The sequence below is a fragment of the Haliotis asinina genome, chromosome 2 (assembly GCF_037392515.1).
Source record: "Haliotis asinina isolate JCU_RB_2024 chromosome 2, JCU_Hal_asi_v2, whole genome shotgun sequence".
In the NCBI taxonomy this organism is placed as follows: domain Eukaryota; kingdom Metazoa; phylum Mollusca; class Gastropoda; order Lepetellida; family Haliotidae; genus Haliotis; species Haliotis asinina.
In genome coordinates, this window is record NC_090281.1 from 93,953,166 (window position 1) to 94,078,334 (window position 125,169).

Genomic DNA, 125,169 nt, shown 5'->3' on the forward strand with positions numbered 1-125,169 from the left:
TATTTGGGATTTCACTTTCTTAGTAAAGTAAAGTGAAGTTTGATGCTGCAGTTGCTCTGGTAAGAACACTGATTCTCTCATGACATGACTTTAATTGCAACAGTTCGTTGGTTGCAGTTTCATGAGAGTCCATCCAAAAGCTTCAACAAATACAGAACACAGCTGTCCATATAATTTATCTTAAACCAAAATACTGCCACATCACTGCCATCCTGATATCTCTTTACTGGCTGCCTATTGACTACAACTTACACACACTTTCTTGTCAGTCCATGCATGGTATTGCACCTCTATATCTTCAGAACTCTTTCCTTAATCTCTTCTGTGTATGAAAGTGGAACCTCAGATGATTTGGATACAAGTCTTCCCAGAAAATTGAACTGTCAAATGGAATTTCCTGCACGGCGAACCCTTTCCAACGTTTGAGTGACAGCGTGTCTTTAGTTTTATGCTGCACTCTGCAATATTCCAGGTGTATGGCAGTAGTCTGACAATAATCCAGTCTGGACCAGACAGTCCAGTGATCAACAGCATGAGCACTGATCTGCACAACTAGAAACCAATGACAAGAGTCAACCATGCCAGCAAGCCTGACCACCTGATCTGTTCATTGCCTCTTATGACAAGCAGAGGTTACTGAAGACAAATTCTAACCTGAACCTTCACAGCTTCTCCAACCCATGAAAGCTTCAAGTTTCATCTCAAACCTTTTTCTACAAAAAGGTCTATTTCAATGGACTTCATTAATGCTTTATTCATTATTGGTATATTAGCAAACCTGGTGTGGAGTTAAGCACTATATAAATGGACACATATTTATTACTATTATAAACTCTGTACATTTTCCTTATAGTATTTTAATGGGAGTACAGCCAATTACACTCAAAACACAACACCCGTAGACCCATTGTTATAGTTGGATGCAAGGATGAAGGCAAAGTTGCCACTGCCATTCTCACCAGATCCAAGACCCTCTCCTCAAGAATCCAAGAATCCCAATAAAAGACTCTAAGAATCAATGTTCAGTCTTCACTGCTGAGGGTTAAACTGTCTTTACAGCTTTGACCTATGTTACACGACAAAACCATTCTGAAAATTTGATCATCTTTTCAGATTCACTGTCATGACTTCAGGATTTCAAAATGATGCCAGGATTCACCATATTATTCTCACCATTTTAAACAGTTTTTCTACTAGCCCAGATGACACTGTCTTTTGTCAACAACCAAGTCACGTAGATGTAGCAAGTAATGCAAAAGCCAATGCTGCACCTCTTGACAAACCGTTCTTGGAACAGTGATATTTCAAGCCAATAAATTTAAATCAAAACCTATGTACCTGTGTTATTATGAAAGAGATGTGACATCCAGGAAGTAATCAATAAACTTCATCAACTTACAACATTCCTCACTTCTGGTGAAAATACAGGAATATTTCACATTTAAGCCAACAATTGGTCTCACCTTCTTAGGTTGTCATTCAAGACTTGAAGAGGTTATTTTTATAATGTCGTTTTGGCCAGTCTGCTTACTTATGAATATCTGCCTGCAAGAAATGAGGACAAGTCTCTCAAGTGTAATGCTTGTGATAAAAAGCTCACTGTCAACATTATCAAGCAGTAATCCTGAAAGATATATACTCATGGGAGCTGGAATCTCATAATAAGTAACATGAAAGAAATTTGTATGTACTATTAACTGTAAATATATGTATGTTCATAACCAACTGTTTGCTTTTATATTACGACTTATAGCCTGTGTTAATAGTGTTGTTATAGACTATGTTTTAAATTGTAAAAGAAAATTTTCAAGTGAGGAATACTAGAAAATGGTTTGTGGACTGCCCATCATGAACAACGTGCCATCATGTGATGGCTGGAGTCAGAGGGAGTAAGTAAGGCTTGTCACCAGCATAGCAATGTTCCAGCAAAATTATTACAGGAGACACCAGACACACTTTTACTTCTCAACCTTCTTTATTGGGGTTACACACAGTCATGGTTGCTCATGCATGAAAATTCAGGCAATCTCTGTAAATCTCTTTCTTAGTTTGAGCAAAATGCTCAGTTATTTCTCACAACCCATTCAGTGATGCTGAAATTAACAGAAGAGCAGAAACACTTTCGTAAAATAATACTAAACACTGAATTAATTAGTAATGGTTAAAAGCATTCAAGTACCACTTGTATGTCATGTTCACTTATGCTTACAATATTCTCCGTTCCTTATAGTGGATTTCTGATGAACTGAAATAATCAAAGACTGGTCACAGTGACCAAACAACCAAGTAGCTGATCATATTTTCTCATAACTGAACACATACAGTTTTTTAACTACAGGTTTGGTGTTTGAAACACTTGACAAAGGAACACATTTTAGAAGTTGTCAGGGCCTGAAAACATGTTAATTCTCAGAAAGCTCACTTCACACACAGGCAAGTCATGACTGAATATTTCTTGAAGACTCCTGGAAGTTAATATTCATATGTCAGCAAGTTGCATCATTTTATACTGGACGTATTTTTTTAAGCAAACGCAATTTCTGCAGTTTCTAAATAAAAGAAAAGAGATTCACGTTACATTTATCTGCAATAACAACATGAATAGGTAAATCTGAAAGTTACTGTAACCAATTTTGTTCGATGATTGCTTGTTGGTCTCGTTGATAAACCAATTACATGTATCAACTTTAAGATTTCAACCCATTCCCAAAACTAGTTCTTTAACTGGTTTCGTGAAAAGTACCTCACACGAGATTACATTTCGTTTCAATTTACCGACAATTTCCTTTTCAAATATGTCACCTTTACAACAGTTAGAATTACACAGGACATGACATACACAAGGCGCTTTTCCCCAGCGAGTGAAATAAGGCTCATAAAACTGCTATAACCTTGTCGCTATCAGCATTTGTTTCTGTCAAGCCTCCAGCAAGTCTATATTTCTTTATTTTCCCCTGGAGGGAGTATTTATTGTAGTGTGGTGTTAGGATGCGACATATCGCTGATGTGCCGGTGTTGGGGCACGTGAGTTTTCGTATGGAATTAAGAGGATTTTTAAATCTTTGGAATGTAGATGAAACTTTCAGTTGAACTGAAAACGTTCATTTCAACGATATCATATGAGTTCGTTTACTGCCGAATGGATCCCTCAAGTGGGCAAGTGCACGCGAGACCTTGACCTTTAAGAAACACGTCAGAATTTAAACAAATATGGCGGACTCAGGAAATTCGGAAGCGGGAAGCGGATTTTTATCCAAATTTTTGTCTGAATTATTTGGAAGTCCACTAAATCTGGCTTTAGTAGGCGTTTGTTCATTTCTTGTATACAAAATATGGTCAAGCAGAAGGAAGCATGACCCACCCACGCCTCGGGAACCTGAACTACCACCTCTGAAAAAGCAAGATTTCACACACGAGCAGTTGCGAGAATATGATGGAAAAGCTAAAGATGGACGTATCCTGATCGCTGTTAATTGCAAAGTGTTTGATGTCACGAGAGGAAAACGATTTTATGGCCCAGGTACAGTATACTATTATTACAAAATGTCATTGTTTCTCGTCCTGTTCACTGACATTGTTTCTTAACACTTGAAGATTACCCGATCATTGTGCTAACTATCACTATCAACACGTACTAGGATTGATGCGTCAAGAAAAGTTACGTCAGACGGATATAGTGATACATGTTGCTTTTCACACGTTATGTTTTTCGTAACTGTTGATAATAAAGTTCAGAATGAAATCTAATTGTTTGCTCATGCTTCCAAGAACCCAGCATGAACAATGTATGATGTTAGGAAATCTGTTGATTTCGTGTCAGAAAAAAAGTTTGGGTGAAGACCCAAAAGATTCATGAAATTCGACCCTTTGTCCATATTGTTATCCTTTATTTGACATTGTGGACTGCAAGATTCATTAAGTAAAACTCAATTTGGAGCACCTTTAGAATGCAGCACAACTTTTCGTGAGGACGTTAGGGTTAGATTAACCCAGTCTAACTTTGACCTACCCTAGCCCCAACTCCAATCCCAACCCTAACCCCAACCTAACCCTAATCACCTACAAACACATAATAGTATTATGAGGTGTTTCTTTAAGTTTCTGGTTCAGTATTCTAAAGGTAGGCCCTTAATTTGGGTTAACAAACTGAAATTTAAACTATTAGGTAAGAGTTCTGCCAGTAACCCTCATGTGTATGTTGACCATATTGTATTATGATTATTTCAAAGGTTTAGGGGTTTGGTAGGGGTTAGGATTAAACCATCTATTCTTAATGTAAATAATTTTGATACTCAAGTTGTTTTACTGTCCTTAGATGACAGGTTCATATAATATACCCAATCTTCGATTTCTATATCAAACATGATATGGCTGAAATATTGCCAATGTGATGTTAAATATGATCTCACTCACTCACTTAATATAAATCTTAGGCATATAATGATAGTAAACCCAGGGTTTTGAGCAGAAATCTTTCACCGTTAGAGTCAGTAATTCATTACAATGTATTAAATGGTCTTTTAGTTTTGCCCTTTTCCAAGAGTAGAGCTGAATGATCATCTGTACAGACTGATATATATTTAACCTCTTCTAAGTAATAACATATTTTGATATTGTTGCATGTGCAAAAAAGATGAAGTGGCAATGGAGGGTAATTGCCATAAGCCTTGTTCATTTTGTTCCAGTACACGTTTTAATAAACAGGAGAATGCTTTTATCCTTATCAAAGATTTACATTACAACAATGGTCATAAATTGCATCTAACCAAAATTCTGAAACAGTTTCTGCCAACATGACACATAAGACTGCCACAGAGGCCTTGTTGCTTGAAGCAGTCTCATTCTTAGCAATACTATTGTCATCTCAATCTCTCTGGGTCTGAAAATACAGGGAATGTACCTGATTACACACTAGATCAAAATTGTTTTTGTGACTACAACTGAACATCAAGATCAACCTTAATTTTGAAAACTATTGTGTTGCAGTAACTATGTCATTTAAATATTATATTTTATTGATATATTGCACATGGCAGCTGTTGATTGATCAGGCAGTTGCAGCTGTAAGCAGATTTATTGCTCAACTAATAAGCAGATTCTACTTCCAGTAGTACACACATATTGATTGTTGGTGAAGCATTTATTGATGGGAGTAAGTGTTTAATGTGATGGACAATTCCTGTATGTTTGATTCATACTCAAAATATTATTTAATACGATGCAGTAGTTTATGTGTACTATGAATCCAAATTCCTCTACCAACTACAAGAACAATTGTACTACTTCCAAAATAGGCTGTCAAAATCCTTGCTACATATAGAATTTGTAGTTGAATTTTATGTTACTGACAGAATGAATGTTTACAAATTTAAGAAAATGACTTCCCCAAAAATATTTGTTGAGTTGCCATGACTTTCAAAGTGTATGTCAAGCGGTTCTGGGCCTTTTGACCCCATGTTGTTAAACCATTGTTGTTTCATCTAATTGTTTCTTTTTTTCATCCTGATTCCAAACTAGGGACCCGTGAAGGTCCGGGGTAGAATAGGCCTTCAGCAACCCATGCTTGCCATAAAAGGGGCCTATGCTTGTCATAAGGGGTGTTCAGGCTCGCTGACTTGGTTGAGACATGCCATCAGTCCATTTTGATTATGGCTGTACGCCATTTAACCAAGGTCTAATTTTGTTGGGCAATTTTCACTTTTGCAGCTAGTATACAACCTTGGCCATGTTGAACTGTAGTGAGAACTACAATGAACCTGTGAAGATCAGGGGTAGAAGTACTAGAACTGGTCTTCAAGCCTGGGTTGTCAGATTCACTGTCAGCATAGTAGTATGTTACAGAATTCTATGAAGAGCTGTTATTTTCAGGTGGTCCATATGGCATCTTTGCGGGTCGCGATGCATCTCGGGCCCTGGCCACGTTCTCGCTAGGAGAGGAGGCACTGAGGGATGACTATGATGATCTCAGTGACCTTAACAGCATGCAGATGGACTCTGTTCGTGAATGGGAAATGCAGTTTACAGGTACAGAAAAACATTGCGGTTGCAATCATTATTTAGCTATTTCTGAAATCTCTTGTAACTCTTGTGAGATCTTGATTTAAACATTTAGTACATGCAAAATGCAGCCTCATATTTATGCCAACTTGTACCTTGTATGTGTTCATATTTTGAGGTTAATAAACACTGACTTCAGCAAGAAAATAGAATGATGAGAAACCAGCTTGGAGCATTGTATCCTATGACTAAAGGGCGGTAGGGTAGCCTAGTGGTTAAGGCGTTGTGTTGAGGGTTCCATCCCCACATGGGCACAATATATGAAGCCCATATCTGGCATCCTTTGTCATGAATTGCTGGAATATTGCTCAAATCGGTGTAAAACATAACTGACTGACTGACTCTCTGATGTCTACACAGTGACTGAGTGAATGTTGCTGTTCATGTCAGGAATATGTTTTTAATAATGATCCCATCTAACACAGAATAATTTTGTTATGATGGCAACTAACCATTAGTACCCAAACTCAAGCATTATGTGTAATTTGATATTGAACTGCAGTTGAAACCTGTTTTGGTCTAGTGTAACAATGTTAAATTTATTCACTAAAGTGTTATGAGTGACAAGTATGTTTCATTTCTTTTAATCATGACTTCATGACAGTGTTTTAAAACACCATGGTTGTGCGGAAAAGAGAGATATGATATCCCAAATTTCAGATTAATTGAAATATTGAAATAGTTTAATAACTCTGACCAGTTCAGTCCTTCTGTTCTCAGAAAGTAATTGTCTTCAGTGATACATAAGCAATAAGACAATCTATTGATGTCATTGTGAATCTTAGATTTTCTGGACTTGCTCACAGGCAAATAGACAGCACCAAGCCTGAAGCCAGAAATAATGCCAGAAAAAATTCACGAAAATTGAAACTCAGTTTCTCATTTCATGTTGATATGGTTATGTAGCACAGCCATTATTCATAATGTGGAGGTTACCTCATTAATCTTGGCATCACTTATCACGCTTGTCCAGCATTGAAATCAAGCACTCAGCTTTTGGTCTCCCCAAAGTATTTAACATTTAAGACCTGCATCACTTTACTGGTATTCTGATGATTGAAAATAATCGAAAATCTATGAAAGGAAGGATAAAAAAAATAATTATCGATTGTAAAAATATATTTTTGATTGATCAGAATTTTGTTGTTTCGGTGTAATACTTTGAATGAAGTAAACTAACCATTAAATATGACGAATATTTACAAACAAACATGCGTTCACTGGGCTCAAAATAGTTTAAAATCTGCACCATCCCTGTAGGATAATATGAACTTTCCACTCGTCCTTCTAAAATTGTACTTGACCTATAGAAACAGGTATCAGAATGAATGTAAGTTAAAATTATTTTATTTCAAAATGTTTGCTTGGAATAACACTAGAGTAAACATTAGTTACTTTGTCGTCTTTACAAACTTAGACTTTGACAAAATTGAATTTGTGCACCATTTAAGATCGCTGAACTTCAAAGAAAAAGAAATATGTTACTTTTTCCTTGGAGTGGGACTTTAGGAGTAAGTTGTAAAACTCGGGGAAATACTTCAAGGACTTCTACTTGGCACTCAGCATGGCAAACTCAGTCAGCCATACTGTTTGAACCTCGTCTGTTAGATCTAATTCTCAGTTTAGTATACATGATACAGTAACAAGTACTTCATCTAACCTGGAAATTGCCCGTGTATAATAATAAACGCAAATCACCAAAGAGGAAAAGTTAACAATGATAAGCCATTGGAAATCACAAGCAGGAATTTCCATATAGTAAAGGTTATTGTGGTTTGATAGCAGTAACATTCATGATGTGATGATTTTTCTCATTGGTCAGTTTTTGTTTTTGTTTTGTGTTTATATAGCAGCCAATCACGATATTCAAAGCCTTCAGGTTACAAAAGACACGCTGCCTGATGTATATCTGTTCAAAAGGGATACCAAACGCACATCAAGACTTGACCGTTGTGGTTAGTTTTCGGCTAATTTGAAAATACTTCTAATGGGGATTGGCGATGTTGAAACTTCAACTTGTTTTGAAACTTAGGTCAGAAAACGTATTCATACTCTAGAACAAGCAAATTCTGTTTTTCACTTGCCTGAAACAAATTTTACTCATCATTATGATTGGACAAGTGGAATTTCCGAACCCTGGTTCAACAGCGTAAAACTATGTCACAATGTGCATTATATTTATCATGTTTGTAATTTTGTATGTATCACCATTAAAGGTAAATATTACTGTAACCTGTGTATGAATACATTCTACATCTATTGTAGTGGTAATGACATGTACTGATAAATGTGTATTGTATAAATGGAATAATTTGTATGAGGAAAGCGACATGAAAATATATGTTGTTAATTCAAAGCTAAAATTGGTGAAACACTCCCAACACTACTGTAGGCTTGCCATGATGAAAAACTGTTCACACCAGAGTTAAACCTGCCACTTGCTACTGACATCTTGTTTGACACACTGAGTGACAGATAGGTATTTTGCTATATACATACACAGCTCATGTTAAACATGACAGATAAATGTCATAAGCAGCACTACATTGGCACTGTTTTTCTGATGTTCTTGGTTTTGTGTCATTTGAATGCTGCGTGATGTGATAAATTAGATCAGAGAATAACGGTGGTCTTTCAAGCTTTGCAATTCTGTTCAATTTGAAAGTGCCTACACATAGATTATTCACTTGCACCATCACCCCTTGTTTTATGGTTATTTGGAAAGGTTGCAAGCATTGAGTCCATGCATAGGCGAAGCAGATGTGCCCCTGTATATACAACCCCCATTTGTGCATGAAATTGTTGCTTAATGTTTGAAAGAGTTACTGCATAAGTATAGATTCAACAGCAAAAATGATATCATTTTCATCAATGAAGATTGTAATATGACCAGTTGTGTCCAATATACCCACATATTAACATGTCACACAATATTCTTACAGTTAATTGTAGCGTAGACAAAAGTAATTGTTTTCCCATGTGGTTCTGAAATGTAAGCAACTGTGCACATTCTTTTGAAAAGTGTGGTTCTGTTCAGCACAGAATAATTACAACTCAGTGTGACTGGGTAACTGATGATTTGCGATATATTTCCCGTTCACATCTGACAAGCTGTTGCCTCGTTAAAATCACCCGAATGGTCACATGTGCATTGATCAGTGTGTAATGAGCTGGGGTGTCAGTGGTGTTCATGTGTTTCACATTTATCAAAGCATGGACCTAGTGGAGCATTTGATGTTCCCTGTTTTCATTCCACATTTGGCTTTTAGCTACTGGTCTCAAACCTGATGTTAGTACACAGTGTGCCAGGTATTAGGGCCGTATCAGCGCAAGTACAAATAAAACATATGCACAATACAGTAGGAAAAAAAACAAGAATATGTAGCAGCAATAGTGTTGTGGTCTTAGAATCATACAGGCATATTTATCTGAAATAGTGCTTTATTATTTATTGACCTGTCTGTACAAGAGTAGCAGTGTCATGGTGCGTGCATGAAATAAAACACAAGATTACTGATGCACCATGTAAGTTCTTTCAGTACACTAAATCTACTCTTACATTTTCCCAGTACCCCTGTTTTGAAAGGGTAAGGAGTGTATACTCCTGATGTTGAAAACTTATCTAGAGCCCTTTTGTTATGATTAAGTTGTCAGGTTAGCTCAGCTCAGCTCAGCTCAGTTAATACTATCCATATAACACTCACTCATGAAGATAATGCTGAGAGTCATGTTTGTGATATACACTTTGCCCTCAGGCTGGCTACATGTGAATATGTTGTGCTTGTTTTTCCTCCACGATATACTGAGACAGTTAAGAAAAAACAAAAAAAAAACTAAGGTAATGAAACATGTTATATCATCATTGTGAAAGATAACCTATCGTAAAAACTATGGTACACATTTTTCAGTTGCACTGTTACATTACAACTTGTAAATAAGTACAGATACACCAGCTGAAAAACTTCACTGGCTTATAATATCGGTTACTATTGGTATTTGTAAATATTTAGTGATAGGGTGATTTGCATATTTTTAGCAAATCTTATGCTTATCAGATATCTGACTGATTCCATCTTTTTATAGATGTCAAAAATAATTTAGTATACCATGAATTGGCACGTGTAGGTTGTTAACATGAAGCAATTTGATTCCCAGTGTCCCATGTGCACCCAGAGATCTATGATTGTGGAACTGATTGATTATTGACTCAAGTCATCCTTGATATCTCAAGGGTGTTATGTTTCTTGGTTTGTAAGACCCATCTCCATACCCATCATTTGGAATGGTAAACATGTGAAACCTCCATTCTGAAATCTCCATCACTTTTAACTTTGTGCTCATGCTGACCACACAGTACCACTTACTTACTGTGCACAGTGGGATTAAACCCAGCACCCTCCCCGAGTTAAATGCCATTGATCTAGATTTCATGATTCTATGAAGCGTGTACACTTGAGTACATATCCAGCTTACCTTGAACATTTGACAAAGCAGTCTAAATTAGTTATAAGGGGCTTTGTGTGTTGTCCTATTGATATGCAGTGAGTGTTTGTGTGTCTGTTGAACAAATGACTATGCCGTGTAGATGTGATATATGGGACACTTGGTTCACTCAATGGTCCTCACTATGTATGTAGTTTAGTAGAAGTTCTCATTCAGAATTTTAAGACAGGTGATTCAGTGGATCTGATAAAACAATTAAACAAGCATACCTTACCAGCTGTTGTTAATGTTACCTGTGCTAGCTGAACAGTTCATCAACATTAAACCTCAATTTCAACAGCACACTCGGTCATATTCCTTAACTGAAAATCTGTTGATGGAAGGCTTGTATTCTGTTCTGAGTTGACTACTTTGTAAAGTAATTTTTTCTGCATTGTACTGCTGTACTCTTGAATTGGATAACTCCTGTATTGTTTGGTTTAACGGGTCAGTAATGCTAGGTCATGGTATGTTCTGATCGTGTGTGATATGTACTCAGGGTTTTACGCAACATGCAAATGTGGGGGTCCATTATGCACAAATGTAGAGACTGGACGCTGTTTCTTTCAGAGCAATTACATGCTTCAAGTCACCAATCAGTCCAGATAATGAGATTGACATTCCAGTCTCTACAGAAATTATCAAAACATACAGCTTTCCACTTACTTCACTGGATTGTCATCTTGCCTCTAATAAGTAGGGTTCCCTGGGACCCCCATTTATGTGAGTTGAGGTAAAATCCTGTATACTTTACTTGTGCGTATTCAGTGTTCTTGATACTAGATGACAGACAGGTCAGGGAAATTGACAGACATTGCCATTCTGCATTTACACAGTAACTGTTCACCAAGCATGTTATAGAAATATACAACCAAAGTTATTGCTAAAATATTACTGATGGACTCATTTTTTGTCTATGTTAATGCAATCTGGGATCCAGATCCCCTCAGTGCCTCAGTCCTTATGATTTGTGTTGAAGTCCAAGATCTGGCATGACTATGTTGTGAGTCAGCACAAAGTTTAGGATTGTGTGGTTAATTGTATAGACCTGTATTACTTCCTGATTTCCTCCTGATACAACTGAAATACTACACAAAAACAGTGTACACCTAACTTGCTGTAAACACTACTGTTATCTAATGAATACACAATGCCATTTAAAAAGGGATCAAAGGTAACACGTTATATTTGTTTTCTTACTGTTTTCTTGCTTTGAGCAGAGATAGTTCTAATAGGAGAAAACTGCCACCATTCTTTGAATGCCATGTCTATAGGAAAGCATGGCCCACCTGTCTTGTCCTGGGAAGGTGTGAACATGTCCCAGTCTTACCTTGGTACAGAGACATAAATAAATCATGTTGCATCAGTGGAAATAACATGTATCTTGATTATCAGGTAGACACATTTAATGCCAATAATACACTCATATTTCTGTAATATACTAAGCTGCAAGAGAAACTGAATTTTTTAGAAAAATGAAATGTCATAAAAGTAGGCGTTCATGTTTATGTGACAACGTGACAAAAAGCCAGAGTTGTGTTTCTTTTGATGGTCAGTACATGAATCTCCAACCCCTGAACCACACAACTATACAGCTGCTTTTCAACTTTGATGAAGGGCATGTATTTTGCATTACACAATCGTTGAGCACTGGTTTGTCTGGTCCAGATTTGATTATCAACAGCCTGATGGAGCTTAATGAGAGGGTGGCATAAAACCAAACTCACTCACTTATATAAAGCAATCATCAACTTAAACAAATCATAGAACTCATGCAGAGCACATCTTTTTATCCCCCCGACATGTAATGTCTGTCCGTCCGTAATGATTTTGTTTCTGGAGCATAACTCAAACACCATTCAATATTTTTAGACCAAAATTGATAGATACAGTAATCTGAACCTATGGTTGTGCCTTTTGCTATTTCAGATTTTTGGCATTTTTATTTTTTTTGTTTTTCCATGGAACATTTAGGTCTTAGTCAAATGGTGGGGTGGGTTCATTTCTGGAGCGTAACTCAAAAACTTTTCAATGTTTTTTTTGCAAAACTTGGTAGATATATCAATCAGAACCTAAAGTGGTGCCTTTTGCCATTTAGAGGTTTTTGTGATTTACTATTTTCTCGGTTTCCATGGAAACGTTAGGACTTAGTCTCAAAAGTGAGAGGTGTGTTTTATTTCCGGAGCACATCTAGAGTACTTCTTAATATCTTTCAGCAAAACATTTATTGGATATGTGTAGCACACCCCAGAATGGTGCCTTTTGCTGTTTACAGGTTTTTGTGATTTATGATCTTGGTTTCTAAGGAAACGTTTTTGACTAAGTCTCAAAAGTGAGAGGTGGGTTTCGTTTCCGGAGCAGAACTCAAAAACTTCTTAATATCTGTCAGTAAAACTTAGTAGATATGTGTGGCGGACCCCAAAGTGGTGCCTTTTGCTTTTTACAGGTTTTTGTGATTTATTATTCTCTCGGGTTCTTGGGCAAAATTGAGGGATGGGCTTCGTTTTCGGAGAACTCAAAAAACTGTTCAATATTTTTCTGCAAAACTTGGTAGATATATCAATCAGAACTCAAAGTGGTGCCTTTGGCTATTTAGAGGTTTTTGTGATTTATTATTCCTCAGGTTCCATGGACACATTTCGGACTTAGTCTCAAAAGGGAGGGATTGGCTCCGTTTCTGGAGCACAACTTGAAAACTTTCTGCAAAACTTGACAGATATGTGAAGCAGATCACAAATTGGTGCCTTTTGCTAGTTACAAAGTTTTGGCATTTCTAGTTTTCCCGGTTTCCATGGAAACAGTTCAGACTTAGTCTCAAGAGAGAGGGATTGGCGTTGCTTCCAGAGCACAACTCAAAAATTATTTGATATCTTTCAACAGATCATGGCAGATATATGAGACAGATCTTGAAGTGGTGCTTTTTGCTGTTTACAGATATATGGCATTTATATTTTTCATGATTTCCATGGAAATGATTCAAACTTAGTCTAAAAATATATGAAGTAGCCTTCACATGATTTGTCCTTTAAAATATGTGGGGGCCAGGGGGATATGTCATCTTTGATGACTGTTGTTTGTTACATCATTGTATTGAACAAATATCTCACTGACGTACCCAACACTTGTCTGTTTCAGAAAAGTATGTGTATATTGGTAAGCTGTTGAAGCCTGGCGAGCTCCCCACTGAGTACACAGACACAGAGGATGAGGTCAACGAGGACAGTAAAGATAAAAAGGAGAAGAAGACGGATTGATTGTGTGTATTCCTGAGTAGTTAGATGCCGCGATCAGGTTGTCCGGCCAGCAGTAGCTGCAGCAGCTGCAGCATCTACTGACTGAATGACTGACTGATTGACCAGCTCAGCCTTCTCCAATACTGGGATCTCCATCCCGACATTAATGGAAGGATCTGCTTGTTAAGGTTGTAACGATTCATGAAGATCCATTTCGATATTTAGTGTCATGATAAGGTTGTGTATATCTGTACAAAGTACAACATTAACTATTATGTTTATTGATTCATGTAAACTGGTATGCAATAATTAAAATGAACAAATATATTTTTGTCAGTTCTCAACTCACTGTGTCAATGACAGATGAAGGACGGAGGGTAGTGCTTGAAACACGTACAGTCGAACTCTGTTTATCTGGACATTTTGGTTTCACTCGAAAATTGCCCGGATAGCGAGATGTCCGGTTAACTGGATCAAACAAGCAAAACGTGAAAATTAAGCAAAAAAATTTCATGTACGTATATCAATAAATCAACAGTCAGTGGTAATAACAGTGAATCATCATAACGTGTAAGTGTACCGATAATACATGCAAGGTGAAACGCAGATTACCATTTGTCATGTTGTCTCAGACGTAATCGTGTAGCGTGTGGAGCTTCAGATGGTAAGTTAGATGAAAAACATAAATCGATGACAAAAAGTTTCTATTTTGCCATTTGCATATTGTTTTTTTTAAATTTTAAATGCTGTAAAAACATATGACATTATGTCGAACTTATGCTGTCTGCAGAAAGTAAACTTCTGGACGGGATCACATTACTTAGATCATGTGGCAGGCTATTTTTAACTTGCATCGCAACAGATAGCAGGGGGTTGATTTTTAAGTGTTATATAAAGTACTATTACAGTGTAGTTTACCTTAATCCTACTTAACATGTGTTTTCGTTACTGATGAGATGTTCTCATGCGCCAAATCCTAATGAACAACCCGAGTGACGAGTCACTAGTGTTGATGGCTAATTAATCAACTCACACCAAATGCCTCCCGATAGATTAAGAATGAAATCACAGAGTCGTGCTGTAAACGGTATTGACGTGACACATGCACATGCACGTTGCACAGATCTCTCCGTCCGGTTAACTGGATCATTTTTCAATTGAAATCTATAGGAATGATTTGAAAATTCGCCGTCTGGGTCCGGAAGCGTGGGGTCCGGTTAAGCGAGTACAATTAATGAACATAAGTTTCGTTTCACATAAAAATCGTCTGGAAGGTGGGGTTTCCGGATATGTAGGGTCCCAGTAAGCGGGGTTCGACTGTATTGGTGTCACTGATGGTCTGGTTTTCATTTCCTGCGATGCTACAGTGTGTCAAGCCTATATCTGGTGTCCTCTGTGATGATGGTGTGGTAATATTGTCAAAAGATGTGTAAACTATGCTTGCTTACCCGGCATGAAGCCCTTGTCAGAGTCTTGGGTCCCAGTCCACAAACTGTTCGCTACATTATGACCTGTCGTAACAGACACAGACTTACCATAGACTTACAATGTGGTGCTGGACCCAAGTCCAGTAATTAAAAATCCACCTTGTGTGTAAAATCAAATTGAGTTGATTTCTGTATGTATCATAACCTTATCAATCTACTTATTGAATGGTGACCTTTTCAAGCATTGTATTGCCCCCAAACTGTATTGTAGCAACATTGTTAAGGTCAGATCTTTTAGTCTTCAGTAACTCTGTCATCATGATTTTACAAGCCCTCAGTATGCGGTCATGATAGAAGGACCGTATCAGCCAATCTGAAAAGATGCTTTGTATTTGCTTCTGTCTGATGGAATGAAGCCTTCAGAACAATGTGAGTTTTGATTCCCCTGTAGAGTGTTAAATGCATGTTAACAATTTCATGCTTTTCAAGTGAAGCAAAAGTACTGATTCAAGCATAAGATCTGATGTTAATGAGTTTGTGAATCATTCTAGCCCAAGTTGAAGTTGGTGTTGATTTTGTCTAGAAGTGTTAGTTTGTGTAATAACAGGAGCTTATGTAAGGAAGATGCATATAATGCTTGTTGGAAGTTCTCTGGAAGTAATGGTATGTTTGTCTTTGCTGGTGCAGATGGGAGAAGTCTTGCCAAGTGCATTGTGTTATCAAATAAGACGCCCAACAAATGAAATATCTTCATATTGTGGCATTTCCCTCAAGACTATTTTATTATTTCAGAAGGCAAGATGATCAATTGTGATTTTAAATGGATCTGTTTTGTAGGATATTATGATTGTACTTTTGACTTAAGATAATGACGCATTATATTTGTCCTTGAGTCAACATGGAAAATCTTTTCATCTTATAAATGAGTTACTTTAGCTCAGGTTTCCCATGTGCTAAAATATCTGCAGGAACCTGTTCCCTTTCCCTTATGTGATGTCATTACATTCTTGTGCTGTGGGGGAATCCAATTCCTTTGAAAAATGCATACCTTTTACTCCTGATGGCATGGAATATGGTGTTTGTCAGTTTAAATGTTTGACAGGCATCTGATGAATTGATAAGTTGGAAGATATTTTATCTATTTTAGCTGTCCTTTCAAGCAAGTAGGCATAAATGATGTGAAGTGGCTTTTATCTGAAACTTACAAAATATCAGTTGTTGAAATGGCTGGTACACATCACTTATTAGATACACTGATACAGCTTAAAGTCATGGATGGCCACTCAGCAGTGAAAGGCTTTGCTTTTCAAAATGGGTGACATTCAAAACTCTTTTAGGGATTGCCAGGAAGATGAAGAAAGCACTTGATGATCAGGATTGTTTTTATAGAAACCAGATGGCATGAATTTGTTAGTGCATCAGTCACTGGATTATCTTGCTCAGATTTGATTATTGACAATCCTGTGTCATATGGTCGGGGTATTTGCTGAATGCATTGGAGACTAACAACTGCTGCCTGTGAATTTTGAAATCTGCATTGAACATCTAAGAGCTTTGTAGACAGTATCATCAGTTGCCAGGGTTGCCACCGAGATGAATGCAATACTTTGTTTCATGGGGAAATTGTGAATATTGTTGAATGCATGTTAAACGAAGGTTTGGTGCATCACATCTGATGCCCTCAATCAGTAAAGATCGATTCATAGTGTTGTCTTTGTACATTTTGTCTTCTGTATAATATTGAACTGATTGGGATAGTATTCAGCATACAGGGTTTGATTTAGTGCTTTACTGTTGGCACCGGTGCAAGACAGTATTACAAAGTGCAACTTAGTTACGAGTCACAATGTGCAAGTCAATTTTTGAGAAATAAGTCAACAATAAATCTAATATTACAAGCATCAATAGATATGTAAGTTCATTTTTCTTCTAAACTTTGAATAGCTATGGTACTGAAGCCTTACTATTCATATACACGCCTCGGCTATGACACCCTTGTAAACAGTGTCTCTGTGTTGCTATGGTTTCATGGGTGCTACATCAAGGATATGTGTTGATGTGCACCGAAACCTCTGACATTTTAATAATAATAGTAATAGGACATTTCTAATGTGTGTATATCCATACTGAAATATGCTCGAAGTGCTACACTATACAAAGAGTTCACCATAGTTGGAAAGACATGAGACAGAGGTGAGTTTTCGGTTTTGACTGGAAGCTAGAGAAGTCACTGGTGTTACATTGGAATTTGACTGGTGCAGCTTGGTCTTTATCTTAGGTTGCACATGGTGCAAGTAGATTAACATCTGTTAAATTGAGCCCTGGGTTAGAATACAACTACATTCTTCATGTTTTTCAGCTGACAAATGCTTTTGTATGTTGGGTTTGTCCCTAGATCAAAGTACTATATCAACAAGCCATTACGGCCCTGTTTCAGGTCTGAGGTTTTGTAAAGGAGACTTTCATTGTGTCTTAATACACTGGGTCATTATTCGAAAAACGACCTTGGTGCAAAGAGGTTAGTACATCTATGCTGAGGCAATAGTAAATTTAGATTTTCATCAAAACTTAAGAAAGGTGGGATGAGTTTTGTTTACATGCTTCATTTTAAACCAGTTACCGAGGAAATATGTATTAACCTTACAGGTACGGGGTAATGTTAGTCTGTACTTGGCTGCAGAGATGTATTTGGAATTTCATGCTTGAGAAGAAAACAAATGATTGCTTTTTTAGAATTATTTTGACAAAACCTTTTCAAATTTCTTTTTCATATTTATGTTCTTGCTCTATCTTTAGTCGTAAGAGGGGACTAACAGGATTGGGTGGTCAGGCTCACTGACTTTGTTGACACGTCATTCCATCCCACTTTTGTAGATCGATGCTCATGCGGTTGATCACTGGATTGTCTGGTCCAGACTCGATTATTTACAGACTGCCTGCCATAGAGCTGGAATATTGCAGAGTGTGGTATAATACTAAACTCTCTCACTCATGATCTTTAGTCTGGCCATTTCTTGTTGTCTCATCTATAAACGTGTCAGAATTTGTGAAAAAGCGACCCAGCATTTTGACTTTGGAAGTACGCAGTTAACTTGGGCTGCTGTGAGTTGCATATGCCTTTTAAACTTGTAAACTAATAACCTTACAGTATTAAAACACTCTCGAACAAAATGTGGTAATTTCCACATTAAAGCTAAAGTTTAATGCCTCATATTTATTAATTCATTCATGACTAAACCAAAGTGCAGTATCAGCCTTGGGATTTGGGGCTTAAAATACTTTGACACAAGATACAGGTTCAACTTAGGTCATATTTGGGATACAGGTTGTTTAATACCTTGATGAGCAGAGATGGAATTCTAAGTTATTATGGCTGAAGGTATTAATGTTACAATCCTCTTTATGCTAAGATGACTTTGCAGAAGAGGCCCATTTCTGTTTTTGTTTTCCATTCCATACCTGTTTGTTGTTTTTCAGATGCTTTTGCAATTAGAACTATGCTAATTATTGACGCAAACATTATTTTTTGTTTTGTATCTGTCTGCAGTCATTGAGCAATTGTTGTATATATGGACATGTCCACATTATTGTACATTGTACAGCAGAGTACAATAACAGTTCATTGTTGGTGGACCATCTGTTGTATTGACATAATGTACATGCTGTTGAACAGGGTCTGGAAATATAATCAGCTTACTATACAGAACTTGTTTTGTGTTGATGCTGTCATTGGACGCAATTCATGATTGCGCGCAATGGTAATGTTGAATATAGGAAGAACTGAATATTATGTTTTGTCTTTTATATGTAGATTTAGTCTATGAATCATTGAATAAGAGTTTGAATTGATGCCTTGCAAAAATCAGTGTTCCCATGGAAACATACAAATAAATTATTGAAAATAAATATGATGGTGACTGTGAGTAGGCTGGGAGAATACACATGTCCCGGACACTTTTGCATTGATCATTGTCAACTGTCTTGGAACACTCGTGGAGTAATTAATTCCAGTGACATTGGTTTTTCTCCATAAGTGTGGTCACACAGCATACCCCACTAAATGCTATGGAGAATCATCCTATGCTGGCTATCTTCTTGCAGCTTGAAGTAGGGAGGTTAACAGTGAATGTATTATACCTAATCAATTGTAATATTCTTGTTAATGTCTTTGGTTAAATATACTTACCCAAGGTCCTATACCGCTGCTAGAGATGTCAATACAAGGATATGGCTAGCTCAAGTTTTCATGTATAACACAGATACTAGTAATCTATTCTCTGAAATGACGAGTCATTTAATATTAATATAGTCACTTGTGTCCGTGTCTGACCTTAAAAGGAGGATTCTGGATTCTTAATGCTGCATTCTATAAATACACTTTAAGTACTTGAAATTATTTGATATAAAAACAGAGTTCCCACCACAAGAGCCATCATGCTTCCTTAAGGTTTGTTAATGGAATAGGAGGTCATAGTAATACAATGATTGTTGTCAGAAATGTGGCATGAGATACAATATATTTTCCCTGCTTTATGCATAATTTCAGTACAGTTGGGATTAGGGATTATCCGTAAGTACATCAGAACACTCCTGTTTGTGGTTGACATGGTTTAGCTGGTGTTTCAGACTTGTAGATACCAAATGTATTTTTTTAGTGGAGTATATTTAGTCAGTGATGTATTTAAATTGTCAGATAATCATCCTTATTGCATCAGATCATCTTCATCAACAGCAGCAAGGCTCACACTGTGAAGCAGGATGTGAGACTGACTTGACAGTGCAGTATTATGTGGTCACAGGGCAAGGTATGCCCTGAGCATGGACACTGTATCTATCATACTTCCACACTTCCTGGTTTTGTATATGCTGTGTTCCACCATTGCACATGATGTGCAAACAGCTGCTCAATGTTCTCAGTGCTGTCCTGTGATGGTTACATTGAGAGTGCATGAAAAGTGGTTTTGGTGGGGATCAGTTTAAGAGAATTAAGATGTAGCTGATTATTTCTTCATTAATGCTTGATGATCGTATTGTCTTTCTTTCACACCTGGATTCAGTTGCACAAAATGTTAGTGCTAAGATGATCATTACTCCCATAGTTTAACATGGGTTTAAAATACCCTCAGCACTAAGATAGCTTTCTGCAAGTGGATCCAGGAAAAGTTGAGACAAGAAAACCAGTTGTCACTAATGCAGCACTCATCACTGATACACCTCACGTCGATTGTATCACCATTGAAGAGGGAATGCAGCTCTCGTCACTGATACACCTCACATTAGTTCTATCTCCATGGATGAGGGAATCCAGCACATAGTGAACCGTAATGTGTTGATGCTGCTTCTGGATTGATAGCCTTAGTTGTTTCATAGGTCTGTGATGATAACAGCTGAAACAGGCAACCCCCCTCTATTTTGAGATGATCTTTTCTACCAGGCAGGTGTGCTGGAATTTTCAAGAAAAGAAATGAATAGTACTGGAAACGTTTGTTTCAGGTTCTAAAAAAGAAATACATTTTTGGTTCTGTTGTTAGATATCCTGAAAAGTAATGGTTGAAAATAAGTTTCATAAATGGAAAAAAAACCCACATGTTCACATCCGGTCTCATAACACCACAGCACCTCATTGTACTCACCTCTGCTCTCACTTTCACCATTGTTTGTCATGTATCTGCAGGCACATTTTTCTTTCTTGCAAAGAATGTTTAAGTGGTGTATGAAATCTTTTCTGAAGCAGTATATATGCATTTCTGAATTAAGACTGCATTTAGTATTGAATGCAAGTGTTGTCAGTTTGTGAAAACATTTCTGTGTAGCTATAAAAGTCTTCCAGAGTTTAGCATATGTTTGGAAATGAGATTTTTTATGATATTTTCTGAGATTTAATTTTATACAGAGTTGAGGTTATTCAGAGTTGCTTCAGCTTTGAATATAGAGGCCTGTTTTGAAAAGTCGTGGAACATGGTTAGGGCTTTAAATTTTCCGAACCAAATCACCATCTTTAGTAAATGTCTAGAAATGAGTTATGTCTTTGCATGGCTTGAAAAACATTGCTGAAGACTATGAAATGAGGAAGAAAACAATATATGGGCACTATATGTAACCTCCGAGACTTTTGTTTCCGCTCAGTTGCATCTTTTAGTCTAATATTCACGCAAGTGTAGTGAAATTAGTAAGCAAGGCCATTTTCATGGGAGCCTTGAAAAACACTTGAATTTTGTGATATTCTGAACAAAAACCCAGTTGTTAATTTTACTGTTAAGGCATAATGGGAAATACCAATATCTGATGTCTCACCAGATGCAGCTTCTGTTTGTCTCAGTACTACAAGATTCTTGATTGTACAGATTTGTCATCCATTTGGTGCCACAATAATGGAAAACAACAGTGACATCATGGATCTGAATGTTTGCACAGGATGCATATTTCAACTTTGACAATTATTGAGTAATTATCTTGCAATACGTTACAGTAATATAAAGGAACATGTGGCTATAATTAAGTGGTGATTTTTGTCCAGAGGTAGGCAACCAACATGAAACAAATTTTCTTTTTGGGAGAGTTGAGTGTGCTGTATTAGTTAGATCCACCATCCCAGAGGTTTGGCTCACCTGTGTTGGTGTTAGTTTTTTATCTCCAGTATGTATGTCAACACCTCTGAACATTTACTTGGAGTCTAAGCAGTTTCTTTGTTGTGTAGATCATCATTAGGTGGAAAGTCTGTTACCTTACTTTTACTGATGTTCAGACAATTATTGTATCTCTTCCCCAAGATGTCCATTTGATAGTCAGCATTGGCTGGATATAGTTGTTTTCAATCATGGTTTTTGGAGAGGAGCCAATTCAAGATTTATTTTCACACAATTTACAAAATACACTTTCTTTTTAAGACTGTAGGATCTATAATTTGCAAATTGTTTTCTGGAACAAATTTAAATTCCCAAGTCTCAACCAACATCAGTCACTATCCTCTGAATTTTGAATGGTTCGTCGCTTATGGGCCCGGTGATTTAGATCAGGAGGCATTTTGTTGCATTTACTGAAACATCAGCTTCACTGAAACATCATGTGACAAATCTACAGCTGACCACATTTCACACATCTGTATGCACCTTGTTTATGATTGTGCAGTATGGCAACAATTAGTGTAAAATGTTTCAACAGAAGTGTATGAAGCCTGATGGTGACTGAGTAATATGGATTAGCTTTGCTAAATAGATTCCAAGCTTGTACGTCAGGCACATAATGTCTTCTTTCTGGTTTCAGCCAACTTTCATCTGCATTGAGTGTACATTATGTATCATACGTCTAGTATATCATATGTACCACAGTGTGTGTATTACTGTAAATATTGTAAGATTTGCTTCATTCTTGAGGATATATTTTCATGATAAACTAATTGATATCATGGTTAACATGTTCTTGTTTTCATTTATTGTCAGCTTTTGTTTCATGGCCAAGCCATACAAGGACTCAATGCCTTAGGTTTGCCAGAACCAATGATGACTGGTTTGAATATGATGGTAGTGTCAGATAATGATTATAAATTTGGGGTTTCATCAAAGTGACGCATCTGTGACCTACATCACTTCCCTCCCACAGCCAAACTGACTCGCTGTGATATGACTGGATACACGGTTCAAGGATCTTTAAACCAAGCAAACTGACTTGCTGATAAGATAATGCTTTATTGCCCAAAAGGCAACATAAAGACTAACATCTAACAATGAATATACTAACTAAACAATGTTTACGATGATATAAAAAGAACATGCTAACTTGTATAAAAGAGTATTTACTTCTCCTTGTGGTAAGTGATACCTACTGCCAGGTAGTAAAAGTGTGTAACAAGGGATTAAAACGGATCTGGTAACTTCTGACAGAAAGATTAGAACTCATGATATGTACAGGGTATCTAAACTATCAAAATTACTTGCAAGTTTTCCTGCTACTTTAACAACCCTCTTTAATTGGCTTTCATTTTGAAGTGACCCTGGTCCATACCAACTCTTCAAAGAAACTGTTAAAATGCATTGAATCCATATTTGTAAAACAAAGACATATGAGTGGAATCAGTGTGAAATGAGTGTAGCTTTCTCAGGAAATGGAGGCAAGACGTGGACTGCATTTGTATTTGGAGTGAAAGTTAATTTGTTATCAACCTCAACTGTTTCATTGTTGATGCTGACAGGTGTAATAGTCACTAAGACAGTAATGGTGGACTCATTTTTAATAGGCATTTAGAAGTTGGTAGGGTAATACAAGACACTTGTTATGGATGTGCATCTTCATCATTATTTACACACAGCATTTCAGAGCTAATACTTGCCATTTCATCAGGTGAATCATCAGCCGTTTTGTGTAAATAATAAAGAAGCTGCATACCCACAACAAGCGTCTTGTATGAGGGTAACCGTGACAGATTGATTGGTAGGCCTGTTTTTGAAATATTTGTGTCTCTGGGTCATGATGCCTTTCAAGCCTGGGACGCTCTGTCGAGAATGATTGTTTACAGGTTGCTGTACAATGGCTTGCTTTTGCAGCGTGGATTAAACAGGACAAATATTTTGTCAAGTCATACAGTTCTTTTCAAAGCTGAAAATATGTTTGAGCTCATATTCAAACTTGAGTAAGTCAGGGACTGCCAGCTAGGTCTAGTGGACAGAGTGTTTGCTGGAATTTGAAGGACTGTGATTCGATTCTGGTTGGATCATGCTGAATGCAGTCATAAGATTTTACCTTTCCTTTGTCAACTTGAACTGTTTCAGAGGATTAAATGGGCAGTGGGGTAGTTTAGTGGTTAAAGTGTTCTCTCATGCTTAAGACCTGGGTTTGATTCCCCAGATGGGTTCAGTAGTGAAGCCTGTTTCTGGTTGCCCCACTGCGATATTGCTGGAATATTTCTATAAGCAGCAGTGTAGAACCATACTCACTCTGGTTATAAAAGGCCTGGTGGGCTTAGAGTGTGTCTGAGTACGGTATTTTTTATTATTCTTGTGGGCTGGCACAGCAAATCTGGTTAAGGTCCTGTTTTCACTTGGCAGAGTGCTACGCTATGAATGTGATACACATTGGTAGCTATCACACTTCCATTTTGTAGAAGCAAGGGTGGCTGAATGGGTTCTCTCTCTCTCTCTCTCTCACACACACACACACACACACACACACATGGATCTTCTACACTTTGAACTTATCTTCAGTGAGAAGTATTTCAGAAACTACATGTTAGGAGTAACATGACAACCTCCAAGATGTAAGGTGGTTCAGAATTCCACTGTACACATTACACAGTTCAGACGGCATGTCAGGTACTTGACCGCTTTTGTGACCTGAAATTGTTTTGTCTACAATATATATGGAAACCAAATGGCGTCTGTTGATTAATTTCTGGAACCTAAACAAGGAGACAAACATAGCGGTGGTTATTTGGAAATATCCCTGATGATTAAGTCTGATTTGATTAATTTTCCCAGAAGTGAAAGCATTTTAGGAGGTATGATGTGTGGAAGGTATGACTGACTTGGATCCCCAAATATTCATTTAGGTAGATTTTGCAATAATAGTCCCACTTGATGTGTCTGGGCTTCCTGATCAAGTGTTTAGAGATGGTTCTTTGCATGTCCGATTCTTTGGTGGAGAACACCTCCAAAACTCGCGTCCGTAACCCTCAAGGAATGTCCAAGTACGCACTGTCACCCTACAGACAACACAAGCCATTGTTTTGACAAGCCGGTTTGTTTAAGTCTAAAATCAGAAGTCACTAATGCAACATTTTGAAATGCCTACAGACATTTTTTTCATTACATTTTCACTAAAACGCATGTCCCAGGATTTATTTATAGTAGCCTGAATAAAAAGAAATATGAAATTCCAAAGTGCATAAATTCATAATAACATTTTGTCAGCAGGATGATATTAAGAAAATAATATAAAAAAGTGCGCTGACTTAGAATTTCCCCCAGTCCCAACGTTTTCAGTCACTGGGGGGATGAAATACAGCTTCAGGATAATATTTTCCATTGATATCATAATAAACTTGATGAACATAATTTGCAGACCTGCAGTTTATGAAATATATGAAACATAGGAATCACAAAGATGACAACATTCCCCAATCAATTCCAAGGTGAAACTGCATTCATGCAGCATAGATCGCGATCCAGTCGAGATTTCCAGGATGTAGACTTGATGCGACTACCTGTTACCGCCATCAGATACGATATTTGGATTCGAACCACTCACAACTTTGGTTACAGCGGGCCATTGTTACTGTCGATACTATCGCGTGGTTCCGAAGGATATCTTCACAGAAAGTCTGATGACTTTGTAGGATCAGTCTTTGCTTTCATCGACAAGCCACGTTCCCAAGACTTTCTAAAAAAAGGGATGAATTCAACTTTCAGAAGTGACATTTCTATCTTTCCTGCTTTTTACGACTTTTGTGGAACAATCAAACAAGCAGTCTCTGAGAGTTCAATGATTGTTCTCCGAAAGCCCCCGAAAGCTGTTTGATCAAGATTACAACATTCAAGGGTGCGTTCGTTGTTGGGTTAAATGATAATTCTGAGCATGTGGCAGTTGAAACCAGACATTCTGGAGTTTCCACTGCTTACAATTACAGGTTCGAAAAAGTGGTGATCGGTGTATTCTGTGGATGAAACTGCACAAAATGGAAAACAACACCAGCGCAACAAGGACTTCATTAAGCACCCATCATGGCTGCTCTCCGAAGTGTGAGCACGTGTGTGATACGTACCTCGATTAAGATTGCGACGTACGATTACGTCACACACGTACACACACATTGTAGTGTACTTTGTTGTAGTTGTTAACGTCGTTATGATTGCTAGTGTTACCTTCATACACTAAGGTATCGTATTGTAGTAGAAGAGGTGACTGCTGATACGCATGGGCTGCATTAGCATGATTAGCACTGCCCACAAGCCCTGTCCTGGCATACAGAAGCCGGGCCTGCTGCCATGACGTGATGTTGACTAATGATGGACGTTTCCTGTAAATGTACCTCGTAAATGACTGCACCATGAATGACTATATGGCAACATTAATCTGAACATCTTCCACACGCCAGGGCAGATTGTTGGGGCGACACTGACGCTTACATGAGCATATGCGGTAAATAATGAAGAGATGAAAATAATCAGCCACCAAATGTAGTGGACGTATAGATAGATGGGACGGTAAGCAGCCGACGTCATGTTATTTATAATCAGGGGGAGCGAGCGAAGTCAATATATAGGCCACATTTGAGGTCTAGGCTAAAATCTAGGCCTGAAACAGTTCGGTGTCAAACTGTTAAAAAAATTGCCAATGCTTTCGGCTAACTCCGTCCCGTCGCTCTTAAATCGTACTAAACTCGTTGGTTCATTTATGTGAGATTATTCAAGCAGACTTTGAGTTGTACATAGTGTCAGTGCTGACGTGTTGGAGTTTCGGCGGGACGACCAAGCACAACTGTAGTCACCGGACCGACAGTGGGTGCAGCAGGGTCTCATGTGGGAGACATTCAAATTAATCCCTCCTGTGTTGCACTTCCTGAATGTCTTTACTTGAAAGGGCGTAGGCGTAGCCTTTTAGTTACACCGAAGGCCCGGGTTCGATTCCCCATGAGTACAATATGTGAAGCCCATTTCTGGTGTCCCCCCGACATGATATTGCTGGAATATTGCTAAAGGTCGCGTAAATCCAAAGTCACACTGTCACCCTACATGGGCACAATGTTTGAAGAACGTTTCTGGTGTCCTCCCGCCGTGATATTGCCGGAACATTGGTACAGAGGAGTAAAACAAAACCTTACTCACTCATTCACCCAGGCGCTCTCTTACGTGATATTGCTAGTCAGCTATTGCTTGACCAGGGTCATCGTAGGTTTGGGAATTGACAAGCATAATTCTTGCCCTACAACACCGGGTTTACTGGGACTAGTTTCAGAGTATGTTTCAGAAGGGAGGCTTATTTACCTGAGGCCTCTTCTTGTATATTATGGGGTCGGGGATGGGGGTGTATTTCACAATCGGAATATATCAAGACCGACTATTACGTAACTCGAAAGACCTAGATAGTCGTCTTTTTTAGTATGGGACACGATGTTCCTGACCTTTCACGTGAGGTGACAGTCATCACCTCTCTGTCCCACTTTCTGACATAAAGACCGCCGTGTACCGGTACGTCAGCGGAATGTTTGATAGACAGACTTGCTCTAGGTCGTCGTTATATCGTATTTTTAATAATATGTTGCACTTGCTTTGGTGGTATTAGATTGTTTAACCAGACATTTTTTCTACAAGTCTTTCATTCAAACTGTCAACACAGGACGCATTACATTTTCTATCTGCCGATGTTGCTTTTGCTGCACTGAAAAGCGCTTATTTCGTTTTGATGTTTAAAGCTATTGTGTAATGATTAAACATTTAAAGAACTAGTTAAGGTGAGGTTTTTCATGTATTCATTCATGAGTATTGTCATTAATTTCTGCGCTGTCGTAAAACGAAAAGCCTCTGCACCTGACGGTGTACATATCTTGGTTAAAACGCCACCAGTTTTCGGTATTGTAGTATTCACTTTCGCAATTAAAGCGTGCGTAAATACGTATTCGAAGAGACTGATTGATTTATAGTTTGTTGTTTAACGCCGCACTTTATGATATTCAAGCTATATGGCGGACGAGTCCAGTGATTAATATCAAAAGTATCAGACAATCTAGTGATCAACAGCATGCGCATCGATCCACGCAACGGCTACACGATGACATGTGTCAACCAAGTCAGCGAGCCTGACCCTCCGATCCTGCTGGTCGCCTCTTACGACAAGTATGGGTTACTGAGGACCACTTCTAACCCGGATCGTCATGGGCAACATCCACAGAGCACATTGGCAGCGATCGATTAGTAGTCCCCGGAAATACTGACACGCATGTACAGAACAGCCTATCATAAAGAATGTACTGATGAGGGGATATGGTACCTGCAGCTGTTTCGACAATCGGAAATTGCGCATCGAAATGTCCGACATACGCATACAATAACTGCATTATTTGCAAATGTCATGTTCTAAATAACTACCCATGTAGATGTTTGGGATATACATTCATGAGTGGATAGAAGTCCAGTTAACCTGAATGTCTTTCATACGCCGTCATGATAGTGCTGGGTAAGGTATTAAACAACAAGCAGTGGTCTGTGAAGCAGGTTCACTGGGAAGTATTAAACAACAAGCAGTGGTCTGTGAAGTAGGTTCACTTGGAAGTATTAAACAAGAAGCAGTGGTCTGTGAAGTAGGTTCACTTGGAAGTATTAAACAACAAGCAGTGGTCTGTAAAGTAGGTTCACTGGGAAGTATTAAACAAGAAGCAGTGGTCTGTGAAGTAGGTTCACTTGGAAGTATTAAACAAGAAGCAGTGGTCTGTGAAGTAGGTTCACTTGGAAGTATTAAACAAGAAGCAGCGGTTTGTGAAGTAGGTTCACTGGGATGTATTAAACAAGCAGTGGTCTGTGAAGTAGGTTCACTGGGAAGTATTAAACAAGAAGCAGTGGTCTGTGAAGTAGGTTCACTTGGAAGTATTAAACGACAGGTGGTGGTCTGTGAAGCAGATTCACTTGGAAGTATTAAACAACAAGCAGTGGTCTGTGAAGTAGGTTCTTTGGGAGGTATTAAACAACAAGCAGTGGTCTGTGAAGTAGGTTCACTGGGAAGTATTAAACAACAAGCAGTGGTCTGTGAAGCAGATTCACTTGGAAGTATTAAACAACAAGCAGTGGTCTGTGAAGCAGATTCACTTGGAAGTATTAAACAACAAGCAGTGGTCTGTGAAGCAGATTCACTTGGAAGTATTAAACAACAAGCAGTGGTCTGTGAAGTAGGTTCTTTGGGAGGTATTAAACAACAAGCAGTGGTCTGTGAAGCAGGTTCACTGGGAAGTATTAAACAACAAGCAGTGGTCTGTGAAGCATGTTCTTTGAGAGGTATTAAATAGGTAGCAGTGGTCTGTGAAGCAAGTTCTTTGGGAGATATTAAACAACAAGCAGTGGTCTGTGAAGTAGGTTCTTTGGGAGGTATTAAACAACAAGCAGTGGTCTGTGAAGTAGGTTCACTGGGAAGTAGTAAACAAGAAGCAGTGGTCTGTGAAGCAGATTTACTTGGGAGTATTAAACAAGAAGCAGTGGTCTGTGAAGTAGGTTCTTTGGGAGGTATTAAAGAAGAAGCAGTGGTCTGTGAAGCATGTTCTTTGGGAAGTATTAAACAAGAAGCAGTGGTCTGTGAAGCATGTTCTTTGGGAGGTATTAAACAAGAAGCAGTGGTCTGTGAAGTAGGTTCACTGAAAGGTATTTAACAACAAGATGTGGTCTGTCAGGCAAGTTCATAGGAAAGTATTAAACAAGAAGCAGTGGTCTGTAAAGTAGGGTCTTTGGGAGATATTAAACGACAAGCAGTGGTCTGTGAAGCTGGTTCTTTGGGAGGTATTAAACGACAAGCAGTGGTCTGTGAAGCAGGTTCTTTGGGAGGTATTAAACAACAAGCAGTGGTCAATGAAGTAGGTTCATTGGGAGGTATTAAACAAGAAGCTGTGGTCTGTAAAGTAGGTTCACTGAGAGGTATTTAACACGAAGAAGTGGTATGTGAAGTAGGTACATTGGGAGGTATTAAACAAGAAGCAGTGGTCTGTGAAGTAGGTTCACTGAGAGGTATTAAAAAAGAAGCAGTGGTCAGTGATGTAGGTTCATTGGGAGGTGTTAAACAAGCAGTTGTCTGTGAAACAGGTTCATTGGGAGGTATTAAACAAGCAGTGGTCTGTGGAGTGGGTTCACTGGAAGGTATTTAACAAGATGTGGTCTGTGAGGCAAGTTCATAGGAAAGTATTAAACAAGAAGCAGTGGTCTGTAAAGTAGGGTCTTTGGGAGATATTAAACGACAAGCAGTGGTCTGTGAAGCAGATTCTTTGGGAGGTATTAAACGACAAGCAGTGGTCTGTGAAGCAGGTTCTTTGGGAGGTATTAAACAACAAGTAGTGGTCTGTGAAGCAGGTTCTTTGGGAGGTATTAAACAACAAGCAGTGGTCAATGAAGTAGGTTCATTGGGAGGTATTAAACAAGAAGCTGTGGTCTGTAAAGTAGGTTCACTGAGAGGTATTTAACAAGAAGTGGTCTGTGAAGTAGGTACATTGGGAGGTATTAAACAAGAAGCAGTGGTCTGTGAAGTAGGTTCACTGAGAGGTATTAAAAAAGAAGCAGTGGTCAGTGATGTAGGTTCATTGGGAGGTATTAAACAAGCAGTTGTCTGTGAAACAGGTTCATTGGGAGGTATTAAACAAGCAGTGGTCTGTGGAGTGGGTTCACTGGAAGGTATTAAACAAGAAGCAGTGGCCTGTGAAAACTCAATCGGAAGCCTGTTTTTCTTGGTCGTTTGACTTTGTGAATGTGGTATCGAGATTGCTGCATTATTGATAATGACAGCGAAGGACACTAAGACGCATAGATGTCAGATGTTATGTCATTTATTCCTTATATTTGTACAAACCTGTGATCACGAGATGAGCGTAACAAATTATAAACAACGTAGCTGTTAACAGTAAATCTACAGCCCAGACTATTGGCAAACTGTACAGTTGAGTCATTGACACTGTAGACAAACATGCTCTCTCCCTGTACTTTGTTACCGAAGCTTTGTCTCGCTACTGATTGTAGCTGATAATCAAGTTATATCATATTTACATATAACTGGTCTCCAAACTCACACACCCTTTATCAATAAAGGCGACGTTATCCATACACCTACTAAATTACCTCCCTTGCCAGCCTTGAACACAAGCTCCTTCTCAGCGTGTCGTCTGAACACCATGAAATCAAAGTGAAACCAAACCTGGATATCAACCAAGTGAAAAATATCCCCAAACAATCCCGTTCTTTCAAATAAATGCATTGCTAGTCTGATGATGAGTGGGCGCTCCCTTGTTGCATAACTGTTTGTTGGGTTGTGTTCCGTGAATTAAACCTCTTAGGTGCGGATCTCATTTGACCAGACAACTCGGTACCTGTGAATATACAACATGATTAGAAGCCCCCTTTAAGCGGATATATCTATATCAGGTCATACCTCCAAACAACAGGCATCCAGTACTCTACACTTTTGTAGTATGGGGTTAATGGTGAGGAGGGTCGATGTAAGAGACACTCTAACCTGTGGATATTCCTTCATTTCGGCATTCACATAGCACTACACATACGACTATAAGTTCATCCATCGGACACTTAGAAACTGGCAATATCTGCAATCTCGCCACAATGATTCGAGTAGAGTAGACACTCTTAACTTCCGGGAACCCCAGTTTACATATACAAAATATACAGTGGTACGTTTAACGTACGCCCTTAAACATCCCAGCATACACAAGTAAATATGTTTGGCTGGAATGTACTATGTATTATATGTGTCTGTGACTGTTTAGGAGAGTCTTTATTTTGTCAAGTAGGCCTAACATAACGGTCCGTTCAAGGTCGAATGCTCGTTGACCTTTTGATCGTTTTGAAATGAATTTGTCAGGACAAATTCACTGAAAATGGTAGGATCCCGATTAACATGATTTCGCTGTAACCAAAAGAGAACGACTTTCTAGAAACAGAATTGTACCTATACACCTGATCTAGCCAACATTTTTACTGGAGAGTTTTGAAAGAGTATTAATGTAACACTATTTTGCGCACACTTGTCAGACATAAATTTATGTATGGCCTGCTAGGCAGAATATGTCCATGAGAACTGCCGACCTATGCAGACCTTGGCGGATTGTTTGTCGCTCATCTGGCTTTAAAAACTGACAGGACATACGAACAGAGCTGAGCCGGCAGACAAAGAGACGAGCGAGAATAGACGAGAAGGAAGGTGAGACATGGACCCGAAGGGACGAAATGACCAAGTCCAGCTTTGCACTGTCTGAGTGTCGACATCACTTCGTCACCTTCCACGGATAGCCCCTGACGGACTGTAAGTTGTGTGCATGCTGTTCGCCATGTTCCACAAGTTGTACGTTAAGCAAGAAAGACTACCTTTCTTTGTTGACACTACGCCTCGTGTTATGTCAAGACCTAAGGGGGTGTTACATGGAAGTCAATCAATAGCCAAACATACAAAATCACAGTGTACCAAATGATCACAGTTACGTAACAGTAGAATGCTTGTAAAACTACACAAAACGTTTGTTACACGATTACAGCGTGTAAACCTCTTATATACATATATACACATTCGGTTCAGATGACCTTGAGTCTCCACTCGCTCCTTGCCGTAACCATTTGACTTCTCATTCGGCACGACGCAGGTCAGGCCACTTCAGTGATGGTTTTGTTGCTCCAGTGCCGAATGCATTGAGCACATGTTCCTCTGTTTAAGTGGAGTTCTTACTTCCAATTCCTGCACTATTTAGTTCACACTAACGTGAATGATATCAATAATTCTATACATATATACTTATTCCAAACCTCGGATTTGTTGCACTAGGTGTTTTTCTCATTTTTATTACAAAAGGTGTAACATGCACTTCAAACCCCACGCCATGCGTCTTTATAAAATTGTAAATGTTTCCGAAAATTCAATGTCAAAACCGTTTCTGTTGGGACTCCAGTATCGACTTTCAATATCTTGTTCAGGATTATTTTATGTTCGCTTCAGTTAATATCTTCAGCGCTTCACTTCTTCACATCGGGTTATGGAAACCTTTGTCCAAGTAAGATTACTCGTCTCGTCTCACATTATCGATATGGCAACCCACAACAATATATGTCCAAACAAAGTTTTTGATTCCAGCCAAGTGTGTCAGAGAGACTCCTTACACAACCACCGTCAATAGCTCAGGATCGAACCGGGCTTCGGTTACAGCCAAACAACTTAATCACTAAATCTACTCCCAATTTATTTACATGAGACGCCTTCAAGGGAGATGGCGTTTCTTGTTTTCGATGGACACGTGCATTCTCTGAAATCCTTGTGTAGCTGATCACATTTGAGGTCATCAAAGCCAAAGGTTGTTGAGCTGTTTGAATTTACCTCTGACCTCGATGATGAAGAAAGTTGTTGTGATGTAGCTCTATGTATTAATGTTTAAGAGCATCTCCTTTTAAACGTCCGTGTTTGGTTTGTTGTCATTAAAGGCCTCAAATCCAAAAAGTCGAGGTTGATCGTATGTGTACTGAAATAAACAGAGAATTGAAAGTTAATAAATTTGACATTTCAATTTGGCTTGGAAACATTAATTTCATTTTTCAAGATTATCATTTCCTAGCAGTATGTCCTTTATATCGCAAGCGTTCGTCCGGTCTTAAGGCTCCTTCACACTTATTTCGAATTGACAGGAATCAAGGAGAATCAGCCAGGAAAAAATCCAATTTCTAACCGCATTCGAAAGAGAATGCCAAAATAAATATTTAAGCTTTATAAGAATGCGACTCCCAAATGCTATCTAACGTTTCAGTGACAGGTTGACACGTTTTTGTCCCATTCGGCGGCGTTCTGGTGACGTTAGGGTTTTTTTGAAGAGGTTTCGGGACGTTCAAACTTTGGTCGAAATTTTCTGATACCTTTGAACACAGGCAAACTGTAGCGCAAATGTCGTTTCGCAGCATAAAGAATATGACAAGCCTTCTTATATGCGAGGGTAGCGAGCAAAGGTTGGCAATGTACTTTCCTCGCTTCGGTTCGAAAAATACTTTTCATGTCTAAATAAAATATCGGCAACATCAAAGGTACACTCCCATTACCTCACTTGGCGGTGCTCTAACATTTCTTACCCCATGTTTAGTAATTACTCACACGAAATATGTTTTATTCAGCATTTTAAGCGCCACTCATGGTATTCAGGTCGTTCTTCGCCTCCGCTACCCCTACCAGCTTCCAGTTGAACGGAGGGACGGAACATGAATAAGCAGGAATTAAAAATAAATACCATATTGCCTTATTTTATCGTGAACCTATTGGAGTTTATTTGTCTTATCTGTCGTCGCTGTTGTTAGAATTTTTGTAACATTTATTCTAAATAAAAACACTTCTGGCGTAATGGGTGAATGATGCAGGGGAGGTAACTGTAAGTATTCTATACAGAATAATACCCTCTTGTTCCTTCACTCCGTTGACCCGGAAGCTGGAAGGGGGAATGGAGGCGAAGAACGGTCTGATCTACCACGAGTTGCGCTTAAAATGTTGAATAAAAATATTTCACGTTAGTAATTGTTCAACATGGGGTTGGAAATGTGAGAGCACAACCCAGTGAAATAGTGGGTGCGAGATTTTATTTTGACATGAAAAATATTTGTCGAACCGAAGCGAGGAATGTACGTTGCCAACCTTTGCTCACTTCGCTCGCATGGAGAGAAGACTAGTCCTTTTCTCTATAGCGCTATTTGCGCTACAGTTTGCCTGTACTTTGAAACACATTCCATGTGAAGTCCAGCAGTAATCGAGATACATTCCGACTCATTCGAGGCGCATATTCGAGACATTCTGAAGGATTTGGAAGTGGCTTGTCTTTCCTATTCTTCCCCGAATATGTACAGAATGCTTAAAATGCAGTTCGAATTCAATAACAATACATAGAATGCAGTTCGAATGCACCTCATATACCGTTCGATATTTTGCCACTTCGAAAGTACCTAAAATGTTTTGAGCATGATCAAAACATTTGAGCATGTTACAAGAATTGACACGAATAGTTGGAATGCATTTGGAGTGCAGTAAGAAGTTTTAGAATTCTGTTCGAATTTCCAGGAATCTCCAGAAAGTTTCATTCCGGCAGCATTCCGCCGCAAGTGTGAAGGAGGGTATCAGGAACTCTGACCATGTTGAAGGCAGCCCTAAGGATGAGGTATTGGACTGTTATTGTATCTTAGCCCGTGGTCAGGGAACGTCAGTGGGGCGCAACTATTCATGGTGAACAGAAACTGTTCCAGTGGATGAAAGTTACGTATTCACTATTCATTATGTCCTGTGCTTAATACCACGGGTGTAAGTAGGGCACCAGATCATCGTACCCGCCCCCAGATCTGGTTTTGCATGTGATACACCTACATGTTTTTATCTTATAGTTTATACATTTTTGGCACATTTAGTCTAGCGTGTCTCCCTGGTCATCTGGATAGGTGTTTGTATTTTTCTATGTTCTCTTACCACTGCCATTTTTGACGTACATTCACATGACACATAAACAAACTGTTTTGTCTGACAATATTTCGCCATGAGTGACCCACGCCCAAGCGAGCATTGTCCGTCATGTAAAACTTGCAAACGGGAGATTTGTTTTAATACCATTACTTATTTCTTGACATATTTATGTATTGTTTGTGAAAACTGAGCTGAATGAGCTATAACTGTGACGTCTCCAGACCTGCAGCCTGTATAGCTACGTGGACGGCAGCGGGCGGACACAGTGGATGGTGTGTAGTCCCTGGTTACGGCACAGAAGAAAATCAAACTAACTTACGTGTACCTCTGCTAAATTTTTCTCATTTTGATAATCATACGGTAGATTGCCGTCTTCTCTGTCGTTCGGTGTACACAGTGTCGTCGCTGTCTCCGTCCCTCTCAGGTACGTTGCTTGAGATGGCGTGCACGCAGCCTGTGGAAAGTGGTTGAGTAAGTTGGTGAGAGAGTGAGTTAAAAGATACTGACACAATGAAAACGCAAAACCCATTTTAGTCATTTTCAAAATTATTTTACATGATGAATTCAATTATCACACTTAGATAACTTGATGTAAAGTCGCCAAATGAAACCATAAGAAGATTTGGGTTCGAACCCATTTAATGTTCCCGGCAAAGGGGTAATTCCACAAAACACAGTTTTCTTGGATCTTATAGGGTGCATGGTTACCGTGACATGGACGAGCAAACTGGCGTTTTGGACGCATATAAGGCATCATAATTCGATTGTTTCACTACCAGTCACAAAATGCCACGGCTCAACGAAAGAGAAATAAGATGTTTTCTTGGAACAAATGTTTTTCTGCTTCAAGAACATTATGACTTGTGCCCATGGTGAAGTCCTCTGTGTTGTCGTAATACTAAAATTTACTTTACTTTATTCTGCATGTTAAATGTTTGTTTCATCAAAACATTAAAATATGTAATCGTATATTAAGTACCATAATCTTCCCGTGAATTAATTAATATCAATTATTTCCGTTCAACATTCTGATCACAGCGAGTAAAGCACTATGAAATCAATGTTGATAACTCGGGACTTTAAGTCTTTGAATAGGGGCCCTATACCAAATATGGAGAACACAAACCTATTGTTAGTGTCTGAAATTATAACTGTACCTTTGGATTTTTAGCTCTGAAACACATAAACTCAAACACTCCCAGAATGATTGCAAACACCAGACCACCGACCAGGATGTAGAACACACCCGCAACGTTGCTTAGCGACAATGAGCGCTTCCCGGAGTCCTGCAAGAGAAACAAGATCGTTGACAAACTGCGCATTTTCACATGAAAGTGGGTGGGTTTACTCTAGTTACAGCAACAGCATGGGGGTACACGAGAAGTGGGATTCACACAGCTAATGCTTTGACAACTATGGCCTAACTCAGAGAACAATAACAAACCAACAGACCCACGACCCACATCAAATGAAGACCAGACAATGAACCCCACGTACAGAGACAGAATTCGAAAATACTGAAATGGTATGAAATAATGTCTCGGTCATAAAAGCACGTATCAATAGTTTTATCTAAAGTAGAAACACACCATATAGGGTTTATTAGCTTTGTACATTTATGTGGGACAGTGTACAAACGTTTAACCGTTAGCTATATCTTCTGACCTTTGACCCCCCGTCTATTCCACACTGGCCTTTCTCAAACCACCATTTGTTCTGTAGCGTGTGGAGAGTACCATCTTCTCGCAGAGTTAAAACGCCCAGAGTGATCTTGTCTCTGTCAATGAAATTATGATTGAATATCTCATCTTCAAAATATATCTAACAAAAGCATTACGCTGGTTTGAAATCTAAATCTTTACTTCAGCAAGAACCATATACTGCAAACATCCTTGGTAATCCTCAGCGATGTTTTCTTGTAGATTTTTTAAATATAATTTCGTGATTGAGAAGATACAATTACGAGATGATACAATATCTACAGGAAGAAAATTATGTTTGTATGCTCCATTGTGATCTTTATGAATTAAAGTTGAATATCAAATATTTATAGCGCAGAACAACAGAGACAGACTTATCTCCCCTGGCTATCACACGAACGTTGCAACAACTATACTTTAGTAGTAAACTTTCTACAAATATAAATGTTGCAAATAATCTATCAGTAACTGTGTTGTCTTTATGACAAAATGTAAAACCCCGAGACAGTAAGAAACACATCACACAGTCATTGGTTTCTGTGGATCCTTCTATTTTACGTCTCGTGTTTGTTCTTCAATGCCATAACATGTATTATGCTATCTGTATTTATTGGTTGACGAGAATGGTTCATATGACCTTCTCTAAAACAAAGCATTGTCTTGATAGACCAATAGACTTAAAGCAGAGGAATATTTTCAGCCAATAAGCGAGAGCGAAAGGCAAAGTAGTCCTCGCCTGTGCTACTCGATTCAGTCATGGCTTATTCTTGTCGGTTATCAACAGTTCAAAATAATAAATTCTTGTTTTATGTATCTTGTAATAAAACGCCAGACGATCACACTTCGGTGACTGTCGGTCAATATAACCTTTTGCATTCTATCAAACACGACAATGTCCTCACGAATGAAAAATAATTCATAAATGTTTTCTACGTGTTTCTGATTGGATAATTCTGGGGAAATATAGGCATACACACGGAAACTCACAGAAAAGAAACGATTTCCTCAGTGAATAGCAGGTCGGGCAAAGCTTCATGAACAATCCATTGAGCATTCATGTTGCATATGGAATCATCTAGTAAGCACACACTGTCTTTAACTCCTTGCTATGGTATGGGCTGATCCAAGGGGCTGGGGCGGGGTGGTGTGCGGGGGTACGCCTGGACTACAAGCCTATCAAGCATGTTAACACTTACAGATATGGAGAAACGTACACTTAAACTTACAGAGGGTTCCATTTCGATATTTGTGTCAACCGCTGAGAGTGTGAAGTAGCGAAATAGAAGCACCAATCTTTATTATTAGTGAAAATGCGCTACAAGATAAATTGTGAAAATATACTCCATATCAATCACAATGCTTCCTCATGTAAGCAAACCGTTAATGGCAGACAATCGGTATATTTTAACTTTATGAAATATGAATATATAATAATGAGATTTTCAAAGTGTTAAATTACCTTAATTCTGAGCCCCTCGGTGTCGCAATACCAAAACCTTTCGAGTTGAGCTTGGGGCCCACCTTCATTGTATCGCACGGCTTCCTGTTGTTTTCGTATTCGTTGAAGCAGGATTCCAACAGGAACGCGTACTTGCCCTTAGAGTCCCTGACCTTGGCAACTCCCTCTGATGCCGACTTCACGAAAACGTCGGGGTTAGCGCTCATGAAGTTCCACATCTGTTTATAGGTGGGTACCTCGGAGTTCTTACAGGAGACGAACAGAAGTGTAGACAGTTAGAGACAAATAGATATTCTGAGGTGGTTTTGGGTCGTAGAAATGTCATTATTTGATGATGGACTAGTTATACCAAGGGCATGTGTCTGCCAGGTCAGTGACCCAAACCTCATACGACAAGCATTGGATGCTACAGATCAATTTTAAGCAGGATTTTCACAGATATGAAGATGTATATATTCTTGCTGCACAGTAGCATATGGAACTACCAATCAACTGCTCTCTGGGAGTGCCGTTACCAGAGACCTACCCAGTCTCCCTTTTTTGTCTGCTATCATGATACTATCATCTGCTCGTGCCATACATGCTTATCGATTGCTGCACATTGGGAGCTTTGATTGGCCAACCATTAACGGAACCATTTGCTTCGACTTTGAGCTACCGGATGTTTGGCACAGAAATAACTGCAGAAACGCGATACCACAGAGGTTTTAGGTACCAGTGAACGTGACAAAACTCACTTTGAAGAATAGTAACGATGTTCCTGAATCAATTGTTCCGTATTTGATTGTCGTCTGCTTTGCAAGGTCGTCTGCCGACTCTATAGGTGTAAACATCCGCTCTATAGTGAGGAAGGCAGCCAGGTTGGCAGTATAGGAGGATATGATTATAAGGACGAAAAACCACCATACGCCTCCTATTATACGACCTGACACCGATCTGAAACAGAACCAAATGTACGTTGAAGGCGAGAAAATATGTAGCGGAAAACGAAGAATGGTCAACTACAATATCTGTCGTTTTCAATGGTAATTACATGAATGAATGTTCTCGGTAAAAACAATAGTTCAATGCTCTGTGAAAAAACCCAAAAACGTTCTAAAATATTTACTTCGGTGAAAAATAAATATTAAAACTCAAACTCCTTAACCGTTAGACGTTTCTATTGTCATACTCGTATGTATGAATACGCCATCGCTTCTTCAAACTGCGTGCAACAGATGTTATATTTGTGATTCCATGTTCCCAGTAATTACAAATTGTTGTTCTGGAGTCCCATTGGAAGGCAGCAAATCGTCCGCACAGGAAGTGAGAGAACTAATCGAATCATCTTCCGTGGCTTCCACAAAAACGTCAAAGTGTTCGTCTAGACCGCCTTATTTGTGTACTCCTCTACAATGGCCGATAGCTATGTGTACACCATGACTTTTAGAAAGCGGCCAAAAACATTAAACACCGAAACTAACTCTTCGAGATCATCGACGCACTATATCATTACGCTTCTGTAAATAACCGAGTCGGGACCAGTCAATCCAGTGATCAACAGCACAAGCATCGATCTGTGCAACTGGGAACCGATGACATGAGTCAACCAGGTCAGCAAGCCTGACCACTCGATCAAGTTAGTCGCTTCTTACGACAAGCACAGTCACCTTTTATGGCAAGCATGGCTTGCTGAAGGCCAGTTCTACCCCGGACCTTCACGGTCAATTTCCAAGGATAACATCAGTTGTGTATTTCACATTTCAGTTCGATCTAATTATGATGTATGAATATGTATTTCCTTTTTCACGTGGTAATCGATGAATACAGCACGGGTTTTAAACTGGTTTCGTGTTAAATGAGACGGGCAATACAAACGATCCTTTCAGATATTTTATCAACTTCCAGGAGCCCCAAAGTGGGCACTTTTCAGTCAGTTCTCAAGTCTCCAGATCACGTACCATCAGTCTACCAATTAACAGAAACACGAATTACACAGGCAAACCGTCTCGACTGGTCAGTCTGCATCACACTTCCTGAACTGCATTATTTTCCCTTCTAAAGCCTCAAAATGAAACGAGTCTAGATTTCTCCAGGTTCTGAATCGCCCATCTCACTACGGTCTATTTTCAATTTATTAGAAATTGTTTTGGTGCTATTGGGTTCCTTCATCTTACGGAAAATCGCGAGTGTTGGCGACTGAATCGGCGAATATGTAAGTGGTCTTTCATATATATGAATGTACCTGGCCAAGCCAATTAGACTCGAACGTTGTGAACTCACCTCGGACAGGAGTCGCTACCTTGGAACATAAGCGCACCCATGGAGAACCAGAATGAGTTGAATAAGGAGAACTCGTTGGCTAGTTCCTCCGTTGTGGCATCGGGACCCTTCTTCCACTCGAGGGGGCTGAACCTGCTGACCAGGAATAGCCCCACACTGACCCCGATATAAGCCACTGTGATGCACACCCAGATCTCCAGCCGCAGGGGCTGCATGAAGGAGAACACACCCGGCTTCTGTTTGTCCGGCTTCTTGATCATGATGCTGATCCCAAAGTTCATGAAAGGTTTGGAGAAGTCCACAAAACGTTCTCGGTCAGCTGTGATTGTCAGTGGAGCTATTGCCATATCGGCTTCCTAGGAAACAAAATAAAGGTTTTCTGAGGGATCAACCGTTTGATAGCCTAACAAAATATTATTTCTTTCCCCCAATTAAATGTGTATGCTGGTTGAGTTGTGGCGTGAATAGGCTTGATGCAGTTGCCGTTAGAATGTTATCTCTTTAACACTCACCACCTGCTCTCAACAGAAAACACACTATAGATTATTTTCATTTCTAACTTCTTTCCCGACCTTTACGCCCATTGGAATTGATGGATTTTGAGATCTCCACTACTGGGGGTGTGTCGGTTTGAGTTGACAGTGAGATGACGACTAATGTAGGTGTGTCGGTTTGTGAGTTGACAGTGTGATGACCACTACTCTAGGTGTGTCGGTTTGTGAGTTGACAGTGAGATGGCCACTACTCTAGGTGTGTCAATTTGTGAGTTGACAGTGAGATGGCCACTACTCTAGGTGTGTCAGTTTGTGAGTTGACAGTGAGATGGCCACTACACTAGGTGAATTGGTAATACAATCACCAGTAAAGACAAATGCTGAACATAACACGTAACTGCTATAAAGATATGGCTAAGCATTAATATTTAGATAATACCAAATAAATTAATATAACAAGTTATGGCAATGTGCCATTGTGATGTCTTCTGACGTTTCGAGTGAGTTCTCCTATCATGCCGTTCCAGGTGTTGGTATTGTTGTCCTTCAACCCATAGGCTCCATCGGCCACCAGCTTAATGGCGTAGTCAAAGCCCACCTTCACAGACATCGCGTAGGACAGGTCAGCGGCGTAACCTAACAACGAGGAACACAAGAAAGACGAATTCAGAATGTGGGAAACGCGAAACGCAAGAACAATTAAATGTTGGCACAAATCCTTCCTTAAGCGATTTGGTTAGTTACGAACGCCGTTTATTCAAAGCAGGCGGTTGTCCAACTATAGGGTCTGAACAGATATTTCATACTATTAGGCATATAGAAGTTGGTAGATTAATACACTTATTATGGATATGCAGCGTCTTTAAGGAAGCACCTCCTACCCACCTCCACTATCAGCTAGACCACCTTAACTTTCATAACGCTCAATGCCCGTGGCTTTATATACATAGTACACATACCTTTGTAAAAACAACTCTGTGGCTCTGTAAGTACTAGATATACCTCTGTGGGTTTCTGTACATACTACATATACCTCTGTAACTATTCACTGTCATTCACATAATGAAAGGGCAAGTATTAGCCCAGAAACATCGTGTATAAATTCAAAGAAGTTGCATATCCACAACAAGTGTCTTGTATTAATATGGCCTTAATGTAATAACATACAAGCCGTGACATCATTTGTCACCAAATAGAGAACAGCAACATCACTGTGTCCAAATAGGATGTTGTTATTTATAACATATTTTTCGATTTGACTATCCTCACCCTACACAACTCTTCAATTAAAACTATAATTTAATCCCTGGTAAGGTGTTCTCTGTGCCCATATTACGGATGTCTCAGCTTGCATCGGTTTTGTCTCATGAACATTGTATATGGAAGGATCGCCTTGATCAGAGTAACTGAAACTTTCCATCTGCGTTCAAATGATGTGGAGGCACCGTTACATTGTGGAGAAGTTTTACCTTGAAACCTGTCATTTCCAAGTTTGGGTCTTCCAGCGTCTTCCTTGGCCCACATCAAGAAAGGATCTACCTGAAAGTCCACACTAGCAGTAAATAATCACCTCAGTCTTATAGAGAGAACTGGACAATCGCCATTTGAAACGAAACAGTCTATCAAGCAATCAGTATACCAATTTATCAGGTTATCTATGAACAAACTGAAAAAAACCCGTTTGTTTTCATTTTTTTAAATAAATATACCCTAAACGAGAAACACGACAAACCTCGTATTTGTAAGCAAAATGATGGACAAAAGAAACAATACCCAGTTTGTTAAAAAAAACCCAAAACCCCATAACGATATAGAAATGTTCTGGCGAGTGCTGGACAGAATGTTTACGACGGAGTTGACACTGTAGTGAAATACAAGTGTCTGAACTTCCCTGTGGGACTATGACACTGCCCACGTCAGTTTCAGAAACGACGCGGATTCATACCTAAGTGAAGCGAAACGAATAAATGCTCAATTGAATAAAATATTATCCAGGATGAACCGACTCAAAAGGCTAGGAAACTGTGACCTCAATCGACATATTTATATATGATTAATTTGTGTTCATAACATTAATAAAAAACGACCATCTCAATTTTTAATGCTTTTTATGTTTGCTAAACTATATTCATTTGACTGTATTGGTGCTTGATCAACTTTACTACTACTGCCTTTGAAAAATATACTGAACACCAATAGAAACGTAACTCTGGCTTTTTGACAAGTTTATAAATAGAAGACATAAACATGAATGCTTATTTTCATATTTCATTTTTTCGAAAATTTCGTTTCTTTTGCTGTTCAGTATATTTTTTCACACTAAACAAGAGCTGACCGGTATATTAATCATCGCATCTTAATACATATTGTTTCATTTGGCGTCATCGAAACCATGGCTGCACTTCAAACTGTACCTCAGTCATCAATGAACCAAATTATTGCTACACATAATTACCCACCAGCTTATCACGTTTCGCAAATTAGCAGGGATCGGTCGTCATATAATAGACTAAAATCCAGTTTGATAATACACAGGTCATACATACCAAAATTAGCGATTGGAAACTATGATAGTTGGTTAAACAACTGAATAAAATTCTGAGATTTAGATGTTCAATTGGCAAGGTAAAATCATGAGGATTAATTTCTCTTTATTCGATTTACGTTTTCGTTTACAGTGAAATTCAGCGGTACGTTTTCACTTCAAACAAACTATGCGATCTTAAAATCATACCATGACATATATAAGCTTATTATATTTGCCTTTGGTCATATATCCCTACCAATGAGCGAGAAATCTTTACGACATTTTTATAAGGTGGTTATGTATTATGTCTCAGGAGATGGCAAGGTGAGTTAACTTACCAATATAGACGTTATAATCTTGGTAGAGTTGACTCCCCTGTCTATATACTGTATATCTGGTAGGTGTAGTTGGTCGTGCTCCTCGCTCTCGAACCCCCGCTCACTGCTGTACCAGGTGCCTATCTACAAGTGACAAGTGACAGTGACGAATCAGTTTGTATGTGAGACATACAGATACATTAGCTGAAACCACAGCCTGAAATACATTCTTCACAGACCGACATGCTGGAATAAAATCGTCACTGAGACTACAAATTTGATGCCCAGGGCCCTGTTAAACAAAGCGATCTCACCGCTAAGGCTAGTTTAAGCATTGTGAGGGTGTTCAGAAACATGGGTGAGGAGCATCTATGACGTGTCAGTCGGGGTTTTCAGTATATTAATTTCATATTTTCAATGTTGAATATTTCACGTCTCAGTTAAAGTCTGTTTAATGTGATAAAACTTTAACAGAGGCATGAAATGTATATCAGTTATACACCGATCGTCCGTACAATGCTCTTTTGAAACCAACCCAGTGTCAAGGGTAAATGAATACACCTTGCTACATTTGTCATACCAGTATCCTTGGTTTCTAAATACACTACTGTAACTTTCAATGGACTATGATACATTTGTTTATGAGCAGAGAGAAACGTTCTAACCTTTGAGGGGCCATTGTCCAGACTCACTGAGTACACTCCTAGACTGTAGTCCTGGCGGAAACCCTTCCTGTCGAAGGAAAGTACGCCTGACAGACCTACCGGCTGCATCTGTAATCATCATAAAAGATGCTGTCAGAATATAAAGATGAATCATGTCAGTACATAAAGCCATTACCAACTGTACAAATGTGACAGTTACGAAGGAATGATATGATACGATACACCTGCCTTTTTTAAATGGACCTTTACCAGACAAAGATGAAATGGACCTTTACCAGACAAAGATGAAATGGACCTTTACCAGACAAAGATGAAATATGACTGGGCACAATATCACTCTACGGGACTGGAATTCATTACATTAAGTTATGATGGCCTTAAGAGGTCTTTGTCTTGCCGAGATTCAATTACTTACAGGTTGTTGTCATATCGCTGGAATAAATTAAACAATGCACAGACGCACGAACACACGCACGCACGCACGGACAGTTGCGCACAGAAACCCGAAGGTTTACCTGTTTTATTCTGTGTAGAATCTCCTCCCCATGCATCCAGGGTACCGGCGGGTTTTTATCACAGGGTATCCCTTTTGTGTCGTTGTAGGTGTACAGGTCTCCTCGCCTGAAGTTGTAGCGGAACACCTCGCTGTCGTTCTGCATCATACTGTAGATGGCCTGGCCCAGCAGATAAACTGCATCCACCAACAGGGCCGCACGGACCTGAACATGGATAGCAGTATTGAAGCTAACGATAGTATTGAAGACCGCGACACATTCATAGGAGTCTCGTTAATGGGGAGACTATATGTAGTAGTGTGTGAAAGGTTTTGTATAGATCATTGTGAACAATGTTCAATGTATATCTCGTACAGTAAATAATCGGGGAACTGCCAAGAGAAATAGTGGTTAATAGCATGAGTAACCATCCAATCTGTCGGTACACAAGACGCACAACCTGATATCCCCTTGTCATGAAGTCTTATCTCTCGCGGCTTATGACACGAACGGAGTACTTTGAATAATGCTCCACGAATTCTTAGTGGAGTAACTTTTAGGAATGTTGTGAACAGCTTAATCGTAGACATGGGACTGTCGTAGTGTTAACATCTATTTTTAGAACTGGTCCCACGTGAATAAAGCGATCATAGTGAAATGGTGATCGAAACATAACTTTGGAAAGTAGTAGTTTCACTGGGGTTCTGATCCCTGATATATCATGAGGCGTATTAACTCACGGGGACGGACTGGTAATCCTTGGCGGCAGAGAATCGCCCGGGGGTCATGCCCAGGGCCTCCAGAAAACCTCGGCTTATCTCGTTTTTCTCGTCGAGAAGTTGAAATCCCGTGACGTTGACTCCGCCGTGGCGGTAGCGTGTCAAATTTAAATTTTTGAAATCCTGAAAAGTGATATTTTTTCACATATAGACGCAAACTTGATAAGATAGAAATGGTGGGGTAATATGTCTTGTTATCAGGCACCAGTCAACACCTTTCCAGTACTTGAGTTGAAACAAAACAAATATTTTAACATTTCACATGTTGAAGCATGTTAAAAAAACAACACTTTTATGGTCCAAATCCAGATTTGTTTGTTTGCATTGTTGGTGAGATAAAGAACATAAAAGGAAGGAGTCCCACCTCTCATCACACAAACATACATAAAAGTAGACCTCGTCCTCGCCCCTCGCTGTTTCCAGTCAGATAAGATGCCACGAGGAAAGGTTTTACAAACTGATCAAAGTGGACGTTTTCTGCCCATCGTACCATCGTACCCATGTGGGAATCGAACCCGGGTGTTCGGCCGAACGAGGGAAGGCTTTAACCACTAGGCTACCCCACCGCCCTCAATAGTCAATAGATCTTAATGTTCACATTTACATCTTGCATGCTGTTTAAGAAGGTAATTAACTCACCAAAGACCCAAGCAAATAGTTGTAGCCATATTTGTTCATACCCACTTCAGGTATCTGGAAAAGAAAATGATTATCTCCTACAATGTTGGCAACATGATACTTTCAGTGAAGAAGTATTGGAACGAGCTCGGCATTTTACCGTCGCTCAGTGCCAACGCAGTTATAAACACCACTAATCAGTGTATAGTTGTTGAAAAATCACTTTTAAAAGAATGCAACTGTTACGTCAATCTGAGCGTAAATCTAATCAAAACTTAAGGGAGACAATCGTTGTTAGAATGCTCAAACTCATTTGTATGAGTCACCTCCCTTGGATCGTTCTCAACTACCTCGTTTCAGACCCTTGCAGAACGAAGATGATGGACTCTATACGCATAACTGGACTGACTGTTGTGCAAGTTATTGATCGTGGGTGTTGATATATGGGTGACAGTGGCCCGACCAGACATTCCATGAAGCTCGAAGCTGAAGCCAGCAGTAATGCACCGTGTTTGTACCAAGTGATGAAGCGAACGGGGTAATTGTATCGTTTGATACTGCTACACGAGAGTTGCAGGCTCGTGCCCATTAGGAAGGCTGTGACAATATGAAACAATTCTATTCCGCCCTATTTGCTCTAATAACTAAATTAGTTCCTGGTTTAGAGTCGGTATCAGGGGACGTGGATACAGATACCACATACATGTCGTTAACAAGGAGAGAGAGAGAGTGAGTGCATGCATAATATTTCAGGCCGTTTTCACATCATGACATGCCATTTGTCGTGGCTTGTGCCAACACTCATTTCTTCGGAAATATGTTTAAATGAAACGGACACTGTTCATATATTGTACACATAGTGGATGCTTAATCACACTCGCAGACAGGAGGTGCATGGTTCGCGCCCCACCCGGAGCACAATAATCATGCTGACACGTTCTGAAAGAATATTATTCTCATGTAACTAATCTAATCAAAACACGTTGTCGAAATACTTCTACTTGTAATTGCTTTTTAGTTCTGTGTTCCACCTTCATCATTAGAAACGTTTACGATTTGCTGAGTACTATCCTCCTCTGTTCGGAAACGCTTTCTTCCCATATCTCACACCACTTGTCTCCATAGAGCTGTGCATAAAACCTCTCCAAATGACTGTTGTTTCACAATTTAAGCAAACTCGTGTTTGTTCACAAAACGATGCACGAAATCAGACTCTCTTATATAATATGGTTTTCAAAGCATTTTTCAATGGTTTTGAGGAACGATGAATATCATTTGTTTTTATCATAATAAACTGGATTATGAGAGCAATTATGCATACATCTGATCTTCCCGGGCATCTATTAAATGAACGAAATCTGCAGCCAGTAAGACTGATGGCAATCACTGTTCCTGTTTTAGCAACTCTCGGTGTTTGAGTTATCAGAGACTCTGTTTTCACCAGGCCAGTCCACACGTCCTTAGCTGCTTGGCTGCAATGCATGACATTGGCGCAGAGCTCGTTTGACATCCGCCATATTCACCAGATTTGGAAGCGTCATATTTCAACATCTCCCCAAACTTGGTACAGTGAACTGTTAAATGTTATACAAATGGTTATGACGCCATCTCTACTGTGAGTGTATTTTCAATGCAAAACGTACTTCAGTTGTATCCATACATGTATCGGTGGACCTCGGAGGGATTGTGTTGAAAGCAATAACGACGGTGTCCATCTCAGAGGCAATCAGAAATATCCATTCACCATTCGTATATAAATAGTTTCTGGTAATGTCTTCTATTCCTCCTGGTCAAGGTGAGGCAACTGCCGACACGAGCCAACTTGCCACCCTATAATATCGTCACACGTGTTCTGCCGTGTGTGCTAAGTACGGATAACTCGACTAAGTAACAGTTAGAAAACATAATCGAATTGAGTGAGAATGGTTTTGCGCCGCTTTTAACAACATTTCAGCAACATCACAGCGGGGAAACGAGAAAACGGGAATCAAACCCGGACCATCTGCGTGTCCACCGAACGCTTTAACCACAAGGCTACCCCACGGCCCTAGTATGGGAGGGATAGGGAATGCGGGAGATGGGAATGGAATGGAATGGATCCATCTACTTCAGTATATTTTACAAGCGTCCGGAATGACCTACTTGAGTACATATTAGAATTATACTGGTGGCGAAACAGGTTAACAGGCTTCAAAGTACGTTATTACCCCACATTACTGATGTAGAGGTTGTGTTTGCAGATTGTGTTCGATGTAGTTAATCTGACATGCTGCTGGAGTCCGCATACTGTAACCATAGTAACCGATGGAACGATAAGCTTTGGCTTACACTGTGTCCCAGACTTGACATGTTGGAAGTGAAAACTGTATTAAAACAAGTATTTGGACATCACTCATCACTGTACAGACTCGGAAGCGTTAACTGTCTATGTGTATTGTGCGTTGGTATGACTGTGTGGATACGCTTCATCTTCAGGATTGGAATACTGGTCATATGTACCTGACAACTGATTTTAAGATATTTAAATTTGGAAAATGTGAAGACAAAAATATATTAATAGCAACTGAAAAAATCATTTTGGAGATGTCGTGATGACTGAACGGAAACGAATATTGAGCGGCATTTCGTTTGTCGTTAGTATTATTAAAATTAAATAGATACATTTCTTGAGCAATGTTATGATTTTATGAACGTTTATCCCATAACTATTCACTGTATTTCTTGTTATTATTCAGTAATGTCGTTTAGGTTGAGAAGAGACGGTGCCATCAAATTCATCTGAAAGTCGGGCTTTCGAGACTACACAGACTTCTCGCTGTGTGGTAGACTGCAATACGTCTGTACTGCGTCCAGAAACTCTCTTAAAAACACGCTCCAAAATATGTCCCATTCCTCCTTCAAAGAGCAAACATCATTGCAAATTTGCAATTTCACTTAATTTCGCGCTCAACTGGGATCGTCTGCAGTCAAACCGGTGTGTAATTTGAAGGCTCGGCATAAATTGATGTCCATGTACTGCTGGCTCTTTTAAACACGTGCTGCCATAAAACGCCGACATAAACCTTTCCATTGAGCTTACAGGAACGTCATCGACTGTCGGAGCGACTACGACGGGTGCCCAATAAAACGAAATATCGGTGGTATCAAGAGCAACAAACCCATGCACTGTTTTGCAGCGAATGAAGTAGTGAAAACGGAGTGCAGGGCAGAAACCAAGGTCAACCCAGACAATCGATGTGGCTGAAGTTTGTCGCATCTCTAAGCGGTTGCCGCCTACTGATTACAGTGGTCACGAGAACTGTAAGGTAAAGCCAAAAAACAAATTCACACATGGTATTTTCATTTTACACTCGAAACGTAATCTGTACACGGTGAAATTGAAAGTTTTTAAACAAATAATTTCTGAAGTTTGGGGATTCCTCTTTAACGGCGTCCGCATTACAAGGATCTGTGGTTTTACCTTTGTGGCATTTGCCATTTCAAACTTTAACGTAAACATGTAAATAATTTGAAGTTTATTGATGGGTTACCAAACGTAATTTCAAATGTCGTGAATATCGAAGGAAACGTGACTTCATTGCGCATTAAGAATCCATATTCAGGGCCCATTGACTTCCAGTTCTTCCAGTCTTCTTACAGTATAACATCTGTATTTAACGACAAGCTAATGACAGGTTGAATTTACAAATGCTATCGGACAGTGTAGTCCTACGTTCACGACTCCTAATCACATCCCATTACCAGTACTATCAATACTATTCACGATTTGCAGTGAGGTTGCAACATCATCACGGCGTTAGACCACGTTTGTCGTTCACGTCCATGACACGATAATCTCTATAATTCGCCATACAAATGCCATTTGTGTGTTAATGCAGTCGATTGTTTTTTCATCCAAATACCGTTTTTCCCCCATGAGCCACTGTCAAAAATAGGTAACTGACATCACGTGTACGATGAAATCGCTTTGCTGATATTTGTTAGAAATTGAATTAAAATGTTTCCATCTTCAACGTTTGCATTTACCCCTGTGGCCTTTATCAGGGATTATCACCAGAAACATTCGCGGTTTTATTAATTGTGTCTGACGATGATCTTATCGCAAACAGTGCTGTACATCTCGCGAGATCCACTCTGAGTGTTTCTGTATGTCCATCTGCGGTCCTTATCAGGTGTAATCAAAGTTTCACGTGGGTGAGACTGATTTTCCAAATTGTAGCTGACGTTGACCCTTGTGGAATCAACTGTCCATGCTCGGACTGGCCAGAGCTGAGTTTGCCTTGGCTAATTGTATCGGACAGATTATCTCCACTCGATATTCGCACGTGACACTGGCTCCGCGGAGACTGGCGAGATTGACGGATCACGGCGCAACAATCAGAGTACATCTGAATTGTGCTTCCTCCCAGTCTATAGACGTGAGGACAACCGCTAAGGTGCAATTGTGGCACAGATATAATCCTACTCATACTGAACCCTGTGCATCAGTAAACGCCATTACTGCAACAAACAGTCTCTTTTTGTAAATGATGTGAAAGGGGTACGTATGAGCGCATGTGCGTGCGTGCGTGAGAGTGTAGCAGGAATGTTCTGTAACACATTTTAACGTGTAGGCTCACCCTCAACGTCCGTCTACAGTAAAGTGATTCCCAACAAACCAGTGTGTTCATCACCTGGCACCGATGACAAAAAAAGACATGAGATTGCTGGTGACATAAGACACTGTGTGTTTACTGCGGAAATGAAGTCTAAATAAATGTGAAAAAATATCAATTGTCTTGGAGTCAGGTGCACTTCAGCTACTTGTGATATCTGCAATGTTTTAAAATACTAGAAATACAACCGACAGAACCTTTCAGTATCCACAAGTCATATCTGTTGAAATCAAACTCACTTCCGACTGAACATGTTGCATTAATCTCTTGCACCGTGTGTTCGCCAAAAGGTGAGCGCATCCTGCATCACCACAACGCGCCCTTTACAAGGGTGTATATGGTTTTGTTTAACATATGTTAAATCCTTGAACAATATTGCAATGCGAGACAAACCGAGTGGTAGTTTCATGGGGAAAATACGGTACCAATCTGGGAATCAAACACCCGAACGGACTTGCTAACTAGATCCCGTATATGTTACAATTAATGCCATATATTGTTACACCAGGCCATTTTTGCGGTAAGGTGAAGCACATTGCCACTCTAATCATACATATCAATGAAGATGATTAGATTCTGTAAGTGACCTACAGTGATACCAACAAGGGACACGCGAAACTAGTTCTGTTCATTGTTGAGACAGGATAAAAATCAATATTTGAAACAATTCTATGTATTCAGTTAATGACACATGGTCCAAACAATCACTGGAAGAAAGCTTACAAGTGCTGGCGAGACTTTTCAATTTGAAACTTACGGTTGTGTGATGAACAAAAACTGAATCATGTTTTGTTCAAAGTCAAGTGACGTCCATGACTGAAGTTACTGGGCGTCGTAAACTCGGTTAAATTGTTGTTGGAAAGACTGATTTGTTTTGCAAAACACAAAAAAGGCTTAAGAGTTGTGAGCGAGATGTGTTTAACGCTGGGTTGATAGGTATTCAATTACGTAATGACATAACAGCTGAATATTGGAGGACATGTCTTTATATGCTGGAGCTGTGAAGGGATATAATGGCTGTACAGACTGACTTGCTCAGTTACCATATGACCTCTCCACAGGACACGTCTTTGATAATCAGTAATCATTAAAACGATCGGGACTAAATGGTTCACAGATCATTGTTTTGCACAACAACTTGTAAAGACAGATAACTGATATTGTGTATGCATGTCCTTCTTTGGAAAGACTGAGCCCAATTAAACCAGCAAAATGGTCCTTAAATATTCAATGACAAAGCGTGGTCTCTTCAGTTCGGTGCTTAAATATAAATATGGTGTTTACAGATTATGACCTTCTGGATAGGTTAAGAAAACATCAAGTTCTTCAGCCTAAAAGCATTTCTATTGACATTTAAAATTTATGGATTGTGTCAAAAACTCTGAAATGTCATCCCATTGCTGTGTTGAACATGTACACAGAACCATCTTAACGCGTCCGTTACGAGTTTCCAGTCACTTTGTCTGATTACAAAACTGTAACGTGTTACATTTGACCACTTTCTAAATGGCATTGTGATTAACCAATTACTGACTAAGTATATCTTTGTTACATGAGGTAGTCACTTTGCTGCATCCAAGGGACTCTGTTCTGCTCCATTGCATACTCGTCGTCTCCATCACTATTCAAAACATCAGACGCCCAGAAGCGTTGATTGTCATTATTGTTAGGTATAACAACCAGCAAAGAGTATAATGAGTAACAGTATCTATGTTCCACATACATAAGTGTGGGCGGTGGGGTGGCCTAGCATAACAATAAATATGCTATTTACAGATTTTCAGCTTCTGATTTGGTGAGGAAGACATCGCGGAGCTATGTCCATTTAAATGTCTGAGTTGTTTTTGAACTCTGAAGACCACATGCTGTGTGGAACGTGTGACAGAAAACAGAGTACTGATTAATCATGTCTTTATTATTTTAATTCATGGGATAGACACATTATTATATCAAAGAGGATTTACTTTGAATCATTGCTTGCATCACTACCAACATTCAAAACAACAGACTACCGAGAACGTTGACAGTCTTTATTTGTTTAATAAGTTAGATTAAACAACTGACAGAGAATATAACAGATAAAAATATGTTGTTGTTGTCAACAATTTGAGAACGTCAGGTTCCGGGTGGTAACCGTTAAGAACATGACAACTGTATTGTGGAACACGTCTCGGTTACATTTGGGTATGCCAATGTGTATATTAATGTTTATGAATATGTGCATTTGTAGACGTATGATGTCGTGTGTATGAATGTGATATGTATGTGTCTGTGAATGTGTTACGTGTGTGTTTACGTCTAGATGCGTGTATATGTGTATGCATATGTATGTGAATACGTGAATGTGTATGTACATTTGTAGATATATGGGTTTGTGATCAGTATGTGAGTGTGTGCGTTCGTGTGCGTGTGTGTCAGTAAGTTGTTGTTGAAATAGAGTCTTGGTCTGGGAAGACATAATCGCTGTAAGATCTGGACGCGAACTGTATTAGAATACTCAAGAACAACAGATCGCAATGGAAGACGACTGTAGAAATTGCACCCAAGACGTCCATCATAATAAATGATTCATCACTTTGAGATATTTCCTTTCATGGAAATAAATACCACAGCACTCGGCGACTCGTCCAATACAAAATAAAAAAAGTTTCATTTCCATCGTCTATTCAGATGGGGCTCGTTGGGCCATCTACAAGCGGGGTTCAGAAAAGGATAAACTGTCGGAAATGACATCGTCCTGAGTCAGGTCCTGCTGAATGAATGAGTCTTCGCGATTTGTAGCTCCACTGCAGTCCCAGTGCGTTAGGGACGCCGAGTATAGGATTTACAGACAGCTCAATGTGGGAATCGAACTGCAGCTCTGGGCAATCGTTGTAACCGCTGTGCTAACTCTCGTGGTTAGTGTTTGTCTACAGGAAGTTGTTCAAACATCTGATTAAATGTGAAACTGTACGTGGTGAAATAAGTAGCTGTATCTGCCGTGACGTTTTTCTTACAGAGGTAACGTGGGCTACGATATATGGTGTTAAATACATCTGAAAATATTTTATTCGCTAATATTAGAGCTCCATAAACAAAGTATGTTTTGTACAGCCACTGCACGCATTTAAAGAACCGAGTCTGTTGCCATCATGATTGCTGATTCGGAAATTAGATACATCCCCCCCCAAATTGTTTTGTCGTCAAATGTATCAATATTTCATTTTACCAATTATTATGTTACAAGATTCCCTAATACGTAATGGCATGTTTACGCATTTAGAGACTCGTAAAAATAGTCGCATGGAAAGATAAAAAGATACGCCAACGGCAAACAAATGGGCTGGAATTATCGTTTTCAATATCCAAATTTACGTCTTTTTGTATGAAAGTGTTTGAAATTTCAAAGCATCCGGTACGAGTCCACGCAGAATAATCGACCGCAATCTTCAAATTAAATTTTCACCTTATCCTGGCAATTTATCAACAAATTGCCAACTGATAACAAAAAAATAATGATCTCGATTCCGATCTAATCCTAAAGCCTTTCTGTAGGAGTTCGCGGTGACTGCTCTGTATTTGAGAATGAGGCATTGTTCGCCGTCGAAACAACTAACCAGCTGACCATTTACAAATTGCTCTAGTTTGAGTGGGTAATAAGGATCCTTATTTATGTCGCGGACTGATAAGGATCAGATACAGTTCAACGCGGTTCCTGCTATTGATCCTGCATGTTTTAAAGTGGCAAATATAATTCAATGTAGCAAGCGCACTCCAGCTATTGCTTCGGCGTTCTGCCCGTCGTTCCTCCCTCACTGCAACGGATCCGCTCGCTCCAAGCATCGTTTCTAAGCTCTTGCTCTTCCATATCGATTTTTCTTGACAAAGGCTCGTATTAACGCCGCCCTGTCATGGTGAATAATTTCAATTGGCAAGGCGATCCCCTCGCACGAAATGTGACTCTGTTTGTCAGTTTAAATCACGTTTTTGGTTTAAATGCTTCAGAGGACCTCCACACATACCACGAGTGCTTCTCGACGATCTGAGAGCTCTTACAACGTGACACAAGAGCATGCTGTTATATAAGTGCTTTTGTCCTTCGGAGAGGGTTTTAGCTGGTTGATATTTTTTTGGACAACGGGGTCCTTTGTTCGCAAGTGAAGCTGTCGAGGCTGATTATTGTCTTGTGTGACATTATGGCATCATGAAGCAGCTGGCGAGTGTTTTTGGGTCCGTTCTGCTCAATGCTGCTCTGAATTCCAGATGTATAACGTAACATGTAAACAAGTTGGTACCAAAGCAGGGGGCATTTAAACCGCAGCATCTTGTCCAAGTAGTTGTAATTGGTTGATGCTTGTGTCATAACTGACAAACAATGCGTAAACTTTCTGAGATGCAGTTTGGTCCTACAGCCATAGTGATAATCCCTGCGCTGTTGTCATCTGCAGTTTTCTTAGACCCATGAACACAAGGACCATACGTTCTTTATGGACTATAAGGAATATGGACCTACAGCACTGTTTGTATAGTGTAAACTGACTAGCAGTACATTCATGCTTTATTGTGGCCAACAATGAAACAAGATTCTAGCCTATGGTGATGTGGGTCGATAGTGATACTTTCTGTTTGTAGTCTTTCGGAGTCTGGTCTCAGCCTTGTAGCAGTCTGAAACATTACTTTTGTCACAAAAGTGTTATCTCTCTTTGGACGGCAGTTTATGCTTGTGGAGCAATGAGCGTCTCATCCAGTGTCTGATAAGTCAGTTATGCGGACCGTTGACCTAGACGCTGTAAAACCAGTCACATTTGTATCAAGGACTTGACTCGATAGGTATCTCACAGGATATACCCTTAGATCTGTTGACGGTCGGATTCACAGTATCCTTCATAGAAGATAACGTCATATGACCATCGACATTACTGGGCCTGTCAAATATCGGCTTTTAGAAACAATTTGGCCTATTTTCTTTACCATCTTGATTTATCAAAAGAAAAACCAAGCAGGACAAATGTACGTACGATGGCATCCCTTTCGAAAGTAGATGCCATGGAGGACCGAGAGAGACATAGCGTTATATACATGTAGAAGAAGTTGAAGAAGAAGAAAGAAGAAGAATAGTTTATTACTGTGCCATGTTGTTTCAGAATATATACATCCGTAAAATATGTGTATGTAACAATCAGCCTCATAGGCCTAAAAGACACCATGTTTAAAACACCAGTATAATGGTGCGACCTTCGTTATATACACTTGTCAAAGGCAGAGTATGTTCGTTTTCGAGCTGAAGAACGCATAACTGCTGACCTGAATGCTTTGTTTACCGACGCGACTTTCTATTTACGTGTCCTCAGATTTTCACCTAAAGAAGTTTCGTTTTGTTTTAGTGCGACTGTCTGTAAGTCGACACCCGGCGCATTGTAGGAAATCCTGTTGTGAATCCTATAATTTCAAACCAACTGATTCATCGACTAAAGTTGAGTTCAGGTGGGACACCTATGTAGCGGCGTGCGTGCGTGCGTGCGTGCATGCGTGCGTGCGTGCGTGCGTGCGTGTGTGATATGTTAATCCAAATCGATGGACTTGATGTCCGTCATTAGATTGTCTGGTCATGGTTGATTATTTCCAAACCGCCATCTTGTAGCAAGAATATTGCACAGTGTGGGAACAACCCACCGAAAAACAATCAAACAAATGTGGCAGTGATGCTGCTTGTAATTGTCCAAATTAATACGATCGTACAGTTCCAACCCACATTGATATATCACAGTCTAGCACTGACACCCTTCAGACATACTGACACCGAACCAACCAGCCTTCGTCTGATCATCTTACGAGAGAAAAGACAAGTAATATCGTACGACATGTTTTGGTGTGACACGGCCTGGGATGGTACCACCCAGCTTCGGCCCGGCCAGCTAGCACGGTAACCACTAGGCTAGTACCATACTACCGAATGTCGGACGATTTTAGTTGCACATGCACATTTTCATTAAGTCAAAGTGATCTTTGATTCATTTTCATGTACCGTCATCTTTATCATCAAGCGTAAGAATGACAGGGAACTGAAAAAAGCAAACATACAGGCAAAAAAAATATTCTGCCCATGTAGCAGGGTCTGTCGTTATCGTCATTCAAACCCACAGGTGTTTTGTGAGTCTATTATATGCGTCAAACCACTAGTTGACTGGGCATGCATTAACAAGCCAGGAAACAAAGCATTGCCGACAGTGCAGAAGTCACACAAAGAGAAGGCCACAGGTAAATCCCTGGTACACGTAGTTCCAATCTGTGAGACAGGCCTAGTGTGTGGAACAGTGCCAGCGGACAGACAGTGCTCCAACTGAGACCGAGTTCAAAGGAATGTAAAACTGGCTGCACACGCTAACCATTTCTCTGTTTATATTGAACCATCCAAGTCATATAAACACAACACAGTTCAGTGTACCTGATTTGTATTCAGTGAGTGAGACCAAATAAGAACCGCTGCTAGAAATGAAAAGCATATTGCGTGCCGAGGTATTAATGTCGGTTCTGGCAGCACGGATCTGCAATTTCTGTAGAGATCAGAGAACCAAGAATAACCAAAACTCAACAGATTTGTGTTTCATGAATAAATACATATAACAGGTGAATATTATGGCTTCTTTCATCAAAGAAGGGTTGGGTAGTGTTGCTGGGTCAGATATCTACAAAAACCATTACGTGAAAACGGATGCAATGGCTTAACTGATAATCCGGCTTATAAATAACTTTTGGCTACAGAACTGTACTGAATATTTACTGTACTGAAGGTGCTGTCGCGTCGATAGGTAGCGCACTTTGAATGAACGATATTTTACGCCGCAGTGTCACAGAGGGGCAGGTTAATGTAGAAAGAAAGGCGGAAGCGATATAGGTTTAAGATTTGGACCACCTTGTTGAATACGATATTGACATAGTTCTCTAGAATCTTGGAATGTAACCAACGATCAGAACCTTCTGACACGTCCAAGGCATGTAACTCTTTACAGCGAAATGAGATCCGTTAGAAGACCCGGCCACCCTTGACGTCGCCCCAAATATTAAGTACTTGTAAATGTATAAACTGTAAATGTATAAATGTCTTTCTTATCATCTGAACATCGTTTTTCGGAAATTGTACGCTCTTCTTAAAAGATGACATTAACGAAATCCGTTTATTCGACCTTGACCTTAGCCGAAATCCCCAGTGAGAACCTTGGCCTTCATACCTCGACTTAGTCTGAGCATGGTAAACAACTGACTAGCCGAAACTTGAAACTTGAATCTCACCGTAATCAGACTGAGCAGTGTGAACCTCGACCTTTGTTGAAACCCCCAGGGTCAGTGGATCGTGCGTATTGACCTCTATTGAAATATCAGCAGACTGAGCATCGCGAACGTTGACCTAAACAATAATCCTCACAGCCATGGTGTACGACCTTTGACACATAAACACATTTGACGGCATAGTTTACTCCAACGACCCTCCCAGATGTAGGACAGGAACATCCAGCTCGGTAGGTAGGCAGTCACAAACCACCCCAGTATTTGGCGTTTTAGTTACTGTGTGGCATTTGGGGCCTTAATGTTTAAGGTTACTATGTTAAAAGAAAACAGAAGATTCTGGAATGGTTGATCTTACAGGCTTTTTACATAAACTCTTCTTGTCTATGCGACCAAATGAAGAGCCTATATTTTGTTGAGGATTTGTACGGGTTACACCGCATCCAACTGTTTTCTGTTGCTTCTTCTACAATGCACGCTTTAATAATCACGTATGCCATCAGAAATTAACTTTCATAACCATACAAACATCAACCTTGTAAATTGTGATTAACCTTCGATGGGATAAACTTTTTAAAACACATTCTCTTTGGTTTTATCATCAACCGCCGTGCTTTTCACATGAAGACACCCATGAGAATATACCTAACTGGACTCACCCGCGTCATCACCCGCCTGCACGCTCAGATAAGAGCAGCATCGTCTAACTAGTGTTTTACTGCGAAAGCAGGTCTTAATGGGCGAAGGGCGGATATAGGTTTGTTTTCCAAGAGATTGCATCGATCCCAGAGGCTCAAGTTTAGATCGACCACTGTCTTCTTCTGTCTTAAGAAAATAGTGGGATGCTGCATCGGCAATTTCCCGCACGAACATGTTGGCTGATGAGGCAGCGGTACGAGGTGGTTGTTTCTTCTTTTGATTTCTGTTAATGATGCCCGTTCCCATCCTGCCATGCTAAGACCTTTCTTTGAAAGCTGGGATGATGAATGAGGGTGGGACCTTGTCTGAAATAGCCTTTATAAAGTTGGAAAACTTAATCAAAATCTCTCTCTGCTGAGTAATAGGGAAAAAACAGCTGATGGAATGGTGGCAGTACATGGGGTCTTTGTCTGTTGGGGTGTATTTGAACACAGGGCTGGTTGAATCGTGTTGAAATCTTTTGATGCTTTGCCTTCGTGCATATATTTCCATTTTATGGTCCTGCTCAGTTGTACCGGAAGTGGTGTTGGGCGACCTCTGGTGTGACATGGTGGAGACTGGTGTGCTGTGATAGCGCTGGCAGTACTTACATCATCTGGAGCCTGTTTGTCACAGATCCGATCAGTTGATATGCCAGGTTGATTTCACTCTCAACCCGCTTTGAGAGGCATGAATATGACAGTTTCATGAATGATCGTGCAAATGTTTAAAAGTTTAGTGTGTTCCATACAGAGATGCACATTCGTAGCTGTACATATGAATACACATTTGAATATGTTCAAAAATTGCCAGACAGCATATATTACCCGTCTATGAACACAATTCAATAAAAAACAAACACACAAACAAACGAACAAATGAATGAATGAATAAATCTTGTAAATTTAAACAAATAAACAAACAAGCCAGTATTTTCGTTGTTTGGTGATTCATTACAAAATAGCGACATCAACAAACTGACGTTCAATGTCTCGATTGTTGCTGTTGAATTACAAGATTATAGAGCAGATAATAGATCGTAACACTGCAACATTTTGAACCAGATAACTGATTTTTTGCCGGATAAAGGCATACCTCCTCGATGAAATAGGGCAAATAACATAGAGTCCTCCAGGAGATATGCTATCGCCACCAAATACTTTTCAGTGGACGTTGCCAGGTAGCTACATGTTAACTGTATTGTGTATGGGATATCATGCGGCACACGAGTACATGCAGTCGTCTTTTCAAAGCAATAGTATTTTAATCAAATATAGGACCACATACTGCTGTCTGTGTATCCACTTCCTGTTTATCTAGCTCAAGTGTATTGTGGGATAGATATATCTTATAGATAGCTGCTCTTATGTGTTACTAGTAACCGGAACAATGTTGTCTGTTTTGCTTGTTGCAGACCTTTCGTATAACCTTGCACATACACATGCAAAAATATGTGCATATTTAAGTTTGTTATCTATTCGCCTGTCGATGGTAGTATGATGAAAGTCAGGTGGGTGTCGGATTCAAACTGATTTGAGTAGGATGCCCAACATGTGCGTGTGTACGAATCCAGACTTATGCATGTTGCATGTACGAATCCAGACTTATGCATGTTGCATGTACGAATCCAGACTTATGCATGTTGCATGTACGAATCCAGACTTATGCATGTTGCATGTACGAATCCAGACTTATGCATGTTGCATGTACGAATCCAGACTTATGCATGTTGCATGTACGAATCCAGACTTATGCATGTTGCATGTACGAATCCAGACTTATGCATGTTGCATGTACGAATGCAGGAGCAATGACTCAAGTGCTACTTCATTTAGGAAAGCACTGCAGTTTGACATGGATATTCCATAACGTCGCTTTCACTCTCATAGATAAATTGTTCATCTATGTATTATTAACACATTTTCTCTGACTCTGACAATTGTTTAAGTGTCAACGAACAGTGGAAGTCGCGGTGGCTGAGAGGGCCAGGCGGCTGACTTTTTATGCTGGCGACTAGGTGCCTGACTCCGAGGGTTCAAATCCGGGATGGGACTCAACCAAAAAGTTCTAGAATTTGTACTTTACAAAGAAAGTGTAATCCTAGATATGACATATGTTACATTGGATACTATAACGTCGTATATATCCTGCTTATGACTCAATCCACATACTGAATCATTCTCTCGGCCAAATGTTTCAACGCCTAACTGAAAACTACTCCATCTTGAAGGACATCTGATCGACCCGTGTTCATGAATATTCAGTGAAGAACTATCGTATTCATAAACAATGAAACAGATGACAGAAAAACCGGTGTCTCTATGTTCTCAAGGGGTCTCGAGTATCGATGTGAAAGACTTGACTACGGGTAGTGCTTTGTAGAGTCTGTGTGTATGTTATGACTTGTGAAACTTCTTAAACTTCTAAAGTGCGCATCAAAGAAGGGAGTTTGGTAGCAAAAAGGGTTATGATATAGACACACACCAAATTCCGTGTTCGATTCCTGTTTGTTTACACTCATCTCACTGGTCCTACGAAATTATTTCGTTGAAGAATGATTCTCCAATATTTTATGACGACGTTGGCAAAGGATGACCTGAGGTCACAATGTTGGTGTTGTCACTGACGTTTCCCTACGGCATGTGTCGTTACGGACATTACTACTGAATAACGACTGGCTTACTTAGTCGAATTTGCGACTTTGTCGACTATTGCTGACTGCAGGTAAACGATGGCATTACATTTTGGAGAGTTCACATTGGATTATCTACTATTTTAAAACCAAAACCTTCCGTATATGAAAATATAACTTACTAAGACAATAACCTGTTACGTGCATATTTCTTCGTCAGATATTTCATCAAATCGATATGCTATTTTTATTGAGTTTCATGACTTCACCTGCATTAACGTTTAAATGTTTGTTCAAAGAGCATCTGAGAAATCGATTACAACCAAAAGCATGAAAAATGTATCTCACTTCAACAACTAATACCTTTTAACCGATTGAAGATGACATTCGGATCATCGTTGATTTCTAAACAAAGGCAAGCGCTCTCTCATGAAACTTTATTTTTAACTATCAACTCATGTTAGCAGTTGGAATTGGCTTTGTTCCGTGTAATGAAGATAGATGTCCTCTTGTTCAATATTAATCGCATTAATATAAACCTCACGCTGTTGCCGAGACACTGTGCCACGGAAGAAATATTTGTAATGAAATCACGTCAGTTAACGCGACACACTGACATCAACCCCGACAGACGAACGTCACTTTTCAGTCAGAATGGAAACAATTCACTGCATGTGATATCATTAATTAAATATTGAACCTCTACGTTCAAATTACATTACGCATATAGTTTCCCCCTCTCGTGTTCCGTTCCCATGATATTACATTAGTTATATGATGAGACAGTCCCTTGTTATGAAGTAGGTCAGGTCGTATCCTACATACATGTACATCAATATGGTGTCGGAAACAAATATGTCTACAAGTGAAACAAATGTTACATTATGCACAACGGAAATATCAAAGGTCACACCATAAATGTTCCATTATATCTTGGGGAGAATAACGTTCGTGTGCCGAATGTCTTCAGAAATAATTATATACATACGTGTTTCCTTCTTTATGTGGAAAACGTTTACGTCATGGAGCATTACTTAATGGAGTATTAAAATAAATAAATAAATAAATAAATAAATAAATAAATAAATAAATAAATAAAAAACATAAATAAATAAATAAATAAATAAATAAATAAATAAATAAATAAATAAATAAATAAAGAAAGAAAGAAAGAAAGAAAGAAAGACTGACTGACTGACTGACTGACTGACTGACTGAATAAATAAATAAATAAATAAATAAATAAATAAATAAATAAATAAATAAATAAATAAATAAAATGTCCTTCGTCAGTTGCAAATACTCCAAAAATCATTGTAAACAGTGGCACAACAGTCCACAATATGACTTCGCCCAAATATCACAAGCGATTGTAACATAACTCATATTCATAACACATAAATCATATTCATACTTAACACATCAATGATATTCACAACATGTAACTACAAGGGCACATGTTCATACACGATGATGGGAATCAAACCAGGACGTACATAACATGGCAAAGTAGATACATGCATGCGACAGTATCATTTCCATGGAGATGTGCAGTAAAACATTCCTGTTCCGACTCTTTGTCGCATATGTCTTTGAATCACCATCAGATAGTGAGGGTATCAGGTGTTTGAGTAAACAGGAACATACCGATGGCACACGTCATAAACACATGCATATGCAAGTGATTGTTCACTTTAGAAAATAACTCTGAGAACAACAGTAGGGACAACCCCAGATAACAATATCATCAGAGAATTTGAATTATGTACATGCCAACCATTACCATTTTCGAAAACATTGAATGTTTTAGACGTACGACGCTGTTTTTCTTTGAAAACATTATCATGTTATATGTGTTCACATTTCATATCACTGGATTGTCCGGCCCACATTTGATTAATTATAGGCCGCTTCCGTATAGCTGGAATATTGTGGTGTTTAAAAATCAACCAACAAAAATTACGTTTCGGTACGACGTGGTCTTCAGTATATTTTAGTTAGAGCTGTCTTTGAACACTCACGGGTCGGGGTTGATTCCCTACGTACATACATGTTTACAGCAGTTGTATATTGTTCTGAAGTACTACAACCTGCGGCACATATCCTTTCCCATTATTCACAACAACGTTGCAATCACTCGACAACCAGGGAATGTCCACAAGCTGACGCCAAACTAACCTCGTTAAAACAGATCGAGACAAATGCAATGCATCACCTCAACCTTTCTCATTAAGATTTTTAGATTTTTTAAAAGAAATATTCCTGCGCTTCTAAGATAGAGTGCATTATCTCTTTTGGAGAAGAATCACAAACAGGTATACTTCTGACCCAGTCGTATGAGGCGCCTCAATTCGCCTCAAATGAATGTGTCCCTTGAATGAGCAAGAAACCTACGATTGGGAGATGCATAACAACTTCTTCTTTCGATTATTGTGAGCTGTGATATATGTTGCTGTTGGTTTCCACGACCTTTTGGCCAAATATGAAGCGGTTTTAGAACCAAGATGACCCTCTGACCTTATCTCAAATTTGAAATTCGTATTAAGATTTCCAGCTGAGTGAAAGCTCAGCTTATTACACTGTCTACGACACGTGGGAACATTGTATTATTTTCACCCAACAGTAGGTATAGAAGGCATCTGTAAATATTCATTGTGCGTTTTCATATGTACCTCTCGTAACGACATATTGAACAGATGACGGTAAACCGCAACTATCTTTTCCCAACTGTATCCCGTTCGCATCACTATGCTCCTTCATCACAGGATACAGCACCCCATGGGACCGGCCTAAATGAAATATTACACTACTGAAAATGTTAAAATAAACAAGGTCTGGAATATCGGTTTTAACATCGCACCTCCAGTTCCCTAAGCTATAAAACTAATCATTGTCCGCCTGCTAAATGTCAGAAATCATACTGGGGAAAAACCCAGGAGATATGAATTCTATCGGGCAAGATGATCCCTAAAAGTAGGAATCCAAAGTTACCAAATAATGATTGGAATATCGAGCAGGAAAAGAAGGCTGTGAGGTTTAACGAATGATGATTTGAATTTTCAGTATCATCTGAGAGGCTATGTCTAACTCGTACATCACCCCTGTGCTACCATTTACATATAAATTACTTGAATTAAGAGCTATTCACTGCTTTTCAAAAGTACCCCCTATACTATTAACCCTTTAGCGTGAAAGTAATTTATTGAAAATGAGTTTGATGGTGTTATACTCCGAAGGAAACCTTTGATAAGAAACGAAATTACCATTTTTCCGTTCGAAGGACGGAAAAAATTACCATTATATACTAGCTACATATAGCTTCTTATAGACGTATGCATAATTTATTGGCCCGGTAATGAACGAGGTCTTAAAACGTCGAGCAATTATCGGGAAAATGAAATATCATTCAAAAAAATAAAAATGTAAGAAATAGTGTGCGCAGTGGCGTTCAAAGAGGCTTTGAATGTCAGTTCAGCTGAGATGAACACACGTTTTATCCAGCGTTGTCCTTGACCTTGAGTTAAATATGAGCTATGTCAGCCTTGGAAAGGTTGTCTTTTTCATGGGGTCTGATCACCGAGTCCAAATAGGGAATATGAAACGCCCCGATATACATTTTATCAGCACGGGTCGAGTTAATGAGTAAGTCTAATACTTGTAGCAGAGAGAATCAGTATTTTAACAGAGTAGGGTGAGGATTGCGAGTAATTTTAGTAATTTCTACTGGTTTGTCAACCCCATAACATGCAGGGAAAAGAATTTAATATGCTTTCAATCAGTTACTAAATTAATCCATTCCCAGACACATAAATCTTTATGTTTATATGAAAATTGAAATGAATGAAGTTTTACACCGCAAACACAAGGTGTGGGAAACGCTTAATGATACTGAAACACTGTTTCGATACCACGGACCATGCATTCCCCACCAACCCAAGTAACTTTATTAGCATGATGCTAGAGAGTATTAACGACATCGTGGGCTGTACTTCTCACTGACTGACTGACTGCGAATCAGCGAGTGAGGTTTTACGTCGCTTTCTTCATATAGTTCAAGAACTCATGTAAATCGTTAAATAATACAAAAAAGTGCGAGATCATCGAATCATACCCTTTCAGCCAGGCATTAATCTGAACTTAGCGCTAACAATCCATAACAGTAAACAGTCAGCGCAGTGTTGGCGGGTAATGGACAATAAAATACATACATAAACACAACAATCCTGACGTTACGTGATCTACGATCTCTCTTATTGCTCCCAAAGTTATAAAACTAGTCATTGCGTAAATGTCACACAATTATATTCAAACAAGCGTAAACCTAGGGAATATGAATTCAGCGAAGCAAGATAATTCCTAAAAGTAGGATTCCAGAATTACCATATAATGTTCGGAAGATTGAGTTAAAATGAAAGAACGAATGATGATTTAAATTTCTTGTTTCTTGTGCAAGGTTCAACGATCCCTGTGCTATCGTTAAAATGAAATATTGTCACACAAATCTATTTATCGCGTATCCAATAGAAATTGTGATGATGATGATGATGACGATGATATGCGTATATATCTCAGTGCTTGCTTGAGATAATTCGTAGACACTTGTCAGCAACACTGAAGCCTGTTGTGCTTATTCAAGGCAGCAGAATGTACAGCTTGTACTTATAGAAATAAGTTGCCCTCTCATCACGAGCTTCACTGACGACGTGTAACCTTTTAAAACTCTATGAATGCTGTTCATGAATTCACATGAATGGACTATAGTGTAGAATAGTGAGTGAGTCAGTCACTTTAGTTTTACGCAGCACTCAGCAATATTCCAGCTATATGGCAGCGGTCTGTAAATAATCGAGTGTGGACCAGACAGTCCAGTGATCAACAACATGAGCATCGATCCGCACAACTGGGAACCGATGACATGTGTCAACCAAGTCAACAAGCCTGACCACCCGATCCCCTGAGTCGCCTCTTACGACAAGCATAGTCGCCTTTTATGGCAAGCATGTGTTGATGAAGGCCTATTCTACCCCGGGACCTTCACGGGTATGGTGTACAATAACTGCCCAGAATATTAGTAAACAAAACACGGTTTGGAGTTTGGCAGAAATTCTGCGGGGACACTGAACTAGCATCGATTCAACGTCATCGTCTACTAGGTACCACGGGGGAATGTCCGGGCTTATGTGACTGGGGATGTATCATAAATTGACACTTGATTTGGGAAACATAATATTGGAGGGTCCCGAGAGGTGTGAGTGTTGTTTGCAAATTGCAAAATATTGGGCGCAGTGTGAAGTGTTCGGTGTTCGGAAGATGTTCTTCATACAATTATTGTCTATTTACAATTTTTGTCCAGATATGCTGTGTGAAACACCATGAGATGCCTTCACACGAGGAAAGGCTGATTTCGTTAAAAACGCTAATAACGCTGATAAGTGTAATTTATTTTTACAAATCTGAGAATGAATTACACCAGTGAATATTGATTTAGATTTGAAACCAAGTGTAACTTACCACTCCCGTCCAAAGAAAATATAAATTTTTCCAGACCACAAAACAAACAAACGATAAGAACACAGCAAAGCAAAGCAGAGCAGCGGATAGCAAAGCAGAGTAACACCTGCCCAGATCACCTTGGTGAAAATACCAAAATGCCTACCCAAACCTAATAACAACAAACACGAAACAGAAGATGAAACCAAGGCAACAACGAAAGCCACATAAGTACGCTACACAGAGAAATATTTGGGTATCCTCCAAAGACCATTATGAGATAATGGATACGGATATTTGTTTTAAGATTCCTCAAAGACAGAGATGAAACATCAGTCATTACATTTATAAAAAGATGTTTTCGCAAAGGTGCCCTCAATTATTCCATACTTCAATGTAGTTATCAATATAATCCCCTCGTATAAACCGCCAATATTTGCAAAGCCGGATCTCATAATCAGATTAAACATCCAATGTTTGTATTCCGTTTCAAATGGAGCCTTTTCGTGAGTGCCTTCAAAGTGCTTGCTTGTCAGACCAAGGATAGATTTCAATCGCAAATAAATCAACGAAACCCTACTGGAAACATTCCACGTCAATAAATCCCAAGTTAACAAGCACTGTTACATCGCCATTGCCACGTATATCGATTCTCTCCGCCATTGACAAGAGGTTGATGTCCCCCGATTAGCCATACTTGACAAACCACCTTTCAAATTGAATAAATCAATACCCGAAATGAATAGATAATCTGGTAAGTAGTATTTACGTGAGAATACATCCCTCTAACGAATTATCCAAATTGTGATTTCACGTGTTTAGCGGGGGATTGTGGGTGTTCTGGTAATAACTGGGTAATCAGGCTTTTATTCCAGGTTTGAATTAATTTTGTCTAGCCGGTATTGAACGCTGGCGGTAATTGCACAGAGAGGTTTGATTCTTTATGTAGGTCTACTTACATCTTGAAAGACTTGTCGTTAGGGGAACATTATCTACATGAGTCAGCCTCATGCGCCAGTAAATTTGTGCCAGTAAATATATAAATCTATACATCAGTGCATGAGTCGGCGCTTTAGATCTTATATTTCAAAAGTAGTGGAAAGACATTATGGCTTTTCGGTATTTCTGTTTTCAGTTCCCTCTGCTCGGTGAAGTAAATAACCTATCTTTGTTAATTAATGAAAGGACACCCCCGCTTTTTTAACGAGGAGATAATGTGTTCTGAGTTTACAAGGAACTGACTTAATCGGAAAACAATATCCGACCCGTTATTAAGAGACTCTGTTACTGTTTCAAAACCTGTTGATTTAACAACTCCTTATTAAAACATATCCTAAGTATTACCCCTGACTTCGGAGATATGAACCTGGTTAATTTCAGAACTCATTAATCCCAACTCGATCCTATCACTCCTAACAAGTTGTTTAACGCTCGAAGATACATCTGCGTGGTGGCACCCAAGGATTTCTACAAGGTGGTGTAACTGGATGGATTCTGATTAATAAGGTTTGACTCTACAGAGATGAATATTATCGATTATCACACGGTGTTGCTTTGGTAATCATAACTATTGACACAGTGAGTAGTTCAGCTGAGAACTCGAGTCAGAGTGATTGACCGTCGCTACATGACCAGCCTCTATGGGACCAGGGCTTTATGTAGATACAAAATAAATAGATCTATATAGCGCGTGATGCTGAACGCTCCAAGTGCACTTTAAGACAGGATCATATATATTCTGACATGTTTGACAGATTTGTTTACCGTGGAAAGGATACGGGGATGGAAATAGGCTTCGGGAGTTGTGCTTGAGATTGGAGCTGCAAAATATGTATGTGCTACCCACTTGTATGTATTCCGAACATGCATTTGTGCCTTACCGCTTTGGGGTATTTAATCAAACTTAGATCGATTTAAAAGTAATTAACACTGAAATGTATTAAACCAAAAGGTAGGAAATATTCCCACCTAAATTAAGTGTTACCCAACAACTAACAAACAAACAGCGACCAATTTTAATGTTTGTAAATTTACCCTTAAAACGTCATCGCTGCCTAGATTATTTCTCGTTGACGAAAGATCATTTCCGCCTGTTAGTGATTCTAAAGTCTGGGCATGGGTAACCTGGTTTGATCCTAAAGTCTGGGCATGGGTAACCTGGTTTGATCCTAAAGTCTGGGCATGGGTAACCTGGTTTGATCCTAAAGTCTGGGCATGGGTAACCTGGTTTGATTCTAAAGTCTGGGCATGGGTAACCTGGTTTGATCCTAAAGTCTGGGCATGGGTAACCTGGTTTGATCCTAAAGTCTGGGCATGGGTAACCTGGTTTGACACCATTTTGAACATTTACGTCATTGCATAATGTGATCTTAATGTAGTGAAAATCCCAAACTTGTGTCAAAGTCTTTGGGTTATGGTTATTCTCTCAGGTAATGCTTCTTCGTCACACATAATAAGCGGAACCTATACAGTGCGTTACGGCGCCTTGGACTAATGATCAGTCGACTCATTCCCTGTTTCCACTGAACACGCAGTTTTCACTACGCTTTCATCAAAATTCCAGAAATACCATCCAGATGTGTGCTTCACACGTTGTCCCCTTGAGGGGAATCGAACTTCTAATATAGCCTAATATGTATAGGTTGGGTGTGGGCTTCTCCCACTGTGCCCATGTGAAGAATCGAACCTAGATCTCCGCGGAAAGAGGAATTGAAGCCATTAAGTTACCCATCTCCCCTTCTGAATGAGTCACGCGAAACTATTTCTAGTACCAGCAGGAACTAGTGGGGTTTTAGAAAATTAGTATTTGTTTTATCCACCACACATGTAATCAAAACGTTTTGAAACACAACACTTTAGGAATAACCTACAAGAGACTGCCAACCTTCGCGACAATAGGCACAGTACCACAGGGCGATATTTGAAAGTGACATATCATGTAATACCAATGTCAATAAATAAACTGTGAGGGTTTCAACTCTCGGACCAGCTGAGACATCTGGTTTTTGTTGGTGGCTATAAATGACACATCCACAATTTGAATGATAATGGGCAATGTTTCCAAGGGCATCGCCACTACCGGTGATGGAGCTGACCGTGGCACGTACTGATGTGAAGCCTGAGGGGAATCCTGTAGTCAGGCACGTCATCTACATTCCTTTGCGCTCATGTTCTAATGGCTTGGCATTGTTCAGCGTTTATTCCCAGACCATTGCCTTCCTCTTGTAAACAGGGGCTTTATAATCTTGAGCTGCTACGATGAATGTTAAACAATCGACAAAAATCAATTCCTGTCAAAAAACGTATTTTACCTGACGTAGGACCTGGTCGTACGCTTCTTCTGAGGAAAGGTCAAGGACGATGTTTTTGTAGGATCCAGCGTAACTCCTATCAAGGTGACGTAACTCGTCGTGGACGTCTCGGACGTCTTGAAGTCGCTGCACGGCAAAACCCTCGACAAAATGTTGATCTCGGAGGGACCAGAATATCTGCTGTAGCCGCAACAAGCCTGACGAATAGAGTTTAGGTGTCTAAAAGGTCACACCAACTGGTATTCCTGATAATTTAGACGAACTGCACGTATCAATGAACCAAACTTTACATTTATGATCATTCGATATTACTCTTCGCAAACAGCATACTTTAAACAGAATTAATGTTCGAAATTAAGGGAATCAAACAAGCACTGGTCAGTACAGGGTCAGTTTACTGAGTGTCTTAGCCATGTATCTATGTTTACTAGTGGCATTCCCTCTCAGTGGGCAAACATTATGAAATCGACATTGCGATCGAATTTAGTTGAAACCGCTGACATAATGTCGGTTTCAATATGACAAAATGGTCTTGACGTTGGCAGTGGCTGTCAAAGGCGTCTTATCTCTCTTTTCGACCTTCACCTTCGTCACTGTCATACAAGAAGTGGACCTGTCTCCAGTTGAGGTACTGAATGACGTCAGTGAGGGCGTAAGTGTAGTCGGGGCGCATGTGGAGTTCGAAGATGGATTCTTCACTGACGGCTATGCGGGAAAGGCTTGGTGTGATGAACGGCATGTGAAACGTCTTGGAGAAGGACTTGACGATGTCAGTGGACGTCATCTCCTTCTGGCCAAGTATTGCAAACACCCCATCGCTCATCTGCTTGCACACTGTAACAAGTGAAGGTAGTTTCACGTTATATATTACAAATGATTGACAACAACAGTGAGAACACCAACATGAAAGCCAATGTAGTGCTGATAGCAGCAATACGAATAAACCATAATAATATACTGGACAAAAATAGTTAGGGATATATGTAAATTTTGAAATTGTGAATAATGATCTATTTATTCATTCACATTGATAAAATACCACTTATAAAAATACCAATATCCCTAACCTATTTTGTCCAGCATCAAGGCATCGGAAACGATTCATTTACAGAGTGAAAAAATATGATAACGTAATGATGATTGTGATAATTAGAGCCGTTATCACGAACACATCTCATCCAAGAGAGGACAGTCATAATTATATTGTTGAAATTGTGTACTCAAAAATAAAAACAAAATGAAAAGAGACGGCGATAAATATGCAAATTATCACACCTGATATCCCCTGTTGACAGTGTCTCGTGAACACAGGCGTATGTAAATACTAGTTGTCGGAATCGTACAGTATACGTTACTGTAATCTTTATCATAATGTGATTTTACAAACCGCCTAATAGAATTTGATCGACGTAAATGTCACAATCGTCCGCAGACACATGCAGTACTTGCCCACGCGTTGCAGAAGGAATGGCAAAGAATTCCCCAAGAGAAACTCTGACGACACCAAGGCGGTGTCGAGCAGTGACGGCTGTAAGGGGTGGCTCTACCAGGTGGTGTTACAATGACAATGACAACAAAACATGTGTTCTTCCTTGAGTCGAATTTCCTTCATGTTCGACACCTATGTACACTGAAATGCATTTAACACATATATTTCTTGCATTTCCTGTTCTGTTTTTGGAGAGTTTATATTTGAAGAATGCTATCTGTTACTGAAATATGGACGCCGGTACAGTTTGCGTGAGCGTGGATTTGGTGCAACCTGACTGTGGACAGTTATTAGTATGCATCCATCAACCGTCTGTTTGGTGAAATCAAGCATCATGAATACTGACTCTGGGAGTTGGTACAAATGTCAAACATGTAGTACTACAATATTCCAGTTGAGCAAAATATCATGTGCGTTCTATTCTAGTCATCATTAACAGGAAGGTATTTTATATTATATTCTGTAAAGACATAATTCGATACAACACTATTCTGATTTCAAAACGTTGAACTGTTTAATCCAAAGTAAATGTATAAAATGTTTATAAAGGTGGACTCTATAGGAGAAGAGATAAAGTGCTGTACATCTCGACAAACATTTGAGAAAAGGTTTTGTGGGATCTCACATGGGACGGACATAGCTCAGGAAACAGGAAACATTCACCGAGTTTCTGTGTGGCTGGAAGCACTACATGGCTGGAAGCACTAGCACTTTCTTTTGAAGAAAGGTCTGAAGTGAACCTAGCTAGCTAGCATCGGCATGCTGGAGGCGGTATTGTCCGACCTTGACCTGCGGATCTTTGCAATCAAGGGACAGACAAGCAAGTTATGACAGTTTGAACACCAGCGGCTGAGATTTAATCTAACATCTAAATAACTTCGTAAGTCAGTCCTGAATTTTTAAAGCTGAAGACGCTTTAATGCGCTTGTATAGTCCTCGTAACTGGCTTCCTTTCTTTACAAATTGCCATCACACGTCCGCCATTATATTTGTATGCTGTATGAACATTTATCGATTGACAATAATTCCTTTGGTAAAAGAGCAATCGGTCACTGGTTATGCCGTTCAAACTAGGTTACTAATTCACTTCATAAAACCTCATCAAGTGATCTCTGTACCTCTATAGACATTTGACACTGTGCGAGTCTTTGATGTCCCCAATGTGAACCACTTTCTAGTCCGGCGAGTGTTATTGGAAATGCTTCCTTTGATACACCAAGCAACACAAACCACTCATTGGATGATGCAAGTAGTAACCTCCCAGGCTGTTGATGTACCATGCCTTGCGATCATGAAGTCACCGTTCTTGACAGCCAATTACGTGGCTTCTAATGGGTGACATACCCAACATACTATAGCCTGGACTCACCTTCGCCATTAGTTGTAATATTTTCAAGCTTCTCAAGATGGACTGTAATGCTTACTTAAATGTTTTATCAAAAAATGTCTGCGAAGGAATTGGAAAGAAAACTTTAGTGAGTGAGTTACTTTTTTCTCCGCTTTAATAAGTTGGAAGCGGGCGATACCAGAACTTCACATATTACTTTTGTTTGGGGAATCGAACCCGGATCTTCGGCGTGACGAGCGGACGCTTAAACCACTAGGCTACCCCACCGCCCTGAAAGAAATGTTAATGGTTGACTTGTAGAACGATGACTGATAGCAACAAGGTGTTTTTGTATCTAACTCATCTTTTAAGCCACACATTACATGCAGTACAATACAGAAGTAAATACTCGACTGTGATTGGACGATTATGGGTTCCTCTGTTGGCTTGCAATATGTCAGGCTGTGGCCAATGAATATGTTCGACAATGCATTTTAGGGAGGAATAAGAGCGGACCCAGATGATACACTGCACTTCAAATTTCAGGGAAACCTTGACCTTGGGAAATGACATCATGTTTCAGATAGAGAGTGGGGCATTGGTGGGATCAGCTTGTAAACTCCGCTAATGTTTTCTTCAAGAATGGGCGATCGGGTAGAGATGAAACGGTATGGAACAACACTAGCGTTCCACTACAGCGGAACTTTGTGCTGTGACATGGGGCATTTCTTTCGTTCATTTGAGAGCAACTGATTTCGATTCCAGATTAAATGACAAGAATCACTTTCGATCCTGGGCGATGGTTTCAACCCTTAAAGCACATGTATCAACAAAGTATTAAACTCGAGATCCTTGCATTACAAAATAACTGCAGAACTTAGAATAAACCACTTTTGGTTTTGGAATAATCCAGTCTTTGAAACTACTACTGAAATCATCTTAAAAGCCAGGGATGGCACATGTTTTGATCCCTAGTACTTAGTGGAAGACGACCTTTAAATCTAGATTCTCATCCTGAAAACCACTTGAATTGACTTCCAGACAAGAAGGATTTATATTTAGCTCTTTCTTGACACTGACCCGAGGAAGGACGCATTCATTTGAAAAAAAAATAATTGGACTCAGGTGCATTTGCTGTAAGAGAGGTGAAATAGAGTGACCTGTTTTTTCCAAGCTTTCCACTTCTCAATTGAGTCAGTCATGTCGAAGAATTAGTGAAGTGAAGGGTTTTCATGCTATTTCAACCAGAGGTCTGTTTCCTTAACACCGATATTCACAGGGCATTTCACTCTGCTCCAGGTGTTTCGAACTTCATCAATTAACACTAAAAGATCGTGATATCCGAACTTCGTTATTACATTTACCAAGGGTTGCAAAAATGTGACTTAGTTTTAGGTTTTGCCGATCATTCGCATTGTTCCAGCAAACCATTGCTTTAATCTAGGCTGGCAACAGTATTCCTAATTTGACGATGTTCGACTCTTCCTCACAACCAGTTCGTGATAATCGTTGTTAACGGGGCAGCTGGCAGTAACAATTGACAGATTTCCTTTTCAGGATGTCTAACCTTGTGTTCCAGAGTTGCTTCCCTTGAAAATGCTACAAACACTACGATCGTCGATGACTCGAATCTGTACGTCGTACTGATGTACGGTAGTCCACTGGTCGAATAGTCAGCGAGCACCCCCACCCCCACCAACAAACTGACCTGTTCCCTCATAAATTGACTTGTGGATTAAACTCTCACACATCCACTCAAGATGGCTGTGGAAGCCTAAAGCCATGATCTCGTTTGTTGAACTGAATTAAACATACGTAGAAATGACAGGCCAGACAAAGCACTAACCGTAACTCGTGAATCACGCTACGCACAATCGGCTTATTCAACTGGTGTCTCGAACAAATGGCAAATGTTACCGGGGTTGTTCAGACAGCTGATACGCTACACTGACTCCCCGATGCCACAGTTTCTCACATGATCTATCCATCACACTTATGCCATCATCTTGTACGATGATCGTCTATGCCAAACAATAGAATAGAATAGAATAGAATCGAATAGAGGAAAACATAAATGAATTCAATAACTGATCATGTTTGCATCTGAGGTCTCGCAGACAGACAGGGGAGAGGTATATTACCATTGTCACAACTAGAGCCTCATTTTGTCCAGGGCAGGGGGCATGAGGTTGTTGTCAGTACTTCCGTCACTGGACGACCTCATTACATGTTGAGAAAGAAGACACGGTTGTCTCAGTGTTTGATGAAGGATTCCACTTCACATTTGGCAAGTAGCATTAGTGTCTGATTGAAAAGTTATTTTCACCCGATTAACCCAATGTCCCTAGAAAAGCGCACATTATTGAACCCGTCTTATCTGTTTGACATTTAGACCCATACACTAATTAATACTGACACAACTATCCCCAATACAAAACTAAATGAGCAACATTACTTTGGTGCCTTTGCACCAGGCATTTCCCACGAACTTTCACAGAAGCTGTACACAACTCTTCATTCAAGGCATGAGTAAAACATGCAGAGCGTTCTATGTGAAGTGAGTGCTGGACATTTGCATATTTAACATGTCAAACGCACATTATGTATAGCGAGAAATAAACACATTATTATTTTAAAGTTGGAATGGAACAATATACACTCAACCATATCGGACTCAACAACCTTATCGACACACAATGGTGAACAGTGCAAGGTGCTCGACAAGTCATCAGGGACGAACGTAGGAAGCCTAATCTTTTTTAAACCTATAAGCATCTTTACAGATTTATGGACTAAGACAAAGCCATAGGGTGATATCTTACTCTCTCTCTCTCTGTGTAAAGTTACAAACGTTAGTCTTGCAATTCAAATATCTGTTTTCACTGATAAAAGTCAACGGTTGCCATGGAGATCGTAAAAATGAATTTCCTCAGGCAGTTTATTTTCAATTCATTTTCAAGCTGTCATTCTTGGTGACGTCCCTTGCGACAACGTCAGCTGCTGAGCGATGTTCACGTCTCCTACAACAGTGGCAGCGCTTGGTGTTCCAGTCAGGTGTAATCACAAGCGCTGGCAGTGAGGAATAAGCACTTGAGTATATCCGTCAGTGCACTGAAGATATGATCCTGTCGGTGTGGCTTTTGTAAGAGGAAAAGAAATAGTCGGGACAGAAAGATTCAGAGTTTTATACTTGATTAGTTAAATTCAATGAGTAAGTGCGTGTGAGAGTTTAGTTTTGTGCCGAACTCAGCAATATTCAAGCTATTTGGCGGCGGTCTGTGAATAATCGAGTCTGGGCAAGGCAATCCAGTGATCAACAGCATGAACATCGATTTTCGCAATAGGGAACCGATGATATGTGTCAACCGAGTCTGGCCACCCGACCCCTTTAGTCGCCTCTTACGACAAGCATAGTCGCCTTTTATGGCAAACATGTGTTGCTGAAGGCATAGTCTACCCCGGACCTTCACGGGTCTAAAGGCAATGGGTATATCATGAAACGGCAGGCTGTTAACTGGTGACGAGAATACTGGTTGATATCATGTCACTGATTTTAATCGTAGAGCTACAGGTTACCGGTTACGGGCTATAGGTAACAATGACTCATGTCGGTGTGGTAACAATAACCCATAGTAAACTATGACCGATGTCAAATAACGAAGGTGGATCTATCAGCTACAGGTGACATATACTACCCTTCAGACGTTGTGATTGCATCGAAACTGAATGAGTCCATTAACTTGGGGGAACCAACTGCAAACCTTGTGAAATGCACTGGCATCAAGCATCCAGTTGCTGAAAACCGTGCAAATATCGTGCATGAGAACAGCTGCGTTTTGGTGTAAAGTTTTGTTAAGAATTCGAAATATTTAACTGTTTCATCATTTATTGGACTCCTGGTAATAGTCTTTTCAACGCGTTTGGAATTTCTTTTACATCAGTGTGTGTGTAAACAGCACCTTTAAACGGTAGCGAATAAGTTGCAAAATCTAGTTTTAGAACAGTTGACAAAAAAAGTGGCTACATTGACTCTAGCGTGCCTATACTTTTGACAGGTAGTATATATCCGATGTCAGGTGACGAATATGGATTAACGGCCCACGGGTAAACAATAACAAGGGTTCGGGTGACATGTCAGATGTCGAGTGACGAACTGGATTTGCAGGGTACGGGTGTCATGTTTGATGGCGAAATAATCATATCCCCTGTCTTTACTGACTGTCAACAGTTTCAGAACAAGGCAGGGGAGTAGAAGGCAAGTGGCTAAAGCGATTTAGCACATTTCTGATGTCCTCAGATCTGATATATTGCTAGAAGATTCGTACAATTCGTCCACTCACTCAGAACAACCTGTGTGTCTAAACGTGCAATAAACATCTTCCTAATATAATAGCAGTTCTTATTATACAAAACAAACGGGCTGGATAAACCAAGAACCACGTTGAAAGTCATTTATGCTTCAATTCAAGTACTATAAATACATACATTAATACACGATAAAAACAAAACTATTGTCTTTGGTATATTGTGAAGATATTCACCAGCCACGTTTAACCAATGATGTGAAGAGATATACGCCTCGGCATTAATTGTGAAGAATGTGTAAACAGTACGATGATATTTTCATATGTGAAATGTCTATTGCTGTTTTGTTGTAAAACGAAATCAGTCGAGCCGTTGCAATAACCCTCATCGATTTATCATCGTAGGAATCATAAAACTATCTCATCAAGATCATTTTGGATTTTTCAGCTCTGGGATAATTGTGTAATTCCAGCTTTTACTGTTATATGGATATGACAATAAGGCCATTAATCTTCGGGAAAGCCATTTGAAATATCAAAGTGACCTACAGTTTGCAGTGACTGATGATGGAATACATTTGATAAATGACTGATGATATACTGCAGTCTGTGGTGAACGTACTCCGGCTATCTCTCGGCGGTCCGGGTATTCATTACCAGTATCACATCCTGAAAGGGGTGTGATTAAAATAGCCGGGTAGGATTTGAGAGATGGCGTTGTGTAAGGGGCGATGGGGTGGCGGAGATTAAAGTATGTCTTTAGCGTTGATAGCGAAATTGGTGGTTGTCGAGTTGGGGTGATGCTGTGTAGGGCGAGTAGTGATGGGATGCGGGGTGATGTTGTGTAGGGGTTAGTGGGTGTGGGGTTGGGGCGAAGTGGCGTCCAGTCGAGCGGTGTCAGGGTGTGGTTGCACTGACGCAGGATGAGGTTTAGATTTCTTTTTGTTTCAGAATTCATTAAGGTGAACATCTGCCTTTGCATATATTTGTGAGGGGAGTAAGTCTTCGCGAACACCTGGTATGATCACCACTTCATGGTGATTTTGTCACTGCACTGCATGGTGCCAGCCACTGGATTGTCTAGTCCGGACACAATTGTTTACAGACCGTTTAACACAAGTACAATACTGCTGAATATTCCCCAAACAAACACATAGTCATGATCTAGTCACTACTATACATTTGACTAGTATGCTTTTGTTAGAAAACTGTTACTGATGCAGAAAGTTTCTGGCATGCTCTGAGTGTGTCGAGTAAGAGGCATGGCGAGCTTTGACTATGCTGTTTGTTGTGAGTGACAGCCGGTTGATGCTTTGTGAGACAACTTGTGAAAGGAAGAGGAAAGCGATTATACTGTGTTTGTGTGGCAAGCGGTGGTAGCAGATTGTGTGAAACGCCATTCGCCGAAGTTAACGAGCTAGACCACTGATCCAGTTAGTCGTCTGGCACAAGACATACACATTACTGTCCGTTGACCTTTCTAACCCGGTTTGAACAATGGCGGAGGAAACCAAATAGATTAGAAGTCTTTGTTTCCCTCATTTTGACAAGAAGACTCACAGGACGGGGCGGGTCTGATGGTACTTGAATGTATCTGAAGTAACTGAGTCCACATGATACTGAACACACCAGACACGTCAGTACATCGATTAGTACCGGTGGCAGAGTAGTGCTTGTGTCACTTTAAGGCGCAACAGAAAAGAGCAAAAGACAAATAATTATTCTTCGGTCTTTTTCATCACGCCATTCAAGTACATCTGGGGTTTCAAGCGGACAGGCGTTCATTCTCCAGCGGACACGTTTTGTAATGTAAGCTACGCACCTCTCCTGTTGCTATGCGAGTGTTGTGGGCGAGGTGTGCTAGTAATCAGTCGAGCTTGGAGGTACCGGGAGCGAGTCCACCTGTGACCGGGTGTAAAAATCTTGGAGTCAGCTTTGTGAGCAGACTCTTTCAGTGTTGTCACAACCCCTAGTGCACAGCACACAACCCTGTGTACATAGAAGAACCCCCGAAACCGTTGGTAGACGACCAGATGGTGGCCACATGAATACATGCAAACACCTTCTTGCGGGAACAGCAAACGTGCAATAAACTTGGACGAAGTACAGTGATTATATGATCCAGTCCACCAGATGTACCTCGTAAGGATGGGAAAGCCGAATTAACTCGGTGCACCTAGAATGCAGCAAGATGTGTATGATCCCAATGGAGTTGAGATTTAAAATACCACGTGCAGTTGAGATGGACATCAAATGATCGACGGGAAACAAAGCGACAGTGAGCAGTGGAACTGGATATCGGCACCAAACAAATATTAGTATTATAGAATGCAATAAAGGTGTTAAGAAAACTACACACAAACTAAGAAGAACAGTCGTGCCCCCACAAATATAGAACACTCTCTAAGTTCATATATTTAATTCTATATCATTCAGCCTAACCCTGTGCACTAAACACAACATTCCACGCTGAGAAATGGGTTACAATGAAAACCAATGCTCTTCAAACAAAACAACGTAAACTAATGATTTCGCATTTATGCCAAATGAACTGTTCATAATACTTTTATTTAATAATTGATAACCGGAAACATGAAGAAACAGCCACACCCTTCTCGTTTTGAAACCCGCTGCGAATCTTTCGGTCTCCATATAGCATTTCCGCACTCTTCTGTCTATTTCCGGTCTCAGCTGTCAACGGAAGTTGCGTACAAGATTCGATTTGATCGGCTCAGCAGTGTCCAACTTATTGCTGTTTGACGCGCTACGACTTAATGGAACATCTCAGTATGGACTAATTCCTACCAGGACTCGTAATAGCCTTTAACAGATCATCAATTTGTGGCATGGGGAATTCGCCCGGCTTCTGCAGTGAATTTCAGTGAATGGTTTCAAGAAAAACATTTCACAGAGGAAATATTTGCGCTGAGTTGAGAGAAGTAGAACGTTAAGGCAGATTATGAACGACTGACCACACAGCAAATTAAGGTTGGCAGCGTGGATAATAATCAAAGTGTTACACGGATTATGTAATGGATGTTATCATTGGTCTATAATTTATCATTTGTTGGAAAATTTCTTTAATCCAATTTTTTGCATCCGTTTCTTTTGAGGACACGTGTTACAGGGAACACACTTAGACTATTTTGAAAATTGTTGTATTTATTAACTAATGGGAATAACCATGTGCTATTATCTTCAGGAATTCATTGTTATGAATGTCCTCATCTCCCATGTGTATAGAAAGCGATGTTCCATACCTTTGGGTGTTTTCAAAATTGTCAAACGTTGCCGAAACTTTCTTGACAGAAAACAATTGTCAACGTACTGGAAACCTGAGGTCCAGAACACTTCTATGATATGTATATATACCGGCTGAGTAAGTACCATATGGATGTAGCATGGGAGGTGTAATATTTCGTATCTGTTCACTATAATTTGTAATATTATCAACGTTTTCAGTAATTAACTACATGTATTTATTATGTAAATTGACACCGCAGTCTACACTTACGGTAGTGAATCCTCCGAGGAAGTGACTAAATTAAATAAATAAATAGATGTTTTGCAAACTGTAAATTAAATCGGATGCAGAATAATTCATTGTGGTATTCATGTGCCTTCGTTTCGCTAAAACTGAAACTGTGTACAAATTGTAACGCCCAGTGATTTAATTCATTCTACAGCGCATGATTCACTGCAAATGTCAAAAAAGCGGTTTCGACGGTCATCACACAACAGAAAACTGCTTAAAAATTTAGATTTTATGTGAGTTCGAACAAACTACCACAAACTTGTGTATTGACTGAAACTGTAAATGTAAATTATAAACAATTACGTTATAAAACAGATCATTAAAACCCCTCAGCGAATTCATAAGGGACACGAACGACATAGTCATAAAAGTTTGATTATCGGTTGTTCATGAGAAGGCACATGGAGGCCTTACATTCTGCCTGAATAATGCGATTCCCGGAGGTTAATAAATCATTCGACCTGATTTACAAGTCCAATCCGAAACTCTAATATGACTCTAAATCACTGGGAAATTGAGGTGCAATTAAGAACACTGGAAATCTTGAATATTGCTTTCTAATAGTTACATTTAACCTACACCATGCTTTTGAAAGCTAATATTGGATGCTTATTAACACAAGCTATAGTTACACACTGAAGATCTAAGATCAGCAAGACTGTTATGGATAATCACGAAGCAGAGAAAGAGAAGGTCATCATGGCCGACAATTGCAACGCTGAAGAGACTGCAGTTCTAAAGGTAGGACCTCTCTTTGACTTCGTGTTCTTCCTAGAAAGACCTTATTTGGTCTGAGTGGCTCAAAGGCCGCGCCGAAGAAATTGAATTGTGGCTCGTAGAGAACCTATTAAGAGATTTGCAATTTTCCCTAGCTTTTTACCCAGTGATAAGGAACTGATAGAATTCAGATAGCCCCGAAACCGAAAACAAGCCGCTCGAAGAAACACATTAGCATGGAGATCACGTGTCGCTGGGTGGCGTGCTTACACCGTGCATGTGAATAATGTGCCTTCCCACGGGATCACGTGATAATTGTCGCAGTCGTCTGCTGTAATCGTCCCTTCCTGAAAAGGCGGGAGTTTAGTGATGGTGATTGGATGTGGCATGGATGTGTAATCGCACGAGAATCAACAAGATTTACTTCTCTCAAAGATGCAGGAAGTTTCATATGCACTAGCAGCCACCTTCTGCATTTGAGTACTAGGTTTAGGGCAAAGTCAACAGACTGTGTATCTGCCATTCCTTTGGGTTAAACCTAGAACGCCATCGTTACCATACATGCTTTCCGTCTAATACCAGGCCTGTATCTGTGTTGCGTTACAGATAAGCACGCAGTTCTGTGCCCGAGCAAATCAGTGCCTTTGAAAGATAAATACCATATTTAACGTTGACTCTCTGCGGTTCTCTACCCTTCATGCGAAACAGGCCTTGACGTGCAATTAAAGTCTACAAATTGAATCGATATTGCGTGCTACTGTAAAATGGCACTTCTTCAACCTTTTCCCTCTCCAGCCAAATCAGTTCTTAACATTTTGAAAAAGGTTCTCTTGGAACGTCTGACATCATCACTGTAACACGAGGTAAAATAATTTTGTTTCAGAATCGTCTTCGGGGCATCACGTGTGACATTAGTTTACCAGATGAGATGAATACTAAAACAAAATATAGAAACATCGTCATATTTTTCAACATTTCGTATTTTGAAATGATTGCCCTTCGTTCTCGAGACTGAGAGTGACAACAACAACAATAAGTAGGCTAATCTAATTCCAGTTTGCATTGATAGAAATATATGTACTGTTTGTAAAAATATCTTTTTTGTTGCACCAAACACTGTTGGGTTGCATCTCACATAAAAGAGCTTCGGAAAGAGTTATCAAACTGTTGTGATCCTAGGTACAAGTAGTTTCCTCATTAATACTGTATCTGATTTCAACAATCACTGGTTCTTTTCCGTACAAGAATGTTCCACGTGATCCAGGCAGACGAATAGACAAAGTGATTACTGCTAAACGCATCCTCGTGCATACCATGCCATCTTGATATGAGTCCAAAGTTGACCATGTACTAACTGTCATTGACGGGAGCGAGGGATGTACACGGTGGTGCAATGTCTCTCGCGTGTCCTTCGCGTCTGCTCTTTTGTGGAGGCCATTCTGTATGGATGGTGTGACCGGTCGTAGGCGTTCTCTCAGACTGAAATACGGACTACTGCGATACTGTAGAGTATTTTTGTCAGAACGCTCTACCGTCCATTTCCTTTGCCGTTTGTTGCTTGATGTCTCAATCAGTACTAAAGAACAAACAAGTAACAGATAACATGAACATCGCTACCAACATATGACAAATTATCAGCAAAGTCACAGAGGCTGACTACCCGACCTCCATTTTATGCAGCTCCCTCTGAAAGCATGAGGCAATTGGGAGCTTTTCAGATTCGGATTTCCCACCGCGAAAACGTACATATATGTCCAAAAATACATCACCATATTTGCATGTTATACCATTTGTACGCACGTCAGGATGACTATTGATTGGTATCATGGTAAGCATGAAGGTTGCTTATCCACAACAAATAGCGACTCATTACGGAAGAAGAAATTAACGACGTGACTGATATGAAACGTTTATTATCCTAAGAGGAGTATGGATAACATAGTGTTAGTCGCGATAAACCAGAGTCTATTCAGAAAGTTTATCGCGCTTCCGGTTGAGTACGCATGCGTGACAAGATTCATTGGCCTCCATTACAGTTGGCGCTAACAAATGATTTGTCGATGCAGTGGAGTTGCTATTTAGTAGTGTCAAGATTAACACTCGATCCATGCGTCCACTCAACATCGTATCGACCAGGCTCGAGAGGTGTGCGGCTAACTCGATAGCATTTAAGTTTTCTAATGAACAACTGGGTTTCAAAACACCCACATGACGCTTTGCTGAAATCATGAACGAGTGCGAGTTTCCTGAAAGAGTTCATGTTTGACTGCCAACATAATTCATGATATTGTTTTGAAAGGAGAGGCTAGCACTTTATGTTCGCCAATAAACATGATTTAATTTCCTTGGTGGAAATGATCCACATTGATTACGAATAATATTTTAGTTTCTTCTGCTCAAAAGATGGGTCTGATGTTTCTTCAGATTCGGGAATTTCATGATTTAAGCATGAAAACACGCTGTCAAGTTTGCAGTGGAAATCGCATTAGGACTCTGTCGGGAGTGAACTCTGGGGAATGGAAAGACATCAGAACATCAACAAACTTTTTTGAACAACAGCCCCAACAAATATATATCGAATACATCAACTAGTATACATTGAGATAAGTACCAGTGTAATAAAATATTGGGGATGACCCCTTCGATTCATTCTCTGATACACACTGCCACATAAACAAATAAATGTAGGTGTACACACTCACACATACACATGCACACACAAACACACACATACTGCCTATTAGAGGGACATAGAAGAGCAGCTACATATAGATTAAGATGACCACATTTCACTGAGGTCTGCAAGCATCGATTGATGCACTGCTATCGTTATGAGTAAACTATCCAATCGTCCCCTTTGACAAACACATCATTTTCTTTTATAGCAGCGACTGGCATGGTTTGTAGACACAATGCACATGTCATTAATTGCATACCGTATTACAGAGACAAATTGTCCATGAATGAATTGCTTCGTTTTTGATAACCCGCGGGGCAAAAGAAGGCATGTACCTGAAAATTGGATTTGACCAATACATTAAAAACGTATCAGAACGCTACTGGACTGAAAACAGTTCGAACTCAGGTACAGCATGGTATATGGCTCTCGTAATAACAACATCAGTATTAAATAACCATCTCGTGTTGGTTTCAGTCTGAGCTACCATGGTGTGTATTTTCTTTTGTAAGGCAGTATATTTTTGTAGACGATGAATCTTCTGCCAATGCGGCGTGGATAAACATGAACATGCTGACATATTTGAAAACACCCTGTGTCATTGATACAAAATTCAAATAATGCACAAGGGTTTCCCGGTCATCTCCAATGCTGTATAGAGTTGTGTCCCTTAGCATCGTGTCCAGATCGGATCTTGGCTTGATATCCGTCAATGGTCATACATTTGTCACCATCGTTATGATTATCCTTTGAAAACTTCCACGATAAATAGTCACGCTATCATCGCGGTGATTTGCAAATTGCTAAACCCCAAAGCACTATACATTTGCACCTCGTCAAAATATTAACATAAAGAGGAAAGGAAGTTTCCTGATTACATGTGACCGATTCACCGATAGTACACTGTACACTGTAGTACACATCCCATGGTACAGTGTGGTAGCCTACTATCTCTCCACAGAAAGACCAAGTACAAGTACGTACATAGAGTACCTACCATGATGTTAAAACACTGCCAATCATTTTATCATGGCAATCACATTAGTGGAGCTTGAATTTTAAATACAATTTAATTCTTATTTTGATATATACTCACTTTCAATTCCGGATCCAGCTGAAAGTCTTTTGGGAATTTTTGTTTGTTGATATTCTGCAATTTCCTCATGAGACTGACAACCTACATTGAAACGTTCACACCTCCTTTGGCTGGCTACCACACTGTGATGCAATACCATTAAACAGTTAACACGCATTGTAACGGTACTACAAAAATCATGTCACTTCAATCGAAATAATAAAATACACGTGTTCACTAACAGGACAAATCAAAGCAATAACCAGGAATGCTCATTGAAGATTTTGGCACCAAAGAATATCATTTCTAGTACGTCCTTGATCGATATTCAGGCACACTGAGATTTGTCCCTGTGCATACTCACCACTTTACCAGATTAAAAGCAAAATCCCCAGAAACGATAATAAAACTCAAATGTTATCTCAATAAGCTATGTCTGGTAGTGCGTTGCCTGTCGTTTTGACAGGCAGACATTTCAACTTTACGAATCGGTCCACGCTACATGGTCTAAAAGGCATGTTGACTAACGCGAAAATGTGATTAAGGAATGATAAGAAATGCTTCAACCCCCAGCGTTATGACTGAAGCGACACTGGTGATGCATGCATGGTTGCTTGATCAATTTGAGCGTCCTCCTCTGAACAAGGATGTATTTCTTCATCAAGAGCTATTCCTGACCTACCAATGCCTCTTCTAACCGTGTGTACATTGCATGCCAATTTCTATGTATACACGAGGGTGGGACGCGAATTTCGATGAGCCGTTAATTGATAAACGGTGATAAGAAAATGGAATTCCATTAGGTTGTGTATTTTAATTTGTGTTTGAGATTTGGAAAGCTGTGTCAATCCCATGTGATGCTTAATCGTGATAACATTCATAATTCAGGTTGTTTAAGCTGATAATTGACAACAGGGCAAACATGTGTGATCGCCTTCCTATAATGCAAACGTCAATCAGTCTCACGTAAGTTCGACGACAAGTGTGATGTTTGGCGAATATAATAACTCTTGAATGGAACAGAACACGGATTTGACATTACATCTCCAAACACTGATTTCATGGATGGGACGAGGGTGACATCGTTTGACGACTGATATTGTATTCACTCTGACGTGAAGCTGAAGACAACAAACACGACGGGATAGACGTGTTGTAATGTAATGACATGTCAGAATGTATTATCAGTCAAATAATATCGTAAACCGATCAAATATCAATCAATTCTATTATGATGGCTTTTAAATAGTTTAATCAAGCCTGTTTAGTGTTTTTTAAAACTCATTTCAATATATATTTTTCCCGAAGCTGGTACCCCATTAATCTAGGTGCTTAACAATGAAATCGTTTGAATTAATATAAAAGTTTGAATTATTGATGCACAGTAGCGCAGTAACCACTTAGAATAGCGGACTAGTGTGTTTAGTTTGCGGATGTTTCTGTTTTTCATAATAATGAGAAGTCTTCTAATGTGCGAATCTCCACGCAACAAAGCATTCACTAGGCGCGAGCACAAACATATATACATAATGATGAAAAAGACTAATTCTCAATCAAATGAATGTTGAGGCTTGCTTTGATGTCAGCTGTCCCAACATTTAGATGATCGACTGCAAAACGTTTTGAGTCTAGACGATGGTCTGGTGACTACAACTTCTGTCTTCTCGTCGTTCAGCTGTAGTTTGGTACATGCCATCCACGTCTTGCCATCCACATCTTGCCATCCTGAATGCATGACTCCATGTCCTGTACAGCCGGGGATCTCGAGGAAGACCTTTCAACAGCTGGGAATCCATTAGAGTAAAAGTGGTGTGGAACACTGTATTCTTAAAAGAGGTTCCCAAGTTGACTAGTACATAGAGTAAATAGTACGGGACTAAGCACAGAGCCCTGAGGAACTCCGCATGTCAGTTGAGTCTTCTCTGATTTGGTGTCCTTATCGTCACACATTTTGTCTGCTTGTAAAATTGGGTCAATGATCTTGGTAATCAATACACATCAATACACTTCAAGATCAACGTTTCGAAATCCAGAGTGCAAACATTTCACTCACGATTAGTTACAGAACCTCAGCTTCAGCCAATTGTCTGAAACTACTCCACAGGTAGCCCTTTGTATTCCTGAGTTTTGGTAACCTCTTGCATATCGGTAATTATAACGTTGGATAGTGTGTTGGAAATCTTGTGAGAGAAGTACTCACAGTAAGACTTTGGCCAGGGAAGACTCATCACACCAAACCGTTGGAATACCTTCCGAGTTCTTTCTCATCAGTGAGAATGAAGTAGAGAACAAGGCTTTTAGATCTCGCGCCTTGCTTATGATAGTAGTAATCAGTTCTGCATTTCCTCACAGAAGGCAGAATTTCTGACTCTGCTGTAGATATGTCTGTCAATTTAAAGCCTACCCTTCCTGCATTTACGCTCAACACTACATGCATATTATGAGGTTTTGTTCTTTTTCCTAACCCTGGATGGAGCATATATGTCAAGCAAAGTTACGTGCATACACTCAGCCAGACAATCAATGGTTTCACATGTATTATCAAAGGATTGAACTATTGCATCACTGATTTCCTCCATATAGTCCAGCTACGACTAGTGATTGAGATCATGAGCAGCTAACTAAGTCGTACGATGACATGTTACATATGACGTCTCCCAGTCTGGTAACCAACTCCAAGACCAACTTCAGAACTTCTGAACAGTCTGGGATGACCTGCTCCATGGACCGCCCATGAAGCCGTCTTGACGCCAACGCGAATTCCCTTTTTAAGATTTTCATTTTACAGATGAATCTGGTTTGGTATGATGCTTATCATTTGTGTCGCGAGGACGTGACATGTGGAATAAATATGTGAATCTCAGGGTAAATGAATGAGTTGGGATGTATGCAACGTAGTTTCCAGGGGAGCTGTTAAAAGCCGCTATCCCCATATAGTTTGGTAAGTTAGAAATGAAGGTTGCCTCCAGAGACGAGTAATTCTGTCAGAGACGAATTCATATTTTCGGCGTTAAAAAAGACCAAACAACAGGACAACCGCGTCGTTTTCTTCAGTGTTTTACAGGCCACTGAGTATATGTCAAGCTAACAATTTATTTTGTTGATAGAGTCTTAGAACACTTTTTGTCGAGGAAAATACCGCAACAAGGTATCCAAACAATCGGTAATTTACCTGTCCTTTTGTCGTAAATTAAACGTTACTGAGCAAACTGTTGTGTATTTACTGATCGTATTTATCTTTTCATGTCCTCTAGTTTAGAAAAAATGTGTAACTTCAGTCTAACAACGATATGGATTAAATCCATTGATGAAACCTGAAGCATCAGACCCATCCACAACCGCACGATGTTTCAAGTATCTGTTTTTGAATCTCTACCACCCAGTGATGATACTGGGTGTCGCGAAATGGCGGTACAGTACTTAGACCTTGTGCTGTGAAACAACCAATGTTGTTCTAGACTAACACACTAACATTGGCACCAGTGGTACAGAGGAATTAGGTATATGCAACATCACTCATATCACAGATCAATCCTCGAATCGTTGGCGCTCGCTCCCCCTAGATGCACCAGACACAATTCGTCACTGTGACACTTGGTATTTTTCACATCTCCAGACAACCATTGTCTTCAACCGCCCTATGATGTATGCCTGTTTCGTCTGAGAAAGTACCATTTTACCCCGGCGTGTAATAGGTTAAAGACAATACCCATCGCTTATGTCAACATCCAAAGACAACAACGTTCTATTTCCAACGTTGCCCTCAACCAATTTATGTCTAGGCTTTGTTCCGTTGGCTATCAAAGGTCTGATCGTGACCCCTGGTCATTCAAGATAGAAGAACCAAGGAAGACTTGACCTGAGGGATTTCCTCTAGACTCTGTAGTCGTTCCATCATTAAGGGCCTCTCGGGGCATATGCTCGAAACACCTGCCTTCTGATAGGGAACCTCACAAGGTTTAGTTCTAGAAGACAATTAAAGGTCGAATGTTATCGTTCGTTCTCAGTGGCCCAATGCCAAACGTTCATCTGTTTAAAGTAAAACGTAAGCAACGTATTAGTTGTCAATAGCTGAAAGGTGTACTGAATCAAACTGAACTGATTCACTGATAAAAGGTCGTCTCTCTTTTCTCGAGGACGGTAATTGTATTAGTTCATGAAGTATGTTTCGTCTATTATTTAACAATGCTGATATTTTTCTGCCCAGCAAACTCACGTGTATAACATGACACAATGTGTCCTTGCACATGTGCATCCATGAAACTGCATCGGTCCACTGACATAACTGCATGCTGGACACTTGACTGCGTCCAATATGGACGGTATAATGTATTGTATCTCTGAGGAATTCGAGTAATAGAGTCTTTGCCTGTGTAAGCTGCGTTATTATACTTAGTCTCACATTTGTTTAACACGTTTACACCAAAAAGATTTACTCGATCTTCTTTCTTCACGCATAGCTGTAAATGCTCAACCATGAAACAGGATCCTGATCCAGACGGCGCCCGTAGCGTTACGACTTATCGCAACGCTATACTTTATATAGTTACGAATGGCGTAATCCTACGAACACTTTGTGTTCCTGCTACCTAAAGTTCCTGAAATGGCAGTTCACTGGCCATCACGTCACAGAGATGAAGTGATTGAGTAGGGTCTACTGCCGCTTGTGTACATCATTATGGTTGTACAGTCTATTTGTGAAGGAGCGACTTGTTTGTTTATTTGTTGTTTAACGTCGCACTCATGGACTTAGTGATCGGTCCATGAGCATCGATCTGCACAGTTGGGATACGATGACATGTACAGAACAAGTCAGTGAACTTGACCACCCGGTCCTGTTAGTCGCCTTTTACGACGAACATGGTTTGCTGAAGACCAGTGCCAACTCGGATCTTCACGGGTTATGCAGGATGGATGTGAAAGTTGGATGTGTAATGTCACATTTTGTTTGTATGGACAAAATTAGTGAATTTCCCGTTCAGGGGCTAACCAGGAATATCGATATCATTGCGACATAGAGATTCGAACCCAAGATCATAGCACATCAAAATAATGGGACGCCTTAGACGACTTTTCACCTGCGGCCACTGAATCTGGAGTAAACGTATCGAGGTCAAGACGGCGGAACATTAACGAAAATGCGTTGACGATGTCGTGTGTACGAGTAAAACAGTGATACCGGCGAATACAATCAATATTATAACAACACCGGTGGGACTACTTTCCAACTAGACAGTTTGAAACTGCTCCAATGATCCGACCACGTCTGGCGGGAACTATATCGCAGACACGTTGGCGTCTTTAATGCATGTTTGGGAACTCGTAAATATAATTATTCTGTACCTCAAGTTCCTAATCCGACCCTCAGTCAGTAAGAGGAGCGAGTAGGGGATAAATTGTTTAAAACCCTAGCACTCATTTAAACTTCTTCTTCACTCTTGGCTGGGTTCCATAGATGGGGAATCAGAGAACATATGCTATTCAGAAAATTATACCGAAAATGACGCTAAATTGATTAAAAGCTTAACATTACTTCAAACTAAACAATCATTGTTTCAAATTATGTCTAATCGTGTTAGACGTGATGTCAGTACGCACTGAAATTATGACTGAAATAAAATACAGGACTCTCATATGTGTATTTCATTCTAAGTTTAAACAATAATGACAAATATAGGGAGAATCATATCATACTGAGATGAAACAATTGATTATTGTACACTCGATGAATTGTTGATGTCAAAGCTTTTCAATCCTTGTATCGTTTGATATAGAGAGGGTGAATGTGACACATAGGTACAATGTTTGAAGCCCATTTCTGGTGTCCCCAGCCTTGATGCTGAAATCTTGCTAAAAGCGGCATAAAGACGAACCAACTCACTCACTTCACTGTGCATCACGGCACTGTAGACTGATGAGAAGAAAGATGCAGGATGATGCAAGCGTTGTCGGTTTACAGCTTCCATGAACTCCAAGTACATGCACAGAGACGATAATACTCATAGTATGGGGTTGGAAGCCACGATCATACTGTTCCCAAAGGGCGCTAGTCTACGAAGTGAAAAGATCAGACAGGAACAGTCATGCGAGGATTTCAAACATTGAAATGACATTCACTTCTGTTGTCTGATACAGAAAGGTGTCAAGACTATTTAATGTCGTATAACCACGGTTTTGTCCCACGGCTTATTAATGTATCAAAAGTTGAAGAAATATTTCAGTCCAGCAGCATAGGAACAGACCGCTTACCGTCTTCATCCACCTTGGTATGGGGACAAGCTGTGAATTCCTCTGAATGTCTTGATGCCAGATGTCACTATGTGTATCAATGACATGAACAAGATGGTGATGGGCAGAGTATTACAGATCAAAGATCACACTGGGAGCAAATCTGGGATCTAACCCCACGACCATAAACTCCTGTCATGTTAAAGGGGCTAAAGAAGAGATCTTGAATGGAGGCGGCCAGTACCGGTTGTCGATGTTTGTAACTATATACATTCATTCATGCCTCATGTTTGGTAACAGGAAACTTTACTCATCTGCTCAGCTGTCAAATTCAATGTTTTGTTTTGTATGTTAAATCAAACGCTCCAAACCGTTGATGAATAAGGAAGATATATAAAAATATCTTCAGTTCAAACGTTGCGAAGTTCCACTGGAGACATCACTTCTTCCCTATTGTTGTTTTTTCCATATACATCAGCCTACTTCTGTGCTTCTGAACGACGTTCAACAAAGTAACTGGACATAAGTGAATATAAATGGCCATCCTGCATGTTATCAAAGATATCTTTTACATCAAACTGAGTCAAATATAAAAACAAAATAATCTTTATGGCCTCTACAATGCCTCTGAAGTCCGTGTGGTCTGTGAAGTCTGATAGGTTTATTGGTAGCTGGGGCATTGTGGCGTCGTGGATAAAACTCCCACAACCTGGAGAGACATCGCAGATGCCCCTGAACCTTTGGGACATAAGCTCCAAGACTCCCAGACAGGGCCGAGCTGGACAATCGGTGGCAGTTCTACAGGCCCCAGGATGTGCTTTCAGCGGATGTACTTGGGCATCCATAAAAATAGCCAAGGCAAATGTGTCTTAAGCAGAAATATGATTTATATGAATGTTGACTGCAATCTCAGGAGGCGTGAGGTTTGCATTGCTGTCCAGTTCTTCAGGGAAAGTGCGTTAATGTCAAGAGTAATTGTATACGGGAATGGCAACTTTGTTCTGGGTGTCAATTGGGATACCATCAGCCTTTTGGTCAGGAATTGAGGTAATGCTTAGGGGGCAACATACTTTTGAAACAATCTATGTTGCGTGTATTTGACTGCTGTAAACTGAATGTGGGAGGGACAGAACTCACTGCGGGTGTCAGGTATTAACCTTATCAGCCAGAGGTATAGTTGTTGTGGGTTCAAATAAATGATCAAAATTTTCTGGAAACTTCAGGGACGCATCTCAAGAAAGGGAATTCCGACACCTCGGACCCTCAGTTTTCCCGTCACCCAGAATACCGTTATTGAAATCATATGCATTGATATATAGGTAATCATGGAGACGACACAATTCTCCTACCCCGCAAAGTGTGTGTTGCGGTTGCACCGACTATTGTCAGCACCACAGACTGGCTCTGTGAAATTGGCCCCTCGTTAGCTCCATAACCCAATATAACGATTGCATAATTGCTAATTCGTTTACTACAACACAATTTAGTTATTGACTGCAATTTTGAGCTGATCCCAGCCCTGCAATTATTGTGCAACATTTGTTGAACGATCTGATCGTGCTCAGTGGGCTATCATCAAATAATACAATAAGACGCATTAAGAACTATTGCAAGAGATGGCATCATATCAGAATTAGTTGACCGCTGACCACTATTAGGTCACAGAGGCTTTATTGCAATATGGGATGAAGCTTTTACAGTGCAGGAACACTGTTCCGAATTTGGATCACCGCGGCGTCATGGCGCCTGTCAATGCGACATAGTTCTACAGTTGTATACAGCTACGTAAAAAGAAGAACTGTACCTAAATCCAGCTATCTTTTCTGTGATGACGTCAGGGTTCCTCTTTACAAGGCGTAGTTCTGCTGAGATTCCAGAGTGCTCAGTATTGTTTGATAAGGAGCTGACCTATCTGGAAAGTTCCTTGGTCCGTGAAAGTCGTCGAAAGATATTACTTTAATGCCATTACATATTAAGATGGAAGTTACCTATCCAGACACCACCGACAAAGACCATGTACAAGTGTCGTGACTGCACACATGCCACGGACTACATCAATATGTAGATCTTCATTGTGACGTCAGACAAACACAGAATGCATGTACTTCTTGAAATTCGATGTCGTTATTTCTTTGCCCTGCATATCCTAATGAACAGTGTGGAATAAATGGTACTGTCGTTTAATGCTTCGCATTGTGCAGAATTGAGATCATGGGTTCGAGTCAGGGCTCGCCCACACTGTGTTGGTAGGTGTGTCTAACCACGTACTCTCGGGTGTTAAGGGTTAGAGTCTGCATCACTTCGGCCTCTCATCCTTTATCAAACAGACACGACAAGACACGACTGGTCCGCTCGTCAAGGTGGAGATAAACTAGAGTAACTCACTCACCAAATGGGACCTCCCAGCTAAGGTTATTTCAACGCCAAGACAGACAACACTCCTTCGTCCATCATCATTCATTTACGTGAGTGTTGCTTGCTGCTTTAAACCTAAAGACTGGTTCTCCGTATCCTGTGTGTTGCAACATCCTGGTGTATAACAGCACTTACTGTTACTTTTTTTCAATCTCCTTATGGTTCGCCAAGCGAGAAGTTCGCGGCCCAAAATACATCATTATTGGAAACATAGATTCTTAAATCAAGAAAATACGCAATATTGCAGTTCAGCATTCCGGATATCTAGGAGAATGGTTTTCCAGGCGAGAAAGTCGCTTTGTGAAAGCCGAAATGCATCATTATTGGAAACATAGATTCTTAAATCAAGAAAATACGCAATATTACAGTTCAGCATTCCGGATATCTAGGAGAATGGTTTTCCAGGCGAGAAAGTCGCTTTGTGAAAGCCGAAATGCATCATTATTGGAAACATAGATTCTTAAATCAAGAAAATACGCAATATTACAGTTCAGCATTCCGGATATCTAGGAGAAAAAGAGAAAAGAAAACTGAAACATTTGGGCTCCATAGTTTAAATTACAAAAATATCTGGTTTTGCTGCATGAGCTGACGTTGAGATTAACGCGAATGTGAGACTGAATACCCGATGTTCTTTGAGAACCTCTTACAGCAATGAACTAAAAAAAGAAAGCGAATTCAATCTAACTTCATGTCCATAAACTCATTCATAAAGTGCTTGCTTTCGATAGAGTTTGAGAATTCATGAGACTCAATTTATATTTGAGTCACATATTCGAGCCCTTTTAGCCAATTCACAAGATGCTTAAAGGGGAGGGTATTGGCAAATCTGTTAGAGAGGCGCTTTGGCTGCATGTGCAATCATACAGGCAGCATTAAGGCCCATCTTGAATTACCAGTTAAGGGAAAACGTTATTTTTCAGACAGAAACAAAATCTTCTTGGCACAATACAGAACACCCCACCATAATATTGATGACTGTTGTGAAGGACATTACGAGAATTATGAAAAATTATGAAAATTATACATCATCAAGGCCAGAGTATAACCACGTCCGGCCATCCCCTGGAACCTACCGCATACTGCGTATGCAGATAAAGGTGGACATGAATGGAGGATGATATGGATGTTCAACTGGAAGCACCTTCACTGGCGTAATTTGCATTTAACATGTGAGCGTTTGTCTCCTGACGATGTTCAGCTGCAGAATTCGTCGGCGGCTTATTAACAATGCATGCCACTGCAAAAGGATGATTAAAAAGTAAAATACTAAATGATATCAATAGCCACTATGCTTCTTGGTTGGCAGAACCGTATTTGGTTAGCGTGTAGATGGCGATCGTCTTAGCACTGAACCGAATGATCACAAAACTCTATGGACGCTTGAATACTCGCTCCTGTATGTCCTTAGAAGTTCAAAACCAGCCACACACAAACAACCTGAAGTTTAGACCTTGAAAGATGAACATGTCTATCTGTTGTCCACCGCCCACGGAACCCCTCCCACAGTGTTGCCTCTGATGAGACATATGATACATCTCGTCTCCGAAGTGGGTTAGTAAAAACTCACTCCACTCCTGTTTGTAATTATACTGTGTTCGTTCGTGTTCACCTCGAACCGATATCCGTACATCAGCGCCAGTTAAACCCACTAATTGGCTTACACTGATAAAGAACAGACGTTCCCTTGTGGTATATTGGCATGATAACTTCATATTAGACTATAGGGAATTTGCCATGGTGTCAGTTGTATGAATAACAAGCTTTTCTGTCTATCTTCCACTCTGAAACACATTGTAGCAAACTTGAAAACAAGATGCTTTGACCTCTTGTCCATTGCCGTAGATGTTCAATGGGTAGAGGAAGCCGTCTTGCTTCGAGAGTTCTTGCATCATTCATATATAATTATTACTGCATACTATTATTACATATTGTAGGGATGGACTTTGAACATTTACCGTCTGACGTTTACATTTAAAGTATTATGGAAACAGATTGGTCTGTTGAAGGAAGATTTGCTATTTGTTTCTACAATGATAGTATTTCTAAAATGAGTTATTTGGCAAGGAAAACACAAGATGGTGAAAAAACCCTATAGAATTCAGTTACATAACTGTCATTGGTATTTCATGCGTTGTTTTCGTCTATATAAAATAATTAATATCAATGATCATTATAAGGAACAACCTTATTCAAACTCGGATTTCGTAATTCCTTTGGACACATCTTATGAACATGTACATCACAAGTTGTTTCAAGTTCACTGCACCTCAACGGATTAATAAAGTGTTACGTATGCGGCACTGACGCTCGATACAGCTGTGAGCCTTGAGTCCCGTCATGAGCAAGGACAAAGAGATGGCGGTGCAAGGAACGTGTTGGGACGTGTGAGATATATGTGATCTATGTACAGTATAGTATTTCTCTGTTGAGTCACCTTCATATGAACGCATGTAGGCCTAAACGTATCGTGTTGCTAAGGGTAGTGAATCGTCCACTTGGACAAAATCGTATAGTTGAAGTCAAACTGATGGATTACATAAATCACATGTGATCATGACTATGAATATACGTAGTACATAAAGATGGTTTGATTGGTTAAATCCATGAAACTTTACAATATATTAATTGCGTCCATAATGTCCTATTCACACGAAGAAAACAGTTTGAAGAGATTTGCGGACGAATCAGTGCAGACTTACTTGAAGTAATGGTGAGAAATGTCTCAAATCAATCTGCCATGTGAGGAGCTTGTGAACGATTTACACTGTTTATAACGTTAAATGTTATTGCTTGACAGTATTAGTAATTAGTGATGCTTAAGAGGCTATACCGTTACACACATGTGAAATATTAATGTGATTTCATCCATACATCTGCCATGTGATGACCCACAGCAGCGTGCTGTGTCCTGTGCTCATCAACTAATCATTTCACGATTGGCTTACGTTGAACTTCACGTACAAAATAGGGGTGGGGTGGGGTGGGGTGTACATTTGTTTGTTCAAATAAATGGCTTCGCAAGAAACCAGTTTACGGAAATTGTTACTCCTTTGTGCGTAAAAGAGAGACATCATTAAAGAAAATCTCAAAAGAAATAAACCAAACGATCACTGAATATCAATAATTGCATTGGCCAAACTACATCCTGTTCTGCAAACGAGATACTGAGTCTGGGATAGACAATCCAGTGATCAGTCTCGTGAGCACTTATTTGGGGTGGTAACGCAGCCTTTCTCCACCCTTAATGATCTACTAAAGATGTGTACGGTGCGTATATTCCGTTTGACGCATTTTCTAAGTCACGTGCCACATCAGATATTCAGAACAGGTGCTTGGGAACTAAACAACTGCAATCTGAGCTGATATATCGAGCTAGATGCGATTATTCTTAACCTGATAACATTTCTTTACTTTCGTAAACAAGATTGTGTTTGAGCAGAGGACCGATTCATATGTCTCTTTCACTTGGCATCACGCCCACTGAGTTTCGATCAGTACCAATTAAAAAAAGATTATATTCATATCTTAGGGTACCAAGTTTATGTTGAAAGGGCATCCATTATGTTAATATTTATTAGGTTTTCGAACACCAGAACAAGAGGGTGATGTTGGAAACCGAAAACGATATTCTACAATTTAAACCAATATGTATGCGTGGAACCAGTCGTGTCTCCTGTCAACACGATGTAAACATGTACAGCAGTACATAAAAAAGTCTAAACTGTCAGAGTTTGTGATTTTTGACACTCAAATAGTAAACATGGTAATAAACTTTAATTCCGAGAAAACCATAAGTAATAGTGGTGTCAGAGGCCTATTACAATGCATATCTTGCATTTACGTGCTATGATGAAACCAAGGGTGGCTGTTATGAACCTTATAAACAAGAAAAATATTCAGGGCGAATCTGAGATTCGAACTAACAACCATATTCTCTGTCATCAAGACACATCTTCAGAACTACCCTCCGTCACCCGTGTTCCGTATGTGTTGGAGAACCAGTAGGATCGCGTGACTGGGAAAATAGGCTGTAGAGCAGTAGGTTCCAAAGGAAGTCCAAGAGAACATTTGGTCGTCTTCATCTTGAATCAATCGCAGAGACCACATTGACTCAATTCCTTCTGAAGTTGGCGTTACGCTGGTGGTAATACCCAAATAATGCAAGATAATTCTCTTGGGGCGCTGGTATAATTTATATTCATATTTTGACTTTCATAACTGAAATAATGGTGTGAATAGGAATTACGTGTTTAGCAAATGCTTGCATGGAATGGCAGTTTCGCGTTTTTCACGATCAGGTCATAATGGGCACTTGTTCCGACTATACGTGTACATAATGTAGGTAATAAAGGCTCCATGCCAATATTCTCAGCACAAAGGCCATTGCGAGAATTTAGCAGAAGATGTGGAATGGCGTTTAGTTTTCAGTCACAATGCTTGCAAGAAGTATTGATTCCGCGTCCCTTGTTTCCCCCATTTGTTTCCTCGCATGGCGAAATGTCTCAAGTGTTATCAGACATAAAATTTCCAAAGTCTTCCCCAACAAATATCTTTAATCAGACATCACACAGTAAAATGCTGATATAAATTTTATTAGTTTGATAAAACCTCTGATCGTCCTATCACACGCAGCCAGACTTCCACAAGCAATTTAATGGTTCCGTGGTCAGAACAATCCTTCTAAGAAATCAGTCTGGGCCCTTGGTGAACTTCGATCAGTTGTCGAGAGAGTAGTATCCCCAGACTGAGAGACCAGAAACGGGAACAACTTGATCTTCAAGTTAAGACCTTATTCGAAGCAGTGTATCATCGGAAATAAATCATAAATCAGTTACGACATTGTTCTCCATTTGTCAGAATTCACACGCCTTGCAGACCAGTGCTGAAATAGATTCAAAATGGCACCCGCACGATAATTCAGAGATTTGAAATGAGGGACATTTGCACTGGGTAGTTTCTTAAACTGATTTGCGTGATCTTTCATCCGGGAAAAACTCGATATTTTCAGATTCTCGAAGATATAATATTTCCCTGTATCATTGTGCCCTGACGCGTTCATTGATTTAGCTGAGATATTACTATTTGGGTCTGTGTAAAAAGAAGGCTTTCTGGATTCATCTCTATATACAGCTTTGACGGCTCATATAAAAATATCTGTAAGTGTATGGTTCCAGTGTGGCTTGTAAGAAGGTTTAGTGGTTCTGCGCACCTGATCAGGTGGTCGTTTGACCAACAGTTTAATCACGAACACACAGCGAAAAAATAGCAGGATCTGCTCTGGCACAGGCCCTCACGTGCGTGTGTACGTGTGTGCATGCATGTGCGTGTGCATGTTGCTTGTGTGTGTGTACGTATACAAATCCGTGCTGCAACGGTTAAGCATAATTCTAAACACTATTAAGGAGGGATTTTCCTTTATATTCACAGAAAGTATCTGAAGGAAATATCACCATCAGGGTTTTCAAACGTCGAAAGGATTAATTCATTAGGGACGATTTTTATGGGTGTAAACTTCTGTATTATGAGGAACACAGCGTTTCGGTGTATATCTTTACTGAGGAAGGAGTAAGGATATATACTCATGGAAAAATTTAAGGTAACGCATGTTTCTTAGGGCAATTCAAAATTTCAGCGGCGTGTATTATCGTTTTCGTGAAGAGCAGTTCACTCAAACTCACCATAATGCTTTCCATGCACGTGCACTACATGCTCCTAAAGCTACATGCACTTAGATTTACACGTGACATGTATGTGCACTGTCAAACACAACGGTTAAAAACATTGTTAACATGGCGAGACAGTACTTAACTTTGGCACAGAAATGGAAGGCAGTTGGCATGGTTAATGGTGGACGCTCATTACAACAGGTTGCAACAACTTTTCACAAGTCTGTTAACGTGATATCCAGACTTTGGAATCTCTATAGAGCGACTGGTGACGTCAAAATGAGGCGTGGTCGGGGACGGAAAAAGAAAACCACCCCAAGGGAGGACAGGACCCTACGCCTTATTGCTCTGCGAGACAGGTTCAAATCCTCCTCCAAAATCAATAAGGAATTCAGGCGAAGAACAAACGTCAGAATTTGTTCACGTACAGTGCGTAATCGTCTTAAATCGGCTGGTCTAAAAAGCCGCCGTCCATTGGTTGGAATCAACATAACTGAGCAACACAAACGCTTGACACGGGCGCGGGCAGTGTCAAAGAGGAAGAAAAGTATGTCAGTGGAGAAACACTATGTTTAGTGATGAGAGCAGGTACACACTAGACCATTATGACGGTCGAATTCGAGTTTGGAGACGCGTTGGGGAACGCCACAGTGCATGCACCACCAAGCAGCATGATCGTTATGGAGCAGGCTCTGTTATGATGTGGGGCGGGTTTACCTTTAACCACAAAACAGATCTTGTGCGTGTTGATGGCAGGATAACAGGTGTACGATATCGTGACCAGATCTTGAACCCGATTGTGATCCCCTTTCCGCGTACAGCAGGTCGAATGTTCGAGTTCCAGCATGACAATGCCTGCCCGCACATCGCTCATGTTTGTCGGGACAGACTGAGGGCTGCAGGTGTCCGGGTGTTGCAATGGCCGGCTGACCTTAACCCCATCGAACATCTTAGGGATGTTCTTGGCCGCAATGTTCGGGACAGACCTGTTCAACCCAACAATTTGGATGAACTTTTCGTGATTCTCCAGAAAGAATGGCGTAGAATTCCGATTGGTACCATCCGTACACTCATTCACAGCATGCCACGGCGATGCTAAGCAGTTCTCCAGAGACATGGGGGACACACCCGATATTGATTTTCAACACTTGATATAAGCCTTTTCATCTGTATGAACTTTTCTCTTACTGTTTCAAAGATTAAAAGTCACAGCTATTTCATGTGTTCCCTTAAATTTTCCATGAGTATATTATGAAAGGTTTTGTTCCTCATGGTGAAGACGTTGACACCCATAAAAACTCTCTTCTTCATGGGTATAACTTCTAAATGCATTCGAAGACCTGATTGTATATTACAATCTCAAGAACGGACTGAGGACATATTTGTGATTTTACACCCTTGTACACACCCTTACGACAGTGTATTTTTGTGGGAAACATCGTTCCGGGATCCATGGAGCAATCGTTTATAAACATGAGAATAATAGATGTGTTAAGACATAATTTGTTTGTGGTTTGGGGCAAATAAAACGTAGAGATGTACTAAAATAATATGTGAAAAGCTTCACTATATCATTGATAATATCTATGTCCAATGTGTAGGTAGCCATTCCATTAGGGCAACAACTGTGTTCAAAACGGATCAAATAATTTATGTTTTATGAATGAGGATTTCCATTTTGAAAAATGGTAACAAGGTATTTTGGCAAAGATGGTTCACTCGATGTATATCAAAGACTGGGTATCATTCAACGATTATGAAATAGCCGAATCCCTTTTACTGATTTACCCATCTGAACATTATAAAGTGGAGACAAGTGAAATCCCCTGATGTGTTTCATTATTCGGATCCATGATTAACGATACAGAATAACTAAAGCTCTTCACGTTGGTGTATGGAAAGTCCAACCAATTGTCACTTTAACTTTTTTCTTGCAGTAATATCATAACATCTACAGTCTTTGTGTACATTTCAGAGCTTTTCTTTGAACCAAGATTTCAAAGAGCTCCGTACTACCTTTGCTGATCAAGCGGTTTGATCAAGTTTCAAAATTCTCAGTCTCAGTAAAAGCTATCAAAAGGTTTAATGGTAGATATATAGAGTAGATTTCAAATTCTGACGCATTAGTGACAAACATGATGATTGATGCAGATCCCTATTTCGAATTTTACTTTACTTTCTCGATTTTTTTCTGTAGGAGAACAACTGACTACCCTTTGAATGAATGGGGCCACCGGCGAGGCAGAATCCAAGGGCCGTTTTGCGAAAACATTCACTATTTGATAGTGATTCATAAACACATGCTCATTATATAGTCGAAATCGCTTGATGTAGAAGACTGTCGTTCATATTTACAATGCTTGCCTGCTGAGATACCAGTCACAATGTAACGGGGATTGCCTTCTCGGGCACTAAGTCACTGACAGCCAAACAGTCCATGTTGTAGGCCATGGCTGTCTAGCGCCATGTATGAACTGTTTCTAAACGTGGGGTGCTGCCAAGGATTAAACCAACGACCATCCGCTCTTCTTACAGAATCTGTAACCAACAGACAACGGAACTGGTTTGTTCTGGATAATATATTAGCTTAGTAGTTTCCCGCCTTCTGGTCCGGCTAGGTGAGAGGCCTTATGAAGTTTATAAGGTACCCGAGGTTTTTAAGGTACCTGAAGTTTTATTGAAGACCTTTTGCATTTATGTACGTAGCTACTGACAAAATAGTTTGTATTACAATTTTGCAGATTATATAAATGTTAGTTTACTTCATAAATAGCTGCTTTTCACATGCATAGTTTCATGGGAATCGTTAATACACATTTTCATGACACCACTCTTACAATATAGAACTAAACACGTACAATGTTTCACTTGAGGACTCGCAGAGGAAGTCACTCAATGTTCGGTATATGCTAGATCCAGCAGTCAATTCCGACTAACAAGTGCATGCTTGCGTCGTCTTGAACTAATCTATAAGCCTGGGCTGCGTAGGAGGGTAAGTACAGTGTAGGTCGGGAAAACAAATGCTCCTTAAGACAAGCGATTGCAAATTTGCCTTTTCGGTGAATCTAAAACCCTAAAGAACGGCGTACATCCAAATCCTTAGTAGGGTATTTCATATATCTCTAGTTTGTCTGCATTATTTAATTAAGATAGCCGCATTGGTTGTCATACAGATAGAATACAACCAAACCTGACAATAGAAACTGTTGATGTGAACTAAATACAAATGACACTGATTCCTCTCGATAGGGCGACACAAAGCGTAAGCAACAAATAACTGAAAACGACTACGTCGGATATTAAAAGGTGTCTTTCATTGCCACTGCCTTTCCGATCCTCGTACAATGGAATCACTGAACAATGAGTTCTCTGTCTGACCCCGATGATAGATAACAGGAGCAATGATCCAAGCCATCCACCCAAACCAACCGATTCGTGAACTATCCTCATACTGCCACGGTATAATGCTGGGTCGCTATTCTCACAGGAATATCCATAACAGCACACCGTGCTGACCTACATGACAGCTGGTTCAGGTTCGGCTATGTCATGGAACAGGGACAACGTCGGACGTTGCCCATTATAACTGCTACTGATTGAGGTTGGTTCTCACTCGACAGACGGGCTAGTCTGAATAACTGTGTAAAACAACGAATGCGAAATAGGATTTACACTGCAAAGGGTATCTACTTTTTCACAAAATGGTGTAATATTTTATTTTTTCATATAAGGTCCCAGTGTTAACCCGTTGTATTTAATATAGATAAATAAAGTGAAAAAATAACTGTCAGCATTTCAGTGTATCCAGTAAAGTGCATAGTTTCCTCGTTTTGTATCACTAAATATATATTTAAGGACATTGATTTGTGTTTCTCGAACACAGCTGTTCGGGTCTCTGTTTACTGCTTGATGCAATTGCTTCCGTGTCTCATAGAATGTATGTGGAACATATGAACAAATCGGATAGTAACAACAGAAATGAGTTTCTGTGTGAAACAGACCACGTATCAAACGTGCCTGTCACAAATTATCTAAATTACCAAGGTTTTTGCTTGTGCCATTGGATTCTACAGGATAGGAGAGAGAAATGGCCAACAGACTTGGAAAAGAGATTCGTGACAAAGAGCCATGTTCTTCCAAATACCACCAAGCCCAGGCACGTTTAATGACAGCCCAATAAGACGAATCGTGCCGTCTGTGAAAGAGAAAAATTAATGCCGATTTTCCTGAATTGGGAATTGCTTTAAAAGATCATTTGTTAACTGTCCAGGTCCGTTTCGGGAAATATATAGTATCGACTGTCCTACTATTGACGGAGATAATACTGAGCGGCAAACCTCATACGGTGTGACCTGACGTATATTTCACATTAATCTATACTGAAATGATTGATAGAATGCAGTTCAATACATTCGGGAACACCTGGTGTCATCGTTCTTTAATAGTGATTCATGAACACATCATGTAGTGGGAATGATATAACTGACTGATTTAAGCATATATTCTCTGTGGAAATAGTTCTGTTGCTTATATTTTGTCATCAATATCGAAGGTATTATTTACCATTTTCTTTATTTCAAGAATGCTAGAATGCTATCTAGTTAATACTTCGTTGTGTTCAATCTTATGTCAGTGATCTATTGAAAAATTGAATCAGAACCACAAAATCTAATGACTGATATCATGCGCGTCTCGGATAAGCAACTGACCACACTATGCACAGTTTGTTACAGCCATCACAGGTTAGAACACCATTTAGTCCGATATCCCTGAGCCAAAAACAGTGAAGGCTTAAGTAAGATTAATTTTAAGCCAAGTTTAGCAATATTCCAGTAAGATGACGTTATGGGACACTAGAAAGGGGCTTCACAATTTGTGATGGTTCGGACTAGGGTATTTTGTATGACGAACGCGTTATGCATAAGGCCATCCGCCGCTACAGAACAAAGTGAACCCTCTACATAGGTACATTAATGGTTAAGTATATCTTTCATCAGAATTGTCCACCATGTATTTACGTACAATAGACACTCCTGAGATGTTGAGTACAGTGTGATCGGACATGTAGACTGTGTAAGTAGTACTTGATGCGCTACTCGGACGGAGTGTAATGGTAGAACCAGTGTTTAAAGGGAGTTTGATTACCAAACTGTCGTGCACAGACAAACACAACGTCATTCCTGAATGTTTCCATCAGACAAGCCTTTAATTTGACATGATGGCTTGATATATAAGCTTTCGGGAAAACGACTGTTATATATATTATATATATATATCTTTTTTTCCTATTTGTGAAGCAGAAAAACTATTGGCATTTAACCAATAGTAACTTTCACTGAATTCCATAACCAGAATTTTAGTTTTCACTCCTATTATGACTGTGCTTCTGGACATTTGTGTATGTTTGTCTGACATTAGGAAAGAAAGAAAATGTTCCAGAGATCGATAATAGATTAAGCTGTATAGCATTTGCCTGGAAATGTGATATATACAACTTTTATTGTGTTTTAACAAGTACACAATGAAAGACACCTTGGGATGAACCAACTCTTGAATTACAGAACATTTTTGTCATTTTATCGTACATCGTACCATATCAATACAAGTTAATATCAAACCTTAATATTGCTAAATCTTCACCAAGGAGAAAATACAAAAACGTATCGAAACATTATTATTTAAGAAATGAAACTTGAGTGCGACAGACATTTAGCTTACAACAACGTCGAAACTTGTAACATTGGTTAAAAACACAAGTATTTCATACAACACAACCTCAAACTAGCGTTTAGTCTATTTCTGAAACGTCTGAGTCATCAAGACATAACAGCCTCTGAAGTCAAATTCTATGATCTTAACCAATATTGTCCATATTTTCATGAAAGTTCATTGTTTGTTGTTTACCGCAAACTGAGTAAAAGTCTATGAATGTTCCTTCAGCCTGTCCATACTTGACCATACCGTCCAGTCACTGACATCATGGAACTATAATGACAAGGGAATGCCATCATCCTCAATTTCGTCAACTGTCACGACAGGCATATCCTGCAGGGAACATCAACACTTACCTGCTATCCCTTAAATCTTAAGAAATTAACTTGAATCCGACTTAAAACTAGGTGTCATACAGGAAGTGAATGCTCATAGGAGAGCTTTAAAGTGGTCATCTAAAATTAACAGAAGTACATATTTGATTCGATTTGGAGAAGTTTACCTAAAATATCTAACCCCAAACGAAGACATATGCAATAATGTTACTTTAGACAAGGGTAAGGTGAAACAACTTTATTTCAATCCAATGATATTTAAACATAAAGCGCTTTCTTTCCCATTAAAGGCAGTTCCTGTTTCTGCAAAAATACGGCTTCATGCTTTAATGCCATGTTACAAGGTGATGGTAGTGGTGATTAACACTGTACTTACTTGCAGAGGCCAACTGGAAGTTATCAGCTATATCTATCAACTCCACCGACACATTAAACTGGAAGTACTGCTCCCTGTCTTCATTCTCAGCATGTTGGTCAACGGCGTAGTCAAACGCTCGTTTGGAGATCAAGTCATTTTTGTCAAATATAGCACCTGTTGAGAAAATATCTAGAATAATTGATGTGGAGAGACATGTGAGCGATGTTGTGGAATATCATGTGTCTTTGATCTTCTGTATGGACGGGTTGTCACTTTTATGATCTGCAACGGCGTATCGGAAATATCAATGTTCTCGTTAGCACAGAAAGTGAAAATTCCGTGTAGTTAAGACATGGTGTTATTAAAGCAAAGCGGCTATCACCGAACCCGAAAACAAGGACAGGGTCACTGTACCCTACTGTGATCGCAGACAATTCTCGGTGAATTTAATTGCATGAAAGGAATATTTTATACTTGGAATTTTTATTACAAAACACTGTTACACTGTAGTTGTGTATATTTTGTAAAGGAAATGTACCCTTATTTGTTGCCTTAGAAACATAATGATACGGAGACATTGATATTTCACTTTAGCGAATACATAAAATTTATTGTGCTGTTGATATTGTTATACACTGGGCTCTGAGATTAACGACATCTTTATTCTTCTAGCGAACAACTGGTGTCATCACAGTTTTTCAGTGACATACTTTTCAGAACTGTTTTTCCCTTTACACAAAACCGAAATTGTTTTCGAGGACAGACAAAACTGGTTTCCTTTCCACACACGTTCTGTGTCTTAGTTTTGGAAAGTACATTTTTGTCGACTCTAATGATATCCTTTAATAAATAGCACATAGCCGTAACTTCGAGGAGATAAGATAGTATGAAATTAAATCGTTTTCAAAATAGGTACCTATCGTTATTATTCTGAAACTGTTAAAAACGTTATTATTATAATATTATTGTGTGATATTGATGATTTTTATGCGTAAAAGGCATACACGTATTGTGTGATTCTGTAAAACAGGCTTGACAAAATGCATAAACACAAGTCTTAAGGCATCATTATGTAATGTAAATGAGAAAGATTTCATGTAAATACGTAACATGTCTACATATAACGCGAATCATGTATAAGTATTTCCACCTGTTCCATCACCAAATCTGTCCTGGTTTACATTAAACCTCATTACATTTAACACATCACATGTCACGTTGCCATGGGGATAACGTTATTCCATTATCTCAATTACGGCACGTGGGGAGACTGTGCCAAACACTGAGTCAACACAACAAATGCCATTTTGTTCCCCTATCAACACCCACGAAAGAAAGCATTTAATTTTTGTGTTATTAATTAATCTAGTAAATTCAAAGGGAATGAACAATGTGATCTTTGATCATACTGGAGTACATTATCACGTTTCCGGATAAGTGTAGATGGGAAATGTCTAACAACGGAAATAAAATATACAGATAGGGGCATAAAGATTGATGAGCATGATTTGTTTAAGATTATATATATGGTATTGTTTTTGTAAGTGTCTCGTTTCTTAAGAACTAATGATCAAACATTCCAGAATTAACCACATTGTATGTACATGTTTTATGGTAATACCCACAAGTCTCAAAACGAAAGACATTTGAGGAAATGGTTTTCATATCATGAAGCATCTTGACATTGTGATATGTTAGTCTACCAACTTCAAAGTGAAGGAAACATTTACGAGAACATTCATTGTAGTTGAAGCACGGTATACACGTCGTGATTAGTGGCAGCGATTAGAATATGCTATCCAGACTGCTGTTTACGTGATGGTCAGATAGATGCTTCAGCCTCATGAATGTTTGATAAGAACAAAATAATTGCCTCTGCTTTCTGACCAGTTTAAATACTAAGGTAACGGGGAAATGTGCAGTTTGTAATATAATCTTGTAACGCTCAAACATCTGTTAATACACATGGTATGAATAGTGAATTTCTTCCTTCCTCTTGTCCTGAAACGAATAACAATGTAATATGTGGGCTTGGTTAGGCTATGAACAAGTTTTACTCTTAAACCTGACGGATGTACTTTAGCAATGGACAGTGCTAGTAATGGATGTTTACTTGAAAAAATACATTCTCATACTGGACATTTAAGCCACTGCGTTAAGAGACTATGGTCATCTTGTGTTATGTAAACGCTGCACTCTCCGCAGCAGCCAGTGTTGTTAAATACCTACCTATTGGTATGAATCTCTGGAATGCCCACGATACCTCTAAACACAATAACACAATTGCACAAACCGTATCCAGGCCAACGCATCTCATTCTGTGCGTTTAATATAAATTCCGGTGCGAAAACACTTTAGATCCAAGTCACTTTCACATAACAAACACACACGTGCGTTTGGCGGTTGTCACAGTTCATTTTGCGCATGCTCACACAGCCGCTTACTGGTGACACCCTTCTTTATCTTTATTGATTTTTACGGCAAGTCGTAAAGATACAGTGCAGGCGCAGTGCTTTCCCTTACACCGCTCTCCTGCCAAGGAGGCGAGAAAACAGTTGGCAACTTGTTCACTGGGAGGACCGCTCCGGCATTTTCAGATTTTCATGGAAGAGAGTAAAACTGTCTTAAATACACGAGGCAGGCAAGAAGCGATCTCCACTCGCTCTGAGCTTGGTATGAGAACAGTAATTGATTTCGCTGACACTCGTGGCGTTTGGAATCATGGCGAAATTCAATCAGTCATAGCATTATTCAATCTAACTCAAGAATACGTAATAAATAGCTTTAGATTGGAGGCTTCGCTTCGCAATTTCGGTTAAATTGTTTAATTTTTTACCGATTCTAAATTTAGTATGATTAAACGTTAGTTGTTCCTTGTGAAGTCCAGCAAATAGCCTTTCCTCGGCTGTAGTTTACCACAGAAAATATTTAACCCTCTCCAATCCTCCTTGACTCAAGATCGATTTTCACACGACATGGCGAAAATTAGGTATATTTTATAAAGCAAATATTTAGCCGATCCTGTTGTTATCTCCCTGTGTAAAGGGTTTGTATAGTGGATGTTAGTCTGGCTGCGGAATCCTGAAATCGATTGCCTGTTCCCCTAGGGGGTGGCGGAAACACGAAATCTAATTACAGAATGCTAGCTGTGGAGGTCAGTGTATTTATGGTCGTTATAATGGGATGTCTAGGGGCTTCAGAAAGCTTAAAGACAAGACGGACTAATTTGAAAATTTCGAGAGATACTTCAGCAAAGAATAGAGCACAAGTGAGTCAATTTCGTCTCGCATGGAAAGAATGGTCTGGTATAACGTCTCTTCCAGCGACTGGTTGTTATGGAAAATTGGTATTCACGGTGCCAGAGTTACGTCGCTTTCAGAAGCATGCTTGCTTTACAACAGAAAATTGATAAAGAGGGTGATTAACGTTACCCGAATGTTTCTCGTACTATGTCAATAACGGTATTGCATGTTCTTGAGTGCATATACTTGTTATGATGTTGGGATTTTTGTCAATGAATTTAAATCTGGCCAAACTAAATCCAGAGGTCTGTGGTATGAATTTGCGCTTGTAAATGGTAGCTAAGCTGTATTTACTTTGAGATATCAACACAACGGGGATAGAAACATTAATAATGTAATCTAACACATCTACATTTCAAATTACTTTCCTAATTTGCATACGAATACTTTCATTACTTCGGTTCTTCATTTGTTGGACGTGAAAGAATTCGAGTTATCAGTCCTGTTCATAATCCTTAAACATGTTCCCTGTCGTTTTTCCAACAGTTATCAAACTTTAATTTCTGAAATGTGAATGAAAACATTATAGTCGCTATTACCACCACAACCCATATAATCCCCAGCTTTATCCAACGCTGCTGGATGTTTTTGGACTTGTACCATGTTTGACATTTCGTTCAATACTTGCAGTACAGACAGAATTGACAAATGTGCTTCATGAATCTACTTTTTAGGAAGCAGCTTGTACTAAATATTTTAGAGAGATGAGACGGCATACCTCAAACAGTCCGAGAGGAAACGTCAAATAGCCACACCACGTGGAACCGTTACAATTACAAATATGGCTACTGATTATTGATGCTAATATGATGTAATTGATGGGGGCTCTCGCAGCCGGTTCTGCTTGTTTGGCTAATTGTGTTTGATAGCTCAAAGTAGTGTTGATGATACACAGAGAACGGATAATTTGTGAGTTAGAAGTCGAAAACCCTTTGAAAATATGCCTCGGGACAAAAAAGCGACACCTGGTTTCAGTCACCTCACTTCAATATATTTGTCAGGTTTGGTTTTGTTCCATCAATTCCAAACTATTAGATTGGGGAATTCTCGTGTATTCAAACAAATTGTAATCTGTCTCTGTCAGCGAAGTAGACACAGATCTTCAAAGCGAAAATACAGTCGGGGACTGTCCGCATATATAATCTGAACATAAAAGAAGAATGCGGAAACAAGATGCTTAAGCCTCGACTCGTTGTCCCGTATACCACTGTTCCATTCGATGGGTGCAAGCTGGGAAAGCCTTTTGTTATGAGTTACTAAAACACACATAAGAACATATGGAAAGTAGACTCACTCACTCACTCTCACATACACAATCAAGTTCAGTTTTGTTTTGCAGTAGAATGGGTTTTCTTCTTGAAGTTTCAAAACAATTCAAAAGTATTCGCAGGAGAAGATAACAATTACAGATATGCCCTCAGTCAATCAATAATGACACCGCCATCTTGTCAGTAGAACAGACAAATGGCGTACTGCTAATTGCTGTGTTAGTTTTTCCTACTGGAACCTCCGTCTTGGAGCCTCTAATTGTACAGAAGCAGGCACCGGAAACATCTCATCTCCGCTTCGAGGAGAAGGATCCTTTCTTCTGCATTGTCCTTCCCAGTTCTTGGAATATTTCCAGGTCTAGCTTATTTGATAGCTCGGTTTGTGAGGCGATCGTTCATCATTGCTAAGCTACGCTTCCTTTTTCTTAGAGTCGAAAGGGATTGAAATTATACCGAGCGAATCTTATTTTTCGCGTAAACCGAATAACGACACCCATTACTGAGACATTAGACCGGTAACAATGGCAGCTTACTCATTGTCGCTCGAGGTAAAACATTCCACGACTTCTGGTAACCATGGCAACTACTGGTTCCTTGTTTCAAGCTGTAAGGGTACAGAGACTGTTCCTTAGAGGTATCAACTGTTTTTATGGCCTAAAGTTACAAACGTGATTAAGAAAAAATCCCCAGTGATCGTGTAATGTGAAGCGACATTGCTTCATGACATTCTCGTTACGGCTCGAATGTCCTATCAGGGCGTACATAAAGAACGAGATGTTGCACAACATGTCATTTACATTCAAATGTCAACAAAATATATCGATTCGAGTTTGTCTCATGTTTGCAGGGAGTGGACGCTCTGACCTTTAAATATATTTTCAGGTGGTGAGATTTCGGTTTTCGGTCCTGACAGTTTCAAAATTATGTCACGACGTATCGACTGGAGACGGGAGTACGGACAGTAGTGAAGTACTGAAGTTACACATAAGGATACTTGTTCTACATTACCGAAGCCCGATGAATTGGAAATTTGAAGATTTACTGTATTCTTCAAATGAGTGCTAACATAAGTTGTTATAATACTGTTATGTTTTTGACATGTGTTACATCTATTTATCATACTTAGTGTAATGAAATCCTGCTATAGAGCTCCACTATGAATAATGTATCAGCTTCCACCAACAGTAATGAAACCCTACTATAGGGCACCAGTGGGAGTAATGTATCAGCTCCCACAAAAAATTATGAAATCCTGCTATAGAGCTCCAGTAGGAATAATGTATCAGCTCCCACCAACAGTAATGAAACCCTACTATAGAGTTCCAGTGGGGGTAATGTATCAGCTCCCACAAAAAATAATGAAATCCTGCTATAGAGCTCAAGTAGGAGTAATGTATCAGACCACACCAACAGTAATGAAATCCTACTGTAGAGCTCAAGTAGGAGTAATGTATCACCCCCCACCAACAGTAATGAAATCCTACTATAGAGCTCAAGTAGGAGTAATGTATCATCCCCACCAACAGTAATGAAATCCTGCTATAGAGCTGCAGTAGGAGTAATGTATCATCCCCACCAACAGTAATGAAATCCTGCTATAGAGCTGCAGTAGGAGTAATGTATCAGACCACACCAACAGTAATGAAATCCTACTATAGAGCTCAAGTAGGAGTAATGTATCACCCCCCACCAACAGTAATGAAATCTGGCTATAGAGCTCAAGTAGGAGTAATGTATCATCCCCCACCAACAGTAATGAAATCCTGCTGTAGAGCTCAAGTGGGAGTAATGTATCAGACCACACCAACAGTAATGAAATCCTACTATAGAGCTCAAGTAGGAGTAATGTATCATCCCCCACCAACAGTAATGAAATCCTACTGTATTGCTCCAGTGGGAGTAATGTATCAGCTCCCACCAACAGTAATGAAACCCTACTATAGAGCTCAAGTAGGAGTAATGTATCATCCCCCACCAACAGTAATGAAATCCTGCTATAGAGTTCCAGTGGGAGTAATGTATCAGCTCCCACCAACAACAATAATAACAACGATGGCTATATGGATTCATAAAGAGGTATTGAGCTCATTATGAAGTTCCTTACATACAGGAATGTTTAGGACATCCGTATAAACGCGCAGGCATAACAGTATCATGCATATTTGACTGCAGCTTAACAACAGCATATGTTGCCGATATTTTGCTGGAAACGGCAATGTATTTTGTAACGTTACAAATGTATGGGAGGATGAAGACTTGTATGGATAGACAACTTCTTTCATGCAATGGATGCGACGTTTCGGTGAAGATTCTAACAGCGTTATCAAGCAAAGAATATTAGAATCTACACCGAATCGTCGCGTCTATTCCGAGAAAGAAGTTGTCTATCCATACAAGTCTTCATACTCATCATACCAACTTCTAAAATGACACTTACAGAATTTTACTCGTGTGCATCTGGCAAAATACCGTTCACATCAAGATCGACATTTTGTATGGTGAGATGAAGGCTTTAGTTGAGACGTCCCCGCTTGTACAGCTCAGATATGGATGTTCCACTCAGAAGTGACCAGTCCACGTCACCTCCCCAATAACCGGCGGGCAACAAGCACCATGTGTGTCAGTCGTTAGGGGATAGGAGCCAGTATACATGTAATATGTCCTGTTTCGTATCCATGTTAAACTGCAGCGTGGTATCTGTAAGAGCCTGGGTGTACCACTATGATCATGTGTAATATGAACCATCAAAGTTGGTAATGACTCCAAGTGGTCAGGAAAAGGCGAGCTGGCTCATCATCACCAGCATCATATGCAAGAACAACTAAGTTGTTCACCTGAAGAAACAGACAAAATTACGGCAACAAAATCAGATCTAGCAATGTGTCAAATCTCACGTTTGGAAATTACCTCTGCATATCTTCAACAGGACCATTTTGAAAGGTTGACTTCAGTAAGTTGACGTAATGTCAAACTGTCGTTAGACATTTTTGACACACTGCTTGCTGTGTGTGCCTCGCTGTAATTAGGACAAACAAGGGTGTCCCACCTCTATCCTTTATTCCTAGTTCGGGAGGTAAATCTGTTATAGGGAATTCGTTACTAGATGCTTATTCAACGATGTCGGTTCATGTGTCACTTCTTGAACACGGGGATTTTTCTTACATGTCATCAGTGGATATCTGGAATGACAATGTCTTGTTGTATACACAACGTCTTTATTCTGTAATGACATTCTCATCAACTTCAAGAAAACTACCAGCCAAAGAAATGAATATCTAGTCTGTGTAGTCTTTATTCTGTAATGACATTCTCATCAACTTCAAGAAAACTACCAGCCAAAGAAATGAATATCTAGTCTGTGTAGTTCCATTTATACCTGACATAGATAAGCGTCCCGTAAATAACCTGGTGTCAATATGGTTTTCATTATGACGTTCATGGTGAGGGTATTGTTTTCATGTGGAAGAATGCATCTTAACAGATTAGATGACATGGCTGGCAGATGGTGAATGGTGTTCAACAGTGATCCATTTCAACCTCGCTCAGTTGAACCCAGTTACTGTTGGGATTGTAAATGATAATTCAAGACATTACTACCTATCACTATTCCTTTATCCGGGCATTTGTTAACGGTGGCGTTTGGATTAGCGGGGTTCACTGTACTTGATGTCACTACTAATGTTTCTATGTATACATACGGTATCAACATTTTCCTTACAACAGCGACATGAACACACGTTGCGCATTTACATGTGTAATTCGTCAAGGGATCGGTGGCAAGTGTGCAGGGTTCACCTCCACAGGCTGTACGCAAATACACAACAGCCAATTAATAGGTTCCATTCCCTGGGGTCTAATAAGCGCGTTGTTTTATAACAGTGGAGATAGAATTGGGCATTTACAGGAGGAGGTTGTGAGTGGTGTAGTCTGTATAGTGTGGTTGTGTCCAACCATCCGGTAGTGGTTCATTAAAGTCGGACACTGTCACTATGCAGACTTTCAGTCAGCTCTGTTACCATGGTGCCGCTCCAATTACCGTATCTCTTCATCTTCTCACTGTTCAGCATAACATCGACATTCGCCAACAAGAAACAGTGTTAAAAATATACTTATCTCAAACACTTCCACATCTGTGAATTTATACTGAGGGAACAAATTAAGGGATCACATGAAAGCACAAGTGTTCCACTATTTTTTAGATTTCTGCACAAGTTTTTGTTCTTTCAGTATATTTTTCAGCGAACATGAGCCTTAAATAACCTTGCAGATTTTGGAAAGGAAGTTACGGGAAATAGGTGATTATGGTATACTCTGACTTTTCATCAATCGGAAACGTGTATGAAATCCTTCTCAAACTGAATAATCCCATCTGTTCTCAGGTTTGCTGGTGTACCCAAATAACCAGATGCAGCAAGCTCTTGAAAGCTGAACAGAGTCACGCACCCCTTGTCAATAGAAATGATTATTATTGTTTTCCCAGATGTACTGAACAGCAAAAGAAACGCACGTAAGCGTTCACGTCTCTATTTGAAAGCTTGAAAATAATGGGTTTCTTTTACTGTACAGTACTTTGTATCATTAGGTAATAGAAGCGACCAATCGTATGTTCTCAAAGACTATATAAAATATCAATCATCATATCACAAGTAAAGTTTAAAATTGTCAAGTTGGCAACTGTTGGTAGCAAAAAGGTGAGCGTATACGCCATAGACGCAAGTAAATTAGAGAAGGGAAACTCCGGGGAATAATCGGACTCCGTTATCCACACAAACGGATTCCATTTACCGAAAAGACAAAACTGGGATGCAAATTATACATGGATAACTGGTTACATGACATGTGTCAGTCAGCATGTCCTGCTTTATCAGTGGCAGCAAGACGTGGAAGACATGTTGTTCGCACAACTCAGCTTGTCTCACAACTCCCTACACAGGGCGATGGCCTGCAGGATAAGAGTACGTCTACAGCGTGCACTGAGAATACAAAACAATGAATTCGGGACAATAATCAGGTGGTTGGCAACTAGTTTGGTGTTTCTGGTACTTTCTACCCAAGAACTCAAAACATGTCTCATTCCCAAGTGATGAGAAAATGGGGTTGCAAGAAAATTCCGAGACTCAAGATGACATTCCCATGTATGTCTGCACTGTCTTTGCCTAAACAACATCGGGAAATCAGCTTGTGGCAAAGGCTTGTTAATGTTCAAATACTTGAACAAAATATCAAAACTGGCAATTGCTGATATCTAATTCTCATTTACAAGACATCAGACAAAAGACTTCGTTGTGCACATTTTCCCTAAACATTGACCTTATTCTAACCTGTCCTTTCACTGAATGATTTGTTAAAGGGGTAACACATGTCTTTAACTGACTTCCCTGTGGTCAACGTGTTTGCGCGTGCATCGCCATATATTACACTGGTCATCGTACATTTTGTACCATAAACAATCACTTGGTGGTAGGCAATCACTGATAGTCCGTACAATGCTAGGGATTAACAACAACGTCTCCCCAGAAACAGTCTATAAATGTATCACACTATCCTCTGTTTGGGCCCTAGGTTGTTATTGGTAGCCCTGACCATGAATACTATCAGCCATCTGGTATCGGGTAGTGTTTGATCATTAATCATTCCTGTCATATCAGCGTGACCTGGGAGAATTTAGTAGTCATTTCTGACTGGCCAATGTGAAATATGATGGATCAGGCGATGGGTCAGGCTAACAAATTGGCACCTCGGAGACCATTGGTCAAACAGTTATCACGCTGCACTACTTTACCGGAATGGTCAGTGCACAAAGTGGCCATCACTTGAACTTTCAGTGACGTACGGACAGAGGACGAGGAAGAACCCTGTGTGAAATTTCCATGGTTGCGATAATGAAACATTATTATACAGTAGCCACATCATGGAAGGTTTTAACATTCAAACTTTTCCTGCTAATGTTTCTGTTTTGTTTATTTTAGGTGAGTTAGAAACATTAACTGTGATGAGCATGTACGACTGTTCATACACTATTAACGCAACACCTTTTTCGTGTTAAAGGGTCGTTTGGGTATAATTATAGATTAAAACCCAATCCTTATGTCGATAATCATAGATGCAGAACTATTTCAAGAATCATGAAACACCTATGCGGGGAGTCTAGAGGATCCAGACATTCTGAAGCATTTGTTTACTATTCTTCAGCTACCTATTCTTCAAAATGTCAATCCGGGGACTCGGCTTCCAATGTCATTTCCTCGACAACAAGGTATGATCACTGTCTGATAATGAATCTTATTGACGTTCTTGTGATATAGTCTGGACTTGACTATGTCTTGACAATGGACTCTGCCTTTAGCAGAGATTCCTTATGATTATATATGGGATTATGGGTCGCATTTACTGGATGTTCTCCAGCGGCTAGGATGTTTGCTACCCTTGTGTCTGGCACATTCAGCACTTATATACATGATGTCCTTGGGTCGTATACCAATAGGCACCCTGTGCCCATATTTGATGTATGTCTTTAGGCGCAATTCCCAAAACGGATCACTGGATATGAATATCACCTGATGGTGATGACATATCCGGCAGCAGCGGAACATGATGTTTTTGGTATGGGTAAAATAAACCTTTATTCAAGACAGTTTACTTTTATTTGATCACAGGAACAAAGGTAAACGAATGATGATATTAATGACTGATGTTTGTGTTGAAAAAATGCTATAAACTCACCGGCACTTGGAACAGATGCCTATTGCAACAGCACCATATTATGTATGTATTTACGAGCCATAACGAGACCACAATGACACCGGGTATTCGCTAAGGGCATCTTTGATTGTCGGAATCGTACTGGACCCACTTTCAGCTGAGAATGTGGATGATTGTGGAAGAGGTTTTGTTGCTTGTTTTTCTATCAGTGGCTTAATAATTGGCCTTCTGAAGTTCATTTCTCCACCCTCCAAAGACAAGTAAACCTGATCAGAACTGGCCGTTCATAGCGAAAAGTTTGAATTGTTTTGGAATATTAACATGTTACTCTATGACAAGTCACTACATGATCATTCATTGTGATTGTCAAGGTTTGCCCCTGGTTTCCTTAACTCCCTCCACCCTGTCAGCCCTCGATGAGGAAAGCTATCGCAGCAGAGGAAGCGATCTGATTGTAATGAAATTAAATCCATCAGTTTGGATATGGCAGAGGTATGTAGGCGCACATTTTCAGTATAGATACAGTATTGAAAGCAATTGATGGAAAGTACGTACACCATGCTTCATATTCAGTGCTGTTTAACCGATTCTCAGGGGACAGCCTAGTTACTGAGTTAATTAGGGAGCAGTAATTCGTGTTTGAATTATTAACCAGACTACGGTGGCTCTGATTTGACATACTGACATCTGGAGCAGCGATATCGGAATCGTGTGTCCAAGTCAAGGACGTGAGGCTTTCACAACCAGCAGGAAATATACAGGGCTCCCAGAAACTTAATGACAAAATGATTCTGAAAATAATCAAAAGTATGAAAGGCAACAGTTTCTGTCATAAGCGAACGAGTCTGGTTCTGGTTACATGCTGTGGGTAGATTGGCACGACGAAATAGGATTTTTCCAGTTTTGATGAGGCAAAATGGAAATATTCCCCCATACTTACATGGACTGAATAAGTCTTGTAGATTTAAACATATAGCCACTGGTGTATTGATTACCACCGGAATACCATGGACAACTGGTCTGGAGCCATATACAATCTGCCTTGTGTCTTGAGACCGTTTCTTTTCGGTCTAGGGAGCAAACTGGAGTAATTAAAGCCAGTGGGATTAACGCAGGTCTGCGACTTGATATACGAGTTCTTTTACATTCCATACGGGAAATAATGAAATCACTTGGCCTCTTGTCGCCATCCTGCCAATAAGGAGAAGATGGGCAGCGGCTGATATGCACATATCTTGCATTCAATAGCATGGTGAAAACGATCCTTACCGCAACGCAAATGGCCGATTATTCATCTCATACCAGAAGTATTCTGAAAGTTTGAACTGGCTGTGTCTTCTTTACATGGTGTCTTCCAGACACGAAAGCAAGAGTGATGTATTTGTTTTATTGCCAGTCGACCGACTATAATGAGACACACTGCTACACTAGGGAGAGTCGTCCATTCATCATTGTCAGCCTCGACTAATTCCTCTACAACCAACAAAGCCATATCTAGGAAACTGCAAACTTGTAAAGGCGGGTGTGGCATACGATATTCGTATCGTCTCCGCTTTCTTACGGTAGATCACGTTATGTCTGTGTCGATAGCTGATACTTGATGGCAGACTCACTTTTCATAGAAACCGATGCAGTGCCGAGATTGCGCATTACTGTACCCATAAATCCACGCTGAATATTTTGCACGATTGAGTTTCAATTTGGTATTTTCCTGCGTTAATGAGGCAGGGAACAAAACCGAATCGGACGAGCAAAATTTACGCCATTCGTAACGACATGCCGGAAATCGGACTGTAATCATCGCAGGGGGCCGACCCGAAGGCGGTAATTGAAAATATGATTTACACCGAGTCTCAACTTGCTAATCTATCATTCCTGGGGGTGTTTATTCTAGAAAAGATGAGACCACTAAGCCTATTGATTTTCGATCGGAGTGTTTCCATACCAAGCTAATGTCCACAGCTTCTAATTTGTTGGCGGTTTCGTCTGAAGGGATAAGGAATCTCAGCAAGGAAGTTGTGATGTGTAGAACATGGCGCGAGTATTTGCTAAGCTCTTGTTGTAACAGACTGGAGCTGTTGATCCGAGCGTTCTTATTCACATTGCATTCACTGTGGCTTCAAGTAGCCAAGGATTTCTTTTTCCGATGACTTGGAATCGTTTTGGCACAGACATTCTATTTTACTTTCGACTATTAAAGATGCATTGCCTCCATCAGTCACTTAGTCAAGCAAGAAAAGCTCCCTTAATTAGCATCTAATGATACTTTTTATAGCAAGTCCGCACTCGCTCTGTTTCCAACCGGTGCGTTTTTTATATAATTTTCAGATTTAATGAGGCTTTTCGGAGGTTTTGAGAAACGGAGCCGTAGATCAAATGAATTCTTTCAACAAACGTAAAAAAACCCACAGTCACGTCAGTTTGAAACTTTGAGGGCAAATTATTCTTTAGAATTTCCTTTCATCCCATGGGTTGCTGGGTCGAAACAAGACAGTCTAAGAGCCAGAGGATTTCAAGACTTTGGTAATGGTATCGAGTTGTAGATTGATCGGAAGCCCCGTTCTTGGGAACCATGTCACCTTGGTGGGAGACAAATAATAGACCTTTTGTCCACTAAATGGGTCTGGATTTGTTATTGTCGTTAAAAACGGCCCCGGAAGTTTCTGGAAAGCGAATTTTAAAAATTGTTGACGTTTCCGAGAAGTGATTTTTTAAAGAAATGTGATCCTAGAAAATAGACCCTTAAGAAATTCGGGATGAGTGCGAGTGAACTGCAATAGGTGCGTCTTGGGGCTTCTATGGGGAAAACGTAAGTGTTGGAAGAAGAAATTATTGAAAGTCAACAGTGATATGGCCATCCTATGCACTGAAGACGAGACTCCAGATTCTAACGGTACTAGAAGACATGTCAACAGCAAGTGTAGTTCGATCTGCGGTACTGGCTTTACGAAACTCCAGAGTGAGTGAGTTAATAATGTGTAAAACCTTTCAAAGGGGATTGAAGTTAATTCACTGAGAATTAATTCTGTAATTTGGGTCAGCCTAAAGCGAGACAAGGACATCAGTTCAGAACATAAAGGACATCAACCCAGTATATCATGTAGAGCCAATTTAGGAAAAACATTGCTCCATTTCACGTTCACGTCTAGACGATGAAATTGACACCCTTTGTGACATAGAGCTATTGTCTCTGTATAATAAGGGCAAGCAATAGCGGTGTATTGATCGTATCATAACGTGAACACGTACGACTGTGTTAATTGTAACATATGACTGTGTCTAAACAATGGACTTTGTACATGGCAAAATTCAGTGTCTTCACAAATCGTCGACACAGAAACTGGCACTCTCAGCTTCCAGTGGTCTTTAATATGGTATGAATATAATGAACGGATTACATTCACACACTTCACGCAATTATCAGACTCTACAGCAGTATCAGGAATCACAGCGTGATATCCCAGCGTCTTCACTTATGATCCATGTTGGGTTATCTCCCTTTCCCTGTTGAAGAAGAAGCTCATTAGGTTTGTCTCAGTCCAACGGTTAATTCGTGTGTGGGGGTAGATATGCCGAGTGGATCGAAATGGAACTATTTCTACCCAGCCCGAGACTTCTCCATCATCTCTCGACATCATCTTTACCTCAATGACGGTACGAATGTCACAAAGATCGTCAAAATGTCCATCAGCCGGAAACATACTCAAATGTATTTTGATTGTTGAATGTTGAAGTAAATTCACAAAATAGGTAATTGCGAGTAAAGTCATATGTCTTTATCATTCATTTTCATCACAGTGTATTTTCAAAGAAGTTGGGAAATGCGGACGATAAGCAGCGCTGTGAGGAGACTGAAGACGATTCCTAAGTGCAGAATGGCCCACTTGGTCGGTCCTAAAATAGTATTTTACATCCATTTCGGAGAGAAAAGAAGTTATGCGCTAAATTGGCTTAAAGTCATTTGGAAAGTAACTCCGTGACTCCAAAAAGTGCCATGCAATGTGAAAGAGGAATTGGTTTGGACCAAAATGCCTGTTACACAAGTCGCGCTGAGGCCGAAGTATAATTTACGCTGTGCTCACGTAACAGGATGGAAAGGTCACCGTTATTTCTGTCCCTCATGTTTGATTCTTTGATTCTTAATCGATTCTTCGTGTTCTGAGCATTGTTGAATAGTGTGTAATTCATTTGTACTTTGTGCATTCCAATTATGTTGCAAAAAAATCCCATGACAACAGTGTTATATAAATCATATAACAAAACCCACGTATTTGTGACTATGATTCTAAACGAAAACTTTACAAAACATTGATGCAATAAAATTGTTATTGAATTGGTTCCTGTTACCAGGAAGCAGAGTATTTAGTAATTAAAACGTTTGAACATATTTGAATATTTCGTTATGTCGGTTCATGCAACACTCCAGCACAAATAGGCCAGCTTATGCACTCAAAAACAATGCTATTTTATTTGAAAAATAATACTTTGACATTTTCGTGAAAAGACAGCCATTGTCTGTCAAAACGGTCCTTACTCCAGGCCGTAGAGAAGCAGTCTGTTGATCTGTTGTTGTCCTTTGATTGCTTTGAAACGACAATTGACGTTCTTGATTCCATAAAAAGCTAGACTCCAAACGGTTGCATTGCGTTTCTTATCAGGGAAAGTATATGTCTTGAAGCAGCAAACTGGAAATACTGTTGTCTTTTGGAAACGAAATTAACTTAGCAACACTCATATTAACAACAAAAAATATATCTTCTAGGCAAGACTCTAGTCTTTTAGACTTTAAACGACTTCATGATGACATATTTATCTCTTTGGTGCAATTGTCTTTCTCTCAGTGAATAAACACTATTCAGGATGCATTATAACTGTCTATATAGTTAATGTGTATATTTTAATGGAAGTATGTATATGTATGTTGTATGGATATAATTCGTCTTGACCTGAATATAGAACTTAAATGCTCCCAGTATCTAAGAAAGAGAATGACACATTAATGGTTAACTGAAAGCATTTATTTGGAAGAGAAATGGAATCATATATTAATATGACATAACATGCCAACAGAATGCTTTGGTTCTGACAGTAAAGCCACATGGTGTGTAACACTAATTTTCACATACTCATTTACAGCAAATTCATCTCACAGTATAGTGAATACACTTACATATTGCATAGAAAAGTGTGAATTATCAACATTAGCTTGTGATATGAGACCATGAGATTACATGAAATAGCTCTGCGAAAGCGAGTGAATGAGTAATTGAGTTAACCGCCTATTGCATCAGTATTTCAGTTACAATGTGGATACCAGTAAGACTGCAGAATGTGCAGTAGAGACTGTGAGCATATTTACATGTCAAAACCAGAATGACAGTATTAAAATATTCTGAACATTATATATTATCAAAATGAATATGGGAACATACTTACCAAATTACATACAACACCAGTTAACCAGCCTTTGTATCTACCCTTATTCTCCGTATGATCTACAAAAAATAGGTTCATTCACATTTATTTCACTAACCATTTACACTTGTTTCAAATAAAATACCCTTCACTTTGATCTCTGATGCTACAAACACACTGGAATTCTGAATTACTTGGTACACAATGCTCGCTGATCTGCCAACTGGTCATCAAAGCGACGACATTACAAGGTTGAAGCATAATGGACTTGAGCAACGTCGAGCAGAGCAGGACCCTCTTTTCCTAACAGGCCCCTCGTCCCTGTGGAAGCCATGTTTCAGTGGAGAAAGAACGACAAGGGTTTTCAAGAGCGTGTCCATGACAGTTGAGCGTAGCGTGCAACAATGGGAGGCGATGAAGAATGTTCTGGTTGTTGATAAAGTGGTCATGACGCTCCCAGAAAAGCCGATGGTCAATAGTGACTGTAATTCCGCTGTCGACTCATTGCTGCTCTGTTGTTGATCCCAGGGGCTATACAATTATGGCACTTGTCCAGTCCTTGTTCGCTGTAGCACTAAATTACAGGTTGAAAGACCCGTCTATAAAGGCTTAATAGAGGAGTAGCTCCGTGCCAATGGTAAATGGTTCGATCCGGAATGGATCCTTACACGGGGGCGTGTTATGATCGTGTGAAGTGGTGATTTAATGATACTGTTCAACCTCTGATGGTATTGAACATTTGACAATATTTAAATGCACTGATACATAATAAGATAAACAGGCATACCCCATATAGATATGGGTATTTAGTTTTGTTTTTTCAAGACACAATCAACAACATTAAGAGTAAAGAAAAATATTTTGACATTTGTGATGGTTAACGCTATAATAATCTTTACACAACAATAATAGTATTATATGATATTTACAAACACATCAAACGCCGTGATCTTCCTTGACAAATATTTAATTTAACATAATCAACCAAACATGTAATATAAAAGTATCACATTACAAGTAAATCTCCATTATATTTAGATGTTATTTCGGGAAAGTTAATGAATATTTCACCAACATCATCAGCGTCTAATGAATGCTTATCCTAACATTTGAGGAATTCACAGGCATCGAATAACCTTGGATAAATTACTACAACTAAATATCGAAGCCCTGAGAGTCAACTTATGTGAAAAAGTAGTACATGCCTGACATAGTGTTTAACGTTTAACAGTAGCTGACCCCATCAGATATCGTGTTCATATCATGGCCTCATTTAATGTAAGAACCAACATTATGTGACAGAGAGATAAGTGGCGTGAGAATTATAGCAAGCAATAGTGTCGATATACACAGGTATTGGAACAATGGAGATCTACTGTCTGGATGTATTTCGAGTTAAATGACAACAAGTATTGCGACACTAGCTAATCCGGCACACTGACGTACTGACATAAGAGGGTCAAATAGTCATCTTTCATCATACGGTACATGATCTAATTCATTATAATGTCACCAGAGTGGGAATGTCAAGGATTTTCCGTATATATAATATATATCGCCTCTGCACATAGCAAAAACAGCAAAGACGTTTGTGTGTCTGCTTACGATTTAACCAACCAAACTTCAGTCTCGCTCTTTGACAGGGTCCTATCTCGGTTAATGTGAAACGTAGGCGTCTGGAAATGTGATATTCGGCCCAGGATATATCGAACACTCTGGCCAAAATGCCAGGAATGTTGTGTGCTAGAACATGCACAGTGAAAGGCTGTAAAGATGGTGGATTAGCTTCTTGGCCCCGAAGCCTCGACGGGCAATGACAGCAAGATAAAAAATGAGATACTAGTTTCAAGAAGACTGACCTTCACTGGAACATTGGCTTCGAAAAATCGGTTTTATCGAACACGTGTCACTTTTAGGATAGTAAATGCTTATCGCGGAAGA

At 39.7% G+C, this 125,169-nt stretch overlaps 2 protein-coding genes across 4 annotated transcripts; one reads left to right on the top strand and one right to left on the bottom strand.

Moving 5' to 3' along the window:
* Nucleotides 1-3,147: 3,147 nt before the first annotated feature.
* LOC137274623 (membrane-associated progesterone receptor component 1-like) lies at nt 3,148-22,611 on the top strand. Of its 2 annotated transcripts, XR_010956188.1 has the most exons (4): nt 3,148-3,520; nt 5,869-6,024; nt 13,675-22,493; nt 22,528-22,611. XR_010956188.1 is itself a non-coding variant. In XM_067807920.1 (3 exons), exons 1-3 carry the CDS (start codon nt 3,211-3,213, stop codon nt 13,791-13,793), a joined length of 585 nt encoding a protein of 194 aa, XP_067664021.1. In that variant the 5' UTR covers nt 3,148-3,210; the 3' UTR covers nt 13,794-22,611. The 2 variants fall into 2 exon arrangements, 1 of the variants encoding a protein (XP_067664021.1); XM_067807920.1 differs by having other exon boundaries at nt 13,675-22,611.
* A 10,631-nt stretch (nt 22,612-33,242) lies between these two features.
* LOC137274624 (glutamate receptor 2-like) lies at nt 33,243-108,963 on the bottom strand. 2 transcript variants are annotated; one of them, XM_067807922.1, is made up of 18 exons: nt 108,771-108,963; nt 106,560-106,715; nt 71,286-71,534; nt 70,701-70,897; nt 46,693-46,746; nt 46,015-46,176; nt 45,296-45,499; nt 44,781-44,888; nt 44,137-44,259; nt 42,741-42,810; nt 41,765-41,907; nt 40,778-41,133; nt 39,253-39,451; nt 38,516-38,760; nt 37,022-37,133; nt 36,514-36,642; nt 35,682-35,810; nt 33,243-33,392 (listed from the first exon to the last, which is right to left on the bottom strand). In XM_067807922.1, the coding sequence occupies exons 1-18, from the start codon at nt 108,856-108,858 to the stop codon at nt 33,321-33,323; spliced, it is 2,796 nt and encodes a 931-aa protein (XP_067664023.1). In that variant the 5' UTR covers nt 108,859-108,963; the 3' UTR covers nt 33,243-33,320. The 2 variants fall into 2 exon arrangements, with proteins under 2 accessions (XP_067664023.1, XP_067664022.1); XM_067807921.1 differs by having other exon boundaries at nt 35,676-35,810.
* Nucleotides 108,964-125,169: the final 16,206 nt, after the last annotated feature.

Coding starts and splice junctions, on each gene's coding strand:
- LOC137274623 (XM_067807920.1), top strand. CDS start 3,211: ATGGCGGACTCAGGAAATTCGGAAGCGGGAAGCGGATTTTTATCCAAA. Junction 3,521..5,868: donor AAAACGATTTTATGGCCCAG/GTACAGTATACT, acceptor TGTTATTTTCAG/GTGGTCCATATGGCATCTTT. Junction 6,025..13,674: donor ATGGGAAATGCAGTTTACAG/GTACAGAAAAAC, acceptor TGTCTGTTTCAG/AAAAGTATGTGTATATTGGT.
- LOC137274624 (XM_067807921.1), bottom strand. CDS start 108,858: ATGAGATGCGTTGGCCTGGATACGGTTTGTGCAATTGTGTTATTGTGT. Junction 39,452..40,777: donor GGTAGCGACTCCTGTCCGAG/GTGAGTTCACAA, acceptor GTTCTGTTTCAG/ATCGGTGTCAGGTCGTATAA. Junction 38,761..39,252: donor CATCGTTACTATTCTTCAAA/GTGAGTTTTGTC, acceptor GTCTCCTGTAAG/AACTCCGAGGTACCCACCTA.